This window comes from Hylobates moloch, unplaced genomic scaffold (genome assembly GCF_009828535.3).
Source record: "Hylobates moloch isolate HMO894 unplaced genomic scaffold, HMol_V3 SCAFFOLD_1, whole genome shotgun sequence".
Classification (NCBI taxonomy): domain Eukaryota; kingdom Metazoa; phylum Chordata; class Mammalia; order Primates; family Hylobatidae; genus Hylobates; species Hylobates moloch.
The window spans coordinates 155,263,065-155,407,243 of record NW_026652276.1 but is presented as its reverse complement, the minus strand read 5'-3'; the positions used below and the strand labels follow the sequence as shown (position 1 = coordinate 155,407,243).

Below are 144,179 nucleotides of genomic sequence, written 5' to 3'. Positions count from 1 at the left end.
AGCTATTTCAAGGCACTAGGAAAATATAATTCTAAATGTGTATACACCTAATAACATAGCCTCAAAAGATGTAATGCAGAATTTTACTGAACTACAAGAAGACATAGTCGGTTTCACAAATACATTGAGAGATTTTAAGACACCCCTCTCAGCAACTGATAGGACAAGCAGATACATCAGTAAGGTTATAGAAGAGTTGAACAACTTGATTATCTAAGTTGACGTAATTGACAAATATAGTGTACCCGACCCAACAATTGCCGAACACAGGCTCAAAGTAAAGGGAGTTGATTTGGCTTAGCTATCAAGGAAGTCTGGACTTACATCTTCAGGTTTCAGATATCCTTGGACCAAGGGGTTTAAAAATATAATATGAAATTTAAAATTTTTTTTTCTGTCTCATTTCTCCTTAATTTTGCATATTGAATCTCATTATCTCCTATACAAACCAGCTGTCTTTTTAAGACCTGAGAGTATGGTGTCAAGCAACTGTAAGTTGCTCCTCATTTTTGTAGGTTGATTTAGGAACCTGCAGCTTTACTGAATTTGTATTAGTTCTAACAGTTTAACAATGCTGGACATTTAGGTTGCTCTTTTCTTTTTATATTCATTTTGATCCTATACTTTCTGTGTCTCTCTGTATACCCTACTATTGTTCTTGTTGCCTTCTGCTGTTTCCTGTTCTCATTCTTTCTCTGTGTTGCTGCCATCAAATCTAAACATGTAACAGGTGTTTCCACTTTCTCCTGCTATGGCTACACCACTATGTTTATCCCCTTCTCATGCCCATAGTTATGCCTAGATCTGCATGTACATTGGGATTCTATGATTGTCTGGATATGAGATATTATATTCACTCTAAGAAAAATTATTTTTCCTCCAGGATTAGAAAGAAGGCAATGTTCCCAGGCCTTTTCCAGTGTTTCTCCTAAGCTGAGAGTATATTTACATCTCCCTGTAGCTAGAAATAAGTCAATGACTCTAATATTCAACAAACCACCCTGAACTCCCATAGTCACTTACTTTAACTAAAAAGATTTCATTGATTTGTTTTTGCATGGTTACCTTTTATTCAGAGATATGGCTTTGTTATTTTTTTCTAAAATGACCTTGACATGATTTGCCTCCTGGTTGATTGAACATCAGCAAAAGTTAAATAATGGCACAGCAGCTTATTCTGTGACCCAAAATATTCCCTTCTAAAAATTTAGCCAAAAAACTATCAGATAAAAATACAAACATAAATATATATTTTATAATGGTGCAAAATAAATAAAAGCAACCCAGAAAAAACTAAATACCAAATATCAGAAAACTGGTTAAATAAATTGCAGGATGTCTGCTAGGTGCGGAGGCTCAAGCCTGTAATCCCAGCACTTTGGGAGGCCAAGGTGGTTGGATCACAAGGTCGGGAGATTGAGACCATCTTAGCCAACGTGGTGAAAGCCCGTATCTACTAAAATACAAAAAAGAATCTACCTGGGCATGGTGGCGCACACCTGTAGTCTCAGCTACTCAGGAGGCTGAGGTGAGGCAGGGGAATTGCTTGAACCCAGGAGGCAGAAGTTGCAGTGAGCCGAGATCACGCCACTGCACTCCAGCTTGGCAACAGAGTGAGACTCCATCTCTTAAAAAAAAAAAAAAAAAAGTAGGGTATCTATACAATTAACTTTGATATAATCTTTAAAAATTATACAGGCCAGGATAATCCCAATACTTTGGGAGGCCAAGGCAGGAGGATTGCTCTGGCCCCAGCCTAGGCAACATAGCCAGACCCCATCTCTACAGAAAAATAACAAATTAGCTGGGCATGGTGGTGCAAACCTGTAGTCCCAGCTACTTGGGAGGCTGAGGTGGGAGTATCACTTGAACCTGAAGGTGGAGGCTGCAGTGAGCCATGATTGTGCCACTTCACTCCAGCCTGGGCGACAGAGTGAGACCCTCGTCTAAAAATAAATAAATCAATAAATAAAATTTATACTGTACAACATTTAAGAACATAGAAAATTGTTCAGGCCAATAAGAGGTTGTCAGTTGGTTATTCCAGAATTACTTCTAGGTTAGATAGCAAAAGCTGGGACTAGATAGAATTTCTTCCTCCAAAGGCAAAACGAAAGCAGAAACAAAAGCAAAAACTAGAAATATTCTTGAGGGAAACTGCAGACAACATACATGGATTTGAAAATACTTTTCTGTTTTTTACCTTTTCAGGGCCCAAATCAGTTTGACACAGTGCCTTGTGTATTAATAACTTTCCAATAATAATATACCTTTATAAGAAGAGCCTCCCCATGGCCACTTCCCGGGTTCAGAGCTTCACCATATTCAGCCTCCTTGCTTGTCACACTAAGGATTCGACCAAGGACCTTACCAAGCTCAGGGAGGAGCATCAGACTCTTTCAGCAGTGTGTACAGTTTATATTCCTCTTCCGTAACCTATCACCGTTGGTCAACTTTCTTAACTCATCTAGCTATCCATTCCAAGCAAAGTGATGAACCTCACACAAATCCTCCTTTTACTTCCTCCAGCCCATGGACAAAGTTGGGATATATCTTATGCCAGAGACAAAATGACTGAGTTCTCTGGAAGCTGCATGAAGAGGCTGTATTACAGCCTATGCATAAGAGCCTTAATATACCTGTGAAAGGTAAATAAATGCAAGTCAGATCTGAAACACCCAGTCAACACAGCCCAGGATAATTTTGCAATTGGTTTTCATGTCTTTGATCTTCTGCATCTAGATGACAAAGATGGGAGACACTAACAGACCCTGTATTAGTCAGTGTTCTCTAAAGGGACAGAACTAGTAGATTAGATGTATATATAAAGGGGAGTTCACTAAGGAATATTGACTCACACAATTACAAGGTGAAATTCCGCTATAGATGGTCTGCAAGCTGAGGAGCAGGGAAGCCAGTCAGAGTCCCAAAATCTCAAAAGTAGGGAAGCCGACAGTGCAGCCTTCAGTCTGTGGCAGAAGGCCAGAGACCCCCTGGAAAACCACTGGTGTAAGTCCAAAGTTCCAAAGCTGAAGAACTTGGAGTCGGTGTTCGAGGGCAGGAAGCATCCAGCATGGGAGATAGGTGAAGGCCAGAATACTCAGCAAGTCAAGTCCTTCCATGTTCTTCTGCCTGCTTTTATCCTAGCTGCACTGGCAGTGGATTAGGTGGTATCCACCCAGACTGAGGGTGGGTCTGCCTCTTCCCATACACTGACTCAAATGTTAATCTTCTTTGGCAGCACCCTCATAGACACACCCAGGTAGAATATTTTGCATCTTTGATCTAATCAAGTTGACACTCTTTTTTTTTTTTTTAAATGGAGTCTCGCTTTGTCGCCCAGGCTGGAGTGCAGTTGTGCGATCTCGGCTCACTGCAACCTCCGCCTCCCGAGTTCAAGTGATTCTCCTGCCTCAGCCTCCTGAGTAGCAGGGATTACAGGCACATGTGAACATGGCCAGCTAATTTTTGTATTTTTAGTAGAGACGGGTTTTCACTATGTTGGGCAGACTGGTCTTGAACTCCTTACCTCGTGATCTGCCCTCCTCCACATTCTAAAGTGCTGGGATTATAGGTGTGAGCCACCACCTGGCCGACACTCATTATTAACCATCACAGACCCATTAGTGCCTTTCCTGGGCCACATGCAAACAAAAAGATTTTCTCTAAACTGCCAATTGATTTACACCTTCTCCTCTTCACATCTATACACACAGGAAATTTAGAATTCCATTGTTCCACTGTCCTCTTGTGTGTTTATCAAACTCATGCTGGAACACGATTCTTCAATTTGCTTGATATTTATTTATTTATTTATATTTTATTTTATTTTTTTGAGATGGAGTCTTGCTGTGTCACCCAGGCTGGAGTGCAGTGGTGCGATCTCAGCTCGCTACAAGCTCTGCCTCCCAGGTTGAAGCCATTCTCCTGCCTCAGCCTCCCGAGTAGCTGGGACCACAGGTGCCCACCACCACGATCGGCTAATTTTTTTTGTATTTTTAGTAGAGTTGGGGTTTCACCATGTTAGCCCAGGTGGTCTCGATCTCTCTACCTCGTGATCTGCCCATCTCGGCCTCCCAAAGTGCTGGGATTACAGGCGTGATATATTTATTTTATTAAATTATATCTTGTAACCAGTCAAATTTAAACAACTTATTATTTCAATCAGTTATAGGACACCAATGCGGAATACAGATAAAAGAGGGAGATACAGTTGAGCGTGAATTTTAGAAGGCTTTCCCGTGCTGTGTTACATGTTCATTTCTGCCACTGAAGATGCCTCCGGATATTTGAAAGATCTCTATCAGATGACACTGGGTACTAATGCTAACCTGCCTAAGGTGAAGGTGGCAAACAAGTTCAAGAAAAAAGTCACTGTAGGCTTACCTGTATTAACTCTTATGTTCATTTTACTTATATTCTTCAGTTGTGTTTCAAAGGAGCTAATTTCTATAAATCTCTTTACTTTCATTCTCAATTCAAATTCCTGGTTGAAAAACACTCCTGGAGTGCATGTTTTATATAATTCTGTGCAATTAAAATTGTATTCTCTAGCAAGAGGTTTTTAGTAGCTGAACACAAAATGGTAACTGACAAATTATAATCAACAAATTCACCTTTTACCTCCACTTCTTTGTATCTAGTCATTATAAAGATTATTTAAAAATTTACCTTATATTGTCCATCTTTTTGTATCCTATGATTGGGACTCCCGTGAAGCTTTATACAACTAAATAACACAGGCATCTATGATTTTCTCCAACTGGACAGATCAGTTTTAAGATCCATGGGCTTGCGGGTAAAGTAGGTTTGCTGCTCCCTCGTTACCAACTTCTCTGAGTCCAGTGAATACCCCTCCAACACACACAACAGATTATATGAAGAAAGTTTATTCCTTACAGATAGGCAACAAAAAACAATGGAAGCCTAGAATTCCTCATATTTCAGTCCCCCAATGCTCAGAAAAGCTCACCAAAATGGACAGTCTCATCTGCCCTTACCCTGCCTGAACTGCAGCTGAGGAACCCCAGAAAGCAGCCCACCTTAGGTTTTATACCTCAGGATGATGGGATGTGCTGGGCTGAAGTGTTGAAGACATCGTGTTCTCCTAGGGGACTGAAACAGAGCCCAGGCTATTCCAGCTACCTCAGGATGTTGCATTCCCAGCACATTCTATGATTAATTTTGAGAACCATAAGCAAGAAAGTGGGGAGAGCTGGATCAGTCCAAGATCACTTAGAGAACTATCTTGCAATCACCACTTACAACTGAAGTTGTTGATTTAATTTACTTCTTTGTAAAAGTAGAACCACTTTTTTCATCTTGTTAATTTTACTCCTGATGGTATTTATAAATCATATTACAGACTCCCATGATTCTGAATAACATTAACAATAGTAGCCTACCTGGCAAATTCTATTAGTCATTAAAATTGTGGACTTTCCTGACACTATTCCTATAGACACCACTAATACCTGAATTTTCATGATATTCCTTAGAATTATTGGTCGTATTTTCCTCCTTTTAAAATTTTACATCTAAGTGAACCAACTTTGCTTAGTCAACCTCATTTACTTTCCTGAATTCTAGAACTTAGCAAATGAGTTCTTTTTTTTTTTTTTTTTTTTTTTGAGACGGAGTCTCGCTCTGTCGCCCAGGCTGGAGTGCAGTGGCGCAATCTCGGCTCACTGCAAGCTCCGCCTCCCGGGTTCACGCCATTCTCCTGCCTCAGCCTCTCCGAGTAGCTGGGACTACAGGCGCCTGCCACCACGCCCGGCTAATTTTTTGTATTTTTAGTACAGACGGGGTTTCACTGTGGTCTCGATCTCCTGACCTAGTGATCCGCCCACCTCAGCCTCCCAAAGTGCTGGGATTACAAGCGTGAGCCACCGCACCCGGCCAATGAATTCATTTTTATTTGCTTCACATGTCCATGTTTTTGATCATGCTCTGTTTAACCACCAGTGAGTTTCTGTTCATAACTCAGTCACTACCTCATGTATTATCTTCCTCACTAACTGTCAAAGAAGAATTATTCACTCCATTTATAGTCTTGTACAGTTTTTTTATATGATAAGTTGATTGACGTGCTTCACCTGTTACATTATAAACTCTGAGAGCAAGGGCCTCATCTTATTCAGCTCTGTATTTTGAGCATCTACTACACTGGATGACACAGAGGTGAAGATACATAACTGTTAGAAATGAATAGATGCGTCTTTTGCAGCCATCATCGAAGCGGGAGCAGCCAAAATGAAGTTCAATCCCTTTATGACTTCCGACCGAAGCAAGAACCGCAAAAGGCATTTCAAAGCACCTTCCCACATTCGCAGGAAGATTATGTCTTCCCCACTTTCCAAAGAGCTGAGACAGAAGTACAACGTGCGATCCACAGCATCCGAAAGAATGATGAAGTGCGGGTTGTATGAGGACACTACAAAGGTCAGCAAATTGGCAAAGCAGTCCTGGTTTACAGGAAGAAATGTGTCATCTACATTGAATGGGTGCAGCGGGAAAAGGCTAATGGCTCAGCTGTCCATGTAGGCATTCACCCCAGCAAGGTGGTTATCACTAGGCTAAAACTGGACAAAGACCGCAAAAAGATTCTTTTTAAAAAAAAATTGTTATACTTTAAGTTCTGAGATACATGAGCAGAACGTGCAGGTTTGTTACATAGGTATACATGTGCCATGGTGGTTTGCTGCACCCATCAACCCGTCATCTACATTAGGTATTTCTCCTAATGCTATCCCTCCTCTAGCCTCCCACCCACCCACCCACCAACAGGCCCCTGTGTGTGATGTTCCCCTCCCTGTGTCCCGCAAAAAGATTCTTGAATGGAAAGCCAAATCTCACCAAGTAGGAAAGGAAATGAGCAAATACAAGGAAGAAACAATTAAGAAGATTCAGGAATAAAGTAATCTTATGTACAAACTTTGATTAAAACTTGAAATAAAAAAAAAGAAAGAAAGAAATGAATAGATGCGCTACCCTAAAGCCAGTTAAGAATGAGATAATTACTGATCTGGAAGAACGCCTGATTTGGAGACTTATTTATGTTACCACCCTACTGAGAGGTAGTGTGAAGGATCAGGACTAAGTTTCCCAGGATTTATTCTGAACTTGATGCATATGCATTTCAGCTTATCCTGATCTACTCTGTTAGACTCCTGTCCTAGTCCTACATTACAGTGTTTCCTTTTCCCCATGGGAATCAAGGATATAGAGTTGTGAAAGAGAATGTGCCAATCAAATACAAAGACTCTAAATTCTGGCCAGGATCTGACACAGAGTGTATTCTGAATAAATATTTGACAATTTAATTATATTCCCATAAGGTTATCAAGCTGTCTAATAGTCCTTGATATATGACAAACAGAAGAGCAAAATAACACAGAGAGACATTCGAATGCTATCTGAGCCATACTTTCTTCCAAACTGCTACTAAATAATCAATTTTTAAAATACCAGTTTTATAAAAGAAGAACAAGAAAATACTTTTCTTCTGTGACTCAATAATATAAATAGCATTTGTGATTTTCAGTTCCAAACTGAGCTCAGATTCTACTGGCCACTAGTAAAACACTACTCGCAGGTAATAAATTCATTGGCTAAACTTGTAAAACAAGTTAAAGCTAAACAGTTAGTTGATTACCTTCTACTCATGTTTTACTAGTGGCCAATAGAGTCTGAATTCCATTTTGAATTTAAAAATCACAACTATTTATCCTAAAAGTGTTGCAACTCAAAACCAATACATGTGCCCAGTGCACCAGTCACCTGAAACAGAAGACATTTTAAAACACATTTATAGTAAAAAAAAAAAAAAAAAAAAGAAAGAAAAAACAAAACAAACGTGAGGAGAAGAAGAATCCAGAAGAGATATTGCAAAGAACAAAACTTTTTTGTTGTCATTTTGTTTTCTTTTGAAATGTTGCTTTCTTTTAAATTTTATTTTATTTTAAGTTCCAGGACACATGTTCAGGACATTCAGGTTTTTTACACAGGTAAACATGTGCCATGGTGGTTTGCTGCATCTAACAACCCATCACCTAGGTATTAAGTCCTGCATGCATTTGCTGTTTATCCTGATGCTCTCTCTGCCCCTGCCCCCCACCCACAACATGCCCAAGTGTGTGTTGTTCCCCTTTCTGTGTCCATGTGTTCTCATTGCTCAGCTCCCACTTATAAGTGAGAGCATGCGGTATTTGGTTTTCTTTTCCTGCATTAGTTTGTTGAGGATAATGGCTTCCAGCTCCATCCATGTCCTTGCACAGGACATGATCTCATTCCTTTTTATGACTACATAGTATTCCATTATTTATATATACCACATTTTCTTTTTCCAGTCTATCATTGATGGGCATTTGGGTTGATTCCGTGTTTTTGCTATTGTGAATAGTGCCGCAATGAACATACATGCATGTGTCTTTATAGTAGAATGATTTATATTCCTTTGGGTATATACCCAGTAATGGGATTGCTGGGTCAAATGGTATTTTTGGGTCTAGGTGCAAAGAACAAAACTTTTAATGGGAGAAAAGATAGAAAGATGAAATTAGTATCTGGAGTTGATCTATTATTGTATATTGTATTAACCTACTAATGCATAAGGTTGTTTTTGGTAAACCTGTTATATGTGACGTTTACTAATCCTTCCCCTGAAGCAACAAAACATGCTCTTTCTTTACCAGGTCCAATAAGCAGCTCTCTAAGTTCAGCAGCTGACCTCATTTTAGCATTCACTTAAAATTTATATTCTTCTTTATTTTGTTCTCCTTAAATTTTATAGACTTCACTGATATGAGCCAGCAGAGATTTCATTCACAGATTTCTTTGTGTGTCAGTGCAGAACGTGGAAGGAACTTGACACGCTATCCAGGAGGTGTGTTGTCCCCCTGGACTGAGTAAAGAAGATATGACACGAACTCAGCAAGCCCATGATTGTGAGACACTTCTACTGCTTCAGGAGAGAGCTTGGAATTCAATTAGAGATGCCAGAAATAGCTTTCTATTACAACTAAAGTACTGAGTGGGAAACTACATGTCTTGGCACACGAGTGATGGTTTTGCTATTCCTTTGTGTCATGGATAGAACAGAAAAAAAGAGAATATGAAGCAACGAAAAGATAAATGTGCAAAAATTTCCTCAAGGAACAATATTTAGTTTTCTATACTTGAAAATGAGTGTCAAGATATATAGAAAGCAAAATTAAAAAGACATATAAGGTATTTTCTTAAGAAGAGTTAAGAAGAAAGAGGTTAACTAAACCAAGGAAGGCATTGAGTGAGGAAAAAAGTCAAACAAATTTGCTGCTGTCACTGCTACCATATACCACAGACTCTCCAAAAAGAAAAAAAAGATATTGTTCAGTCTTTCATAATACAAACCACAATCCTGGCAAAAAAGCAAGATATAGCAGTGCTGGGAAAACTTCAGTAATTTGCACAACTAAATCAACATCTATGACCACGTCCGCCAAATTCAGAGTACATAAAACTGTCTTTTTTTTTTTTGATTCTGAGAAAAGCATGTCTCCAGTAGATAGAGAGAGCAACAAAATAACAACTCTCTGAATTTGATTAAAACAGTAGTAATAATAATATCAGCAGCTATCATGTGTTCACTTCTGGCTACCTGGGAGGTGCTATGCCAATCCCTTTGTATATATTTTCTTATTAATCCTTAAATTCCTCTACACATCAGACACTTAAATACATTTTACAGATGGAGAAACCAAGCCTCAAACAAATTGAGTAATTTAGGTAAATTTATACAGAGTGTTAGAAGCAGGCTATAATCCCAGGTCTGCCTGACTTCAAGTCTGTGCTCTTTACCATTATGCTGTACTGCACAGGGAGACAAAGTGTTTAATGATGTAAAAACAGAAGAAACATTTGAAAGAAAGTGGCAATACTATTCTAGAATTTCTTCTGGCCAAGGAACACAATTATGGGTATGCCCTACTGTATTAGTCTGTTTTGACACTACTGAGTAAAGACATACCTGAGACTGGGCGATTTACAACAGAAAGAGAGGTTTAATCGACTTACAGTTCCACGTGGCTGGAGAGGCCTCACAATCATGGTAGAAGGCAAGGAGGAACAAGTCACGTCTTATATGGATGGCAACAGGCAAAGAGAGAGAGCTTGTGCAGGGAAAGTCTCCCTTATAAATCCATCAGATCTCATGAGATTTATTCACTATCATGAGAATAGCATGGGAAAAACCTACCCCAATGATTCAATTACCTCCCACCAGGTCCCACCCACAACATGTGGGAATTCAAGATAAGATTTGGGTGGGTACACAGCCAAACCATATCATCGACAATGTAGAAAGGCAAACTTGCTCTTCTTTGGAAGAGGTAGCTGGATGAAGATCGGCAAAACCACCCAATAATCGTGGTTTTAACTTAAAACAGGTATTATCCTATATTCATGTCCTAACTTAAAGGTACAATGCACTCTCTACAGTAGAAATAAACATAGGTTCTAACAGCACAGGCCCATCTCAAGTAAACGGTTATGTATCCACAATCTCAAATTTCATATAACATAGTAGATATATATTGTGGGTACCTATGCAACATGCATAAGGCTTACCCCCATTTTTTCCCAAGGCTTTATTGACAAACAATTTGGTTAGAATTAACCATCCCCAGTTCCAAATATTGGCTATAACTGGAATAAATAAATCAGATAAATTCCATTATCATTGCCTCGGTGATTCACCTATGGCAGAGCATGTGACCCAAGTTGGTCCAATCAAGGTGTACTAGTCTATTCTCACGCTACTATAACGAAATACCTGAGACTGGGTAATCTGTAAAGAAAAGAGGTTTAACTGGCTTACAGTTTTGCAGGCTGTACAGGTAGCATGTCTGTGGAGGCCTCAGGAAACTTTCAATCATGGTGGAAGGCAAAGGGGAAGCAGGCATGTCTTATGTTTCGGGAGCAGGAGGAAGAGAGAGAAGGGGGAGATGCTACACACTTTTAAACAACCAGGTGTAGTGGGAATTCACTCATGGTCATGAGAACAGCAAAGGGGAAATCTGCCCACATGATCCAGTCATCTCTCACCAAGTCCCTCCTCCAACACTGAGGATTACAAATCCACATGAGGTTTGGGTGGGGACACAAATTCAAACTATATCACAAGGTAAAGCCAAGGATTTGTGTTTGGAGATTTGAAGGAAGAGAAGAGTTCTTTCATCTTGACAGTCCAGTGAAGGGCAGTGAAATCTTGAACACTAACAGACATTTTGCTACCATGAGGGTTAATATTGTCAACTTGATTGGATTACAAAGTATTGTTCCTGGGTGTGGCTGTGAGGGTGTTGCCAAAGGAGGTCAACAGTTGAGTCAGTGGACTCAGAAACGCAGAGCCACCCTCAATCTGGGTGGGCACCGTCTAATCAGCTGCCAACATGGCTAGAATAAAACAGCCAGGAGAAGTTAGAAGATTCAGACTTGCTGAGTCTTCCAGCCTTCGTCTTTTTCCCATGGTGGATGCTTCCTGCCTTCGAACATCGGATTCCAAGTTGCTCAGCTTTTGGACTCTTGGACTTACACCAATGGTTTGCCAGGGGATCTGGGACCTTCAGCCACAGACAGAAGGCTGCACTGTTGGCTTTCCTCCTTTTGAGAGTTTTGGGACCCAGACTGGCTTCCTTGCTCCTCAGCTTGCAGACGGCCTACTGTGGGACTTCACCTTGTAATCGTGGGATTCGATACTCCTTAATAAACTCCCATTCATATAACATCTATCCTGTTACTCCTGTCCCTCTAGAGAACCCTGACTAATACACAACCCAAGGACGAAGCTGACACAAAAAGTAGGACAGGACTGGAAGAACTGCAGAACTAGTCGTCTTGATCAAATCATGCCTGAATCGTGCATTTCCTTTTAACTCTTTTAATTCTCTATACCAACAAACTGCCTTTGTTTAAACTAGTTAAAATATTGTATTGTTTTTGTTAGTCCAGTCCAATGTAACAATATAAAGTGTTAAGAACTCAAGCTTAATACCATTTTACATGTTGAGAACTCAAGTTTATATTCCATGATGCTAACTCCTCTTCCTTAGTGTTGATATTCCCACTTTAACTGTTTCACAGGAAATAATAATCAACCACTTCCCACCACACAAAATGGTGGTTGTATCTACCTATAAATATCGAATATTCTAGCCAAGAATGAATTTTACCTCCAGTGGATATCTGGTAGATATCTCAAACTTAACATGTCTGAAACTGAGTGCTTGATCCCTTCTCAACGTTTCAGTTGTTGGCAATTACATCTTTCCCGCTGCTCATTTTCTGCTACCTTCCCCAATCCTCATTCTACTTCAGGCATACAGGCCTCCTTGCTCTTCTTCTTATAGGGCAGATATTCACCATCTTAGCCTCTTTCAACTGGCTGCTTTCTTTCCCTGATATTTACCTGATTAAGTCATTTTCTTCTTCAAATATTTTCTGAGATGTCACCTTCTCCATGAGGCTTACTCTGTCCACACTAACTACAGTTGAATCTGCCTCTCACACACACACCCTTCTCTGTTCTTTTCTCATATGACCTAACAATGTCTAATATACTGTTTAATTAGTCTATTCATTTCATTGCATATTTTCCATGTCTTACCATTAGAATGTAAGACTCATGAACATGCATTTTTCTCTCTTGTCTTAACTGATGTATCCCAAATGCTAGAATATGCCTGACATGCAAATAAATCTTTGTTGAGTGAAGGAGTAAATCACTCTGCCCTCAGCAACCTGGCACAGTTATCCAGTCCTAAGGAGTGTAGGGCACACTAAGCTATGAATTAAAAATCTTTCCACAAAAATTGATTTGTGATTATTTCCTTTGGAAATTGGACCAAATTTAAAAAGAATTGAACTTAGAGATTCCAAAATCCCATAAGCAGACACAATGTGATTTGGATGACTGAATAACCCTCATAGGTTAGTCCCTGATGGCATATTCACTCATAAGCCTGTTCCCTGAATCTAGTGTGCTCTCTCCCTTCAATTTGGGTTTGCTGTAGCAAATAATTTAGGGTTTACAACATGGATCTCATATGTTGTGCTAGTACACAACGTATGCTGGGTATGCATGGGATCATCCTGGATGTCATTTGTCAGACTGATATGGTTTGGCTCTGTGTCCCCACTCAAATCTCATCTAACAGCTCCCATAATTCTCAAGTGTTGTGGGATGGGCCCAGTGGGAGATGACTGAACTGTGGGGGCAGGTCTTTCCCATGCTGTTCTTATGATAATGAATGGCTCTCATGAGATCTGATGGTTTTAAAAATGGGAGTTGCCCTGCACAAGCTCTCTCTTTGCCTGCTGTCATCCATTTAAGAGGTGAATTGCTCCTTCTTGCCTTCTGCCATAATTGTGAGGCCTCCCCAGCCATGTGGACGTATAAGTCCATTAAACCTCTTTTTCTTCCCAGTCTCGGGTGTGTCTTTATCAACAGTGTGAAAACAGACTGATGCACAGACTACAAATGTGTTTCCAAGCCAAGCGCATTGGCTGTGACATTAAATAAATAATCTATTCCTTAATTCACTCAATCTTTCATTTGTTAATTCAAGAATATTTTTTCTGTGCATTGAGTGCTAGATTATATGATTGATACAATACTTAGCTTCATTTAGTGTAATAATGTGTTTTAGATTTTGATAAAACTAGCTAATGCATAGTTTCTAAAGATTAGTTGATCTATCCTGGAGATAAGATCTGAAAGGAAATCTAAGATGTAGTGAAAATGTCTTAAAAGATGAGTAGGATTTAGAGGATAAAGTATGAAGAATTGCAGACAGAAGGAAGACCATGAACAAAAGCATAGAAACATTAAGGAAACTAGGATGCATTCAGGAAGCCACAACTTGTTCTGTAATACTGGAGTGAAGGAGTGCGTGTGTGTGTGTGTAAAATAAAGTGGATGCCTCTAGAAAGATAGTATAGGTCAGATAATGAAGCCTTCAAATAATATCCTAAGGAATTTGATTTAGCTTTTGAGAATTATAGCCATTGAAAGGTTAAAACAGTGGAGCTACAGGATTATATGCTGATTTTAGAAAAAGTCTCTGAATGCATTTCTGAAGAACAGATGAGAGAAGAACAAAACTTCAGGCAAGGAGAATAGTTGGGAAGATGTTGTCAGAGAAACCAACAAGATGATATGGCAAGAGATGCTCTAAAATGCTCCCCAGATTTCTGTATCTGAGAAGGGCAGATTGCCTATAGGAAGAGGAGGAAACATAGGGTGAGATAAGGGACCAACACAGTAGAACAAAGAGTGTGTTCAAAGATGATTGTTGAATTCTGTTTTGGACACACTAAATGTGAGAGACTTGTGGATATTGTGGAATATCTAGTTTGAGATTTCAAACTTACTAGAAGTTTGAATTAGAATTTGGAGGTAGGTGGTAGGATTTAGGTTTTTACGATATATCAGAATAAGTGGTGGAATGCATGAAATGAGACTAGGAGAAAGCCAAGGATGGGCACCAGAGAAAAAATGACTCACATAGGGACCTGAAGGCAGTGACTCAAAAGGCAAGACAAAGCAAAACCTGGAAGACTCCTAAAGGCGGAGAAAGGAGCCAAGTTTTACAAAAAGGCTTTGTCCCTAGATACCAAACAAGTCATCCTAGAATTGAAATTTCTGTAAGTGCTAGATGCATTTTTTTTTTTTTTTTTTTTTTGAGACGGAGTCTCGCTCTGTCGCCCAGGCTGGAGTGCAGTGGCGCAATCTCGGCTCACTGCAAGTTCCGCCTCCCAGGTTCACGCCATTCTCCTGCCTCAGCCTCTCCGAGTAGCTGGGACTACAGGCGCCCGCCACCATGCCCGGCTAATTTTTTGTCTTTTTTAGTAGATACGGGGTTTCACCATGGTCTCGATCTCCTGACCTCGTGATCTGCCTGCCTCGGCCTCCCGAAGTGCTGGGATTACAAGCGTGAGCCACCACGCCCGGCCGCTAGATGCATTTTTATCATAGCATGCCTTCTCCATGCAGAGGAGAAATTGCCTCTTATGTTCTGAAGTATCTGGTGCATGGCAAGAAGGTTCTTTCCATTTTTCCTTGGTGTAACCTGCCTGCCTGTGTTGACACTGGCTGTAGTCAGTCTTTAGGCCTTGTTGTGATCCTTCCTGTTCCACTGGTTTCTATTCACTCACTGATGAGCCTTGGCCAGCTACACTTTTGCTTTGACTGTTCCACACTTTGTCCGGCCCCTATTCACTCTTGTTTATTCTGGAATGCCAACAGACATGAGTCTATCACTTACATATTTCTATTGAATTGCTTCTGTGGTTCACTTTTTAGGTGCCAGATTACTTATTTTATCCTAGATTTCTATTTTCACAGTTGCCACAAGTGATTTTTTGATCAAGCAGTTTTGGGAAATATTGGCACAAATAAGTGATTCTTAAACTATGTTGTTCTTAAAAACTACCTGAGGGCTATTATTAATGTATCCCAACTCAAAAGAGTCTAATTAAGCGGATAGTCCTTGAGAAATAGGCTATAATCCCTGCTCTTTACCTTGCCATCAAAAGACTTTTAAACTTTAGTCTCAGCTTTCACTAGTCTCCTCCCCTGGCATACTTTCCTTAATCACCCACTCAAAATCAGTGAGGTCAATGAATCACCTACAGTACAATTATGTGAGATAGATTCCTGAACTTCACCCAAGGGCTACATCTGAAACTCAGGAATTTCTATTTTAAAATAAAACCCCAAGTAATTTGAATGTTAAAGAACCCAGCCCAGAACTCCAGTTCAAAACATGGAGTGGTGGTGGCGTTCATACAGGTTAAAGATGAATTAAAATCATCTTGTAAGTTTGATCAGAACGAGTGTACCTCCAGATTTCTGTTGTCTTTGGAGTTAGGGATTGGGGTACATAGTTTAAGAAAGTTTTCCAGAAGAATCTGAGAATCCTAGATTTTCTCCGTTTCTCTCTCTTTCTTCTTTCTGCCTGCCCGGCCCCATTACCCACCTGAAATTGTCCATCAAATTTATATCTTCAGGTCATATATCAACTCATCTATAAAACTGTCTACATATTCACATTTGAGCAAGATTAACTGCTCTCATAACTGTACTCAAATACTTATTAGATATTTATAATACAAAATTTCCTACATTGAATTATAATCGATGGCCTCTGTGTCTTTCTTGCCTACTTAACTGAATTCAAGAGAAGGTGCTGTCTTCTTTACCTTTGTTATGTCCAGAGCATGCTCGATAAATTATATTAAAGTAATTAAGAATTGCATGTTTTATAAACACAATAAAACAATTCCCTCAGTAAAAGTAACAGACAAGTAAGGCAAGTTCCAGTTTTGCAATGTTGACACCCTTGTCTTCAGCAAACTCTGTGTGGCTAGATGCACAGCAGTTCTATCCATGTGTTCTTAAATTTCTCACTATGAATATCAGTGTAGTCATCATCATCTCCTTTAAAGGTGTCATCTCCACTATGGGAAACTTTATGATGAATTCCAATTTTATTTTCCTTTAAACTCAAAGGGCGTTATTAAAGGCTAATGGCAGATTGTTTTCACATATTAAATGCCCATTCCTGCAAAAAGATTGTATATCCCCACTCACTTCAACTCAAACATAGCCATGTGACATTCTATGGCCAATCACTATGAATGAAAGTGCTGAGCGTTAACTTCAGAGCAGAAGCTCCAACAGCCAGCAGATGATTACCAAGTTGCTTATTTTTTCCCCTATGCAGCAAATATTATCAATGTTCTGGGTTGATACTGTACCATCAGAAGGAAAACTAAAACAGGACTGCTGTTTTAGCTTAGCACAGTTTGATATATCCTGCCTGAGGAAATGCTCTTGTGACATTGAACTCTTGAATAATCATAAGCATCTTAGAGTTTCCCAAACACATATGACAATTAGCCTGAACATGGAAACCTCAGCTACTGGGTTTGCTATGGTGTATTCAACAGTGTTTTGATCTTTTGGGGGAGAGAGTGAACACGGGGACATTTAGAACTCTGTGTTGTGTGTGTATGTGTGTAGGGGCTTGGTTGTTATAGTTACGGGGGACCTACTGTCATGTAGTACCTAGGGGCTACAGATGCTATATATCCTGCAATCCAAGAGAGAGCCCTGCTTAAGAATTGTCAAGCCCAAATACCCATTGCTTTGGTGGAGAGACACTGGACCATGCAAACCAGTGACAAATGTGCAGATTCATTAGTTATTTACATAGTGGATTTATCAAAAATGTGTACTAGAATTTAACCTTCATTTAAATAGATTACTGAATCTACTAGTTTGTCAAGAATATTCACATGTATTCTTCCAAACCCTTGTTCAGAAAGTCATTGCATTTCTAATTTTACAGTACATTCTTGAGCCAATTTGTTAATCAAAGGGTGATGTATGAAGACTTTTTTCCTGACATAACCTGTTCCCCCTCCCACCAAGATTTTTAATTGTTACTAATGTAGGTATAAATTTATTTATGCCCAGTTTTACCGGTTGTATGTTTTCCTGCCCTTTAGAAAATATTATCTTTTGCTGCTATCCTTAACAGATGTTATATATCTGCAGACTGACTTTATAGCTCCTTTCCCCTTTGTTTAACAACACCATACATATTTTGATTTTTCATCATAGGCTGATCCTGCCACTTCACATCATTCCTGTTGCTATGCTCTGATTTTCCTCTGTACCTTTTTGTTATTCTAGAAAGAAATGATTCTAAAGAGAATAAATTCTGCCTTCCAGAAGAAAATTTAATATTATATTCAGAAACTGATGAATCTTGTTCGTCTTCTTCTAATAGATCAAACATTGTGTTATATCTCTTGGGTGATACCTCACACTGTAAACTCATACGCAAGTTGCTGATTCCTGTCAGCTCATTGCATCCTTAGCATTGCTGCTGCGTGTTTCTCTCCTTTCCAAGTTACTCTTGTGCATTGCATTTAATATATGTATTGCTTACTTGTGCTGGGGCATTGGTGTAATTTTACTGGCCTCACTGCTTCTAGTAGCACCTTGTATCAACTGTGAATTTGGTTGGAATACTTCTGCTCCCTTCTCTTTATTTAATTAAGTATCATATTTAACTTTCACCTTGAGGGCAGTATCTTACATAAAGTATCCACAGACTCTGGTGGAATCCATGTATCCTGATCACTAAGAAGTCAAGAAACCAAGAGTGCCTCTGTCATCTTTTCCATGGATCCTTAGTATTAGACCAGGAAGATTGGATGACTGAAAAAGTTGGCTTGTCCTAAGACACAAGAAAAGACGAATAAAGGCATCCATGACCGAATTTTAGGGCGTGAAGTGAATAAATGAGTTAGTAATATAAGTAACTTTCAAAAGCAGCAAAAATCTTTGAGGCGAAATCTATTTTCTTCTTTCTCTAAATCTGGATTGATTGTATATATTGTCTGTAGTCATAGGGTGCATTCTAAGTCCTTTATTCTGTTTCTTTTTATCAAGCCCAAGAAAGCAGTGTGAATGTTAATAGGTACTGAATAAACCCTGTGATCACTGTAGTACCTTATAATGATGTGTTCCCAAGCTGCCATATCACGGTTGATTATTACTTCTTTTTCTTTGCAATCCTTCATTTAATTTCCATTCCTTACCTTGCTGTTAATATTCCTGACTATTTGAATTCGTTTGAGAGTGCATGAGATGCTGTATCAAATGTTTTTGCTAAAATCCAAATGTATTACATCTCTCACGTTGCATTCATCCACTAATCTTGTAATTCAATAAAAAAAAAGCAATCAGATTTGTTTGGCATGATTTGTTCTGTGTAAATCCATGCTGCTTATTGCTCAATGGTGCTTAAATGATAAGTAGTGCTCAACGCAAATTTCCTCATCTAACTTCTCATTTTAGCTCAGAAAAGTCTATACTGTTTTTGTTCACAGATTTCTTCCTGGCACAGAGCTAGTTTCTAGGTCCTAAAAACCAGAGAACAGAAAGACTACACTAGCTTTATTACAGTACCTTTTTTTTTTTTTTATATTATTCCATTCCCAATTTATTATTCCTACATTTTCTCATTAGATTTCCATTAAATTTACAATAGGAGTAATTTCTTTATTCTTATTTTCATACAATATCTATTTAAGAAAAGTGTTAATGAAGGTACATGAAGACTATGAGAATATAATTTATTTCAAGCATCTCCATTGAGAATAACGGACGATGCCTTGGTTATATTTATACAATTTCTTTCTCCATATTAGTCATGTAATATAATAAAGATAGATTAGCAATTCATCTCTTAATCTCAAATATACTGGTGGTAATCATTTTATTTATTTATTGACTTTTTTTTTTATTTTTTTGAGATGGAGTCTTTCTCTGTCCCCCAGGCTGGAGTGCAGTGGCGCGATCTCGGCTCACTGCAAGCTCCGCCTCCCGGGTTCACGCCATTCTCCTGACTCAGCCTCCCGAGTAGCTGGGACTACAGGCACCCGCCACCATGCCTGGCTAATTTTTTGTATTTTTAGTAGAGACGGGGTTTCACGGTGTTAGCCAGGATGGTCTCGATCTCCTGACCTCGTGATCCACCGGCCTCGGCCTCCCAAAGTGCTGGGATTACAGGCTTGAGCCACCGCGCCTGGCCAATCATTTTATTTTTATGGATCACTTTCATTTGGCCGTAATTTAAGAACTTGTTATGGGTTGTATTGTGTCTCTCAAAGAAGACATGTTGGAATCCTAACCCCAGTACCTCAGAATGTGACCTTATTTAGAGATAGGGTCTTTATAGGCGTAAGCTGAAATGAGGTCATTTGGGTAGGTCTGAATTCCAGTATGGCTGGTGTCCTTCAAAAAGGGGGAAATTTAGTCAGAAACAGAAATGCTTACAGAGAAGATGAGAGAGACAGAGAGAGGATGCCATCTACAAGTCAAATAAAGAGGCCTAAAACAGATCCAGCCCTCAGAAGGTACTGTCCCTGCTCACACCTTGATTTTGGAATTCTAGTCTCTAGAATTACAAGGTAATAATTTTCTGTTGTTTAAACCACCGTCTGTGCTACTTTGCTACAGCAGCCCTGGCCATCCAATGTGGTACCAATCGTACATGTACATTATTTTGTTATCATCATTATTCCGTTTAGATTACACTCTTCTGCAATGTGACAAATATTTCTGGTTCTTACTGATTACTGTTTTTATGCACATGTACCACCACAGCAAGCTTCAAGATACTTTAGGAATCAAAATATTCTTGAAAAAATGGAAGAAAAAAAGGATATTATATATCCAGCAGTTTTACACTTCTAAAGATGGATGATACTATTTCTAGTGACTTTGAGAAAGACTTGACACCCAGGAGTTAATTTTACTTCTTTTTAAGTTTTCAATTACCTCTCATCCATCGGGCAAGGGCTTAATGAGATGGTACGATAAGACCCCATGTCTTTTTATAGTCACGGGGTAGGGACACAAATCAAGGGAAAATTTTTGGCTTCTCTCATTTGGGTTCTGAATCTTGTGAGAAGTAATACAAGAATGGAAAGATAGTTGGTGATCATTGATTTCAGCAACAGTGACCTAAATAGACCTATGATTGTCTCCTGCTGGAAGAAGCGATAGGAATAATCCAATAAATAAGGTTTTTAAACCAAAGTTCTCTGTTATTCCATCAGTTTTGCCATCTATTCACATCCTTCTACTATGCTCTTTGTCTACTTAAAGCAGGCATGGCCATGCTACATTCATTTTCATGAAGATGTATCTAAAATTTATAAACCTTAAAATCTACCCAGTTCAGCCTCACACAAACTCAGATGCATATGTCCTTAATTCCTATAAATTTCCACAATTGGTTGACTGATATAATAGAAGATGAAAGCTATTACGGGTCACCATAGATAAATAAGGGGAAAAAAGTTTAATTTTACCAGATATAGAAAAGTTTTCCTGTTTGGGATATTTATTCTGGAAGGATGTTGTGATAATTCAATCATGAAATTTCTCCTGCAAGGCAAGAAGAGCATTTCAACCAGGTTGTCCGATCTAGGGTGTAGGTAAAGAGTCAATTTATTTTCTAAACTTTGAGAGTAAAAGTGGGCGCTGTTAGCAATATGCTGAGAAAATAGATGTAAACAGGAACTGTCCTGAGACAAACTGTTGTACATAGGCAGTACCAAGTTAGGAGCTTCCTTTTACAAAATAGTCACCGCAATGGACAGGTGGATCAAGGATTGGAATCCCTCAATGTCGGAAAGATCCCGTGACTCACTTCTAATGCCCTTTCTGAGCTTCCATGGTGGTGGGGTCGAGGCAGGGGGCCAGTTGTTAGGTGTGTTCCACAGCATCCACAAAATGGGGCCTCTTGGCTTTGAAAACCTCCTAACCAGTCGGTAATCGTCGCTTGGAACCAGCAAACACTCACTAATTCAATGACCCTTTTAGAACACAGTGAGGATTCCTAGTATGTACGTGTGCACAGCAAGTGGGCATTTTGATAAATGCTTTTAATCAAGATGGTCATGATCAAGGCAGTCCACAAGTTAATGAGTCAGTGATCTGCCCTGCCTTGATTTTAACTTAAATTTTCAACACCCTACTGCATTTTATGCCATATAGACCTACTTTAGTGATTAATTACTTTATTCGATAGCAACAGATATGATTGAACTTAAACACTCATAAATTTGAATGAAAGTATCCAGGCTTTTCACTGCCATCAGCAATCTTAAAGCTAGTTATTTACTGTACTCCTTTTATATAGGGTCTAAACCATACTGTTGAGCACTAAATGAGATACAACATCATATATCACCCAAGTGTGTGTTAGATCTATGTGGGTTAGTCTTAGTTTGAGGACAGGGATCACTTTTTATAGCTCTATTATCTCTTCCATAGAATCTACCTATGAATTTGGATCCAGAAAATACAGTCCACTGATGCTATAGTGGTGTTTAAAACTGATTAGGAAGATATTCATATTTGGGGATTCTGAAGGATTGGGTAAATGGATTTCCTAACATAGAAAAAAGTGAAATGAATAATCCAGAGTGTGTTCTAATATGAGTGAATTAATACCCACTCAGTGAATGAATCAGTGTACAGTTTTTCTCCTTTAGGATGTAAATTGTCCAAATATTTATTTTCATATTTCTTCTTGTTTTGGTTTTAGAAATACTGCCTCAAGCTTTCTACAGAACCACAAATTCTTGTGAAAATAAGTGAACAATAAATGCAGGGGAAGAAGTCTTTTTTCATTTGATTCTGTTTCACAATTTTCTTGATACTGGATTTCAGAGGTAAACGTGACATAATTTGAATGGCAATTTTATGAGTTATATTTGTAATATTTGCTATTTATACCTGCAAAACAAGCTGTTCATAAAGCCAAGTCAGAAACAATGAACACACTTGGAATGCATCTCATTAGGGGTTGGTACCACAGGTGTCCCATGGTATATGCTAGAGATTGGTTCCAGGACCTCTATATGTTCTCAAATCTGGCCATTCAAGTCTGAAAAGTCACAGAAAAATATTCAGTTTCTGTTTTAATTTAGGAAGTTCTTAATGTTTAAACCAATAATATGGTAAGAGGATAGTGGAGAGAGGGCCAATTTATCTCATTAGCCTAATTTTACTTTAATTAAATACTGTTGTTAGATCTAGCATGTTTGTTTTGGAATTTTTTTTCCTAAAAAAAGGTTATCTGAAATTATTACAGTCCTGAAGAGTTTAATAATAATCTATGCAATATGTTTGTGTCTTTGTGATATTAATCAAATCTATTAATTCAAACTAAAGAAACATGAGTTCAAAAGATCAGTTTGTTGTTTGATGTGGTTTAAGGGGCTGTTTGTAAATATAAAAATAAAATGCTGAGTGATTTCAAAATATTCAATAGGCTAGTTAAACTTTCTTTTCTTGCAACGGCTATTGGAACTATGTAAAATAGTGTTTTACACAACACTATTTATATACAATATTCATTTTTTTCCTTAATAAAGCTATTAGGCCAGGTGCGGCGGCTGCCACCTGTAATCCCAGCAGTTGGATGGACCGAGGTGGGTGGATCACGAGGTCGGGAGTTCAAGACCAGCCTGGCCAAGATGGTGAAACCCTTTCTCTTCTAAAAATACAAAAATTAGCGGGGCATGCTGGAGGGCACCTGTAATCCCAGCTACTCGGGAGGCTGAGGCAGAGAATTGCTTGAATCCAGGAGGCAGACGTTGCAGTGAGCCGAGATCTCACCACTGCACTCCAGCCTGGGTGACACAGTGAGACTCCGTCTCAAAAAATAAATAAATAAATAATAAATAAAGCTATTAAACTATGGTATAAAATCAAGAACAACCTATTAGTAAGTAAACTATAATTAATTTAAATTATCAGAAAGCATAAATTTGCATGTTTAAATTACTAATTGTAATATATGAAAAAGCATTTCTTTGACCATCTTTATTTTTATTTATTTTTACTTAAATTTTTTTGTCTTTTTTTTTTTTTGAGACGGAGTTTCACTCTTGTTTCTCAGCCTGGAGTGCAGTGGTGCGATCTCAGCTCTCGGCAACCTCCATCTCTCAGGTTCAAGTGATTCTCCTGCCTCAGCCTCCCGAGTAGCTGAGATTACAGGCGCCCGCCACCATGCCCAGCTAATTTTCTGTATTTTTAGTAGAGAGGGTATTTCACCATGTTAGCCAGGCTGGTCTCGAACCCCTGACCTCAGGCGATCCACCCGCTCCAGCCTCCCAAAGTGCTGGGATTACAGGCATGAGCCACTATGCTCGGCCCTAAAAAACAATTTTTTAAAGAGGGAGTCTTGCTGTCACTCAGGCTGGAGAACAGTGGTGAAATCTCAGCTCACTGCAACCTCTGCCTCCTGGGTTCATGTGATTCTCCTGCCTCAGCCTCCTGAGTAGCTAAGATTACAGGTGCACATCACCACGCCAGGCGAATTTTTGTATTTTTGGTAGAGACGGGTTTTGCCATTTTGGACAAGTTGATCTCTAATTCCTGACATCAGGCGATTCACCTGCCTCGGCCTCCCAAATTGCTGGGATTACAAGCGTGAGCCACTGAACCTGGTTTCCTTGACCATTTTTGATAATACTTTATGAATAAAAACATCTAAACAGTTTGGAAATAGATAATGGTGATGGTTGTACAACACTGTGAATGCAATTAATACCACTGGATTGTACACTTAAAAATGGTTAAAATGATGAGTAGTATTTCATATACATTTTACCACATTTTTTAAGTATAAAAATATTTGTTTAAAGAATGTAATGTTTGCAAATATTTCTAAGAATAAAGAAAAATAGTTCTGTGGTCATTGAAAGTAGAATAGTATTTTGCAGTTTAAAAAGCAATGGCCAGCCGGGCGCGATGGCTCACGCTTGTAATCCCAGCACTTTGGGAGGCCGAGGCGGGCGGATCACGAGGTCAGGAGATCGAGACCACGGTGAAACCCCGTCTCTACTAAAAATACAAAAAAAATTAGCCGGGCGTGGTGGCGGGCGCCTGTAATCCCAGCTACTCGGAGAGGCTGAGGCAGGAGAATGGCGTGAACCCGGGAGGCGGAGCTTGCAGTGAGCCGAGATTGCACCACTGCACTCCAGCCTGGGTGACAAAGCGAGACTCCGTCTCAAAAAAAAAAAAAAAAAAAAGCAATGGCCAGGCATGGTGGCTCACAGCTGTAATCCCAGCGCTTTGGGAGGCCAAGTCAGGAGTATTAATTGAGTCCAGGAGTTCAAGACCAGACTGGACAACATAAGATCATGGGGATACCCCATCTCTGCAAAAAACAAACAAACAAACAAAAAAATTGTGAGACCTCACCTCTATAAAAAAATACAGACATTAGCTGGGAATAGTGGTGCACAGCTGTGGTCCCAGCTACATGGCAGGCTGAGGTGGGAGGATCGCTTGAGCCTGGGAGGAGGTCAAGGCTGCAGTGAGCCGTGTTCTCATGAAACTGCAGCCTGGGTAATGGAGCAACATCCTGTTTCAAATAAAAAAAAAAAAAAAAAGTAATGTCACATGTGTAATCTTAATTTTTTTCTTCCCACCAACCTTGCCAATTAAATTCTCACATTAAACTTTCTATAAGATAGTTTCAATGTTACTTAAATGTGTACAAGAATGCCATAGTCCCCTTTGCAGAAATATGTCATTTAAAACAATTAATATTCTTTCATACAATAATTTCTATGTTTCTAGTCTTACTGTCTTTCTTTCTTTTTTTTTTTTTTTTTTTGAGACAGAGTCTCGCCCTGTTGCCCAGGCTGGAGTGCAGTGACACCATCTCAGCTCACTGCAAGCTCTGCCTCCTGGGTTCACGCCATTCTCCTGCCTCAGCCTCCTGAGTAGCAGGGACTACAGGTGCCCACCACCACATCCAGCTAATTTTTGGTATTTTTAGTAGAGACAGCGTTTTACCATGTTAGCCAAGATGGTCTTGATCTCCTGACCTCGTGATATGCCTGCCTCGGCCTCCCAAAGTGCTGGGATTACAGGCATGAGCCACCGCGCCCGGCCTCTAGTCTTACTTTCTATTTTAAAAACCATTTTTTGGCTTTTTCTGAATCATTTGACTTGAATCTTCCATGCTTTAAAAGTTTCCTGAAAATTCTATTACTTTCAGAAGTCCTGTCTAATAATGTAAATGATGGGGACAGTATATATAACTTTCTGAAGAGTTTGATTAGTATTTGTTTCTTCATTAAGCTGTACCCATCTCCAATAGAAACAAAGAGATACTTCAATCAGTTTGATTTCTAAATGTTTAAAGACACTTAAAAACAACTCAGTTTATTGTTGCTGTTGTTTAAATAGTGCTTGATTTCTTTTTAGATTTTTCTACAAGGAATGTTCAAAAATGAAAAAAATTAACACTGTGTTTCAGCAGAATGTGTTATTATTATAGATATTTCTGTCATTAGAAATTAAATCAGAAAAGTAGCTAGGTCCAAGTTCCACAAAAAATGTAGGGTTCATGAATTGCCTGTGACCACGACATCTTGACACCAAGACATTCTGGTTTTGCCATTAGCTTCAGTTTCTCATCAGACAAAACCAAGCAATTTGGAGGCAGTAACATAATTCACATATCTGTGCTGTCTGGCACATGGGAGTCACTGAAATAATTTAGTTAGTTCCCTTCCCCAAATTTCTCCATGATATATTTATTGAAGGATTTATGTGAAACAAGGTATTTACAGAGATTAGAACATAGAACTCAAAAAGGATTTATCAGGGTCCTGGTATCTAAATTATCTTAAAAAAAGAATAATATATGGAAAAGTAGTGCAAAGACATTACTTGAGTGCCGTGGTCATAAACTATTAAAAATGACAAGATGATTAGAAGGCAGTCAAAAATTTAGATGACATTTATCAGTTTTAGATGTGCTACCTTTCAGAGTGATCATGACAGTCCAATATTTTCGGTTTCTGGGCTTTTATTTTAGATTTAAATTTTAAGCATATTTAATTTGCTATTATCACGATTTTCATAGCATGTTTTCTCAAACCATAAGTATAATTTTAATACAACCAAGTGAATTAAAAATTTTCTTCCCCATAGAAACATAAATATAATTTTAGAATGAAAGTAAATAATATTGGAGTCTATATGCAAAAAAGACCCTACCTTACATATGAATCCATAAACAATAGCTACGGTATATACACTTTTCATTGAAAATTCTGAAATCATTAATATTTCTATAAAGATATCCACTTAGTCTAATCAAATTCTCCTCTTAAACTATACTTTCCATAAACTGTTTTTTTTTAAGTATGTCAAAGTGAGTCTCATGTATATAAAAAAAGAAGTCCTAAAAGTACTAGTTGAGCTCTGAATAAACTGGGTGAAATTTTCTGCTATCATGTCCAACTATTACCATCTTTTTGAACCTTGGTTTTTGCAATTCTTAGTAGAATTGCTTAATATGTACATTTGCCTTCTTTATATTTTTTCCACCATCACTTTTACCCAATTTGTATTTTTTTTGTAATTCTATTTCCTCTCTTCTCCATATCAAATTGCAACTGGAAAATTGCTTTCTCCCTTCTTATTTTTAAATTTTAGTTTTTGTTTTCTAGGATTCCAAGTAATAAACATCCAAATGACCTTCTCCTCTGTAATGTTTTCTCATTATAAGCTCTGCAAAGGCTACATGATAGACAAAGTGGCTCATTTTAGAAACTGCTATCATCTGGCAAAATTCTGTAGCTTCTGGCAGTATATTTCTTTCCTGGTTATAGAAAGATAAGTTGACTCATTTTTACAATTGATTTTTTGAGGAATAGACATATTTTACATATTTTTCTTACCAAAAAGTAATAATCACTAGCAAATGATAAGATCACATAGTAACCCATATTAACACCAAAAGAAATGTATTAAAAAATAAAATCTGGTTTAGACCACTGATTTAACTGTCATTACTATTATTATCATACCTTCTGTTTTTCTGTCTCATGACTTAGTGTTTTCCTGGGGGCTGGGGAAGGATTTGAATAATCTAAAGGCTTGATGTGATTACCAGACATTTTAGTGGAATAGATGAACTTTAATATAGCAAGTTTTCAAAATTATTTATGCAGAGCAAGGGAAAAATATCTCAGTGGTAATTAAAAACAAACTCTAGTACTTTCAAATCCTAGATCCCTCAGCAGAACTCCATTGTTCCTGAGTAAATCAATTAGAGTCTTTGCTCCACAGTCTTCCTCCTCCGTGTGGTGTTCTGAATAACAGCCCTGCCCTCACCCCTTATATCCATGTCCTAATCCCTGGGACCTATGAATAATTATCTAGCCAAAGGGACTTGGCACACGTCATCAAGGATCTTGAGACGGAGAGATTGTCCTGGATTATCTGAGCATCCCCTAAATGTAATCACAAGCATCCTTATAAGAGGCAGGAAGGAAATCTGACTATAGTAGAAGAGTATGTGACCATGGAAGCAGAGACTGAAGTGATGTAGCCAGGAGCCAAGGAATGTCAGCAGACTCTAGAAGTGAAAGCTGGAAGAATCTCCCCTGGAGCCTCCAGAAGGAACCAGACCTAAGGACATCTTGGTTTTAGCCTCTTAAGGCTTCTTTTGAACTTCTGCCTCCAGAACTATAAGACAAATTTGTGTAAATTACTGAAGTTGTGGTAATTGGTTACAGCATCTGCGGGAAACTAGACCTCCAAGATCCGCCTATGATTTGAGAAAAATGTTCTGCACTGTCAGCCTTGTGGATTTTTATTTTGAAGCACTTTTCATGGACATAACTTAAGAAAAATTATTCTTACTTAGTTATTTGAGATGTAAGTGTTTGTTGCAATTAATCTATTGGGTATTAACATGTCATCATCAAGAGACAGCAAACAGCAGTGAAGATAAAAGCTGAGAGAAGATATTACATCATTAATGAATGATTTCTATGTTTGAGTAGCCAATTCAATGAGAAATTCAAAACACAAGCATCTTGCAGAAATCAGCTGCCAGATTTATTAATCTACCTGAAAATAAAAACATAAAAACACAACCAAAAAGTGGAATAAAAACAGAACTTAAAAAATTTTAGATACATTTTTCAAAAGAGTTTATAATGTAATATTTTCAACCCTTCTGTATTGTAAATACACTTAATGTTGGTCAATTATGTATTTAGTTCAGTGAGTCACTACATTAAAACAGCAAAACATATAGTTTGTCCTTAAATATTATATAATTAATACCATTTCTGCCATTGTTGTGATAACCCATGGCCCAATTCTTCCTCACTGACTGACTAAAACTAGACTATTAAAAAGAAGAAAAAGGAGAAAAAAGAAAAAAAAAGGAACAAAAATGAATCCTCAATAGTTTTCATTCAGAATATATTTTAAAGACTCACTTAAATTTTCTCCTTCAATTTCACCAAATCTCAATTATATATCTCAATTCTTTTTCCAATAAAACTTTCACTGAATATTTTAACATCTGTTTTTATTCTAAGTGCTGTAGATGGCCACATAAGCATAGTGGGGGGAAAAGGTTCTGATTTTTAAGGCATAGTTTTCTTTTTTAGGCCCATAACGGGCCAAAATAATACATGATGTATATGAACAACAATCATTGAAATCGCAGGTTACATACATATTTTGAAATTGGAGTATTTTTTGTAGCATTAAATGTGAAGAGTAGCAATTTTGGTGTTTGGGTTTCTCGACAACTGCTCCACTTAGAGAAATGAGCTGTGATCTGTGTAGTTTTGGAAAATGGGTAGCTGGGGGGATCATCTTTAAAGAATCTTTTTCATGCTCATCACGAAATGCTTTTACAATAGGTTTATTTTGACTTTGTGTTTATAATTTTTTTTTTTTTTTACTTTTTGCTATAGGCTCTTTAAAAAAGTTGTTCTTCTGGATATTATTGATAGCTGGAACAAAATTCAAGTCCCTTGCTTGAATCTTTTAGCAAGCTATTCAGAGATTCTATATCCCCATTTACTCATGTTTTTTTCAAGGTGAATGAAACAACATACCCTGCTTTCAATATTTTCTCCAAATGCAAAACAAAAACAAAACAAAAAACTTTGAAACTTTACATCTTCTTTCAAACAATCCAATCACATTTACAGAAGTGTCCAAAAAGAGATGATGGATAATATCAGTGCCAGCACTATGTCATACAGCAACTTCCTCATATTCTTTGACAGTTTGTACATAATTTTCCATATCACCAAAAGTTACAAAAGGTTCCACAGTTTCCTTTAGCAAGCTGAAGCTTACTCTTCATTTGTCAATGTGCATAAAGGCTGCTTATAGCATAGCATGGCGTAAGCTATTTTTTAAGCAATAAATGGTTTGAGTCATCTATTTTGTCCTGAAATGCTATCTGTAGTTAACTGCACTGCTTATAAATGGTCATAGTAAATTCAGCATGAAAGAGAATACTACAGAAAAGACAGCAGCAGAAGCATTAGCATTATCTAATATTTATATATGTTATCAACATAACACAGCAGTAAAAGGTTTAAATGCATATCAATGGGTACCATGTCTAAAAATTACTATAGTACCTATTTAGTGTATTGGATATTTTTCTTAAAGAGTGTTTGCTGTAACTAGAACAGCATAATACATGATTTAGTACAGTTAATTCTTATTGATTAAATAATGTATTTATGTACTGAAGAAAGTGAAAAGGAGACAGATATTTTTTGCTTCATTTTGATCCCAGATTTAACATTTAAATGAAGATTCCAAAGGACCATGACATGTCATTATTTAACTGAAATGGGCTTCAAAATATTTAAAAGACAGTATGATTTGTATCTAAACAGCAAGGTGGCACCAGATACATGTAATGCTACTGGCCTATGACTCAGTTTGGAGCCAGAGTCCAAAATTGTGCCCCTCATTTACAGTCATGGCGATTATTCAACTTCAGAGAGAATTACCCATTTTATGGTTATCCTCTGCAAGTCATATATAAAGCAAAACAAAACAACAAACAGCAAATGCAATCGCTAAATACCTTTTTACAAGAGGTGCAAAAACAGTCATTTCTAACAATTAAACTGCCATTTACAGTAGATTGGGGTTTTTTTGTACACCTGCAGAGACTCATAAATGACAGGGGGAAATGCCCAAGGCAAATAGTCTCCAAGTGGATATTTACACAACGTGAAATTAACTGTACCATAGATACCCAGATAAAATAAACATTATCTTATGTTGTTATGAAATCAAATAGACATGATATAGTTTCATCATACTCAAAACTTGTAGGACCCCATCCCAAGCCTAAGTAAAAAGTAATCCCCAAATCCCTCTGCCCATTCACCCATTAGCTTCCTGTTACACAGAATAAATGTTTAGATTACTCCCACCCACCCTCAAATAAAGTGCACAGTCCATGGCAGACCATAGAATAATGCAACAGGAAAAGCCCCTTTTTGTGTATTATTATTTAAAAATAAAATACAAATAACAGAAATAAAACAAAGATTCAGCGATTCTCTGTATCTTGCAGAAAAAAGGAAAAGCGCAAAAACGCCCTGCTTGACTGTCACTTGTGTTAATACACGTAGCCTTCGTTGTAGGGGTGGGGGTTGCAGCAGCCCCCTTCCGGCATGTAGGCCATGCTCTCATCAAAGTGAGATAGAGGCACTGTGTCCTCCTCATTGATGTGACGTTCCATGTCTGTCTTCAGCAGTGGGCGCTGATTATCTGGAAAGGCCATGGAGAAAAGGGCTTCTGGATCACACACAAATTTGTAGACATATCTCTCTCCAGCCACCTGACGATAACATGGAAGAGAAAAACCCATCCTCACCATCGCCAGATGGAGAAGGACAGGGAAGGAAAAGAACAGAAACGTGGTTTAATATACCGGCAAGGATGGGTAACTCTGGCCCATAAAAAGCAAACAACTAATAGCAGATACACATAAAAAAAAAAAAAGTCTTTACATTGTGGAATAATCTACAATTCAGTCAAGGAAGATGCAAAATGTTGACCTTGAATAATAATTAATTAATTCCAGATATAGCTAGGAAGCACAGGAATTTGCTTGTTTTAATATACAGGTAAACTTACATTGTTGTTTTGAAAAAAAAGTCAATTATTTAATGCAGGCATTTCATATTGAAAGCTTTTTTCTGCATTTTGAAAGGTAGTATCTACAAATCTGTACTTTTAAGGTATACTGTCCCTCTTAATATTACATATCTGAAATGGTAGAAAAACTAAATTCAAAATTTAAAAGAAAAATGTGCTTTATTCTCAATAAGACTAGACTAGTGATTCACTGATTCACAGAGTAAATGGCTTCTGTACTTTTTGTCTTTGTTGGCACTGTGTATTAAAGAAAGAAAGAAAGAAGAAAGAAAGAAAGAAAGAAAGAAAGAAAGAAAGAAAGAAAGAAAGAAAGAAAAAGAAAGAAAGAAAGGATACATAGCCTCATTTAAATGAAAGATGGATCAAAAGGACAGTATCCTGGGTACATCACTTTTAAAAATGAAGGCAAGATGCATTAGACAGAGTTAAGGATGTGTGTAAAGTGTCAAATTGAAGTAAGAGGTGTAAAAAAGTGAAAGGAATTTAAAATACACAATGCATAGGGAGGAAATGAGAAAAAGAAATGTGACAACTGCCTGGAATAAAGAAATAGCATAATTTACAGGATATGACATACCCCAAACTTAAATTCTGAGGAGTAATGCTTCCCTAGAAAATTATAAACAACTGAATGAGATGAATACGCCTCTTGTTAATAGACAATGCTGAGATCCTCTCAAAACCCGGGGTGGGCCGGGGGGTGGGGTGGGTGGATGAATACAGTTCTTTCTATTAACTTTGATAGTCACTTTGTATGGGTGTGTAGAGGTATGAGATTTTAGAAAGCTGAAGGTGACACGATACCTCCATGTTCCTGTATATGAACAAAGCATTTGCTAGTTGATTTTTGACGTGGGGCAACAGTGTGTTCCTGGGTTATAAAGTATCGCTATATCTTTGAGGGAAAAGGAACAATTGCCAATGAACGCTGCTGCTCTGAATTCAACTTTTGAACATTTTTTTTTTGTTTTGCCCTGAATTTAAGTAAGAGGAACCACTTTAGAGAATTCCAATAATCTGAATGTACCTAGGTTTGAAAGAATGAACATGTAGTAGTTTTTATGAATTTGGACCTGTTTCTTAGACTACCTCTCAGTGGCCTTTGCTGTGAAATGGAGACAGGAATGGCGCCTCAGAAAGCCCGTTGCGAGGCTGGGATGGAAGTCTCCAGCACAGAGCACTGTGCCATAAAGAGGAGTCTGGCATACATTTATTTACTTTAGTCCTTCATACAAAGAAAACTAAGATCTTAAAGGTGAAATGATGAAATGACCATAAACATAAAAATAGGCACTATCAGGAACAAAGCTGAGATAGTAAATCCTAGTTTTCCTTTATTTTTTTCTTTGTTCAAAGTATTTGGAGAAAAAATAAAATAACATAAATGGCCTGCATACCTCTGAGTGTTTTATAATGTGCTTTGTTTTGTTTGGGGCTGTGGAGGAAGAGACATTTGCTTTAAGTACTGGACTTCCTTTGACGGGTTGCTATTGGCTATACTTAGAAATTATGTAATAAATGAATTAAAATGTGTAACATGTAATTAAGCTTATACAATCTCTTAAGACTCTGCCTTTCCTCACTGCTTCCTTCTGTATTGCTTTTGAATAAACATTTTTAGGGCTACTACTTCATTTGCTGGACTATGTTAAACGCTACTGAGTTTAGAACAAGGGATGACAACAAACCAAGGGGAATGATGTCTTCCATTATGAGTAATAGAAGTACTAATGTGAAAAATGCTGTACATTAAGTACAGCCAAAATGCAACACTGAGACAGACAGAAAAAACAGGAATTTTTCCAGGGAGATAAATCAAAAGTAAACAAGAAGATAGCTTTGGAGCTGTGCTTTCAATGGCTGGATATTTAAATTATGTTTTATCTCTTAAAAGTTCAGAAGTAATATAGGGATACTGAAGGATAAATTAGAAATTATCAATTAAGTGAAAACAAAGGGTCTATAATTATATCATCCAGAATATAATCACTGTTAACATATTGGTATATATTGTTCTAGGCATTTCCTAATTTTGAAATAGAAGTACACATAGGCATTGTCTGTAAGGTAAACATACACCGTTCCATTGTTTCTTACTTCTTCCGTATTACTAAAATTAATTACCGGTTTTCAATTGTTTTAACATGTTCAGATGTAAGTTATTTTTATTTTTCTCTAATCTTCTAATTTTCTGTATTACATACACCACATATGCCCACAAAGTTTTAAGTTAATGAACAAATATAGCCATATAAATATTTTCTCCTACATGTTAAAATATATAATTCAACATCATAGTTTTTGCTATTTAAAAAAGGACAGCCTAGTTTTCCTCTGAATGACTATACTAGAATTTACTTGAACATCAGAATGGTAGGCATCTGAGAATGTGATTAGCTGGGTGCAGTGATGCAAACCTGTAGTTCCAGCTACTCAGGAGGCTGAGGCAGGAGGATTGCTGGAGCCCAGGAGTTCAGAGATACTTTACATTGTGCCAGTTACAATGTAAAGTATCTCAAGTACATTATTTCATTTAATAATCACAGCAACTTTAATGAGGTAAGAATATCACCATTTACTAGGAAAATAATCTGTTCAAGAATGTAGTCTGGTGAGAGGCTAGCATTCAACCCTAATTCCTGACTGCCTTATCTGTTACTACTGTGCAATACTGCCCAGGGACACTGCTGAGCGCCATCTGTGACAGCCCAGGTGATGTGCCCCTGCATTAGGAAGATGGTGGTGAAAAGAAAGGAATGGAATGTATTTGAAGGATCTGACTACAAAAAGGTAGGTGAGAGAAAGGGAGGAATTAGAAATGACCCCAGGGTTGAGATGAAAAAGACAGGAGGAGCAGGTAGTAAACAGTTATACATTTTGAAGGCGTGATTCAGAAAACAGGAAGCAAGCGAAAATCCAAGTCAGCCTTTTCTTTTAAGGGTCATGGAAGTTCTAACGTCTGAGCCAGCAAATTCTAGAGCACTGAGATAATATAACTATGGTGACATAAAAATGTGCCACAATCTATGACATGTAACTATGTTTACGAACCCTAAAGTAAACAAATGATACAAAATAAAACTGTAATGTTCATAATAGGTAAATCACAGACTTGGTTCACAGTCAAAGCAATTAGATTTCTGTACACTTGCAAAGCTAAAGGGTGTAATAAAAACAAATATCCACGTTTTATCTTCATTCATTTATTTATTCCTTTCTTCAAAAATTTTATATTTTATTTTAAGTGTAATTCAATTGTTTTATCTCTACTCTTTTTTAAAAAGCTACTTTTGGCCAGGTGCATTGGTTCGTGTTTGTAATCCTAGCCCCTTGGTGGCCAAGGCAGGCAGATTACCTGAGGTCAGGAGTTCAAGACCAGACTGGCCAATATGGCGAAACGCCATCTCTTCTAAAAACACAAAAATTAGCTGGGTGTGGTGGTGTGCACCTGTAGTCCCAGCAACTTAGGAGGCTGAGGCAGGAGAACTGCTTGAACCTGGGGGACGGAGGTTGCAGTGAACCAAGATCACACCATTGCACTCTATCCTAGGCGACAGAGCTAGAATCTGTCTCGAAACAAACAAACAAAAAGCTACTTTCAAATATTATGGGAAGCTCATTTGAAATAAAATATATTGAACTTCCACCAACCAAATGAGATCAAATGTTCATTTTTAATGAATGGTTTAGGATGTCAAACTATCAGATGATAAAACTAGGCAAGATTTGAGGCAAGGAAAAAAATGTTTTTACAAGTGAGAAAAAGAAATGTCTGTTTTAAGAATCAAAACAAGAAAAAAGAACAAATTTATTCTAAAGATTCTTTATGGCTATAAACAAAAGCATTTCAAAATTGTATAATTGTAGACAACATGCAATAAAAACTTCTGAAGATAGATGTGATATTAATACTAAAACAATCTTTTTTAACCATGTGCAGCAAAGTAGGACCTTCCAGAAAGCCTATTATTCTGAATACAAAATCACTATACATTTGTCTACAATGTCCATGCATTTATACATAGAAAGGCTTGTAATACCAAAACCAAGAGCTAAGCATTTGTTAAAATGAGTGAAAACCTTGCTTCAGCAATGCAATGATATGTGGCCTTTAAAGTATGACGTGCAGATTAATGTGCAACATTTCAATGAATTTTAATGCTGTATTAGCTGCTCACCTTTTGCATAATTCCTTTCTCATAGTAATAGCGGAGTGAACGGCTAAGTTTATCATAGTTCATAGCTGGCCTGTTTTTCTGAATGCCCCAACGTCGGGCCACCTGCCGCAAAACAGAATTACATTGTAGTGTTAAGTATTAACTTATCAGCATATTTCATAAAAATTATCTAATTAATTAATTACTTCCAAACCCACAAAAATGTCCAACTCAAGGATATAAGTAAAGTAGCAAGAGCTATCGTAATCTGGATTTCCTGTGTCCTGGGTTTTTTGTTTTTTGTTTTCTTTTTGAGACAGAGTCTTCCTCTGTCACCCAGGCTGGGAGTGCAGTGGCGCGATCTTGGCTCACTGCAACCTCCGCCTCCCGTGTTCAAGCAATTCTCCTGCCTCAGCCTTCTGAGTAGCTGGGATTCCAGGTGGGCCCCACCACGCCCGGCTAATTTTTGTATTTTTAGTAGAGATGGGGTTTCACCATGTTGGCTAGGCTGGTCTCGAACTGCTGACCTCAGGTGGTCCACCCACCTTGGCCTCCCAAAGTGTTGGGATTACAGGCGTGAGCCACTGCGCCTGGCCTGGTTTGCATTTTAAACCAGGCGTGCAGTGATCCTTCTGAAACACCACAATAGAATTATTTGTCACTATTGTTTTGGATACAAAATTAAATGGAAATAAGGAAATGTTTTTACAACAGGAATGAACAGGCTACAGTTCACCAAAATGAGGCATGTTTTTCATTCTGAGATATACTGTCTGTTTTATCCTTCTTGGTTTTTCAGACAAAAACTATAGATAAAGAGCAGCTTAGTGATCTCCTTGTAAAGGTGTTTTACTGAGGTTATGATAAGCCAAAGGAAAAAAGATACTCTCTGCTCAATACTATATGAAAGAGTGAACAAGTGACAATGTGTGTAGCAGAGGAAACAGTATACAAATTAATAAGCCGAACTGCAAATACTTTTTATTGCCTAAAGCAGCAGCAGAATAAAACTGTGGGCAATACTAAACTGATGAATTAAGCATTCATTCAGAGAACAGTAATTGGATGCTAAAAATAAGAAGGAAGTGGAAAAGGTCACCATGTATATGAGTCCACAAACAAAAATCTCTAAAGCAGAATGTCTACTCTGTTGTTTAATAAAAAAACTCAGAGCTTTTTATTATGTGGCTTTGGAGAGCAATGTATCTAAGAGTTTCTCAATAGCGCTTTAAAAAAAAATCCTCTCTCCTCAATGTATAATATCCCTACCTCATCACCACCCCAGGCTAGCCAAAGCAGTATACAGAATAGTGTAGCTTGCTTTTCCTACCCCAGCTAAAGTCACTCTCTCATTAATTTCCACTTTTTATTAGTCTGAGAAGAAACTGCAGCTGCCATGCAAACCTAGGCAACCCCAAGAGGACATTATCTAATAGGGCTAGGGAGTGCCTTCATTTCCATAAAATTCCAAGTTGTTGCTATGTAATATATACTAAAATAGAATGCTTTTCAAAGAGATCATTCTGTCTCTCTTCGCTTTATTAGTAATAACCTTTCTCCAGGTATTTTTTTTCTTTTAGAAATACTGATCCTAGCTATTTTCTCTCTCAGTAATTTTTATTCTCTGAATGAAGACATAAAGTACTTTAATGACATGCATCAGTATGTTTTTTAAGAGTAGAGAGATGTGATGTAACAGGGACAACATCATATATCCCAGCAGACAATCACAGTGGCAGGTACATCTTAATTTTCCAAAGATAAATCTTTTTTAATGTAAATCTTCTGAGCAATAGTGAATTGAAGCGGGGGTGGGGAGGCTGGGGGGAGGCAATAAGAAATGAAAGCATTTTCTAAAGAATATTTCATTCAAAAACCTAACTATGGACATCAGTGAACCTTTAATAAGCGTAGCAGCCCAACTACATGCAAACCTGGAGGAGATGTGAAAATAAAGTATTAGTATCTCCTTAAACAATAATTTCTGAATCCTTATTCATTTATAAATGATTATTTTCTAGAAACTCACCAGGATGCACCTAGAAAACAAAATACAACAACTTTAAGACAATGTTGTGGAGGACTCTGGAGAGAGAAATATGATCTTTAAAAATACCACAGAGTTTGACGCTTCTCACGCCGGTTCATTCTCAGCATCACGGGTATTAGCGGACATTTAAAAACAATAGAATGTATTCTTAGAGTTGTTTTAGTGTGATAGTCCTCATAAAGTTGAGGTAAATGGGAGAGAGCAATATGCTTAAGAGATGCAGACACGACAAAAGTTTTAAATTAACAGCATAAATAATTCCAGGCCAGGTAGACCAACCACCAACTAAGAAAGTTCATTCAGCCTTCACATACGACTGACCAATCGCCACCATATCCAACACCACTCAAAGTCAAGGCATAGTTTGCAATATGGAGTGGGAAAAATGGTGGGAAAACTTCCAGTGACTTCCTTATAATACGCCTTCAAATGAAAACTTAAGTTGTTAGCGAAGAGAGTAAAAAGATGATAGCACTATGGCATTCACCCTTATTGTCAAATAAATTAAATAAGACAATGTAATAGTTCAAGCATTATTCAACTTACTTTAAAATATCATGCTTGAATATGTAACACTGAACCTGAAAATAACAATCACGGCCTGGCTATCAGACTTTCTAGTAACTCTTCCAGCTCAGCAAGCTTCAATTTCATCAAAAGACTTTTATACTGAGTCTTATAGACGACTTTCTATGTTAATAATTGTTTCCCGGCCAGGCACAGTGGCTCACACCTGTAATCCTAGCACTCTGGGAGGCTGAGGTGGGCAGATCACCTGAGGTCAGGAGTTCAAGACCACCCTGGCCAACATAGTGAAACGCCGTTCCTACTAAAAATACAAAAATTAGCTGGGTGTGGGGGTGCACACCTGAAGTCCCAGCTACTGGGGAGGCTGAGGCAGGAGAATCACTTGAACCCGGGAGGCAGAGGTTGCAGTGAGCCAAGATCGCACCCCTGCACTCCAGCCTGGGTGACAGAGTGAGATTCCATCTCAAAAAAAAAACAAACAATTGTTTCCTGGAACAATTCCCTAGGAGTCATGACTAATTCAAAAATAATATTTCATTATCTCAAATATCTCAGAAAAAGAGATGTTATGTGTTTTCTAAAGTTACCCTAAACACACTGAGCAGATAATCTGTGCAGGTCTGGAGTCTCACTCAATATCATTTTAAACTGCAAGATGAAATATAAAGAAATGGAACCCATCAGTAATTCCAATAAGATGGCTTCAGAGACATTTTTCACGGACTGTGCTGACACAGGCACCCAATGAGCTGCTAGGCAGTAGAGGGAACAGGGTGATCACAGGTCACAAAGACAAGAAATTTCACAAACCCTTTCCAAAGAAGAAATTTAAACAAGACCCTACAGTCATTGCCTGATGGAAGTAATTGCAACAGTCAGCAATGCAGCAATCAGATATGGGATGTTTCATTTTGAACAAAAGCCTTAGGAGACATTCAGTGCTTATTGCACAATTCCCATTGAGTTAGTTATTATTTGGAAATGCTCTACTGACTCTGAATTATCCAGCCTCTTTTTAACTTTATGAGGCTGCTACAGAAGAGTTGTCTAAATGTCAGTCTGTTGTATGGAACAGATGTAATTCTACTTCTTCCCTCCATTTAAAAATCACAGTAACTCAGAATTTGACGAAACTTAATGGTCATCTGGTGAAATCCCCTACTTATTCAAATCTGAATATCGTAAAAGTCAACAGTTGCTATATAAAAAGCTTAATCATTTGCAAAAGAATTTTTCTTCTTCTGAGTGGATCAAGAAATACTGGCATAATTCAGTAATGTTCCCTATCTTAACAAATATATGGCAGGAATAACAACAACAAAAACCTCTGCTCAGTTTATTTTAATCACAGGTGAAGGGAAATAACTGTTTAACTGATATAAATCCCTGTAGAATGTGCTCAGTTCCAGCATGAACCAACTCTTGCAGTGATTACTAACATCTTCCATGAGGTGAAGAGCACACACTCCCATCATGCGAAAGGGCTTTCAAATTACATTGTTAAATGCTTCTAGTCTCAATTTGTTAGTGCTTAACATTTTTGTGGTTCTTTCACTTACATCATTTAAGAGTATCTATGAAAAAACTAATCTTCTTTGACAGCTAAGTTAATTTTAAACACACTACAGCATTCAAACACCCAAACATCATCCTAGATAATGAAAATTTTCAAATACTGACATTGAGTCTTCTGTGTGTGCGTGCTTGATGTGGGGCAAGGAAGATACTGCAAAACTCACCCTCTAGTGTTACTAAAGTATTGATATAAACTGAAGGAGACTTGACTGTTCTAACCAGTGCCTTTTATTTCATAATTTCAGTACATTCTTGAGTCAGATAATCTCTTAAATTTTAAGAAGTTATGTAACCTTATCTTCTGGACATCAAATTAGGGCATGTTATCTGATTATAATGGAATACGTGGTTTAATAAAGACAGAAAATTCAAGACGATGGACCCAGTAGTCAAGGGTGTGGATGTTCAGTGTATATGAAAATCACTTTGGGTTCAAACATTTTTTAAACTTACTGAATTTTTCAATATTACTGAGGTGTTTAGATTCAATACCTAATATAATCAGTTAGAGGTATGTTCGCTAAAAATCTTCCATAGCTTTTTTGGCTGATATAAACTACAGTCAATTTTAATAGTAGCAGAGAAAGTATCTTTAGTAATGAAGACACAACAACTTGATATTAACTTCACCTTTCCATCAGCAGTCCAAAATGCTATTGATGAGTTATGCTACAGGAACAATAGTAGCCTTAAGCCTAAAGCTAGTTCTGGGAAGAATAAAAACTGAACTGAGAAATTCTTCATGGAAATACTCCATTAGTATGTGGGGAGTGGGAAGGAGGGGACAATTGAAGTTAGTTGAAGGTGTCCTCCATTTCTCCGTACAGTATTATCTCTGTCCCGACTCTTCTTATTTTAGTAATTTTTTATGTGCTGTGGCAACATTTTAAACTTCATCCCAACCTTCCAATGGAGTATGCCAGTCCAGCTGACTTGGAACAAGTGTCACGGACAAAGGAAAATGTTTCTACCAGGCCTGTGTCTTGTAAGAGACACTTAAGGGCTGAGAATTTTCCACTGTTGCCCTTGCATCCCTTTATTCGCCACAGCTGTTTTTCCCTAATCTTCTTTTGAACGTAACTTTGGCCTCTAAATGCTCCTCTCCAACCCTCATGACAAAATCCAAGTTGTCCAAATAATGATTGCTAATTTGAAAGAATCATTCGCCCATCCCCCAACCAGTGGACTTCTGCAGACATCGTTCCTCTCCCCTAAGGACCATAAAACCTCCCTCCTGCCTCTTTTCTCTAATTCAGGTGCTCCTTTAGAAAGCCAGACATTCTTAAATAAAGGTGCAAAGCATGCTCTTGTTAATTTTCTCCAACATCAGTTTTGCAGGATTGTATACAACTGGAAGGAACATGCAATACATTGGTGATTTTAAGGGTAGACATGTTTTATCTTTGCATGCTTTTTAATTCAGAAAGTTTCCCTAAAGTCTTGAAATGATTAAGAATACATTTTTGGTATATTAATCAAATATGTCAGTTTCTTTATGTTATAACATGTCTGAGTGTCCTAATTAAAATCTATTAAACTAACCTCCTCAGGCTCAATCAGTTTAAATTCCATGCCTCGACCAGTCCAGGCAATAAAATGAGAATTTGAAGGGTCATCCAGAAGAGCTACCAAAAACTGCCAGAGCTGAAGTGATCCTCGCCGTTGGTATGTGGGTCCTTCCCGATACATTCCTGGCTCTTGTTTGATGTCTCCTAAATTAAAACATTTTTAAGTTTCTATTATTAGCAATACTATGCTATCTTACATAAAATGTACATTAAATCAATCACTAATATGGTTAAACCACAATCAACCACTTTATGCATGTTTATGAAATATATTATTACCATTATAGAGGAATTTAAAATAGTTAAATGGTTGAATATAAACGAGCAAGCTGTACAAACTTACAGATAACTATATATAACACAGGTGCAGAATAAATCCTGTGTCAATATGAATGACACACATCATTTACTTACAAAAATATTGTGGAACTATCTTTTTTTAAAATTGACTTCTTTAAAAACCATCGTATCTAATCAGACTTCTTTGCTTTTATTGTTAATGCTATTACCCACTGCTCTAGGCAACACTGAAGAGGGAATAATCAATCTTAAGCTCTGGGCATTTGATTCATACAAATTAAATTCTGCAAACTATAATTTATAAATATCTTATTGACCTGCTCATGACAGACTATTGAAAATTTTAATGCAAATATTTCAAAGCAAATTTAATAGTATCCTAAACTGAGTTAAGTAATCTTCACTTTATATAAATAAGGAAAATCTTGTGGGTAATTCAGGGCATACTGCATTATCATAGTACTACCCTTCCTTCACCGCATCATATACCTTCCTACTAAAGCTACTCCTTTTTCAACTGGTAACAAAAATTCGCTCTCATTTTTCTTTACCTCTTGTTTGTACTTCACTCACTTGAATTTAACTTGCTATTGTTTTTTCTAAAAGTCCAACTTAAAAATGCATGCACGAGAGATTTCTGTAAGTATGTATTTTTAAGCACAAAAAGTTTGTGTTACATTTATTTGATATTCATATCTAGTGTAAAAATCTGTTAAATAGAGCACAGCAATAAAGGTGTTCATGTTGCAATGCTTCTGGTATAAATCTGGTCAGTTATATTAATTTTACAAAAAAAATACAAAGTTTTATGACTTCTGATTATTTACTTCCATCTCGAGCCACATGTCTCAAAAATATGTGGAACTGCTCACATTGGGGATTGAGTGTCTAGGGCCCTGCAAATATATCATTGTTAATGCATAAATTGCTCTTGCTCTTCTCCACTAAAGAAACAATTCAGACAAAATATATCTAAGCCTATGTAGTCATACTAAGTGTGAATTATAAAATAGACCAAATTGCACACTTTCTAAAACTTACCTATGGTCAGTAGAGAGACATATACCTCTTAAAATAATTACAGAAAGGGCAACATTTGAAAAACCTAAACCAAAATATGAAATGTGTGAGTCAATAGCTGCTAAAATCATTATGTTGTTTTGGTCTTAACATGATAATATAGAAGTGTATCTTCATATTGATTTCAATGACAGTTTTATTTATCTCAGTTTTTCCTTCTGAGATTTACAGTTTTTTTTTATGGGAGTAACTGAGTAATTATGCAGATAGAGTGAAACACTTAAATTTTATAGTCTCTATATTGCTTCTGCCTATAAATGTGGCTCATCACACTGACCATGTACAGTGAAAAAATAACCCCCTCATTTTTCTTTCTTCTTGTTCTACATTACTTATAAAATACAAGACAAATACTATCTTCCAAAAAATGCTTTATTAGTGTAAAATTTAAGAGTATTTAAAAGTCGAAGGGAATAATCAAGGCAGCTTGTCCCCTAAATATTAGTGTGACTTTGGCCTGTCAGATTATATTGCAATTCTGTCCATAATTTTGAGATATTTTTCTTCCTTATATGCCCTTACTAATTTTCAAGATCTCTGAAAATATGAAGCTCACCAAACACGAAAGAAACTAATGAAGGTCATTCCAAGAATAAGAGGCTTTATATACTTTGTCTAAGAGAAAATGCTGTATTTTAAGAATTCTGATGCTCTGCTAATGTTGCTAAATAGTACGGTTCACCCCTCTGAAATGCAAAGCTTAAAGCTAACATCTATTGTAGAATAAAACCAAAAATGTGATTCCTATAGTTTTTTTTTTTTTTTTTGACTTTGAATGAATTTAGAAATTAAAAGGAGGATAAAGAAGCAGATCTTCCCTAGACTTACCAGACCTTCTGAGAAGGGTAAAGGTAGCAGAAAGCTCGGGAAGATGGGGTAATCTTCAAGCAACTAATCAGAAATTGAAAAGCAATCTGAGCATGTACATTGCTGTTTAAATAATGACAATTTAAAACTTTAGAGAGCACCCAAGTATTTATAGCCATGATCCCCAAAGTTTGTGCAGTTAATCAGAGGGCCCCTGCTCGTTTCCTGTCAAACGATCAAAGAAGGAAATATGAAAACCACTCTGAAGAACCACTAAATCAGTTAACTGTTTACTTTTTACCCAACCTTCCTAAAGATGCCAACTTTTGTCACCTTTGTAAAAAAAAAAAAAAATTCAATTTAACTTGACACCCTTTTCTAACATCTGAGACCTTTGCATTGCAATAGCAAGTGATATTAAAAGGTAATGCTTTCCTAACTCCCTTTTAAGCAATTACGAAGTCATGCTACATTAATAACATACATCTTCCCCAGTAAAAAAAAAAAAAAGGGGGACTAACAATCACTAACTAAATGGGCAGTTATGTTGTTCCTGTGTTCCATAATGCATCTTTTCATGAACAATGAAAGAAGAGAGGCGGCGTTAGTCATTGGTCCATCCACAGCAGCACGTTTTCTGCTCTGCTTTGTTAATTACAGGATCAGCTTTCAATAAATCTCGAATAACAAGCTGCATGTGCTCAGCAGGGCAATGGAAAGCCCCCTCTTAAGCTACACAAAGCTCAGCAAGAATGATGCTCTTTGGCTATTTCTCCAAAAATGAACTCTCTCCTAACATAAAAGAAAAGGTTTCTTACTGGGGCAAGGAAGAGATAAATTGTAATAGGTCAACGTTAGCTAAAATAAAGTGCATGATGAATTATGTGCATAGGAATCTTTAAGTAGGGACGTCCACTGTTTTCAGAAGAAGTGAAAGTAATCACTCCATCTTTAAAAAAATCAAAACTTGAGGCAAAGTGTAAAACTTACCATCGAATTTTTCTGGGACTACACAGGTGTCATCATAGAACTGCCTGGGGCCCTTTTCAAACATACAGCCTGTGGATGATAAAGGAATACATTTATTCATGATAGAAATGAAGCTCACAAACACTTAAAATATAACCATTTAACATAAAAATTGTGATAGAAAATGACTCAGCCACCACCTTTCAGTTCCTTGACCCCTGGACACATTACTTAACCTCTGTGCCTCAGTTTCCTCATCTATTAAATGGGATGACAGTAACACCACTTATCATGTTATAGGGTTGCTGTAGTTTAGAGTGATGCCTAGTACACAGTGAAATATAAAAGTTAGTTATTTATATTGTTAACTCAAGCCAGAGCTCACCTAAATATTGGCAAGGATTTATAATGCATCGTCTCCTTTTACACATTCATCTAAATTTTATTGTTCAATGAAAAAGTGAGAAAGCAAGGTGAATTACCGGTATTCACATTATATTATTAGTCTGATGCTCTGAGACAGATTTATTTTATCCCCTTACTTTCTTGTAAAAATATTTAGGTGGGTTAACCTTCCTGTACTCAATTAGCAAGATAAAAGGAAAAAATAAGTTTCCCTTTTTTTTTTTCTGCTGTAAGTCCACAGAAAAAAAATGCAAAATAAATCAACAGCTTTTCATAATAATTTCCTCTCTCAAATATCCTTCACTGTGAACTTTCGTTGTTGCTATCTGTAACTACCAGGAATAAATTTCATAGAGTTTACTTTTATTTCTCAAATGTATTGGTCTTTATGGTGGGTATATAATACTAACAACAGAAGCAATGATAATTACATTGCATTTGTGCAAACCTTTTAATTTCAAATATTTTACATTTACCATCTCATACTACCCTTTAAAATTCTACTAATATCATTTATACAAAATAACCAATATTAGACCTAGCCTAAAAGAATGCATCCAAGTCGATCCTATTAAAGAGATGTAGAGTGTTTAGGTTAGGAACCATGCACATATTTCAGAAATCCTTTACTGACGATTATATCCAGATGAAATCATTTTTACCATTACTTTTTAGGTATCAAAGTCCTTTAGAGGCAAAGCTTTCCTACCACGGTTACCACAAACCTGTCTACGAGAAAACTCTTTCTCTAGGTCTCCTATGTGAAATCTCATTCATATAAATTATTTGTCCAAAAATATAAAATCCAGAACATTTAAAGGTGAAAACCTTTAAATCGATGGTATTTTACTCCAAAACTATGACTAGGTCTGTAAAAGCAAAACCAAATATTCCTCGAAGATACATTTCAGTAGCAGTAAAGTCGGCTAATCTATAAAGCATATGTTCTATTTTAAAAGGATGTGGTTGTTGACAAAAAAGAACACAGAAATCCACTTTTCAGTTGTTTCTATGCATATGACTCATGTTAACAACAAGATAGCACTACTTGAAACATCTTCTTTTTACTTTGGAGATAGTCTTAAAACAATTGCTTAGGGAACATAAATGATTTTTCCCAAATAATATAATGATTAATTAAATGACTTCATATTTGGGATGTCTGATTATTCTGAACGGTATTTACACGGAATTTCAATGGTGGACAACTTAACTTCTGTTCTGCTGGGATGAGCCAGGAAGCCTTCTTGCCTCATATAAATGGAGTGGCAGCTAGGCACTTCTGAAAGAGGAGACAATATTGGTCAAAAAGTCTGGAACTGAAATGCTGCGGTTATCAATGGACAGGGTGCAGACAGAGAAGATACAGAAACGGACACAGGTTCCCATGTGGGGAACATGTCAACATATAATCAACATTTCAGGCAGGGCCCACACATGAAAGGAAAGAATGAAGAGTATATATCTTGGTGAATGCTGATTCTCTTGAATAGGAAGGTGAATTCAAAGTTTTACCCAAATAAACCTTGCTAAAGGTCAGCTCAAACAGCCACCCACATGAATGTGATGGTGTCCTTGAAACAGGGTCACAAGTTTTAAATATGCACCAGGACATTTAGCAAATACATTTGTATAATCCCATAGCATTCTATGAATATAGCAACATTTGAAATACTTAGAAGCTTTCAAGTTGAAAATACTGTAAAATGTATTATCAAAAGTTTTATTATGCTATTATACTATGCCTTCTTCATATGAAGTATTATGAAGCATATAATTCTGACCATATAAAAGACAGAGTTAACACTGTTTCCTGATATCTGCATTTATAATAGGGTTGCAGTATAGTTAATCTTTCGGGTTACCAAATAGTTAGCAATCCATTTTAGCTCAACTTCTTAACCAGTGGTACTTCAAATTAATTTTTAATGCTATTTTGATTTATTCCCAGACATAAGGTCCCTTAAAGCAGCTGGGGCTGGAAGGGACAGTGTTAATAACTCTGCCATCAGCTCAGCAGCTGCTTTGAGGCAAGCATTTTGTTGAACTAATGTTGACACCCTGCCACAAAATACTTTTATTGACTGCTGCACACCTGGATTGCGGCTATAAAAACAGCTGGCTGACTCTGGAGGCAGCTAGAGGAAAACAGATAGGCTAAACTCTATTACATATAAGTGTGACTAAATGCAGTCTTTCCTTCCCAGAGTGGGAGAAAAGGAGGGAGAAAGGAAGTGCAAACATTTCTGAGAAGTTCACTATTTAATGTCAAAGAACACCTTATAAAAGTGTTTTAACATATTACAAAATTAGCATAATCCTGGAAAACTAGGTATTTGACATCAGATTTGAGATCTGATGAATAATTTCACTAATACATACCATCTCTATTCAAATAGCTGATTTGTTTATTGCTATATTTACTTTATAACATTCTTAATAAATTCTAATCTATGATATTTAAGATATACTGATGTAAAATTCATAATAAATTAATAACTTATATAATAAGGCTAATGCCAGAATCTCCATTACACTTCCAAAGGCCAAAACTTGTGAACTCAAAAAAGCAATGGATGGCAATTTAGAAATATATGGAATACGACTCTGTTTTTGCCAATTCCTGTTAACTATTTATACTCTAGTGTAAATAAAATTAACATCTAGCTCTTAAAATGGATACACTTGGCTAGCATTGTTTAAATCTGGTCTATACTTAAAATTGGTGTCCTTTATACAGTCCAGAGAAGCCTGAAAAAATATGGCTAAGGGGAGATTATCCCTATAAAGTAAGTAAAGTCTTGTTATCCTTAAGTGATATCAGTTAATTTATGACTATCAGAGTGGGTCAGACTCTAATCAAATTGTAGAAACATTTCCAAAGTGATTATTCAATCAAATGACTAACATGGTTAATTAGGAGCCATAAACATTGCTCTGAAGTTCATCAAAGTAATGACTTGCCCAGAAAAATTACTGCTAATTAAATTGCCTGCTGCTTTCATTTCTACCTTATCTAATAAAAAATCCAACCAATGAAGTTTGGCATTACATTTTAACTTTTGTTAAATGCTTGACTATGATCCAAACTAGCTAAGCGGCGACTTCAAAGGCAAATGTTTTGTGGCAGAGGAAGGAGGCATTGCATATACATTCACTTCTGTTTCTTCACAAATAAAATGTACATAGTTCAACAACGGTAACAAGATGTAGTTTAACCCATGCAAAAAATATTAAGATGACAGCATATTCACACTGTCCTATTATGCATCCACAGATTATAGTTTTAGGATCATTAGTACAAGTACAGCACAATGGTTATAAACAGGCACCTTGTCATCTGATAGAACTGATTTTGAATCTCAGTTCTGACACTGCATGGGAGTATGACATTTTGTTGTTATTTAACATCTCTAACTCCCAACTTCCTCATCTGTAAAATGGGAATAATAATAATGACATCCTTAAAAGGGTTGTTGGGAGGACCATATGGAGTAAGTTACGTGCAACATTTTGCACAGTATCTGCACACTGTAAGAATTCACCATATGGGAATTATTAATAACACTCTATTTTTAAGTGATCCTCACAAGTATTTAAACTAAGTACTTTAACCACAGTACTTAAAACTAGAAATAATTATATATCTAAATAAGTTACATTTGTTATCTTACTCTGCTGTTCTTAAATTATATGAGATGACTGATTTGTTGATTATTAGTGTACCTATTCTGGAATATTTTTCACAAATCTATTAATCTATGATATCTAAAATACAATAAAATTCATTATAAACTTATAAGATTTAAGCCAGACTCTCCAGTAGATGCTTTAACTATTTGGGGGTACCTCTTTTTTTTTTTTTTTTGAGACAGTCTCGCTCTGTCGCCCAGGCTGGAGTGCAGTGGTGCGATCTCAGCTCACTGCAAGCTCCGCCTCCTGGCTCACACCATTCTCCTGCCTCAGCCTCCTGAGTAGCTGGGACTACAGGCGTCCGCCAGCACGCCCGGCTAATTTTTTGTATTTTTAGTAGAGATGGGGTTTCACCATGTTGACCAGGCTGGTCTCGAACTCCTGACCTCAAGTGATCCATCCGCCTCGGCCTCCCAAAGTGCTGGGATTACAGGCATGAGTCACCTCGCCTGGCCGGGGGTACCTCTTTTGAGCTTCTTTTTACAGTATTACCCCCTCATGTTAGCTCCTAAAGGGCTCTGGCTTTAAAAGTTTTAAATTAAATCTAAAAATTAAATTATGTAAATTTAATTTAGAACAAAGAATTTTATTTGTTTCAAAACTTGTGGATCAAAGACCTCTATGACATATTAGTACTGGCCAAATCAGCTTACAGAAATTAAACTGCCTATAATTTGTTACAGATGAGTTCATGGTGATGAAAGCTGATCTAATATGCTGTAAAAATTCAAAGCAACAAAGCACTGCTGTCATTTTAATGCACTAATCAATGTAGTGGAAGTTAAGAATAATAAACTAACAACCCAAACTATCTAATTTGATTAGTCTTCACGTTTAGTAACATCAGTAAAGTTCTCTTCAAATTAAAATACACAGACAAGAAACTAAAAAAAAAAAAAAAGAAAAAAAACTTACTTTCTTCTCTGTCTCTTGATTTGCATTTTCAAGCTATGCTGGGAAACATAATATTGATTTGGGAAGCTTTACCAAAGGTTTGACCACAAAGTGCAGTTTTGAATTTGCACATTTAAAATTGCTAGGCACTCTCTGATTTGCATATTTGCTGCCTCTATGGCAGAATGGAGGCTCTCCTTTAGGGGACAGTTTGCTTAAAATTTCAAGGAGCTACATCAGGCCACGGCGAAGAGAAAAGATTTGCCACAATTGTCTGAAATATCTGTACAGAGGTGGCTGAAATTGCTCTGCTATCAAATGGTGTGTAAATCTGGAATTATAACATATTATAACCTCTAAATAAGGGAGAAAAACAAGTCTCTTTCATTTGATGCTTTTGGTTAAATTCCTCTAGCAATAATGAGTGTATAACTTAATTAAGCATTCGAATCTCTTAGAGTAAATGAGAAATCTCAGTAAAATATAAATATGTTTGATGTTGTATTTTAATGTGGTTTTGCTTTCCTGTAAGTATACAGTGCAAAGCTGGATTGATTATACACTTCACTAACTCCTTGTGGAGGTGATATGACAAAATCAAGCCCACATAAACTTGTCTATTGTATATTGATGATTTCTAAAACTTGGCACATAAAATATCCACAGCCAAAATGTGTATGTAAACACATACCTGAAATTATCATATACTCAGTAAAAAATGTGTGTGTGTATCAATGCATACCTAGGAGTTTCAACTAGTTTTTCAAAAACATTTGTCTATTATGTAAAAAATACTGAGTTATATTAAGAATTAATGTCACCAATCTCATTCAAGAAAGATGAGCATACTGACAGATCTTGCCAATATTCTATCTCTTTTAAACTTAGTACTTTACTAGATTTTTTGTTTGCTTACTTCTTCTCATTTGCTGTTAAGCTCATAGTTTATGTTTAAAATCCAAAGGTTTACAAGGGTGCATAAATAACCTGAGTTTTATGCAGATGTGTTTAAATGCAAAGGCATCACATATATGCCATACTTTTAGCCTGCTTTTCCAATTGTCACATGTCAAATTGAGTGCAGTCAATTGAGAAAACTTATTTCATAAAGTTTCCTAGAATGAATGATAATGGAAATAAATTTTTTTTTTACCACTTTTACCATATGACTACTCTATTGTAGAACAAGTCTAAAAGTAATTATCTTCCAGAATAAGGACATATATATCTGAATTCATGTGAGAATGATAGCAAAAAAGTCAAGTTTTATAAGACCTATTTGCTGTTCATTAGTAAGCTCAATGTGAATATAACATCTTAGTTACTAAACTTGATGTGAATGTAACATCTTAGCTACTGAACTGGATGTGAATATAACATCTTAGTTACTGAACTTCACATGAATGTAACATCTTAGCTACTGAACTGGATGTGAATATAACATCTTAGTTACTGAACTTCACATGAATGTGACATCTTAGTTACTGAACTTCACATGAATGTAACATCTTAGTTACTGAACTTCACATGAATGTAACATCTTAGTTACTGAACTTCACATGAATGTAACATCTTAGTTACTGAACTTCACATGAATGTAACATCTTAGTTACTGAACCTCATGTGAAGAAGGCAGCAAAGCTGGAGAAATCCTGACAAGGGAGTGACAAATTTAGTATTACCTCACTCACACTTAGATGGGATCTTTCTCTTTAGGGTTTTAAGTAAACTGTGAATATAAATAATGTAAAATCTGCAGAGATACTTACTTCACAATAGCTCAGATGTACTGAATCTACTATTGATTGAGTATAGGGGGAGAACTATGTTAATTTTTAGATGGTTTTAATATGCTTGTAATAGCATTTGCAAAATCTTTAAAAAAGAGAGAGAAAAGTAGGGGTCAGAGGTGGTGGCTCACGTCTGTAATCCTAGCACTTTGGGAGGCCAAGGTGGGCAGATCGCTTGAGGTCAGGAGTTCCAGACCACCCTAGCCAACATGGTGAAACCCTGTCTCTACTAAAAATACAAAATTTAGCCAGGCATGGTGGCGCGTGCCTGTCATCCTAGCTACTCGGGAGGCTGAGGCAGGAGAATCACTTGAACCTAGGAGGTGGAGGTTTCAGTAAGCCGAGATTGTACCACTGCACTCCAGCCTGGGTGACAGAGTGAGACTCCGTCTCAAAAAAAGAGTAGGCAGGGCACAGTAGCTCATGCCTGTAATCTTGGCACTTTGGGAGGCCGAGGTGGGAGGATTGATTGAGCCCAGGAGTTCAAGACCAGCCTGGGCAATATGGTGAAACCCCATCTCTACCAAAAATATTTAAAAAGTTAGCTGGATGTGGTGGCACACACCTGTAGTCCCAGCTACTCAAGAGGCTAAGATGGGAGGATGGTTTGAGCATAGGAGGCAGAGGTTGCAGTGAGCCCAGATCATACTACTGCACTCCAACCTAGGCAACAGAGCCAGACCTTGTCCAAAAAAAAAAAAAAGTAAAAGTAAAGTAAAGAAAGAAAAAGTAAAAGTAAAATAAGTAAATAATGAAGTTATAGCAGTTATCTGAATTTAGGTGCTTTTGAAAATTTAAGGCTACATGGCAAAAAGTAACAGTATAGAATTTTATCTACACAATTATAAACTTCTCTTGTAAGCACCTGGGGTTTTCTTTTGGACAGTACCCCACACAAATAATGACCAGATCCAAACAACATTAGATTATATGATCTACTAGGCTCGCACTATTACAAGTTTTGCAAGCCTGTGATAGTCTTACTAAGCTGAAATTTTAAAATAAAGTTGAAGTTATAGAAAACATGGGCACAACTGTAACTTTGAGTATTTATTTATTTATTTATTTTGAGATGGAGTTTCACTCTTGTTGCCCAGGCTGGAGTGTAACGGTGCGATCTCAGCTCACTGCAACCTTTGCCTCCTGGGTTCAAGTGATTCTCCCGCCTCAGCCTCCCTAGTAGCTGGGATTACAGGCATGCACCACCATGCCCTGCTAATTTTGTACTTCTAGTAGAGACAGGGTTTCACTATCTTAAGTCAGGCTGGTTTTGAACTCCTGACCTCAGGTGATCCACCGCCTTGGCCTCCCAAAGTACTGGGGTTACAGGCGTGAGCCACCACGCCTGACCAACTTTGAGTATTTATTTCATACTACCATACTCTGACAATTAACAGAGGTTTAAAAGAAAATATGAGGCCGGGCGCGGTGGCTCACACCTGTAATCCCAGCATTTTGGGAGGCCGAGGCGGGTGGATCATGAGGTCAGGAGATGGAGACCATCCTGGCTAACACGGTGAAACCCCATCTCTACTGAAAATACAAAAAATTAGCCAGGAGTGGTGGTGGGCGCCAGTAGTCCCAGCCATGTGGGAGGCTGAGGCAGGAGAATGGGGTGAACCCAGGAGGTCGAGCTTGCAGTTAACCGAGATCGTGCCACTGCACTCCAGACTGGGAGACAGAGTGAGACTCCGTCTCAAAAAAAAAAAAAAAAAAAAAAAAAAAGAAAAGAAAAAGAAAATATGATACAGGATGCCATTAGCTGCCAAAATGGGCCACACAAAATTCTGAAGAGATAGTGGTTTTAACGTGGAATTTCAATGCTAAATTTCTCTCCTGCTGGAATCTACATGATTTGAAAAAAAACATACCACGAACAGCTTTGTCCTCTTGTTTTAATCTCTCCGTGGATCACCACAATATTCAGATAACTTTTTCTATTTGCTTTGAATATGAATAATACTAGTAAGAAGTTCAGCAAGACTGTTTCTCTTGCTGGACTAGCACAATATGACTGTTTTAAGAGTATTGTCTCTCTTATTTTATCTTATCCTGTAGCCCCAAATATTGTACTTTTAATTATTAGAAATAATAATGGCATCTTAATAAAGGACTAGCAGTCTTTGAAGAAGTATCTAGTCAAAATAAAATCATGTCAATGGAAATCCTTTATTATTGCCTGCACCCCATTATGTGCTAGAAACTGTAACTTTATAAACATAACCATATTTATATATTTATATCAGTAACTTTATAAACATAACCATATTTAACCATTACAAAAACACTAAAAGATTAGAGTTATTTGCCCTTTTATAAATGAGGAAACTGGAGGCATAAGGGGTTACAAAACATGCTCAATATGACACAAATTGTAAATGGATGTCAGGCCCAGGATTTAGTATAATATTTCCAGTGTCATACTAAGTGAGTGTTTTTTTTTTTAATACTAAGAAAAACAGATGAAGCAGTGAAATGTACAGACCCACATACTAAAAAAAAAAAAATTACCGGAACGGAGAGTTGAAAAATACTTTTTTTCCAGATTGTTAGAGAAAACTAAATAGAAACCACACACACACACACACACACACACAATAAAAACAATAACCATCCATTTAATCTGATAAAAATTCCTTGAAAATTTTTTCAAGTTGTTCATATCCTAGTTGAAAATGTTTTATGATATAAAATGTCTCTTTTCCTCAAACCTATTAGTTAACTCATTTAAGTATAGAAATCATTTAAGTGTAAAAATTCTAAAACTATAATAGAAACCTAAAAACATATACTTAGTTATGTAAACACTTTAAAAAATGTTATATGTTCCCTTCTTTTGTTCACATTCATGAAACAGACAAAAACACACAAAGACACACACACAGAGAGAGAGAGAGAGAGAGAGAGAGGAGATCCAAACATGTATCTTTAAACTGTCTCATTTAATTTCAAATCTCAGTTCCACTTATAAAAACAGTTGTATGTTCACTTTACCCCCTTGAAATAAGCAGTTCTGGGCCTAAATATCCTGGTTGTTTTATTAAAAAAGAAACTAAAAGTCCCACACTATAAAAGCACACTCCACCCCCTTCTAATTGCCTTTTTCCAAGCTAGTACAACTCACAAGCAGATTATCCATCCCTTCCCCCTTTCCTGCCTGTAAAATCCAAGTTAGACAAACACTGTGGGGCTGAAATGACATATTTGAATGGAATTCAGACCCACCAGTTCCTGTTTATGTTTCTGATTTGAGAATGTTGTCTTCTCATTCACTATACATTAGGAACACTGCAAGGCCATAAATAGTGTCAGGTTACTTGCAAGCAGGACCAATGAGCATTAATCATTACTTCCAGTCAACTGGCAAAAGCAGCAGCTGATGGAACACTACACCCTTCAGCTCTGTATAAATGGACATTCCAGAGAGAGTGAGTGTGTGTGTGTGTGTGTGTGTGTGTGTGTGTGTGTGTGTGTGTTTCCTTTCAGTCTCCATTTTATGAATGAAACTCCAGGCTCTATAGCGTCCATTCATGTAAGAGAAATGCTTACAGGGCTCTGCCCCTAGGGATCAATCAGTCATGGGTAAAACTGGTATGATTGGTTTAAGACAGCCTTCAGCCTTCCATTACTGACTTAAAATGCAGTCCCTGTCCATTTGGCCTGTGTTAATGCATAAAGAGTAAATCCAGACTGTAGTCTCAATTCTCAAATCAAATCACTAGAGCCAATGCCACTTACTGTAACTGTAGATTTAGAGCATATTTAAGTATTTCTTAGAAAAACTGATATAGTGGGCCAGAGTACTGGTTTGGGAGGTTTGCAATTTTAACTCCAAAAGGAATGAGGAAAACTCATATGAGACATGCTAAGCAATAAAATGCAAAGTCAAATTGTGAGGCCAATCTATGACCTCTATTATAATAACAAAATCAATTAGGAAGACATCACTGTCACTTTTCACGATTGAAGCACCTAAAAATCAGAGATTAAGTGATCTACTATTCCACAAATCACTGGCTGAGTTAAAGAAAATTATCTTTGGATATTGAGAAAGAGCTAAGATGTTAACATTTTCTGAAAGTTCAATAGCTCATTCTTTAAAGTTCCCAAGTGATCCTATACTTACTTGAATGTCTTTAAGCAATAGTTTTAGAGTTAGGAGGGAAAAAATGAGCTGCCATGTTTCAGGAGAAAATGTAGCCATAAGCAAATGATGTTCTGTACTGGCATAAGGCCATAGTTTGGCCTTTGGAAGTGTTACATATCAAGTACAAAAGGTCAAAGTTCATGGAATCATAATCATTGCTGCACTGGAAATTACTAAAGATGGCAATATTTAAAAATATCCAGAGTTTTTAGGGAGAGGAAGCAATATATGAGCAATTATGGAAATACTTTTTGAAGAGTCAGTCCTATCCTGAATAGTGTTAAATATGGAATGGGTTTTATTAGCCATTTGTAATTTGGTCCTTGACTCCAAAGGGGAAAAAAACACTTTTTTCTTTCGGTGACCTGAAGCCATGTGAGAAAAAAGTTGCAGTAAACAGTCCCTGTGTATATCTCTAAACCACTGATCAACAGATCCTTACCATGCCTACAGAAAAGGAAGAGGATAAACAGAAAAATTGCCCAGTCTTTGGTTTTAAACCTGGGAAGGGTTATTTATTATGGCATTATGACAAATATTTAACCTCCAATTTCTAATATCTGATTAATAAAGTCATACAGAATAAATAAATTTATGGCCATATGTTAGAGCTCAAAACTAAAATACTTAGGCAGGTGGGAGACGAACCCACCATTCAGAAAAAATATGGGACAGAGGAAAGTCACTAAAGAGTGAACGTATACTGAATTATTAATTTTTTGCTAACTTTTTTTCCAGGGCTTTAAAAATAGTCAATATTTTCTAAGGAATTACTCTTTAAGGTGGTTCAAAAATATGTAAATAAAAATGACAAACTGAAGATGAATATCTTCAAATGTAATATTTCATATTTAAAATAATTGTAATATGTCGTCTAACTTCCATTATTCAATATATTTAAAGTCTGATCAATGTAATACATGAATTACAACTTTATAATTATTAGGGGCTGGATATAAAATTCATAATAGATTGATTTGAGAAGTATATGCATTATCTATATTGAAATAATTTGTTTAGGTGTTCAGAGTTCTAGATATTGTGGTTTTTATAATTCTAGGCCTTCTCCTATAACTATATAAGAGAGAGGTGGGTCTTGAGATAGACTGCTGTAGTTGCTGAGAAGAGAAGAAGGCATACATTCGTAACAACTTGGTGACTCTTCCATACTTTCAAAGGGAATATGAATAGAAAAATACTATCCTACTTCCTTTCCTCCTTAGCTGCCTAATTAGAATCCCAGCAATAATACAATTTTTAAAAAATAACTGAGATAAAATAATTTCTTCAATGTGAAAACACTGAATAGTAAGTGACATTGGAATGTTCAGACAGTGGTGGTATGCACCTGTAATCCCAACCACGGTGAGGCTGAGGAGGGAGAATTGCTTGAGGCCAAGAGTTAGCAACTTACCTGGGCAAGACAGCGAGACCCTATCTCTTTAAAACACATCAGGCAAAACAAAACAAGACACACACACACAGAATGTTCAAGAGGGCGAAATTATTGATCATGGCTTTCCATTTTGGAAATAATGAAGCCTGCTAGTTTATGGTAAGCCTTGAATATTCAAAATAAATATCAGTTACCTTTATTTCTACTCCCTGTGTTCCATCTGACTTTAATTAGTGTCTTTCAACAGCTTTCCTTTTTGTAATCACTGCATACTTTCTGTTTCCTGGATAATATTTTTGGTTGTTTATGTGTACCCCAATTGTTCAGAAAGGATGAAAGAAAAGTGTATTAGAAAATATGTGTGAGGTTAGTTTCCCTAGAATACGTATCTCATCTTGTAAGTAAATAGTAATAAATTGTTTTTTAAGGTAAAATATCCTGATGACACAATTTCTGAGATATTGCTAGATTAGTAGTAATAAATGCAATAGTAATAGTTTAGAAATAAATGACTGGGACATTTTAGCCCTCTGAATGTTGTCATTTTTTTCTGAAGTTTTGTGCAAGTTTAGTCAGTTGATTGAGGCTCTGACACGTCATCTCCAAACTATAAAACACTACACATTTATATTTTTATATGGATGCAAAAAAAACCATGTTGTTCTTGCTCCAATACCCAATTATTTAATCCTACAACTTTCACTTTCAAACCATATCATAAACTCTGCAAGGGGAAGCCCACGCAATGCTTGCTACTACAGGCAGCATTAGGAATTACTTCACTACTTTTCCTACTATTTGATTAGGATGAGTATCCACCAACACAGCAAAACATAGAATAACATTTACAATATAAAAACATTCTTCTCTTGCCATTTCAGAAACCCAAGAGTATTTAAATTTCTTGATTAAAGTGCCAGCTTGGGCCTATGTGAATAGCAGATAGATTTGTCAGCTCTGACAGATGAAAGTTAAACATATTCCAGTTTTAACATATTTAACATAAGGTAAATATTTTTTCAGTATTTATTTCATCATTTTTCTGCCTACACATAATTTTTCGATGTGCTAGGGACAGATAACCGTTCTCTAAATTTACAGGCTTTTCTACTGGCTTTTGTCAAAGCCCTAATAGGGTAATAAAGAAGTATATGAGGAGCTTGGGAGGGGTTGTTGGGGTGAATAATGGATGGATTTTAAATGAAGAATGGGCCGGGCATGGTGGCTCATGCCTGTTATCCCAGCATTTTGGGAGGCTGAGGCGGGCGGATCACCTAAGGTTGGAAGTTTGAGACCAGCATGACCAACATGGAGAAACCGTGTCTCTACTAAAAATACAAAATTAGCCGGGCATGGTGGTGGTGCACGCCTGTGATCCCAGCTACTCAGGAGGCTGAGGCAGGAGAATCATTTGAATTAGGGAGGCAGAGGTTGTGGTGAGCTGAGATCGTGCCATTGTACTCCAGCCAGGGCAACAAGAGTGAAACTCCGTCTCAAAAATAAATAAATAAATAAATAAAATAAAATGAAGAATGGAAAAAGCACCCTATTCCTCAAAAACAGCTTTCTTTACATCTGTTTGAGATCCTGTAGTCCCTCATAAGCTTACTTGTGAAAAATGGATTCAGCTGACAATGGTCTGAAAAGCACAGCTCAAGGTGAAGTGTAAGCCACTGAGCCATCAAGGGCATTAAGAAAGAAAGAGTGAGGTCCAATGAGAAGACTCAAACTAAGTTCATGCAATCAAGGACTTAGAGCTTGGAAGGGCCATTAATTAGCCACTTTTTCTTCTCATTATTTTTCAGCCTTTTTCAAAAGAGCTATTACAAAAGATCACTTCTTTGATAATCTCAGTTTTTAAGAATGCTCGTGGTATATTTTTTAAAAGAAAGCAGAATGCATCTTCATCATTTATATCGTTGAATTGCTCTATTTTTCTACCTCACTGCAGTGAACACCTTAACATTTAGAGTAAAATGTGGGCACTATTTAATGTGAAATGTTCTCCTCCCAAATTAGTGAAAGCACACCTCACATCTTCAAGCAGATGCCCTGGATCACGAAGAGCCTTCGAAAACCATACAAAAACACTCAGTATTTCCCTTAAATCTGAACAATTATGTAGAAAGACAAATCATGAACTCTCCACTAAACTAAGAATTAGAAAATACTAATTTTAGTTTTGGCTGCTTCACAATATATCTGTAACTGATGGTAAGTTACTTCATTTGGATGAACCTCAGATATTTATCTGTAAAATTTGGGTGTGAAGAAGTAGTTTGAAGTAGGTGAACTTCAAGAGCTTTCATGATAAAAGGATTTAGAATTCTATGAAACATTTATTTGTGTCAACTTCCCAATTTAAAATAGCACGAACAACATTTGCCGCCAAAGAGTTATGTGCCTCCAAATTGAAAAAAGGCCTTATCAGCAGCGGCAGGAGTGGCCTTAAGAAACACAATTTAAAAATGCAAAAACATTTTCTTTGGCAAATATATGATGTTGAGTTCTCACCCCTGCCCTCTGCTTGTATTTCCTACTCTCTCCAAGCTCAAAGTACGCAGCATTGTCCTTTATTTTCTTATTTTAGCTATTTTCCTCTTGCCTTTGAAAGTTGTTCTTTCCCTCTCTTCATTCCCTACTCTGATTAAGTTGCTCCGCCACATGGCTGAGAAGCATTGTTTAATTAGGATAACAGAATAGGTCTTAAGGGCTAAAAACACCTTATTAATGTACATTACTCCTCCAACCAACTACTGGGTTAAGATTTTTAATAAACTACAATATGCAAAGGAATAAAATCCTAATGGTAGGATTGCAAGCACTGTGCCAGGTGAACATGAATCCCACTAAGTAGGGCATTATTTTCCCTCCCTCCTCTAAGGCAGTCCTAGACACAAACCAATAGAAAGTCATTTACGCTTACAACATATGAGACTGTAACCTCCTTTACTTGTTTTCACTTATAGGACTGACGTGATGACTTTGGACACTTCTCTTCTTCAACTATAAATTGATTGATTTTTTTTTGTTGTTTGTTTTTGAGACCGAGTCTCGCTCTGTTGCCCAGGCTGGAGTGCAGTGGCGCGATCTCGGCTCACTGCAAGCTCCACCTCCCATGTTCACGCCATTCTCCTGCCTCAGCCTCCCGAGTAGCTGGGACTACAGGCGCCCGCCACCGCGTCCGGCTAATTTTTTGTATTTTTTTTAGTAGAGACGGGGTTTCACCGTGGTCTTGATCTCCTGACCTCGTGATCCACCCACCCTGCCCTCCCAAAGTGCTGGGATTACAGGCGTGAGCCACCGCGCCTGGCCAGATTGATTTTTTTTAAAAAAATACTCATTCTGTTTGATTAGGAAAGCAGCACATAAGCATTGTTAAAATATAAAATATTAATACTTCACAGATACAAAATATCACCTATAATACCACCTATATATAGCCAAGGTATTTCTGTACTGGCTCTTAATTTGCATGAGTTATGCTTTGCATACTTTTAAAAACTCAGTAGTCTCATTTTATTAAATATTTTTCAAAAATCTGACTTCTAATGGCTGCATAATATTTCTTTTACAGGTACCCATAACTTACTTTACCGTTGACCTATTATATATTTTTAATATTTTGCTTTCTCTCTGTCTCTCTCAAACATTCACTATGCATCTTTCACTATTTCTTAGAATAAATTCCTGAGAGTGAAATTACCCCCATCAAAACATGTGAACACTGTGTGCTGGTATTTTTTAAAGTCAAAGTTTAGTTTCATGTGCCCACTACCCCTCTAAAAAAATCTACTGTAAGATATCAAAAAGTAAAATAAAATGAAACAAAAAAAGCAAAATATCAACCAACCAACTAACAAATTCAGCTCTAATAAAATATATTGCTATAAACATCTAAAATATTTGCCTCACTGGACATTCTGAATTTGCAAAACCTCATATGTGGTCATGAAAATGGGAAAACAGTCTTGACTCTAAGAAAAAAGAATACTTTGTACGGGAATCTCCATGAGGCACTCCAGATGAAGCACTCAATGTGTATTTAATACTTCTTATGTGGGCATTTGACCATAAGGGAATGAAAAAAAAATCATGTTGGATTTAGAAAAAAGCAACCAACCAACAACAACAAAAAATGTGTACTGCTTTATGCAGCATAATTAAGGCTAGAGAAGACAAGGAAAGCGACAAAAATAGACGGATTGGATTGGATCTTTTAGAACCTAGTATCATGATACAATCATGATCATACTGTACTGGTTCATCAAATTGGCCCTAAATATCTGTTTCTTGTTTCCTCACTGTCTTCTGATCGAAGTTATTTTCTTTTCTCCCGAATAAAAATTTATACTCTACTAACATAGTATTTTGCATTTTTTATCTTAAATATTAGGCAGTTGAAATTGCATTCCTGTAATTATAATTATAACAAATAGACCTTCCATTTCCCATGTCATAATTAATGTCAGGCTTTATTAGAGCACAATCATAAGCTACCTTTTCCCTTACGAGGCTTCTTTTATTTTCACAACATTTATGGTGTATAGAATTAAGCAATAAAGAGTTCTAAAGGTCTTCTGTAAGAATAGCCTTTGGATCATAGATGCTGAGTTAACTGACTTAGAAAATGCTTTTTACGGCAGGGCGCAGTGGCTCACGCCTGTAATCCCAGCACTTTGGGAGGCTGAGGCTGGCGGATCACTTGAGGTCAGGCGTTTGAGACCAGCCTAGCCAACATGATGAACCCCTGTCTCTAATTAAAAACAGAAAAATCAGCTGGGCATGGTGGTACACGCCTGTAGTCCCAGATACTCAGGAGGCTGAGGCAGGAGAACTGCTTGAATCTGGGAGGCAGAGGTTGCGGTGAGCCGAAATCACACCACTGCACTCCAGCCTGGGCGACAGAATGAAACTCCATCTCAAAATACAAAAACAAATAAAGAAAATGCTTTTCACATTGTTTTTAAACCACATATAAATCTATGTGCTTCCTAATGTGCTATTTGTTCAACACCAATAGGTGAAAAAATAAATCACTGATTCAGTGATAAATGCATTAGATTTCCTCAAAGATTATTAAGCATACTTTCAGTAAGGATGAAAAAATTAATGACAACCAAACAAAATATCTACGGATCATATTTGTTGATTGCAATGTATGACATTTACACATGTGTCAACTTAACTGCAGCAATCTCGTGGCGAGTAAAATACATTTTGATACCCACAGATTAATTTTTCATAGGCCCTGGTTATGGGGTTACTATATTTATTTTAAATCCTATCGGAAAGATATAATTTTACCATTTAACTATTCAAGCAAAATACAACTGTATCCTACTGCGAACTGAAATTAGAACTCAAAGGTGGTATAAAACTTTGGTAATTTTAAATATAATTAAAAGCGCAGAATGCAATATAAAATTAACAGCTTTTTAGGTAAGAATTTTACAAGTAATCTGCAAGACATGGCATACTCACAAAAGAGATGCCATACATACCTTCGACAAACGATGCTGGACTATGTTTTGAAGATGATACATGACTCAATCTGTGCTTTTGAGGGTCAAATAGTGACTGGCTCTGAAGTCCGTATTACGTATGAATGTAATTCTTACAGCACAAGATGCTATATTTCGCCCTTATTAGAATTTTAAAATCTCTTTTCCATTAGGTTCACATCTTCTTAAGAAAAGTTATACATTCTCAATACCACACTACATATAACTGTATATACAATATAAATATGAGGAGAAGATATACATGGAGCAATCATAGAATCAAGAAAAGAGTTTCAGGCTGGGCATGGCGGCTCACGCCTGTAATCCCAGCACTTTGGCAGGCTGAGGCGGGCAGATCACTAGGTCAAGAGATTGAGACCAGCCTGACCAACATGGAGAAACCCCATCTCTACTAAAAATACAAAATTAGCCGGGCATGGTGGCGCATGCCTGTAATCCCAGCTACTCTGGAGGCTGAGGCAGGAGAATCGCTTGAACCTGGGAGGCAGAGTTTGCGGTGAGCTGAGATCGTGCCACTGCACTCCAGCCTGGCAACAGAGCAAGACTCCATCTCAAAAAAAAAAAAAAGAAAAAAAAAGAAGAGTTTCAATGTTGCTCTTTTTGGTATCATACATATAAAAACATTTCTAGGCAGGGCATGGTGGCTCACACCAGTAATCCCAGCACTTTGGAAGGCCAAGGCAGCCAGATCACCTGAGGTCAGGAGTCTGAGACCAGCCTGGCCAACATGGTGAAACCCCATCTCTACTAAAACTACAAAAATCAGCCGGGCGTGGTGGCGGGTGCCTGTAATCCCAGTTACTCGGGAGGCTGAGGCGGGAGTATTGCTTGGACCCGGGAGGCGGAGGTTGCAGTGAGCTGAGAATGCACCACTGCACTCAAGCCTGGGCGACAGAGCGAGACTCCATCTCAAAAAAAATTCATTTCTAGAGCACAAAAAGAAATATTTTAAGTGCTATGCTATACATGTTCTTTGGAATGATTATTTGAGATAATTTATATGATTTCCACATAAAGTTTCTTGAAATCATGATGAATTTTAAAAACTACAACAAATCTGGTTTTGGGAATAAGGATAATATAAATTAACAAGATTTGAAATTTACAGAGATAAATGTGTACTATTTATAATAAAGCCCACTGTATTGCAGGGTTCTTAATTATAGACACCAGTGGACGATACAAAAGGTTCTAAACTGAGACCACAATGGGAATTTCAAGATACTCCCCAAATTACAGTCCCTGGGGCAAAAATTCAAATAAAGACTCTTATACAATCTGTTAAAATTTCTTAAATTATAAATCAGCCAAGTAAACTGATAAATAAGGTGTCTTCTCATCTTTGCAACTGTATACCATAACAACCTCACAGCCATGTCAAATTTAGTAGTTGAGGAAATCTCTAAAATGAGCCTGGAAGAGTATGGTATGGAGAGAGCTAGTATCCAGTCTTCAGATCCTGACGCACCCCACTTTTTGTCTCTCTTCCTATCCTTGAGCTCAATACTGGGCCACGCTGTGAGAGTTTCACACACCAAGATCCATCCTCATGCCTTCACAAACAGCTGCCCTTTAGCCACCCTTGAACCTAGCACTATATATAGGAGCAATGTGCTCTGCTTTCAGAAAACAGGGCCTGGGATGAACTTGCTCAGGCCCTGGAAGTAGACTCAAGGCCACTTGGGCAGAGAATTCATAGGTTTTGGGGAGCTCGCATGCTTTCTAGAAGTTGAGGCATGCCTCAAGGGGGCCAATTCCCCTCGTCCTTTGAACTTATTGGCCAGTGTAGAAGGATGACCAGAGGGAGACTTCTAAGTCACAGGGGTCTCTTTTGCAGAGCCTTAAGGGCGTTCATTATCAAGCAGGTAATCTCATATGCAAACTGGTAGCTCCAGACCTGGAGATAGTTTTCTTTACTCAAGTAGACTGATGATAGAAAAACTCAGCAGAGGAAGCAATACTCCCTTCATAAAGAATGCCCAAACTTTATATCCAGACAAAAGGAAATGAAACTGTTCTCAAATATTTCCATATCCACAACCGTCTATTGACCAGATACAATAATCTTAACAATATTTTACAGGTACATGGTAACCTTATAAACATTAGCTTTTATTTCATAGATTATTTTTCAAAATACCTGAGATGTGTTAAAAACAGATGTCCTGATTTGGCAGATTATAGAAGGAAAAACTCAGCAGAGTTAAGTAATTCTTTTAAAGTCTCAAGGTTCAAATATTGGCAAAGTTGGTGGTACTATTTGGAAAAAAAAATTTTTTTTTTTTTTGAGATGGAGTCTTACTCTGTCACCCAGGCTGGAGTGCAATGGCACAATCTCGGCTCACTATAACTTCCACCTCCTGGGTTCAACCAACTTTCCTGCCTCAGCCTACCAAGTAGCTGGGACTACAGGCACGTGCCACCATGCCCAGCTAATTTTTTGTATTTTTAGTAGAGACAGGGTTTCACCATGTTAGCCAGGATGGTCTCAATCTCCTGACCTCGTAACCCACCCACCTCGGCCTCCCAAAGTGCTGGGATTACAGGCATGAGCCACCAGACTGGAAAAGATTTTAAACCTTCCCTCCTTTCAGGAAACCCCTCTCCCCCACTTGACGTGCTGCTTTGTACTACTTTCTAGCTCACAGAGACAAAGCTAAACTTTACGAATAATCTGTTATTCCCCTCTTAATATAATATGTAAGAATTCTTACTTACGAACACTTAGAATCTTTGCCACCAATAATTTTTTTTTTTTTTTTTTTTTTTTTTTTTTTTTGGAGGGTGTTTTTTTCTCTCGCCCAGGCTGGAGTGCAGTGGTGCGATCTCGGCTCACTGCAACCTCTGCCTCCCGGGTTCAAGCGATTCTCTTGCCTCAGCCTCCTGAGTACCTGGGACTACAGGCACGTGCCACCATCCCTGGCTAATTTTTTGTATATTTAGTAGAGACGGGGTTTCACCGTGTTAGCCAGGGTGGCCTCGATCTCCTGACCTCGTGATCCACCAGTCTCAGCCTCCCAAAGTGCTGGGATTACAGGCGTGATCCACCGCACCAGGACCCCAGTAATTTTTTTAAAAATGTTATAAGCAATATGTGACCTAGTTCAGAAGAATATTACTTTCTGTAAACATTTTTATTAAGTAGCACTGTAGTAGCAAAATAACAAGAAAAAAAAGTGCAGAATTAAGAAAAAAATTGCAATGTCCCTCTTGAGCTGAGACTGTGCATAATTCTGTAAAGTGTATTTTTCTTTAAACTGGTTTTGTTTCCAGACACTATTTCAACCATCACCTCATGTCAAAATGACCTGATAGTCCAAATCTTTACACGTAGATGAAGTTTTAATGAAGGGACAAAATCTGAAAGATCTTATTAAAAAATGATCAGGAGCTACCTAGTCTGATACCAACACTAACCAACGTGACAAGGGAGGTGAAAAAGTGCCTTGAATGTAATTTGAGCAGAGCACGGGCCTACCTGAGTCATATGCAAAATCTCTGGGTTCCTGTTTAATCATCAGAGGAGGGGGAAAGCTTTGGCTGGCCGCACTGCCAACCATGGTGTTGTGTTCATACACTGGGTCGTGGTACTCCTGCTTAAAGCCTTGTGGTGGGAAGGGGATGTTTGGCTCAGACATCTGGCGTTGGTACATAGGACGTCCTTCCCTTGGCATTGTCGGCAAAGGAGGAAAGGAGTTACAGGGTTCAGAAAGCTGGCGGCGAAATCTAGGGAATAAGAGAGTGTGTTTCAGATGAAATGGTAACATGGAACATTCTTTAAAATACGGATACAGTTTTTCATTTCTTAGTGAATGAACATGATACCAGCTGACCTGAAGTGTAAATCTTTAACAAGCATTACATTTTTCTTTCCTGGGTTAATAGCTCTATGTTTTTTAATCATATGACTTACATTCCCTTTCTAATCAGTCTCTTGCAGCACTGTTGCAGTATATGAATTAAAGATGTACTTTGAGTAAGGATGGGAGAGCAATGAACAACTTTGAGGATTTTACACACACACACACACACACACACACACACACACAAAACGATTAATGGCTAAAATACCTAGTTCTAAATCAATTGGATCACTGATAATTTCCACACAAAAGAGTCTTAAATGATTATATACCAGAAAAAAAAGGGAGGAGGGAAATAGAGTCTGATCTCAAACTGCATCCTCTATCTTTTAATTCTGTTACCAAACTGATCAATAAACAAAAAACCAAACAAACAAAAACCTACTTATTGGTTTTCCTTCCATTACCATCCATTGCTGAGGAAGTAAGAGAGGAATGACTCTTCTCAAATCAGCAGGACTTTCAATTCCTCAACAATGTCCTAATTAACATTGTGTTCTAGTAAGAAACAAAACTGGGTATTATAAGGACTCAAACCCAAGCTGGTTTAAAAAAGACTACCTCTTTACTGTCAAACAGCAATGCAGACCATATTGGCTTCCAATAGATTCAAATACAGTATCAGGTTGATAAAAATAAGCATAAATCCACAGCTGATCTCCAAAGGTGAAAATAACATATAGTGTTGTATAGGTTTGGGGCAAGTCCCGCTGTTAGGACATGAGGAAGTTCTGAGGCCTCAGCAGAAGGCTAGAAATGAGTCCTATGCCTCTTCCTCCTTGGTTATACTTCATAACGATTGGCTAATCACATAATCGTTCTGTTCTGTGTTTCTCATCCATAATATCATTGACCCACCACAAAGATATAGATTAATTAAAGATTTAAAAGTGCTCTAAAAATGCCCCAGGAGTGCTTAAAAATAACCTATAAAACACTTCTATGAGCAAATATAAGCCTATTAACCCCCCCACTAAAAGCATTCCTGAGACTTTAATTTGGAAAGTTAGCATTTAATTTCGGTAATGTTAAATGAAAATAAGGTAAAAGCTAAAGAATGGCAAAGCGATTGCTTTAGCATTTCTAAGAACACTCCATCCTGTGATTTAACTCTAGGCTCACTGGTGGTCATGGAAAGCACTGAAATTCCACCTACACCTGCAGAAAATAAACTTAGAAACTCGGATATTGCAGAGCAGTTAGGCTGACTGGCACTGCATTCATTTCCCTTCTCTTGCTTATTTCATTAGCCAAAAAAAGAAACAGAAATTATCATTAAGAACTGTCAAGGAGTGAATCAGAAAATTGTAACTTGAAGTTAAAATAAGAAACTGGCTCACTTGTGAAGCCTTAAAAGGAAGTTAATAATACTTGTAACTGAAAGCTTTGTAAGGAATCAAGCCATTTGTTTTTACGAGTCGACCTGATTCCAGTTGGAAGTTGCTGGGGCACATGTATATATCAAACATGCATGCTTCTCAGGAAGTTGCAAGGTTTTGGTGCAATTCTTAGGAGCCACTGACCAATGGTAAAGAGAAAGTGATTCAAGAAGCTTCTGGAAAGGAGTTAACAGATAAGGAGACATACTGATGAACTCCCAGATCAAGAAAAACAGGGTGAAAGTGGTGGAAACACTGAGAAAGAGAGACAGGGCTCCTGCACAGTGGGTTCAGGAAAAAGTGCCAAAGGGCTGGCCCAAGGAGCAGAGTGAGGCTGAGGAAAGGAAGCAGGGTGCAGGCCAGTTGGCCGTAAAGCGTTCCCAGAGTGAAGTGGGGTGCCTGGCTGGAGGGGGTGTTTTGGGGAAAGGATCTGTTCCCAGAGCAAATTTGCCATTTATAACTGAGGGACTGTCATTTGTTGGCCAGAGCCCTCTAAGAAATCCTCCTCAGAAACATACGGCTTCAGAGATTTTCCTGGGACTGGCCAGCTGGTACTGTCCTCAAAACTCAGTCAGGGGTCAGTGGGAAAAGACCCCGAGCTTCCCTCTTGGAGTTCCGGGCCGGCTGTTCGCAGTCTCAAATATTTGACTTCAAGTAGAGAAACTAAAATGGATTTGGCTAAAGCATTTCAAGTTAGGTCACCTAAAACCAGGCACACTGCTTATTCAGCAGTCACCTTCCCTAAGAAATAACCAGTTTGCACAAAAAGCGAATTATACAATCTGTAATTCTGGCGCTGATCAGAAGAGTGAGATTCAGTTATCAAGAGCTCCGAGAAGTCACCAGTAGTGGAGAAAATAAAACTTTGTTTGTTCATACTTTTTTGTTCCCTTTTAGCTCTGCACAATGTGCATCTGTTTAATGGCCCACCCTGCAATAAGAATTCTTTCATCTGTATTTACAAAACTGTTTACACAGATGCACATACCATTGCACTCTGACAAAGTCTCAAGGCTACGGGGTGAGAAGAAAAAGATAATAGGAAGCATTTAATAACTACCCCACAAGAGGACTTAGTGATGGAAACAAGGGTGGAAAAGACAAGGCTTTGTATCACATTGTAAAGAACGCTTTCATCTTATGCCCTTTATAGCAAAATCAGTTTCTGAATTTGAGATTGAGTCCCATGAAAAAACCTATAAAAAGTAGATTTGAGTGCTCCCTTATTTTCAGAAAGCTGCCAGTGGCACATCTTCTGCTTTCCTCTGCTGATCTAGAAGATTCCTTTGGCTGAGTTATTTTTACAATGGTGTCTCAGAGCCAGTTTGCACTGACTTATTGTCAAACTTGCAGGAATTTTTTGAGCCAGTTCTTAAACACAGCCACTATTAAGAGTTAAATTATATAACTTCACAATCAAAAAATATGTTAAAAACAAAAGATAAAAATGCAAAACTCATCACTTTCTAATGATCTTACTACATTTCATTACCAATTATACACCTGAGGTTACTTATGTCTCCCGTATCCGTATGCTAGAAATACTACATTACGCTGTGCTATTGCATCTTTGCAACTCGGCATTCAGGGTTGTCACAGTGATGGCTCATAGTGGGCCATGAAAGCAATATGTACATCACAGACCCAGCAAAAGCTACCGATGAGGGCGTTTTGTTTTTCTCTCATGCAGGCTGTTGCTAAACATTTACCAGCACACCACTGCATATAGAAGCACAAGGCAGAAGAGACAAAGGAGATGCTGTATATAAGCAACCTGGATTTTAAGCTGTATATTAAGGTAGTACATCTCAGAACCTCTACAGGTTTTATTTAATATCTTATTTAAATATGAATTTCTTAATCTCAAGGAGTCAAGAATTACCTAACACAGTATTCTCCTTAGATCTTCGCTATGTTTCTTGCCTTGCTCCTTTCTAAGTAATACTAATTGAGTCTCTATCTCTTTAATTGTATATTCTCAGTGTCCAGAGTCATGTGTCTACTGATATTAAATATTCATCACCTGGAAAAGATGGTCAACAGTTTTAATCAAATAAATTATATTCTGCAAAACTATGTACAGCTGAACCATTCAATATAAGGTAAAAAACCTAATTCCATAAGCTACCTACTAAAATTAGTCTCCTAACTTTACAGAACAAGTACACACATATGCTCATAAAAATGGGATGATCTGATTTAAAGTTTAAGTGAAGCAATTTAATTCAAGCAAAGCGAAAGGGAAATGCTCAAATGTCAGTAGATAGATTAATTTTCCATTTTAGCAACCAATTTAAATGTTTATAAAAGGAATGTTTATAAATGACTTTCTCCACAAATTATAAGTATAGATAGAGTGAGCTCTTTCTAAAAATATTTTGCACAGATGTGCAAAATTAATAGGCTCACCTTAGATCTACTCTAGGCCTTCAGAATTGTTAATACAAATTTTTTCCAAGAATGCAAAAAACAGTTTCTCGAAAACTGGTATCTGCAGGTTACCTGTGGTCCATGGGGTAGCTGCTATCTGGTATGGACTGCGATGGAGGGAGGTGAGCTGGGAAGGCCCGGTCAGGTTTCGGTGTATGAGTTGAGTTTGGAGATGCATGATGCAGTGGGGACACTGGCGTGCTGGATGGTGTGGGGGGGTTGGAGGGCCTCATTCCCACTTGTGGCTTCTGATCATAGGCACTACCCAGGGGACAAAAGAAAAGAGAACATTTCTTTCTTTGGAGCAATTTTTTAAAAAAGTTTCTAATCCAAAGGAAGAAAAGATATTTTAGACTTAAGTCAAATGGAAATGAAAACTTTGTTGTTGCTGTTGTTGTTTAAATCCAGAACAGATAAACTTCAAAATCACAACACCCTTAAACAGAAAATAGGATAATTAATGCAAAACCTTGTAACACAACAAATATTAAATGTGTATTTTTAATGCATATACAAACAACTTAGTATAGGGAAAATTACGTCCAAAAAAGCAGTGGTATTTTTTCCATCTATTCTTGATATATCTATTTAACAAAGTTTGATAGATCTTTCCTAAATCATTAAATACTTCTGATATTATATTCTTCTTTTATATTATGTAAGATTTTAAAACAAGAACAGCAGCTTAATAAGGTAGAGACTATACTTGGCTTGCTTTTATTTGTGGTGGGATTTTAAGAAGGCAATGCTTTTACTTTATTTTCATTTTATTGTATTAAATAAATGATGCTTGGCATTAACTTCCTCACATGGGATAATGAAGATTAACGAGGTAAATTAAAATGTCTGATATATTTAAACTTTCTTAGAGAATAAGTACAAAATAATGTTATTAGGAATAAAATCCTATTATAGTCTAACTTCTAAACACTCACAGTTACAAAAGAATAAAATGAGTAAGCTTGATTTTATATTATGATTTTAAACTGCTTTCCTATGTGTAACTTTCAGGAATGTGATTTAACTAATTTTTGTCATCTATAAAATATTTTACTAAAACTAAATTTTCTTAAAATTTTTTAACAACAGGACATTTCTAAGTTAGAATGCTGTATTTCATTTTGCTGGGCGCAGTGGCTCTTGCCCGTGATCCTAGCACTTTGGGAAACTGAGGTGGGAGGATCGCTTAAGCACAGGAGTTTAAGATCAGCCTGAGCAACATGGTGAAACCCCGTCTCTACTAAAAATACAAAAAATTAGCTGGGCGTGGTGATGCATGTCTGTAGGCTCAGATATTCACGAGACTGAGGTGAGAGGATCGCTTAAACTAGGAAGGCAGAGGTTGCAGTGAGCCCAGATTGCGCCACTGCACTCCAGCCTGGCTGACAGAGTGAGACCCTGTCTCCAAAAAAATAAGTAAAATAAAATAAAAAGCAATCATCAGTACACTTTTTTCTTTAGAAAGAAATATTTCTTTTTGAATTAAATTATGTAATAATTTATTCTGTTGCTCCATCAATGCAACGGAATTATATCCAGCTGCAAAAATCTTTTACAAGGAGTAAAGGAATATATGCTGCACAAGCCTGCTCTTGCTTTAAAGCAAAGTCAACAGTGTTCATATAATGAATTGCATGTTCGGTTCCACCTATGTTCTTTACCAGTATTTCTGAAAAAAAACCCACTTCTTTTGTGAAATGGTTCACCTAACTCATTCTCATGAATGAAGAAAAAAATGATACTATTCCCCCATGAAATGCTGTACTCAATAATATTTTCTGTGTAGAGATGGAAGTACCAGAATTTATTGCATATACCATATATCACTGTGGGGATTATTCATCCCCCAAAAGAAACACAAAATATTCAGGTAATTCCTTTATTATTGATTTGTGGATGTCAGATATGGCATATAAAACAGTGATGATTTCACAGTCACAATTCTGATTAATGCTGAAAGGCAATGACAATTCTATATCTAACTGGCATTGACTAGAAATTCCTCAATATGTTAAATAATTATGCTGTGGATACACAGTACTTATAAGGAGAAAATGCAAAAACAAAACTAAACTATAAAATAAAACTCCGATCGATCAATACTGTCTTATCTGAACTCAGTATGCTTTAATAGTTAGCTTCTACAAGAGACCTTTTTTTATAAAACTTTGCAGTTTCAATTGAGCTAGCTCATAATTTCAGGCTCTGGTGAACCTCTTAGAAAAGCAAATATAAAAGACAAGTTTGCAAGAAAAATGGTAATAAAATATCTGAGCATTGGTCAGCTGCCATAATGGCACAAGTCTATGTTTCTTTTTTATTTTTGAGATGGAGTCTCGCTCTTGTTGCCCAGGCTGGAGTGCAATGGCGTGATCTCGGCTCACAGCAACCTCCACCTCCCAGGTTCAAGCGATTTTCCTGCCTCAGCCTCCGGAGTAGCTGGGATTACAGGCATGTGCCACTATGCCCGGCTAATTTTGTATTTTTAGTAGAGACAAGGTTTCTCCGTGTTGGTCAGGCTGGTCCTGAACTCCCGACCTCAGGTGATCCGCCCAGCTCTGCCTCCCAAAGTGTTGGGATTACAGGCATGAGCCACCACATCTGGCCTATGTTTCTAGAATCTTACATGTCTTGGACATAAAGAGTGTATGCAATAAATATCTAAGGAAATATTTAATAGAAGACCCCTTTGGGTCATAATGTGCAATGAATCTGAATTGATATAACTTATAAAACAGTACGAATATTTGGAATAATTTGTGTAAGTTTCCAAACTTCTTTTAAGAACTAAGTTTCTACTGTGATTGAGAGTGATAATACTCAGTAGAGGCAGCCAACTTTTTCTTTATGCAATTAAAGGCCAATATGAAAAGTAGCATCATGCAATTTACTTTGAAGGGTTTTTAATGAACACATATGTGATCAAATTTTCTAATAAATGAACACTGTACTTTTACTGCACCACCCTTTATTATCATAAGAAGAACAACCAGCTTTTTAATAGATAATAGCCTCTGCTAAGCCTTATGAAATTCCACTTTTATTGCCATTGTCCATGAACTCATCTTATAGATCATCTGCAAAGCCTGACAGATAACTAATGTACTGCTTAGACCTGCCAAATTTTTCATTTTTTTCTACAAACTCTCTATCTAAAGTGTATAATGCATTCATTCTAATGGGAACTTTCAAAAGCTGCTTGTGCCAAGTAAAACCCCTTTTTCCAACCCAAGATGCATCACTACAGTAGAAAAGCAACTAATGATCTGGATAAAAATTATTGCTTTAAAATGAATCCAAAGTGTGTGATTGGATGGTAAATAGTTCTTTAGAGTTCTGCTAAATGCATTACCTAATTAGCTTGTTACATATTAAAGATGTAACTCATAAAATATGACTTGAGATTTCATATTATTCTGGACTTTTTGATTCAGTAAGAACCACTATCCTACATACATACACCTGGTGGCTTTACCTGACATTGTACAGGCACTTTTCTCCATAGCTGAATTTAAAGGGCTGTTCTTGACTGCAGGCAGAGCCGATTTCTGAACATGGACTGTGGGGTTCTTTCTTGATTTTCAGTGGTAGGCCATGAAAAGCCACTAGAAAAAAGAACAAACATATCCACAAAAATTAAATGCTGTTAGGAATTATGGAGATTAATGTGTTCTACTTCTCTTGTTAAAAATGTCATTCACATTTCATATTAACTTATATATGTAAGAAAAATCACGTTTGATGAATTTCAGTAGCAGAAGATTTCAGAGAATCTTCATATACTCCTTTTCTGCCTTTATTGTGTAACAAAATGCATGCTTGAATTTTCTCTCATTACTTAAGTGAATCACTTGTAATTTGCTTAACTAATATTAACAATGCTAGAAGCTCAATTTCAAGAAAGTACATTTTGAAAACATATCAGAAAGGTTTCCAATGACTAAAGCAGAAAAATTACAACTGATTAGCCAAGAATCAACTAAAGACCAAAATATAATTTTAAGCATTATTGAAAGGAAAATATATCAACTGCATCAATAATAATAGTTTAATGAAATGACAACTAGACTGGGACAAAGAAAATCCAGGTGCAGGTCCAGAAGTGACTGATATTACTTTGGGCAAAAACTCAACATCTTTGAGGCCAGTTCTCATCTATAAAATAGAGATTAAGTATCTGCCTATCTAATTACCAGAACTGTGAAGATGAAATCTGAGAAATATGTAAATGTTGTTTGTCACATGTAATCTACCATGAAACAATTATTTGATATGAAATGATGTTTTCACCTTTTTACTGTGACTTAATGCATAGTAACGCTTACATGTATTTATGTTTAATAACGTACAAAGCTACATCACAAAATATGAAAACTAGAAAAATATGTATATGGGGAGGGAATCACAGCTGTAAATTCAATAATTAAAAAAACATGCTATAGGCTGGGTGCTGTGGCTCACGCCGGTAATCCCAACACTTTGGGAGGCCAAGGCAAGTGGATCACCCGAGGTCAGGAGTTTAAGACCAGCCTGAGCAACATGGTGAAAGCCTGTCTCTACAAAAATACAAAAATTAGCCGGGTATGATGGCAGGTGCTTGTAATCCCAGCTACTTGGGAGGCTGAGACGGGAGAATTGTTTGAACCGAGAAGGTGGAGGTTGCAGTGAGCCGAGATCATGCCATTGCACTCCAGCCTGGGCAACAGAGCGAGACTCCACCTCAAAAAAAAAAAAAGAAAAAAAAGCTATATATTTTTTATTCTTCGATATGAAACTGAAGAAATGCCTATTAGAAATCATATTAGAATAATTAAATTTTTGGTATAAATGGGAAATTGGTTTAAAAAAGGAAAAAATAGTCATAAGAATGGATTTTGTAATTTACATATAATATCCACAGGTATGAATAGTCAAGGGATAAACACATAACAGAGACACACGTTCTGGAGATTTATTCTAACTCTTACACAAACTAAAATTAAAACACAGTATGTTAAGTCCGCTTTCCAAAAAGGAAGATATGACAAGAGGAATTTTGTGGTTTTTGATGTCATTTGTCATTCAATCTTAATTATGCCATTATAGAATTATAAACTTGCATTAGCTTGAATGTTATATATAATTTTTAATATAAAAATTTGGTATCACAAACTACCAAGCTTCAAGAAAACAAATATTATTTGTTTTATATGCATATAATTTTGATACAAGTGTTCAATGGCAATCAAGAGTCATCTGAAATATTCTAGAAAACAAATTTGCCAAATAGGCACATTTTACTTAAGTGATCTAAGAGAAACTTAACACATAATGATAAAATAATTACCCTGGGTATACTATTTCAAAGCATTTTTTAATGTAGTGTGTGTGTACATACATGTTTAGTATGCCTATTCAAAGTAAAGAGAAAAGAAAAAGAGAAATTTTGTCTATCTCCATATATCAAGAATACTCATGTGCATTAACTTTACCAGGTCAGAAAGCTCTAATTCTTCTGATAGAAAAGGCCTAAGAGCCTCAAGAATCAATTATGAGGATTTGAATTCTGATTTGAACAAACCAACTATAAAAAGACAACTCTGCAATAAATAAGACATTTTAGTATAGACTAGTTATTAGATAATTTAATAAATCATTGTTAATTTTGTTGGATGTAACAACAGTTGTATTTAAAAAGTTTTAATGTTAGAGGCTCATAAAATATTTACAGATAAAATATCCAGAATTTTCTTTAAAATACTCCAGAAAAAATAATTGTGTATGAGGAAAGTGATGAATAAGACTAGAAAAATGTTGGTAAATGGTAAAAGCCAATTGAAGGGCAGGAGGGAGTTAACATTATTCTCTTAACATTTGTCTATGTGTCCTAAATTTCCTGGGTAAACTTTTTTTAAATGTGAAAAGAAAACCCACGAAGAATTTAAAGTAGTGCCCTAGGCCCAGTACGGTGGCTCACACCTGTAATCCCAGCTCTTTGGGAGGTCAATGTGGGGAGATCACTTGAGTCCAAGAGTTGGAGACCAGCCTGGTCAAACCCCATCTCCACTAAAAATACAAAAATTAGCCAGATATGGTGATGTTCACCTATAATTCCAGCTACTCGGGAGGCTGGGGCACGAGAATCACTTGAACCCGCGAGGCAGAGTTTGCTGAGATCGCGCCAGTGCACTCCAGCCTAGGTGACAGAGTGAGATTCTGCCTCGAATAAATAAATAAAGTAAGAAAATTGTCTCCCAGTGTATATCTGCGTGTTGTGTGTGTGTACGTGAGATCTTAGAATAACAAATACTAAATGACATAGCTTTGTAATACATTAACCATGCATTTCTTTTTTCTTTTTTTTTTGAGACGGAGTCTCGCTCTGTCGCCCAGGCTGGAGTTCAGTGGCGTGATCTTGGCTCACTGCAAGCTCCGCCTCCCAGGTTCACACCATTCTCCTGCCTCAGCCTCCCGAGTAGCTGGGACTACAGGCGCCCACCACCACACCCAGCTAATTTTTGTATTTTTAGTAGAGACGGGGTTTCACTGTGTTAGTCAGGATGGTCTCGATCTCCTGACCTCAGGATCCGCCTGCCTCGGCCTCCTAAAATGCTGGGATTACAGGCGTGAGCCACCATGCCCGGCCTCTTTTTTTTTTTTTAAACAAGTGGTTTTCAATTATTTATTACATCTTTGAACATATTTAGCAAAATGTGTATTTCCAAGTTTTGTTTTGTTTTTTAACTTTCATTTTAGGTTCAGGGGTACATGTGCAGATTTATTATACAGGTAAACTCGTGTCATGGGGGTTTGTTGTACAGATTATTTCATCACCCAGATACTAAGCCTAGTACCCAGTAGTTATTTTTTCTGATCCTCTTCGTCTTTCCACCCTCCATCCTCAAGTAGCCCCCAGTGTCTGTTCTTCCCCTTTGTGTCCATGTGTTCTCATCATCTAGCTCCTACTTATAAGTGAGAACATGCATATATCCAAGTTTTAGCACTTCAGATTAAGTATTGGGTTGTACATTTTCATAAGAAAAAGTAGTAGCAACATATAAGGAATTCAAGTAACAAATCATATTATACCTGAGAGATTAGATCAGGTTTACATGACTAACAATTGATGACCTCTGTAGCTAATAAATATGCATGCAGTATGATATAAAGTTTATCATATTTATCAAAATGTCAGCCATACTGGAGACTATAATGTTTAATATTACTATATTTTAAGTCTTGAGTACTATGAAGTAGGAAAATATTTATAAACAGGACACAAAAAGTACTAACCATAAAAGACAAAATATCAGCAAATTAAGCTTCAATGAAATTAAGAACACTTTTCCAAAAGACACTATTAAAAAAAGGAAAGTAAGTCACAAGCTATAAGATGTTTTAAGTAGAAAGATCTGACGAAGAACTCATGTTTAACAAAATAAGAATTGCAGCATATCAGTAAGACAAGACAAATTCCCCATTTAAAAAATGGGCAAAAAGTCTTGAAACAGGCAGGTAGTTCACAGAAGAGGATATCCAGATGGCAAAACAAATCGGAACGACAACAAAATATATGCAAAGGTATTTAAAATCTTTATTCTTCAGCAAACTGCAAAATAATCCACATGAGATTGTCACTGTATAGCTGTATCAGATAGATATAGATATCACTAGAATGACTAACCTGCAAAAGATAGACATTACGAAGTTTTGGTGAAGACATGAAGCAATAAGCTGCTGAGAGTATGGATTAGTATAATAAGCACTTTGGAAAACTTTCTGGCAATATCTACTAGGGCAACAGAAATCTACTCTATGATCCATTAATACACCCTTAGGATATATCCAAGAAAAACGAGTGCATATGTTCACCAAAAGACATGTGTGAGAATGTTCAAAGAAGCTTTATTCATGATAGCAAAAACGGGAAAAACTCAAATATTCATCAATGGGCAAATGGATAAATAAATCATGGCATATGCATACAATGGAATGAATACTATACAGGAATAAAAAGGGACAAATTACATGCAAAAACACAGATGATCTCACAGGTAAAAAGTTATGGAAATACATCTTGCTGGAAACATTTTATATCTTGCTCTGGGTGGTGGTTATATGGATATATACACATGTAAAATTCGTCAAACTATACACTTCAGATTTTTGCATTATAATGAATGTATATCAATATAAAATTTAAAAAACTGAGGGACATTAATCGAAGCTACACTAATTAAGTTACTTGAACATGTCTGGCCTTCTGACCCAGCTGAGACATCTGAAAATGTGCTTCAACTTCACAGGAGAAATTATTCCAGATGGGTAGGGAATGGAGGGTGGAGAGAAATGGCATGTTTGGGGCGCCATCAAGAATGGCTGCTAGCATAACAACAGGCTTCTATCAAAATGTCCATTAGCATGGACCTAGAAGCAAAAGGCATGATCCATGCTAGTGGAAATGCTATTTGGTGCTCTACTGCTTTCAGATTGGCCCAGTGAGTTTCCGGGAGTGACCTTAGAAGAAAGGGCATGTCTTCGTCTGTTTAGGCTGCTGTAACAAAAATACCATAGACTGTATGGTTTATAAACAACAGGTATTTATTGCTCACAGTTCTGGAAGCTGGGAAATCCAGCATCCAGTCACCAGCAGATTAAGTGTTTGGTAAAAGCTCACTTCCTGGTTCACAGATAGCCATCTTCTTGTTGCAACTTCACATAGCAGAAATCACAAGTGAGCTCCCTGGGATCTCTTTAGTAAGGGAATAGGGGCACTAATCCCATTGGCTCCATCTTCATGACCTAATCACTTCCCAAAGTCCTCACCTCCAAATACCATCACACTGGGGAGTAAGTTTCAAAATCCGAATTTGCTGGGGTGGGGGTGGTGGGATGGAGACACAAACATTCAGTCTACTGCAGGGCATAAGGATTCTCAAAAGGTTATCAGAGGCAAGCTGATCCCTGAACACAGGATCCCCAAATCTGGCACAACATCAAATTATCTAGGGAGCTGCTGGAGAAACACAGATTCTCAGACCTCGTTTGTTATTGGTTGAATTGTGTCCCCGCAAAATTTACATGTTGAAATTTCAACACCGAAATCTCTTATTTGGAAGATTAAATTAACATAAAGTCATTAAGGTGAGCACAAATCCAATATGACTAGTATCCTTATAAAAGGGGGAATCTGGATAAAGAAACATGCACACAGGGAGACTGCTATGTGAAAATGAGGGCATAGGTAAGAGTGAGGCCTCTACCAGCCAAGGAATGCCAGAGGTTCCCAAGAAACTACCAGAGCTAGCGAAGAGGCAGGGAATAGATTCTCTCTCACAGCCCTCCGATCCCTGCTGACATCCTTCATCTTGGATTTCCAGCCTCCAGAATTGTGAAACAACAAATTTCACAAAGCAACCCAGTTTGTGATACTTAGTTACAGCAGCTCAAGAAAACTAATACACCACTCCCAGAAATTCCATTCATTAGAGCTGGGTTGTATCAGGATTCTGAATCTTATAAAACTTTTTAGGTGATGCTCATAATTGGGCAAATTTGAATCCACTGTGATCTGATGTATGCTGCATTCAAATAGGTCCAGTAGTTGAAAAGAGTTTTTTTAAAAAAAAAATCCAGCAACATCTTCCTTTTCCTTAGATGCCAACACTCAAGGATTCTTACCAGTTCTTCTGCTCCAGCAGTTTTGGGATCCCCAACTCTCTCCATAACGGGTTCAACCTATGTGGGCCTCAGTCACTATGGGCCCTTGAAACTGATTTTTTTTTTCTAATCGTAAGCCAAATAAGTAATCCAATGAATCTGAGATGGCAAAAAAAAACATTTTTTTTTGAATTGCTGCATGTGAGGAAAAAAGAGAAAGCCAACCTAAAAATCTTCAACTTATAACAAAAGCCGTAGGCTACATTATTTTCCTCATTTTAACTTTCCTGCTTCCTGGAGATTCTATGTCACAAAAATGACTTCTCTTATTTATTCTTAAATAAGAGTACTGTAGAGACCCCCCATCAGAGAGGGCTGAGTTGAAAACGTGTTGGGTATTTCATCACAGGGCTGAGAATCGGAGTCTGCTAACAGGCGGTTTTCCAGTTCATTGGCACAGGCACAAGCGAAAGCAGCACATTCATTTTGTGCAATTTGCTTTACCTTCCCACATGGAGTTGGTGCATGTAAAAGGCTGTTAAGTACTAAATTATTCCTTATCAAATCACCATCATCTGGAGTCATGATCAACACTAATTAAATTACTTTCGTTGAACACGGCTCCAGCCTGCTGCCGAGGCTGCTAGGTACTTTTCATTTCTCTTACAGTACCGTCCTTGCTGGGTCTGGAACAGAGTTACAGGCATCTGCATTGTTTGTAGTTTTAATTAAAGTGAATCTTTCCTTCTTCAAGTGTACCAAATCAAGTGAGTTAAGTCCTTCATTTCATTTGCAAAGCGGTGGTTCAAAATGATATTATATTTTTTATCCCTGACTTCAGACAGGTCAGATAATTTATCTAGAAAATCTGCAGTCTTCCTCTGGCATTCTTCAAACACATTTTCCATGGAAACTTTTATGATCCACAACTCCTCCGGACAATCAAATTTTTGGGAGGAAAGGCAGAAAGAACACTCGAGAGATGTTTCGTGCATTTTTTCTTTGATGGAAGCTTGACCTTTAAAACCACATCTTAAGGCTGACTAATGATCACTTGAGTTCTTCTAATGGTTAAATTTAAGAGCTCCAAAATACCAAGACTTTAAAAAATGCACTTCCAAAATAAACTTAACCACTTCTTAATTCAGAAGTTTACTTGGGGTTATGGTATTCCTCATGAAGTGTTTGCTTAACTAGTAACTGTTTTCACTTTAGAACTATGAACTATGACACATCATCGCTTTCAATTTTTTCTACCTATATTTTAGAAAGAGGGCACAATCTCGTCATTATTATTCTACCAGAGGATAGAAATGCCCTTAGCTTTCTAAAAGCAACAATGCTGGTATACAACTACAGCTTTGGCTGAGGGTAGATACATAGTGTAAAATCACATTTGAACACTTGAAATATAAGTGGAGAATACGCATTTATTTATTTACTTATTTTATTTATTTATTCATTCATTTATTTATTTTGAGACAGAGTCTCACTCTGTCCGCCAGGCTGGAGTACAATGGCAGGATCTCAGCTCACCACAACCTCTGCCTCGTGGGTTCAAGCGATTCTCCTGCTTCAGCCTCCCAAGTAGCTGGGATTACAGGTGTGTGCCACCATGCTCAGCTACGTTTTTTGTATTTTTAGTAGAGACGGGGTTTCACCATGTTGGCCAGGCTGGTCTCAAACTCCTGACCGCCTCAGCCTCCCAAAGTGCTGAGATTATAGGCGTGAGCCACCACACCTGGCTGAGAATATGAATTTAAAATTTGCTCATAGGAGAATAATTTCCCAAACAATCATAACATTGGGGCATTATTTGTATCCTTACATTGAAAACAGATAATGTTTGTTACAACTGACTGGTTAATGTAAATCCAGAGAATGAACAATGAAATCTGAGTCACGTATGTTTTTGTTTATATTTTTACAGTGAAGATGATGATGTCTTGTAAATTTAACAAAGATAACATGTTTAAGTGTTGACTGAACAAACTCTGGTTGAGTTTGGAATCCTAATAGAAAACACTAACTATACAAAAAAAAATAAAATGAAATAACTCAAACACACATATTTAACCATTTTCAAAGAATTGTCCCATATTCTATTTGATTCTCATCAGTTAAGAAAAGAACATATATAATCCTTCCCATTTAACAGATCTTTTAAAAAGGCACAAAGAAGTTAAGCACCATGTCTGACTAAAGATCTAACACTAAATCATAACACATTAAGAATTAGAGCCCTGGGCTCAATCTTAAAATTGTAACTGTTGAACTCTTGAGTATATAATTCAAATTGATTTATACACACACACTTATTATTTCCTTCATGCATGAGCACCACTATCACATTATATGAGATTTTTATTCATTCATTTCTTCAGCAATTAATTCATTTATTCATTTGTTAATTCATCTACCATGCCCCAGACACTATGGCAGGTCCTGAGAGGGTGAAGGAGTATGGAGCTATGGAATGAAGATAAATAGTAAGACACAGTCCTTATTATCAAGAGCTCATAGAAGTCCAATTAGAGCTTTATTTGGTGTTTTAAAAATTCCCTAATAAAGACATTAGGCAGTATTCTTTAAGTTTGACTAATTCACGTGTGTCTGATACATGTATCTGTATGTATGACCTTAGTACTATATTCTTGGCACATGTATCTAAATAAAAACACTTCTCAGAGTATTCATGTTTGCTTTTAGGCAATCTGCCTTCTTTCAACTTATTACTGTGACCAAAGGCGTTTAAAAATTCACACCACTCATATTCCACTGAAGGAAGAATGTTGCTATTCAACATTTGAAGCTTCCCCTATACTCTGATAACCAAAATGTCACAATGATGGAAAGGTCTCCTTCTATATGTGGACAGCGAAAGTAAATACAGTGATAAGTTGTCTTGGCTCTGACCTTTCACTCTGCTTTCCTCCCAACTCTTGTCATAAGAGTGAAATAGGGTATCAGTTTCTGTGAGTAGCAAACAATTACCCTGGGAAGAGAAACACATCACATTTTTAATTCTTCTCTAAACAGAAATAAAATTTATAGTTTTGGAGGAAGAGCCTTGAAGACAGTCTCTTTATTTTGAGGTTGTGTTTTCTGGTCTGTTCAAAAATTATGTTTTAGAATAGTCTTCTGTATGCTGTTCTAGAACAGAGGTTGGCAAATTACAGCCCATGGGCCAAATCTGGCCTTCCACCTGTTTTTGTAAATGAAGCGTTAGTAGAACACTCTCTCACCCATTCATTTCGGTCTAGTCTAGGGCTACTTTGAGCTACAATGGCCAAATGGAGTAGTTGTAACAGAAACCATATGACCCACAAAGCCTGAAATATTTACTATCTGACTCTTTACAGAGAAAAGTTTGCTGATTCCTGTTCAGAATATAGTCTATAATAAAAAAAGGAGAAGGAAAACACCAAAGTGGCTGGATGGAAAGTGACACCTGCTAGTGACAGAGACAGCTCAACTAGTCAACAAAGGACACTTAAATTTTCATCCCTTAACTCTTGGTTTACTCTGACTCTCAAAACCAAAAATGTGCAGACTTGTGTAGCCAATTTTACAGCAATATACACAAACTAGCTGATTAAAAAAATGACACAAAATTGAGACTAAAACTCTAAAAATTTATGTGCTTTGAGAAATTTCAAGGCATTTACTTAGATCAGGGTGATGATGTATAACATGGAGAATTTTTTGCACCTGTCTAAAAAATATAACTGAAAAAGTCAAAACAAATCATAGTGTGGATACTAAAGTGCTTGTAAAAAAAATTTTCACTTGGCTATAGCAGTGATTTAAAAAAAAAAATCTCTGTAAAAGGGAGGGGGGAAGTAAATGGTATACATAAATTAGATTATTTAAGACCAGATACAAGCATGGCATGAAAAATGCACATAGTGTTTTATACAAATATATGTAGTTAGGAATACACTCAGTAGATGAAAAGCATTCACTTTAAGTTAATATCACTTCAATTTCAGGTAATAAATGGATCGCAATGACCTCAATTAGTGCTCAGTTAAATTCTAGAAGCAAAGGGGAAGGCTTGAGTATAAATAAAGACAATGGTGTCACATGCTTTGTGAATCCATCTTCCAAGACACACAGAAGCAGAAGGCACTTTCAGCTGCATCTGAGGCTCTCAAAGATTCTTTGTAGTACATTTACCTCTTCCAAGCCCTCCCCACCCCCACTGTGTACATATACCACTCACACATACACACACCAATATCCATTACTAAAGGGCCTAATCTCAGCCATCAGCAGAGTGCCTTTATGGGGCCATTAAACCATTTCTCTTGTTTACAGTGCCTGAAGAAAGATGTGAATTATGTCTGTGACAAAACAAGCGATAACATTTCTAAACTGCTATCAAAATGCAAACTGAAACACATTTAAGGACAGGGACCCTGATTCGAGTTTTCATGATTTTCCATTATTTGCAGCATCTGGAAATACATTCACCTATAATATTTCCGAGAGAGGAATTTAGACCATAGCACAGCAAGTTGATATGTATTTTTTTCTTAAATAATATTCTTTAAGGAGAGCAGCCATTTAAAAAAAAATGCCACCAAGTTTTAAAGGAGTATTGTCAGTCTGCAGAGATCAGATACCCAGTTTGCCCCTGGAAGTTATTTTGGCAACACAGGGGAAAAGTGATGTGAACTCTCATCCCTTTTTAGGAACATCAGCGTTTTTAAATTGAAGCAGACATTAGATATGATTAAGTTTTCAGGATTGAGCCAGTGTTTGTTTTAGCTTCGGAGACCTTTGTACTAAAGAAATCACAATTGGAAGCCCAATGTGCAAAACAGATAAGAGTGGAGCTACCTTTATGGGGGAAGGCAAGCAGTCATCAATATGCCCCCATCTTGCTTCCTGAAGTAGATCCTTAGCACGTGCAAGGATCTTCCTGGGCAGTTCAAAAATCAGTGCTGAGTCTCAGAACTCATTTCACAGAAGGGAGCATCAAACTTTTGTGAGTGTGTTTGTGTGTGTGAGTGTGTGTGTGTATGAAAGAGAGAGAGAGAGATCCCAAACTCCTACCAGTAACAGTAACTTCACACTCTCTTGCAGGGATCCCTGAGTAGTCTTGCCAGGGTGTACCTAAATGAAGGAGATACAGTTTGAAAAAGCCCCGGAAGTGATCAGGTGTCTACAGACTTGGAAACTAGTGCTGAGGACAGAGTGGCGGCTTTCAGATGAATGCTGCAGCCTCATAAGGCAGCTGTTTCTCAAAAGCAGACTTAAACATTCAACTGCCTCTACATTGGAGAATACCATAACATCTTAATAGAAGAGAATGAGTAAGTATTCCAGATTGGGGTCCATCTTTCATCTTTTCAAAAAGTAGTGGGGATACCAAGATGTGGCCAACTCTCACTTTCAGAAGGTCACTTTCCCCCAGCCCTGATGATCTAAGTCAGAGGTTGCCAACATTTCTTTGTTTCAGAGTGGTTGCAAATAACTTCAATTAACTGTGGTCATTTAAAAATCAGCTTCAAAATCTTCTGGTTTAAAAATCCAAACTGCTGGCTTCTCTAGGAACACACACACACACACACACACACACACACACACAATATATAGCAATACTGGGTCCAATTTCCTGCTTGAAAAACAGGTCAGGAGTTGGCTGAGCCACTCTCAGCTGCCCCTTTGGCCAGGACCTGTGCTTTCCTATATGCCACAGTCCCCACAGTCCCCACAATCCCCACCACTCCATTCCCCATACCACTTGGGCTAAGTTCACTTCACTCACTTATCAGCCTGCCTACCCCCTATTTAACACATAGATAAGAAATCATGTTTACAAGTAAATGTGCACGTGCATGTTCTCTCTCTCTCTCACACACACATACACATCATCTCTAATTAGCAAAAATAAATATTATAAAACTTATGTTACACTCATGAGTTAAATACTCAAGTACCTACTCACGAGCAATAAGACATAGTGGCAAAGCTAGCAGGCACTTAAATCTGCCTAGTTCCAAATCTTGCCACTGCCACTTATTAACTGTAAGACTGGGCAATCCACTTAACCTCTCTGTACTTTGGTTTTCTCATCTATAAAATGGGATAATAACAGCACCTGCCTCACAGAGTTTCTGATAGGACTAAGGGAGCCACTACGTATAAAGTGTATATTGAGTCCTTAGTGATGTTAGTTGTTGGTGTTATTATTCAAACCCGGAATCATCAAGTGTTACAGCCAAAAGAGAACATGTAGATGACCCAGCCACATAAAAGCTGACTGGTTACAAACATGGAGACTAAATCTTGGCTTTGCCACTTACTAACTGAAGGGCTTCTGGTGAGCTAGGTAACCTTTGTGTTACTCAGGTTCCCCTTTTGTAATATCAAATATTGTAATATCAAAATTATTCATTATAATTTCAAATATTGTAATGTCAAAAATCCCACAGAACTTCCTCATGGGATTTGTGTAAGAATTTAATGAGGTAACACATATGAGAACTTAATAGTACCTGACATGTGGCAAGTACTCAGTAAATGTTTGTTACTACTAGTAATAGTCCAACCACCTCCTTATACGGAAGACAAACAGACTCAAGGATGTACACTGACTTGTAGAAACAGAGCTTCAAGCCATCAGATGTTACTTCACTACTTTTTCTATTTAATCTTGTTTCCAATTTCTCTATCAGCCAACTACACACTAAGAGCAAAAAAATAAATAAAAATAAACATGGAAAAAGTCAATTAGGACAAGGTATCCTGACAGAAGGAAAAAGCAAAAGGTGTGGCCTGGTAGAAAGAACATTGGATTAGGAGTTGAGTAATCTCTACCCAGTTCCTACCCAGCTAGCTGCATAATCATGGACTAACTGTGCAACCTCCCTGGGCTTCTATTCCTAATCTGCAAACTGAAGCCATTAGGCCAAGTCATCTTTTTTGTAGCTCTAAAATGTAATGCCTGTGTGTAAGTGCCCGCTTATTTACTAATGTAAGAGAGAAGAGGAAAATGGCAAAGGTCTGATACAAGAATTCCAAGGGCATAACATTCTAAAGCCATTTACTAATAAGGGCACAGAGCTCTACAAGCTTCAGTAATAACTGAGGGCATTTGCTGCATTTTAGCAAAGGGTGGCAACCAACGTTCATAATGGCAACCCTTAATCACCACGAAAAAGCAAAATTGGGTATAAGTACTATATTTAAGAAGGGAGGGAGGGTACATAATGCACATTAGAAAGAGGTACATGCAATACTGTTAACATTTTAAAATACTTGATGCTTTAAAATTTGACTACAGGGACCCCCCACTTTTCAGTAGGAAATTTGGGAAAGTAAGATGTTATTATATTAATAAAGAAAAGGCAGAATTGAAAGACAAAGTTAGATTCCTAATTTTAAAAGCATCACAAGCATCATCAATTGCAAAATAAAGAGACCAAATGCAGAATATGTTGATTCATTCCTGTAAATTTTAAAGCCAAAACTTAATATAATGGTACTTCAGCAGTAGTGGTACTAAATGATCTTCATCTTCACAGTCTAATTGCCAGGAGAAAGTGCCCTGGGAGGAAACTGGTTCTTCCATCTGGAAAAAGGATAAGAACAGGGAAAGGAAGGCCTAATGTATGAACAATCCAAATCTAATCAGTTTTGCATTTTGCATTGGCTTCAAATCAGATCTTCCTACCCCTACTGGTCCAGTAGATGGAAAGCAGCACGACACTATTTTTTTGGAAACAAATTCTGTACAGGGAGCCCAAACATACAGTACTTCATATCCAACTGGCAGGAATAAAACCTGAACAAGCTGCAGCTATTTGAGAAACAGATCTAATAAATTGAAATGAAGTGCCTGAATCAAGATACCCATCCAAATCCACACCTCTCAAAATTTGCTATACTTAATAAATTACCTAATTATGACCTTTATGAATATTGAAAACACCTCTTCTACAGAAATTGTCCCACTTTGCTATAATAGGGACACTCTTTAAGCCCTGCAAAGTTCCAAAAATAAAAATCTCTTCTCTGCCTAGTAATGCTGTAAGTTTTTTTTTAAATAATGGACAATATGTATTTAGAAGAGACTGGGAAGTATTTGTTGTTATTCGTAGCTGAGTAGAGGTTGGAAGATCCCAGCACTTGCGGGTGTTTCTCAGGCCAGGATGAAGTACTGAGGAATGCTACGGCAGATGGGCCTGCAGAACGTGCAGACACCAGAGGTGCTTTGTCCTGACTACTGAGTGACTATGAAGACAGGTTCTTCCCATAAGAACATGTAAAAAAATAAAATAAAATAAAAAGGTGGGCTTCCTTCTACCCTGCATCCCCCACACCTCCACCAGGATGCCAGAACAAATTCCATAGTGCTACCCTCTGTAGGCAATCTGTATAGATCTCTAACAAATAGTTTAGAATAAAGTGGTAAATATATTCCTTGAAATCCAGTGCTACAAAAAAGAAAGCAGATCATAAACAGCAGAAAATAGTGGATGAAGATGTAGCATCTAAAGATAACTTATTCAGAAGTAAATGATAAATGTGATCTTTAATTTTCCTTTTTTATTAAATCACAAACACAGGAACTCCACCTTAAGATTTTACATTAGTTATTTTATCAATGCGCCATAGTAACATACAAAATTAATATTGATACCAAACACTAATATGCCTGTCATCGCTTTGAAATAATAATTACTAAAAAGGCATTTCTAAGATTTGTAAGTATTACTCACTAAGAACAAGTAGTCAAATAAATTTATTAACATGAAATAAAATAAAATCATTTTCTCCAGCAGTATTTTAAAGGCAATAAAATAAGTAATCAGTGATGCAAATACTTGCTTAAATGAATTTATTACTGTGGTCTTCAGAACCAGAGCAGTATAATTCTAAATTTAGAATTCATCTCACATGGATTGGCATGATCTAAACAATTCTTCAAATAAGCCCAGAGGTAAGAGCAATGGTACATGGCTTACAAAGTGGAGAAGGCCAATACCAAGACAACTAAAACTCCACATCTATACACCACACTCATGAATCTAGGGAAATACTATTATTGTTCCATTCTTCAAATGTTTGTGCATTACCTGTTTAATATTTAGCTCCTGGAAAGGATCTTTCAATCTCAGTTTGGTGATCCTATATTGCTTGAAAAATTTTATTCTCTTTTGAGTTATTGAATCCTTACTTTTGATACATCATTTCACATACTTTTCTTCCAGTCTGTATGTAAAAAGGGTCTGTAGTTTGAATGGTCTTAAATTGACTATTTTAGCACCAAAATGACACGCTGGATAAGTAGGAAACAACCCTCAATGGTTGAAGTACACCTGCAGCATTCTTATGTCACCCTACTGAAGACATGATTGAGATCAATTCAGACATCACTAGTCACTTGGCTCCTTGTTCAAAACAACCCCATTGGTAGACAATCAAAGCTGAAAATATGTTCTGAATACCAGAGCTAGGAAAGTTTGCCCAAAAAAAGAAAGCCAGCTGGCTAGGGCCAAAAAAAGTACCTTTCAGTAAATGCCAATAAAACTTTACAGGCTGCCAAAATAACAAAGATAGAGTAATTACAAAGGAAACTTCACAATTTTCCTGACAATAAACACCTTCTTAAAACGAAATTTTCTGTCACCTGGTCTCAATTGTTACAGCTGTTAATACTGGCTGGGGTAAATCTTGCAAAAACATTTTATTTGAACCAACTACTAATTTGGCACAACATTTTTATAATTTTTACCCCAAAATAAATTTGAAAAATGTTCTTTAAAAATCCCTTCTGATATTTAATTCAATGTATATTGAAGGAGTTTCCATGAGGAACTGCCACTCTTACAGAAAAGCTTCTACCCAAAGTATTTCACCCAAGTTGAAAATTTTTCATTTAACTGTATAAGATTAAGAATCCCCTCTCAAAAAAAAGGGAGATGTATGACATACAAAAGTAAAGACTGTGATTGGGCAGGGCCACTTTTTTTTAAAGTAGTCAAGTCCTTTTTTAATTTCTTAACAATAAAATAAATATTAACTTAAAAACATTTACAGCAAAAGAGCTACATCGGAATAATGAACTCTAAGAGTCTCTGCTGACACAAACCCAGCCATTGCCAATAAAACAAGTAGCAAACAAGCCAAACGCTGACAAGGAAAGCCAAGCAAGAAAGCCTTGGATAGACTTAACCGTGGCCATGAAATACACAGTGAGGAGACACTGTGTAAGACACCTATGTAAGAAACTAATTTGAATACCTCTTCAAATATTTTGCAAGTATTGTAGGAACTAAATGTATTGGATCAGTGAATGCACAGATCACATTTCCATACCTAGAGGATATACTCCCAAGAAAATTATTATTGGAATGAAGAATTTTTGAATTATATTAGCATATTATGAGTAATTTTTGTGATTTCTTAACACACTCACTTTTTTCTACAAGAACACATCTCTAATTTTTCATCGGGATCCATTTGGGAGTTCTGAATCACAAATGAACCAAGCCAAATTACAGCGTTTCATAAGGAGTTTAAGAGATTACTCTTGTCCATCTGCACAGTCTTTAAAATGAACAGTTACTGAGAAGTGCTGTAATCATAGATATGCAGCTTGTTAAATCTGATTTCAATACCAATACCCCGCATGCAGTTTATATTAAGTCATATTTATACAAAGTTACAATTACATTTGACTTAGTTGATATGATCTAGTGATAAAGAAATATTACAATAGCTGAAAATATAAAATCAAGTATTGTACAACTATTCATTAATTACATACACTTGTAACCTAAGAAATGTTCTTAATTTTCACCCTATTTATAATAATCCAGAAGGGCTTCTTAAATGTTCGTTAAATTCTTGTTACACTTTATAGAGTTGTTGATATAACTTCCCAGCTGCTAGTTCAAAGGATTTTTGTTTCTTTTTTATCGGCTCTAGAGTCTCCCTATTACACTGTTCCAGGAGTGTACCCTTAAGGCTATATTACAGGAGAGAACTCCATATAATAAGATCATTTCCATCCTTCAGGAACCAAGCCTTGTCTGATGGGAACCAAGATAGTTCACCTGTTACTAAATTTGCCTCCATAGCAATAGTGTCATGGCAACATTCCAATGTATATTTTTTACTTTGACTTGCTAACTGCAAATAAGGGGAAATTAGATTACTACATTAAGCATAAAATGCAGAGCATAACTAGGTAGCGGTGGTGTACAGGTGTTACTGGAAATAGAAAATCTCAGCATGGAAGCAATAATACTTAACAGTACAAATCTTTTTACTTCTATCTTGGGCAGAGCATTTTGTAGTAACATCAAAATACATATCAAATCATACTAATCCTTGCACAATGCAAGTCTTTATGTTATACATAATATACAGTATACAGAGGCACTACATAGGAAATAAACACTGCATTTGATTTTATTGTCACATAAATTTCATTTAAGTAAATATCAGTTACTAATTTCTGTGGATTAATAAAAATTTTAAAAGACTCCAAGGAAAATTGCAAAATGTCAAAAAAATTAAGATGTTATTATGAAGATGGATCTCTATTATTAAATGAGGAGGTATATCCAAATACTCAAGTGTTCTATTGTTTAACTGCCTTTTTTAAAAACATCAAACTATATTTACTGCTACGTAAACCTAAGGCACCTATTTATTTGCTTTTTATTTTTATTTTTTTTGAGATGGAGTCTCGCTCTGTCGCCTAGGCTGGAGTGCAGTGGCGCGATCTCGGCTCACTGCAAGCTCCGCCTCCCAGGTTCACGCCATTCTCCTGCCTCAGCCTCCCAAGTAGCTGGGACTACAGTCGGCCGCCACCATGCCTGGCTAATTTTTTGTATTTTTTAGTAGAGACGGGGTTTCACCGTGCTAGCCAGGATGGACTCGATCTCCTGACCTCGTGATTTGCCCGCCTCGGCCTCCCAAAGTGCTGAGATTACAGGCGTGAGCCACTGCGCCCGGCCTAAGGCACCTATTTAAATGTAACCTTTTGAGATGCTTAGATGGTGGCATCAAGCCCATTTGAATGAACAGGTATTACAATGTTTGCTCTAGATCACAGATCAATTAAAGGGATAATCATTTTTCTACAACTTGGTGATCAAAGAGGACGGTAAACAATGACAACAAACAGCATTGGTTGTCTACCAACACAATACAATGGTGGAAACTTGCATATGGAATGAATTTTTTAATATTTCTGTCTCATTTTATTTTCTGCATTATAATCTAGTTCTTTAGAACAATGAGCTCTGCCAAAGTGTCTGCTGTAACTCCAGGTGTAAGGTGCATCAAATACTGTAGCCAACTGATATATTCAGCAGCTTATATTAGCACTTAAACACACAAAGAAGATTTATACAGCACTCCTTTGTAATTGATAGTTCCAAAAAACTAGAAAAGTATGAAGATGAAAGAGCGCTCTGCTCTCCTTCCAAGTGTGCAAATAGAAAAGATGAACTGTGGAGAAACACATGGATACCACCTGCAAAACAATCCTATGATCACAACCATGATAGGCCTGGTTTGCATTCTCCTCCTCACCCCTTTGAAGTAAATAGAAGCTTTGTAAATTGAGGGTGTGCATAGGGATAAAAGTTAAGTCAGATAAAGCCTGATTCTCCTCTTACCATACAAGGCATACATAAATTCTTAGCCAGTGACTATTTCTTTGAATTACTACATTTGATTCCACTGACATAAAATTTCTGGTACATATGCATTATTTAGCATGTATTTGTTTTAAATATGGTTAACTAGAAGTGTGCCTATATGCTAAAATCCATTTACAAAAATACATTATACCCTTTGCTTTTTTCTTTCCACTTTCTCCTCCCCAATAACACGACATTTTCATCCTCAGAAATTTCCAGGTTGGCCCATTTGTTGTTGTTCAGATAAACCTTGAATACATCTGACTTTTGCTAACCCACAAAATGACCTATCAAACTTCATTCCCATTGCTATCCAGTGTGTATGTCTATATTCAAACACTGCTACCATTCTCTCTGATGGACAGGGCAATTAATACCTGGTCTTGTCCCAACTTAATAGGCCCTCCCCTCATCACTCGGTAAATCATACAAATCTTGAGAAGCCCAGTTGATATGTGGTAAGCACAGATATATTAAAAATTAGGTGCCAAGGAAGATCGTTCCAGTTCTGTCACTACTTGGGTACTTCTTGTTACTTTGGGCAAACTGTTTTGCTCCCGACAATCTTAGTTTTGGCACACAGCTCTATCTAGGAGACAGTGTAGTATCGTGGTTAAGAGTATAAACTCTGGAGCCAGATCTACAACTTGGCTGCTGTGTGACACAGGACAATCCACCTAACTACTCTGTGCCTCGATTTTCTCACCAAAAGAGGGAGATAATAATAGTTTCTACTAAACAAGGATGTTATGAAGATTGGCTGCATTAAGATATTTATAACGTGTTTAGAAGAGGAACTAGCACATAGTGAGTATTACACAAGTATTAGCTATTATTATCCAACAAATACAGAGTTATTGGGTGAATAATCTCCAGGTTCCTGTCATTTCTAATATTTCATTGAGTAGATTTCTCATTCTGTTGTAGGTGAGGCTTCATTTTCTTCATGAGGTCTTTCTCAAGTACTCCAATCTGTGCTGATGTTACTTAAAAAAAAAAAAACACTATAGAATTTAGTGTCTGTAAGGACCACTCATTTAATTTGTAGTCAGGTAGTATTTTTTTAATTGTTAATACAATAATAGTAATAATATTAATAATTATAAATGCCCTATTTTATCCTCCTTACACATCTATAGTATCCTCACTCTTCAAAGCCCCTTTGAAAGATGAGGAAATGGAAGTACTAAGAGATTAATTGACATACCAAGGTTACCTGGCTATCAATAGGAAGTAGTAGATGGGGCACTGAGCCTAACTAGTAAGACTCCAAAGGCTGCACTCTTAGGTGCTATTTTAACTTCCCACTCTACTGTACCTTAACTAGTCCCAGCATATGCTTCCCCTTCTTCCATACTTCACAGTATGCTTTTACAAGGCAGGAATCATGTTTTTAAAAATATTTTTATGCATAAGAATTATATCCCATATAAACAGATACTTAAGTACCTATCTATCTTTATCCTGGCATTATAACTATGCAAGTAATTCATATAATGTCTAAAATGGAATAAGTCTCAAAATGATTGCTTAAAAATGGTTTGTTCTGGCCAGGCACAGTGGCTCACACCTGTAATCCCAGCATTTTGCAAGGCCGAGGCAGGTGGATCATTTGAGGTCAGGAGTTTGAGACCAGCCTGGCCTACATGGTGAAACCTCGTCTCTATTAAAAATACAAGAAGTAGCCAGAGTGGTGGCACATGCCTGTAATCCCACCTACTCGGGAGGCTGAGGCAGGAGAATGGCTGGAACCTGGGAGGCAGAGGTTCCAGTGAGCCAAGATAACACTACTGCCCTCCAGCCTGGGCAGCAGAGTGAGACTCTGTCTCAAAAAAAAAAAAAAAGACTTATTCTCTGGAACCTTTTTTTTTTTTTTAAATTGGGAGCCATACATAGATTATTTATCTTTCTTAAGTTAAATACTTAAGAGTACTGTGCATAGACAACCTACCACATAAAATAAAGAGCAGGCTCTTTCACAGATCTGTAATGTATATGCTGCTACATCTAAAGTATTTCTTCTCTTTGAGTTGTTAGTGGAGGACAATGGAAAGGAAGATGGTATTCACCTCTTAGAGAACAATCTATAATGAATAATTACATCTGTCTAGGGAAGATATGCTACCAGTATGTGGCAGCAGTAATGACATCACAAACCAACTCTTCCATGGCTAAATTAATCAAATGCAATCATCTTAAATTCTTTTAACTATATTATCAACATTGCTATTCTGAATTTTCATTACTGTTACTGTAGCTTATAAAGTCCTCTGCCCTCAAAACAGTGCATAAATTAAGTAGATATTGATACTGCCTGACTTCTACAGAGCTACTGAGTTATTCAATATTCATCTTTGTGCCAGATTCTTCAGACAAGATACCTCATTTAATCATTACATTCACCCATTTATTTTCCCCTTTTACTTACACAGCTTAAAGAAGTTAATTAGTTCAAAATCACAAAAATGGCAAATTATAAAACTTAGATTTAAACCTACTCCAATCTATAAATCTATAAAATTTATAAATGTATAAATCTATAAAACTTAGATTTAAACCTACTCCAAAGCTCACATGTTGCCATGTGAGCTTATAGCGCTACTTTAAGATTTTACCTCAGTGCCAAATTCTCTGATGCTAGTAATTCTTTTTGGAGAGAGAAAAACTAGAACCTATTTTTCTTATATTTAGCATGCAGAATCCAATTGATGAAACTCAAATTCTAATTTGTTTTGTTGTTGTTATTGATTTTTCTTGGGAGCTGAAAATATAAGAATCTGTTATCATATGCCAGGAGTGGTGGCTAATGCCTACAATGCCAACACTTTGTGAGGAAGGATCACTTGGGCCCACAAGTTCAAGACTGCTGGGCAACACAGCAATACCTCTTTTCTACAAACAATAATAATAATAATTAAAAAATAGCTGGGCATGGTAGTGCACACCGGTAGTCCCAGCTACTCAAGAGGCTGAGTTGGGAGGATCACTTGAGCGCGGGTGGTTGAGGCTGCAGTGAGCCATGATTGCCCCACTGCACTCCAGCCTAGAAAACAGAGCAAGACCTCATCTCGAAAAAAAGAAAAAGAAAAAGAATCTGTTATTATATAAGAATGATAGAACTAATATTTGTGAAATACTTTGGGTCAAACACATCTGGTCCTGTAGAAGCCCAGCCATAGCCTAATAATTGATTGATTGGAAAAGTAGCTATTTTATAAGGTGATCTTTGGTCATTCACAATTTAAGCAGCCCATTAATTTAAAATGGGCTTCAAGAGGACCATTTTAAAGCTGAATACCACTTCATTGCAAATAGTGTTACAGCAAGGGTCCTGTGGATTCATTTTTATTATTTAAATAGCAATGATCATAAAATTAGCACCCTTGTAATGTAGTTCTCATCTTGATTATTGCTGTTTAACTAGTGAAATTTTTTCTTCAGGCTGAATGAACACTATAATTATTACAGCTTTACATTGTAAAGGTTGCATCTTAATTGAAAAATCAACACTTTTTTTTCCCCTTTCAATGAATACATCAACTTTGAAAGCAAAAAAAACATTGAGGATAGAAGCAATTTTGTTAGACCCACAAATCAGGGTGTCCTTGATTGACCAGAATTCATAACCCATAATCTTACACATAAGATGCTAACTGATCCTATAGTAGGGTCTGTATTATAAGTATCAGAATGTTTCCAGCACAACACTTTTTGTTTTTGAATTCCTATGGTCAAAGTAGATTTGAACAAACAACACTTCTGAGTTTCTTCTGACAGTATCATTACAGATATGCACTGAACTACTTAGTGTGATCAACAGCAAAAGGTCAAGTTGTTACAACTATTTACAGTATGTATAGATACAGTAGATAAAGTCCACATGTTGGTAGGTGTAGACATTATTTATGAGTATGAAGAAAAACACTAAAAGGTAAGTTGATCAGAAATGAATGCACGTGTGATATATTATGAATGTTATGTTTTGTGTATTTCATATATCTATATATTTTTGTATATACAGAATAAAAGCTTATATAGTATGTTCCATGTGCCAAATATATTACTTAGATATTTCACATAAACATATACAATGTTACACACACACACACACACGTGGCCTGTATATATATATATCTACACACACACGTGTATATATATATACTCATTTAGTCACCCTAGGGAAGATAATATTTATCCCATTTTTATGCAAGAAGAAACTGAGGCACAATGATTTAAATTGCTTGTACAAGGTCACACACCTAGTAAATAGTAGAGATTTGAACTCAAGAGGCCTAGGTCCAATGTCCTACTCTTATACAGTACAATGTACTCAATCCCATAGATAAATCTCATCACGTTTATATTATATGGCTTTAGTGTCTTCAACATCAACATTATCAGTAGCATGAAATAATATAAAAAAGTAGTATCAGACAAAATGCAAAATGCGATATTCAATTAATTTCAGCACATTAGCAAATGTTCCTGGCCTAATTATGTGTTGCCAAACAGAGTCCAAACCAAAATTTTAAAATTCTCTTTTGAGAGCATCATTATTTTGTTAAGCAAACATTCAGGATTCCTGAAGCTGAAGACCTATGTATACATAGAACTTAACCACATTTCTACAATCCAAAGCACAAGCATAAAGATTTTCATAGACAAACAGGGAACTTCAGGGATTGTCTACTCTACCCTTGCTTTCCATAGATGTATTAGTTTGTGCATTATGTTATAAATTAGAATAATTCCATGAAGAATAAAAATCATTTTTGATAAATTTTCCATTTTTCTTTTATTGTATTACACAAGCATACGAATATATGTATGTATACACAGATGTGGCTAAAACACTTATTTTACATCTTTAATTCATTTGTATAGTCATGGCAAATCAATGAATAACAACTTTGTACATTTTACTGGAATGCATACAAGGGAAAATGTGTTACAAGGTGAGTTTTGGTTCTGCCATTCAACACCTATGAATGTAGTTCCTTATATAGGAACCACACTAAACCTGCATGAGCTTTGTCTACTCTGTCTATATCCCAAGGTCATTGTGAGAATCAAATGAGATACAGGATGTGAAAATGGCCTATGAAATCTAAAATGCTGAATATAAATGATTAGTATTATTGCTAGTATTGTATTCATCTTTCAGTTCACAGCACCTAGCACAATGCCTGGCACTATGAATATTTGTGAACATAACTTATTTTTCATTATGAAAAAAAGCTATGGTAAGAATTTAACCAACGGGACAAGCTGCATGTTACCAAAATAAAAATGCCAAATCTAAAGAGTTATAAAACTGCTATTCCCTTAACTATTATAAATAATATGAAAATAAGAGCATATTTTTCCAATTTTGTAATCACAAAATTCATGTGTGTTTTACTGTATTCACAACTATTGAAATTTTGCATTAAGGTTTTTGAAAACATTTTAATACCAATCTTGGCAAAAAAAAAAAATGTAATGCACACACACACCTATACATATATATAGAGAGAGAAGTTTACTGAAGACTTCTCATTTTCTTAGAATTTAACAAAAGTTTACTGATGACTTCTCATTTTCTTAGAATTTTTGTTAAATTCTAAGAAAAGAATGTTATATTTTACATAAAATTCAGATGCTTGTATATATTAGCCTGCTTATATGTACATCACGCACACATAAATTCATATGTCCATCTCTACATAAGACCTATAAATAAGAGAATAGGTCTATATATTCCATAAGCACATTATCCGAACTTCAGAAATTGCTGTGTAAAAGCCAAAAGCCTAAATTTCCACTTCGATCAATGGGACAGCTTTATCACAAAATGGGATGACTGACGTTTATTGAATAGCTGATAACTTTCTAATGCGACAGCCTCTTTAATCTGCAATAAAACTATGAATGAAAATAGAGCTTTCACAAAGGAAAACGGGTTGATTTTCCTGAAAGACTACAAGAACATGGAGATTTCAGATGGCAAAAACATCCAGAGAAACACAGCAATGACATCCAGGTATTTGGCTTTCCCTGCAGACCCATGAGTTGAGACAACTGCATCACCTGACATTCTGGCCCCACTGCCAAGGACTAAGGAATCAAATCAAATCAACATAATAAGGCTGTTGTGTTCATGAGGATGGAGAAAAACAACCCCAAACAGCAGTAAAAGTTCACTTCACAGCAGGACCACCATTTCAAAGGAAAAGCTAACACTACTGAGAGGTTTGCTTCAATACTACCCATACATCTTGATAGGGATGAGCCATTTTTAACCATGTTGGGTGGCCTTGATAGTATTTGACAGAACTTTTGCTGGTAACTCTGCAGCTGGAAATAATTCTAAGAAAAGCATCTTACGGTTTAGGACTAAATTCAGTGTTGAAAAATTCTGGGGGATAAATGGAGAAAGGGGGGCATATATTTCTAATCAAAATTTATCCAGAATTTTGTATTGGTTTATAGATCATGATCATACTTAATGTGAAAAATCTACATAATACTAAGCTAAGAATTATGCATAGATACATTAACATTGATAAAGGAGACAAAACCTGGCATAAAAATATTGAATCGAATTCATTCCTTCATCCAACAAATATACATTTGTGCTAGTGATGTAGCAGAATTTAAAAATACCCTTTTGAATAACAAAATGGGTGAGAAAAGTATTTCTTATTCCAGTGTCACAAATAGTGAATCTGATAAAGAAAAAAATCACTAATGAGTGAAAGTATCCAGGTTCATATTTTTTCTTATTTGCTATTTTCCCAACACACAACTAAGGGTGTACAATCTTTCTTTTAAAATCATAAAGAGCCTGATAATCTTTTTGGATTTCAGTTTTCCATCTTTAAATTAAAGGTGTTGATATCATTAATCTTTATCGTCTCAAGCTACAGCTTTGAAATTTCTATGAATATTTACTACTATAATGGGAATTCCATGAACACTAGTAATACTCCTACTGCTACTACTAATACCTCCGCCGCTGCTGCTACTACTACTACTACTGCCTTCATTCCCAAACGGCTGTTCTCCTCCAGTGAGAAATATACACCATATCTGAAACATTCTGGGGCCAAAACCTGTGCATAAACAACACATAAATACACAGTGTTATCATAAACATCTCTCGAATTCTGGTAAATAAGAGAAAATCTCTGAGGCAGAGAAGTGCACACACTGCAGCCTAGACAAGGACTGGAATAGTTCCTGAACACCGTGTCCTCCCATCTATTTTTCTCACAGCTATTCGCTCAGATGAGTTCACAGAATATCTTTCTTGAGACAAACCTCTATTGGAAGGAGCTCTTGGTCTCTCTTCATCTATCATAACTTGGTGAGAATAATTTTCAAAAACTATTAGTGAAACACATTCTTTGTTAGCCATGCAGATTTTTTTTTTCAGAATAGAAACAGTTTTGAAGCTTGTATGTGTAGTCTGAGTATTGGCTATCAGGGAGGGAAGATGTGCACAGACTAAGCAACCATGAGTTGGGATTCTCAGCTGTGTAATTTCAGTCATCACGTGCCTTACTTATTTGATTATTTTATGCCCTGGGTTTCTCTTCATGTAAAACAGGAACAATATCAAGTTATTTCAGAGTATTTGTCCTAATAGAGATTATTGAGAAATGTGTGGTGAGATAGGAGTATCTAATAATATTTATTAAAGTGCCCTAATCTGGTAACTGAGATTTAGCTCTAATGTTACATAAATGCAAACAGCTTTCCATTAGCCCTCAAAGAAAAATAAAACAGAGGGAAATAAAAGCAGATATTGGCACTCGTTTTCAAACAATTCAAGCCACCTGTGCATGAATACGTTTTTTAAAAAATAAGATTCTAAATACCCAAGAAACTATTCATTCAATTTAGTATTCAATGACTACCTCAAACATGTGAATCATACACATAAACAGGGCATGAACCATCCTCTATAAGCCAATGAAAACAGGATTAAAATTAGGATCTATGTAAAGTATGTATTGGCACATAGAATTTGTTAATTCTGACTAAGATAATCAAGGGAAAAATAACATCTGATCTGAATCTTAAAGAACAAATATGATCTCAATGAATAGGACAATACTTTGTAAATAGTAATAATTAACAGTAGAGTACATCATTTTTTAAAAGTCCAAAGATATTCTTGTCAGTCCCCTATAACATGAATTTTAGCGTAGGTCAACAAGGTGTTAACACAGACACTGATAGCCATCATCCACTAGGGAATCCAGTGGCCTTGCCTTTGGAAAGAGTACATTTTGTTAAAGTAAGTATAAAATTAAGTCTGGGTGTGGTGGCTCACACCTGTAATCCCAGCACAGTAGGGGGTCAAGGCGGGAGAATTGCTTGGTCTCAGGAGTTCGAGACCAGCACGGGCAACATGGCGAAACCCCATCTCTACAAAAAAATACAAAAATTAGCTGGGGATGGTGGTGCATGCCTGTGGTCTCAGGCTGAGATGGGAGAGTCATTTGAGCCCAGGAGATTGAGGCTGCAGTGAGCTGAGATCATGCTACTGCACTCCAGACTGGGTGACAGAGTGAGACCCAGTCTCAAAAACAAAAACAAAAACAAACAAAAACACCTAAAATTACATAAAACCTAAGCACATTTTCTTCAATATGTAATAGATCAGAGTCTGAATACACAGTGATTATGCATAGATTTCACATCACCCATATAATTTCACATTACTCAATATGTGATAAATACAACTTCATTTATCAATTATATGCAGTAAGAACATAAGCTCCATGATAGCAGATATTTTTCTGACTTTTTTCACCACTGTATTGCCAGTGACTAGGACAAATCCTGGCGTATAATAGGGACTCAAAACTCATTTGTTGAATGAATAAACATCTATAGTCTTATAAACCTATGTAACACCTGTACAGACTACAACTGTGTAGCATATGTACCCAATAAATAAATTAATTAAACTAAAATCTCATAATTAAAGGGTCCATCACAATTCAAACCTCTTCAACAGGACCTAAAAACTAGTCAAAACAGGACTATATAGGCAATAACTAGGAGTAACTATGAAACAAATCTCTGAATAGCTTAATAATGTCACACCTACAGCAAAACAAACCAAAAAAATTTCTTTGCTAAACTCTAGATTTACAAAAGATTCAAAAGATTACATGCAAAACCATTGCACAAAGGTACTTTTCTGATCTTAAAGCTTAATCAGACATTGTATAAACAGTATTTTTAATCTAGCCATTCCTGATATATTGCCAATAATGGAGTTCTTGAGTTAACATTACCCTTAGCTACTGTCAAATGCAAATAGTGCTTTAGATTTAAGAAAACAATAGCATCTAACCAAAATTTTTACCTAGTAAGACACAGCACCAACTCTCTTTAGGAAAAAATTCAATAACAGATAGAAGCAAATACGCATCGTGCATCTTAAATAGATGTTTATTATGATTTTAAAAAAGTGGAAAAATGATACCAATAAAAACCCATAACAAACACTAAACATACAATTACGACGTGAAGGTCCACATGTACTAGTTTAGCTCAGGTTATTTCTTCTTTATATCTTATTTTATGAAACTTACATATTCTTTGAGGTGGTAGCCCCCAAATATATTTATTTTCATGACTGCTTTTATTTTAGTTTCAAATACTAATAATTGTTGTGTTTACTTTTTTACATATCAGAATATATAGATGTATGTGTATTTATTAAAAATATGGGGACAAAAAGTATAATATTTGGTTCTACAAATAATTTTCCACTGACATCCTTTACCTAGATTTTTCCAATAAATATTGTTTGGCTTATATTTCTATCAAGTCCATTCATTGTATAACAAAATAATTATTTAATATGAGGTCAAGTTCAACCAAAGAAGGTATAGATTACTTTCTTCAAAATAACTTGTGACTAATTATAGGGAGGGTAAGTAAAAAATATTTGCTGACATAACTTCCTTTGAGCACATTTCAAAAGTCAATTTCTACAATATATTGTTATATTAAGGACAAAATTAAAGAAGAAAAATAGGAAAGAAAAAGCTAAAGACTTGGGTTAATATACATATTTTCACTTTCAGCTTTGGAAGAGCAAGCACCAGTTTTGTAGAGTTTTGAATTTTAGTTTTTGGTTTTCATCTGGGCAGTAAGCTTGCCCTATCTACCTTAACAAGAATAAACTGGTAAAACCAAAAATAGTGTAAAGTATCTACTAGAGCATACTTTACTAAAATCAAGACTAACATAATTTTGTCACTGTAAGTATACAGAATATAAGTATTGGCTGCACCTGTCCAATACTTATATTCCACATACTTACAGTGAGAAAATTATAAGTATACCAATAAAGGAAAGTACACCTACTTCCTATAAAGGAAAGTGTCCTTCATATCAAATTCTACATACATTATTCCCCCATGAATTATGTTTTTTTCTAAAACTCACTTTTCAATTCAAGCACACATTCACCATATTTAGCTAGTATCCTTTCTCTTTTCCTTCTGGCACAAAATCATAATGTGGCTCTGGGCCTGAAAGATTTGTTTCCCTGTCAACTTACAGATAAGTAAATAAAGGTTAGGAGACATACCCAAGGTCTATGATTTAGATTTTATTTCTTTTACTGGACTTGATGGATTCCTGGGAGGGTATCTAAAATAAAAATTATTGCAAGAGATCCTACTTGCAAGATGGAGAGTACCTTTCATTGGATTTTCATTTTGATTTAAAAAATGTATTCCTTGTAAAACAATCAAGCACCAAACTAAAATTTTTGCTTTACTGGAAAGGGGGCTGCTGGGCTTTGTGACAGACATAGACCGCATTTGCACCAGTGGAAGAGTAGAACATCTAATGACAAGAATTCCTACTAGACACACCTAGAACAGGGTGGGTCATCAATGCCTTGGCTCTCTCTAATCAGCATTGGGAAGTTCCTTCTAAACTAGAATTGGTTCCAGTATAACAGAAATCTACAATCAGCAATGACTTTCTCACAGCTAAAATAGAGAATAATCTTTGGAATTGGAAAATATATATAATTCTAGCAAAGATGATAAAAAATAAGAATATATTTAAAATATCATTTTTATATAGCCTTCATTTTTTGATTCCCTAGTATATTTTAAAAATAAGATGACAACATATTACTTAAATAATATTTTCCAGAAACTGATTGCCTCTATCACATAACGAATTGTATATGGGTATGAATGGCAAGGTTCATCTTACAACTTAATTGCAAAAGACTGATACTGCTGTCTTTATTTTATAATTAAGTATATGATAAAATATCTAACCTTGCACTCCACGAAAGGCCTGCATCAGAATCACCTAACAGCTCCTTAGAGATACAGAAGCCTAGTTCTAGGCCTCTAAAGTCAAGCTCTCACAGGACAGGAGACAGGAAGCTGCATTTGCACAAGCTTCCCAAATGATTTTTATTCATGCCCAGGTCTGAATAAGATTAACGGACTGAAGTAGAATCAGACAGCGGATTACTGGCATTAAAGTAATTAAAACCTATCGAAAATGTTTTTCTATCTTCGTAGGACAACAGGTAAAATCTAAAACTGATAAAACAAGAAGTTGCAGTACAACCATATTATTTAGTATGTAGGACAACCAAAAGGCAGTTGCTTCTAGAGAGGACTGTGAGTTGTGGGTTGCAGGAATGGGGAATAATTTTATTTGCACTTTTTCCTACTCTGTAAATATACTGCTTTGACAAAATATTTAAACTGGGCCAGGCGCAGTGGCTCACGTTGGGAGGCCGAGGCAGGAGAATCCCGAGGTCAGGAGATGGAGACCATCCTGGCTAACACAGTGAAACCCCGTCTACACTAAAAATACAAAAAAAAAAATTAGCTGGGTGTGGTGGCGGGCGCCTGTGGTCCCAGCTACTCGGGAGGCTGAGGCCGGAGAACAGCGTGAACCCGGGAGGCGGAGCTTGCAGTGAGCCGAGGTCACACCACTGCACTCCTGCCTGGGCGACAGAGCGAGATCCCCTCTCAAAAAAAAAAAACAAAACAAAACACACACACAAAGCAGCAACTGCAAAAAGCATACCCAAAAGAAACTCAGAACCATCAAGAGGTAGCTATCGTGTAGCTCTCAGGAATACTAACTTGGGCGAGAAGGTATGCAACTAGTCATGCTTGAAATGGATAGTTTGAGTCTATTTGGTAACATGTTTAAATATGCCTCAAAAAAAGTTTTAAATTTTTTTGAAATTGAAAACAAACCAAAAAATCATGTTCTTAAATCCAAAAAAATGCCATTTCTCTTTCAGTGTGTGCTCTCATTTTGGTAAAAGCAGTCAGAAAAACGAAAGAAGACGAAGTTTTCCTGACCAATCATATCAAAAAAACTTAATCGGGCAAGAAAGTTTTCAAAATTAGTAATAAAAAAATCAACTTTATAAAGTACTCACTGTATGTGTCGAAAGAAACAAGATGTAGGAAGGTAACTTAGTAAAAAGGCAGGAAATTATGAAAACAAACCCATAAATGGAATTTTTCTGATCCTGGACAAGTATGTGTTAACATAAATTATTCAGTCAGGGTCTACACAGACCTGACTGACTTCAGTTTTCTAAGAAGCAGATTTGTAACAGTAATCTAAGTACTTCTTTTTTCCACTTCATTGCAAAAAAAAAAAAAAAAAAAGTCAAATGCTATTCTTTCTTTTATTTATTTTATTTTATTTATTTATTTTTTGAGACAGAATCTTACTCTGTCACCCAGGCTGGACTGCAATGGCACGATCTCGGCTCACTGCAACCTCTACCTCACAGGTTCAAGTAATTCTCCTGCCTCAGCCTCCTGAGTAGCTGGGATTACAGGCATGCGACACCACGCCCAGATAATTTTGTAGTTTTAGTAGAGACGGGGTTTCGCCACGTTAGCCAGGTTAGTCTCGAACTCCTGACCTTAGGTGATATGCCTGCCTCGGCCTCCCAAAGTGCTGGAACTACAGACGTGAGCCAATGTGCCCGACCCAAATGCTATTCTTAAACCAGAAATTCTTAAAGAAACAAAGTGTAGTTATGATTTTCATTTACTTAAAGTGTCATCCATGTAATAATAATAGTGGTTTTAAACAGTTGAGTCCCCACACAAGGGTTTGTCTGGATGATTTTTGTATGGTCCACTAGTATTGTATTACAGTTATCTGATAAAGTATAGAAGTTTGCAAAAGATTTACTTTTGTAAATAGTGAAGAGTCAGGGTTATTATTATTTCTCTAATAACATTTTTTCCAAATTGACTTGCATTCCAGTGTGTTGTACTGACTGTAAGACAAAGCAGTAGAGTTACAAGGATCTATCCTGTTGGGAATTTTGCATAACCCTGGGACTTATGCACACTCCTGGAAATGCTCTGGAAGAAGATAAAATGTAAATGTGAAAGTCATTATCATGTGAATCACTACAGAGAAAAGACTGAAATGAACTAATGTAACCAAATGGAAACAAACTAATTATAAAAAATAACACATAACTTTGTTACGAAGAACAAAATGAAAGGTGGTAGATTTTTAAAGATAAATGATATAACGGCCAGGCATGGTGGCTCATGACTGTAATCTCAGCACTTTGGGAAGCTAAGGCGGGCAGATCACTTGAAGTCAGGAGTTTGAGACTAGCCTGGACATCAATAGTGAAACTCCGTCTCTACTAAAAATACAAAAATTATCCGGGCATGGTAGCACATGCCTGTAATCCCAGCTACCTGGGAGGCTGAGGCAAGAGACACTTGAACCCGGGAGGCAGGAGTTGCAGTCAGCCAAGATCGTGCCACTGCACTCCAGCCTAGATGATACAGCGAGACTCTGTCTCAAAAAGAAAAAAAAAATGATATAACTGAATTTAAAATACATGATTTAAGGCTGGGCATGATGGCTCATGCCTGCAATCCTGGCACTTCAGGAGGTCGACTTGAGCAGATCACTTAAGCCTAGGAGTTCAAGACCAGCCTGGGCAAAACCCCATCTCTCTATAAAATACAAAAATTGGCAGGCATGGTGGTGCATGCCTGTAGTCCAAGCTACTCGGGAGGCTGAAGTAGGGTAGACTGCTGAACTGAGGATGCAGAGTTTGCAGTGAGCCAAAATCATGCCACTGCATTCTAGCCCGGACAACCAAGCGAGACCCTGTCTCAGAATAAAATAAGATTGAAAACATAAGATTATTGATGTAATTAAACAATTTAAGAAAATTCTGTTTAAATACAAATGTATATCCACTTCAGAAACATAAGGATCACCTATGTTTGAAATACTCCTTAATTTGTCCTTTTTGAGAAGATACACTTCTATTTCTTCTGGACTAAAGCACATCATAACGTAATTCTATTTTTTCCAACAGAGTGTCTGAGTTATGAAAAGATTTATTGCTAAGGAATAAACAATTTGTTAAAAGCATGTTATTGTTTCTCTTAGCCTTCATCGATTTCCTGGCATGCACGTGTAGGAACTTGTTTTCACTTGGTTTTTATTTTTATTTTCTGATAGATATAGGGTCTCATTATGTTGCCCAGGCTGGTCTCCAACTCCCGAGCTCAAGCAATTCTCCACTTCAACCTTCCAAAGTGCCAGGATTGTAGGCATGAGCCACCATGCCCAGGCTCTGTTTTCACTTATTTTTAATGCCTATACTTGCTTCAAAGTTAGCATCCTTCAAAGGTTAGCAATCTATAGTATACCATCACGGGATTCCACATTTCCAATTAAAATATTTTGTAAACAGCAACAAACGATGCTTAGGGAAATTTTTAGAAAGTTCTCAAGTGTTATGGTTTAATCTCATTTTCACAATTTTTGGATGCTCTGATCTCTATTATTCTACATGCATTTAAACATGTTACAGTCAAATGCATGTTCTATAATCTAGTATTGAGCAAAATTTTGTTCTTCATTCTCTTAACCTTCATTTACCAAAGGACTAAAGCAGTAAAAGCTAAGGCAGAAGCATCTTATTTCATTGAGGTATGCAAGGAAAACTGATTACTCACATTTTTAAAAATATCCCAATAGAATTTACAGACAGGCCACACAAAGCGGATGGAGTTTCTTTCTCTTTCTAGAGATAGGATCCCTCTGCCCCCACTAAGCATACCGAGACGGACAAGAATCAAACATCTGTTTAAAGGCATTTTGGAGACCATCTAACCTCTCAATTCCAATATGTGATAAACTTCTGCATCCAGAAATCCTCTTTAGTATCTAATACAAATGCCCTATTCTTCTTTTTAAATTATTTCCCTCTTGTCTTTTCTTCGGTGAAGAATAAAATTAGCTGGTTATTATGATCTGAACAATAGTCCTTCATGTCTGTGAAAACCTGAAATAACATATCCCTCCACTTTTTTTTTAAATTAGGCTATTTCAGACTTATTTTTGCCTCTGTTTATAGGTTTTTAAAAATTATTATGTGTCTTATTTACATGTCCCAAAGCCATATTTGTTAAACTGTAAATATTCTCTAATTGAAGTAAAATAAACCTTCACAATTCTGAAAACATTTGGTTAAACTTTCATAGTTTCGGCAAGTTTTCCCAGAATGAGACTATACGTGCAGTTTTAAGGCATATCATATGTTTCTATCTTAAGAAAGGAATTAAGACTCTGAAGATGCTTAGGAGGAAATAAGCACTAAGAAGGTGATCATGAATACAATGATAATTTTACTTATTGTTCTTCTATAACATGTAAACCATGCTGAATGTGACGTGCTTCTTATACCCTCAAGAAGTTCACAATCTTATCAAAGACACAAATGTATCTAAAATACTATAATACAATAAATATAATATATAAGATGCTGTGGAGTCCAGCTAACTCTGTGGGGTCAGGGTGGCAAGAAAAGGCTGAGAAAGACTTCAATGAGGTGAAATCTAAGCTAAGTCTGAAATAGGAGGTTCACCAGATTGCAAAGCAAAAATGAAAAGTTTTAAAGCAAAATGAACATATGCAAGGCCAAAGACATTTAAAACAACTCAATCTGCCCAGAGAACTGAAAAATTAGAAGGGCTAAAGTACAGAGGAAAGGAAAAGACAGGGTACTGGAGTAGCAAGAGTTTAAACCGAAAGGATAGTCAAGGCCTGGGTTATAGAAGAATTTTCCGTACAGCTAAAGAAATAGGACTTTGTCCTGCAGACAGTTTAAGAAGAAAAGTAACAAGGCCAAATAGTTGTGTGTTAATGCTACTGCACGGGGTGGCTTGCAAAGAGGGAAAATCAAAAGACAAGAAAACCAACCAAAAGGCTGACTCAGAAGTTCAGTCAAGGCAGAATGTAGGTGTGTGAACTAAAGCAATGAAATAGGGATGAAAGAGAGGCCATGAAATTAAGATATTTTTGAAAGCTAGGATCAACAACTTGGTTAGCAATTTGAGGTTTATTGTAAAGAACCGAGGTCTTTGAGGATAAATATCAGGATTTCAGTTTGGATGGTGATGCCACTAACTTAGAAAGGCAACAGAAGTAAAAGAGCAACGTTGGTCAGGAAAAAATCATGGTTTCACTGTTAGACTTGCTGAGTGTAAATCGTCTGGGGAGCACTGCGTTAAAGATTGGAGTTGGCATGTAGATGGTGTTTTGTGCAATGCACAGCCAAGGGCTAAGGGAGTGAGTCCAGAGGTGCTGCCTTTTTCTAATCTGCACAGGGACACTAGGGGGGATCAGGTGAGGATGTCCAATAGACAGCTTCGGAGGGAAGAACCAGGCCGGAGACAACAATGTGGAAGACATCACTGTTCGAAGCTGTGCTGACCAATACAGTAGCCAGTAGCCAGACATGTCTAAATTTAAAATAATCAAAATTAAATAAAGTTAAAAATTCATTTCCTCAGTCCCACTAACCATATTTGGTGCGCTCAACGGCCAATGTGGTTAGTGGACACTGTATCAGGTGGCACAGGTGTAGTCATTTCCATCACAGAAAGTTCTATGGGACAGCGCTGGCATGGTGCATGTAAAATAAGAGGAAAGGGGCTCATACCTGTGATCCCAGTACTTTGGGAGGCCAAGGCGGGCGGATCACGAGGTCAGGAGATCGAGACCATCCTGGCCAATACGGTGAAACCCCATCTCTACTAAAAATATAAAAAATTAGCTGGGCGTGGTGGCAGATGCCTGTAGTCCCAGCTACTGGGGAGGCTGAGGCAGGAGAATGGCGTGAACCCGGAAGGTGGAGCTTGCAGTGAGCCAAGATTGCACCACTGCACTCTAGCCTGGGCAATAGGGTGAGACTCTGTCTCAAAAAAAAAAAAAAAAAAGAAAGGAAAAAAAAAAAAGGAAATGTTTGGGGACAGAACCCCAGGGAAAGAAGAGGTCCACAAAGAGGAGGGAAGGAAGATGAGTTGAGTAAGAAGGAGTGGTCAAGGGAGTAACAAACAAACAAACAAACAAAAAAAAAAAAAAAAGGAAGAAAATCACGCCAGTGTGGCCTTCAGAAAAGAGTTCAAAGAGACTAAATATTCAAGAATAAGAAAACCTGAAAAGAAGTCAAATAAGAAAACCAGTAAAAAATTACCTGTAGGTGGTTCATTTTACCCTGACAATTGGTATAGTATTGGAATTGCTACCAATTACTTTGGATGTAAAATATCAACGAGATTAATTCTTCTACTCAGACGACGTGTTTAGCTTTTAGAAAGAAGAATTCAATTGCCCACGGGAAGGGAAATGTTGGAAATAGGACCATTCTCTTCCCATACTTTAATCAAGAAGGGGAGGACTTGTATGAGCCATCATCCTTCTGGGAGTGTTTCTAAGGGTGTCTAATTAAGGTCTATATAGTTGCTGAGTAAGTTTCTTGGAAGCCTATGTCAAATACCTGTATTTAGACATCAAACAGCATTATACAGTTTTCTTCTCGGATCAAAAATAAAGCTAATACAACAGTGGTTACCAGGGACTGAGGGCAGAGAAATGGGAGTTATTGTTTTACAGGTACGGAACTTCAGCTTGGGATATAAAAAAGTTCTGAAGTTGAATAGTGGTGAATGTACTTAATGCCATTGAACTACAAACTTAAAAATAGTTAAAATGGTAAATTTTGTGGTATGTATATTTTACCACAGTAATTTCTTTATAACCAAGCTGAGTTGAAACATGTAACATGTTAGAGAATCTGGACAAAACCTTGCACAACCCTCTACGCCTGAGAAATTTAACTTACCAAACATAAATGCTGAAAACATTGCCCACAACATCTGTTACTTGAAGCAATGCAGGTATTTGTATTAGAAAAAATAAAACAAATTTAGATGTCACCAACAGAACAAAAATGCATTAGGCCAGTTTCATAATTAAGATGGCATTTATACCCTTTTCCTTACTATTTGCTCCTTTGGTCAGTAGTGGCAGTTAGCTGGTAGAATGGCAGATTATAAATACCAGCAGTAAACCCCAAGGCAACCACGTTTGTACGGGCAAAACGCTCACTCTGCAATTAAGGGACAGTGAATACTCCATGCATCACTCCTCGTGCATTCTCTGACAGGCCCGGGAGCAAGGCTCAGGGAAAGGAACGCGGAAGGAGGAACCCTGAGAGAAGCCAATGGCTGCTTCCATTTGTGCTACTGCAACCAGGAAGCAGAAAATTTCAGGCTAAAAATTAAATAAAAGCAGGTGACAATTCATGAATGTACAATACTACAATAAGCCAATGAATGTTTGGTCCAGAATCTTTTGTAAATTATACAATAACTAATCTCAAGTAGTTTTTAACTCTATCTCCCAGCAGCATCCAGGCATTTCTCTGTAAGCATATTGGAAAACTGGAAGTAAACATGTGCATGTTCATGGATCACACCCTATTTCCTCCCAAAGATATTTACCAATATGAAGAACAAGACCATCTTTCAATCAGCTCAGTCTTCCTTGCCTGCTATTTGGAGTTCTCTTCCGATATACAGAATTCAAGGATTCTGCTCAAAATAGAGTTTCTGCTGATGTCACAACCTAACAAATCAAATCATCTTATGGCTGTAAGTTAAAAAGGCGCTGGTACAATGTAAGACAAGACACTGGACGTGAAAACCAACCAAAGAGAAAGAAGGAAAGAAGGAAACCAGAAAGACAGAAAAATACAAGAGATGAGTCATACTATACTTACAACTTTCAGCCTGATAGTCTGGTACAAACTGCTCATCATTGTCAGGTACCTGAGCTGAAGAAGAAAAAGAAAATTAAAAAAAAAATTAAGAGAGAAACTGCCAAAAGCATAAGGAATGTCAAGTAAAATCTGTCAAGTAAGATCTTCTTGGGCTAAGATCAAACCTATGATTATTTGCCAATGAGCTCCTATTTAAAATGGTATTGACAACACTACTTAGGAGGAGAAATGGAAGGGGATCATTGATGTCAACTAGGAACCATATATATGTCAGAAATAGGATGATGGCAGGTGTATTCCCTCTGAATCTCACCTGCCAGATGGAAATAAAAGAGATGCAAAATAAAGAAAGCTATAGAATTTCCATTTCCTGCAGTTTTTTTTTTCAAGAATAGAGCAAAAGCTATTTCAATTCACCCACTGCCAGTGTGTAAGCAGCCCATTTAAATTAACCACACAATTATTTTAAGTGATGTGCAGTTATCACACACGTCCCTCTGCTTTTTTAGAAACGTCTGCTGGTATGTTCTCTGTCCTGCAAAATACACCATATTTTAAGATGCTTGCACTAAATTTTGCCAAAGTATGCTACAAAGGTTTTTAAATGGAAGAATGGTCTTTGATTTGGCTCATATATGATAAAGTATTATATTTCAAAGATTATATTCACATTAACAAAATAACAAACAATAACACAAATGTCATCTTTTCATTCAAAATATTTTCCTGGCAACTACTAGGCGTTAACAAAAAGAATATCACTAGTTCATCAGTCCTCATGTCAAAAGACTTTCCTATTTTTAGTAAAGGAAAAATACTGAATAGCAAGGACTTAATGCATTTGGCAGCAATCAAAACACAAGTGCATTTTTCACTTCTAAAATGTTTTCATCACAGTTGATTTAGACATCGAAGTAACCTATTCCAAACTGAATATTAATAATAAGCTTTCACAAACACACATAAATACATGCAAACACACACACATACACACATGCCCAAAAAATAGAAGTTAGGTTACTTTTAATTTGATAAAAATATAATGAATTATCATCCTAATTAACTTTAGCTGTCATTTGACTAGCTAGTATTACTTTATTAGTGTTACGTAATACTGAAACTTTTTTATCCAGCCAAGTCATATTTAAATAGATGTTAATTAACTTTCTTAAATGAGCCTATTCTGTATGAGGAATGCTTATTAAAATAAACAGTCTCTTTTGAAAATGCTTCAGGTTGGTAATTGAATGGCTTAAGAAAAAAATCTACATAAAAAGGAATTCTACATTTTAAAAAAATTTTATATAAAAAAGAATACAATATACAGAATTAAAGTTTCTTTTTATTAGTTTAATACTATTCTTCAAAAACAGACATTTGGCTGAATAAAATTTATGTTGTATTATGAAGAGCATAAAAATCTGATAATTGTGCCTGTTATAAAAATGTATGCAGTTTGACATTCAACTGTTTTCTAACAACTCTCTTCTGTACACCAATAATTAACCTTATTACGAATGCACTCTATCCCCACTACCAAACAAAATCAAACAAATTAAGAATTTTTTCAAGTTTTAACTGATGCCTATTCGATCAGCCTATATTGCAAGGAGAACTTTTTTCTCTTCATATTGCTGTAATATCTGATACTGTGGGTAACAACTTTAAAGTTAGCAAACAGCAAATCAGCAAATCTTAATTCTGTGACATGCTAGTTGTGCAACTTTGGTTAAGTTACTGAACCTCTTCGAATTGAATTTTACTTATCAGTTTACTAGTGAAAATACAGGTTTTTTGGTGAGGATTAAATGAAACAGTCTAAACACAATGCCAGCTACTCAAGAAATGTTCCTTATTTTCTTCTTTCCAGTCCTTTACTCACCAACCCTTGTCTTTCAAGTCATCCACAAAAAAGTACTTGTCATTACAATGCTCAGTTTAATATCTTTACTTCTAATGAAGTCTACTAGAGAGGCAAAGAAACAGCTAAAATCTGTACATTAGCATCCTCTCAGCTATTAACACAACATATTTTGTTGACACTGCAGAAAAAAATGTTCTAAAAGTTTCATAAATTACGAGGCAAAGGGTGTGCTTTCAAATAAGTCTTCATACCAAAAAAATTACAAGTGTTTTAAATATATATTTAATATATATATGTTGCATAATATATATATGCTGTTGCAAGTACACAGATTCAAATCCTGCACATTTTTCCCATTATATCCTTGTTTTGGTTTTCCCTCAGAATTAACAGCTAAACAGATATAACTATTGAGATGCAAATATATCAACCACAACAATTACTGGGCTTTTAAAAAGCCAACATTTACAGGAATCTAATAAAAATATAATATCCCTTTACAGGAAAAGTTAAAAATAGCTGGTGAGTAACAAAAGTATATTTGTAACTGAATATGATGGTATGAATGTCCTAAAGGTCTTTTGTTTGTTTTTGTAGTATCATAAGAAGATTTGCAACTTTATAATATATGTCACTGCAAGAGCAGCACAGAATCATTGATGGGTGTGTGATGTGTGCTGGAATATGTGAGGAAAAAAGGGCCAAATTTTAGGGGTAGAATAACCTAGAAGTTGTATCTCGCAAATATACAGAAAACAGCTGCACAATAACAACCTGTAAAGAGTAAGAATAAGAACTCTTATTTCTGTTCTAACTCCTTAACATACTGAATAAATACTTCACACTTATTCCTGAACATATTACAGAATTTTAACAAAAAACATGACTCATGTTTTCACAGAAGCTAATCTTAAGAAACTGAATAGACCAAATGAAGCAGCATGCTACTTAAATAGACAAAGGCTTAAGTATACATCTAATTTCAAGTTAGAGTAAATGGAAAGCAGTTAACTAAAAACACAAGTTGGATCTAGGCAAGGAAAATATGACAAAGTATTGCCACACTTGTATCATACATTTTCTTTTTTCTTCAATTCAGGGGAATACTGTGAAGGAGCAAACTGAAGCTGCCTGAAAATTTGCAGCAAGCCATACCAACTCCAAAGTTGAAAATTAACAATAGAGGTCAACCTAAAAAAGCAATGTTTTTGCCACTACTATCTATTATAAACTGTGCTTGATATAATCACCTTTGGGGAATGAAAATGTTTCCCCACACTATGTAATTAAAGATGAAGGGGAAGAGGAGGAAAGGAGAAAGGGAGAAAGTATATACCAAAAGACCAATAAAATGCTTTCAAGGAGATTAAGCATGTGGATTTTATTGGGAATAGCTGGAGCGGCTCTATCAGTTCATTGCACATTAATAGACAAGTTGCCATCAAGTCTCAGGATCTCGGCTTTAAAAGGGCAGTATCTGCACTCTCAGCTATTTGTTTTACCTAGATTATTATTCAAAGTTGTTTTACTGTTTTCTCTCTTTTTGCAACGTATCAATACATATTATCAGAAAGAAATTCATAAAAATATTAATCATGACCTATATGTCACAAACTCACCAATTCTCCTTTTTAATTTTAATACTTTTCTTAACTAATATTGCCTTAGGGATGGGTAATTTTAAATATAGCTTGCCTTTATGTTATGCTTATTTTTAACTTTCAAATGAAATAATAATCATTACTTAAGAAAAAGTAAGCGATGAAAAAGTTTCCAAGGTTGGCTGCAGGGAAGCGAAAGCCCTCCTATTCTTACAAACTATGTGCCTATTGGGTTTTCTTTTAAAGCTAAGGAAAAAGTGGAAGAATTACAAATAAAACAAACGTCAAGTATAAAAGGGGTTAATATTTAATTAAAACCAGTTCTATCCACTGTAACAATGACCTGGAGCCAAACAAGGCGGAAGATGTATGAGTCATTCTTTCTGCCCGTGAATGAGACAGCTGATCTCCTCAGCAATTCCTCAAGACAAGCAGGCAGAACTGGAGTTCTGCCTCCATTCACAAAAACACAGTCCAGCATATGAGCCATGTGGCCCAACCACAATCTTTTCATGTCACACCCTTCCAGGGAGCTAAAGCAAGTAAACTTGGACTTGCAATATAAACACACCAATTTTATTGCTGTCTCAGAGCTCAGATCCATTAAAGGAACACATTTAAATAAATGACAAGTTTACAAAATTACATATATACATACATATATATATATATATACACAAATACATACATACACATATCCCATCCTGCTTTACAAAGTAACTTGTTACAGAAACTTGCATGTATAAAACTAAGGAAGAAAAAAGGAAAAGACACAAAGATGCAAAGAAGGTTTCAAGAAAGGGAAAAGAAAAACCATTACAGAAATGCCTGATTTTTCTTGCCTATTATCCAAGTATTTTTATCATAAGAATACTGTAGATGTTTGCTGAACTTTGTAGCATTTCTCTTTGAATCAAAGAGTTAGAAACAAATTTCTTGTGAGAAATTTAAATTTTATTTCAAATAAGAAGTAAAAAAAGAAAAATCCACCTTCCTACAGTGGTATGCTGTTTAATCCTAAATTGAAGCTACAGGCCATGGAACAAAATAATCATGAGTCCACTAAGCTTGGTTTTATACCACATCCACTTTTAACATTAAAATGATTGTGCAAATGTAGAAGCATTAATTATGCAGAAGTATAAACATATTTAAACATACAAAAAAAGGAGGCAACTTTCCAATGACAAAAACACCTTTAATACTTGATTATGGCATTATTTCCATATTTCTCTATTCTTACTATAACAGTAAAGTTTTAGTTGTTGTGAGTGTCAAATCAGCTTAAATTCCTAACTAAAATTGACCTGCAGTAACTTGAAAACTTAAAGGAAGCTCAGAGCCAACTAGCTGTTGTTTCTAGCCAAATATTTTCTCTAATGCTACAGAGGTCTGACTCTATTTTTTTTATTATAACATTATACACAAGTCAAAGGGAATAAAGTTATACTACAAAAGGTAACAAACTGCACATTTCCTATAACTGAAATAGAAAAGCTTAGCAATATTTTATTTATTAGGATCCTCTGGAAAAACTACACTATACTATACCAAATCCTATTTTTCTATTTTTAAAAAAATTTTTCTATTTTGTAAATAAAACATGGATGAAAAAACATTTATGCAATTCCAATGAATGTTTAGAAATAAAATATACTTACTCTACCTGCTGTCTTTAAGTCAAACTCAAATGAGAAGTCTTTCTCTCATATTTTAGATTATTTTCTAGTACAACAAAAAGAGGGGTGATAGCCCATCCTCTCCCCGCCCACACACACATGAAATTATTGTTGTTCAATTATAAGAAATTATATGGACTTCTCTAATTCAATGCTTAATTCTAAATTCATGTTTTATGTAAGCCACATAAAATAATATAGTTTTTAAACCTTTAATCCTTATTGCACCAAGTGGGGGAAAATAATTCATGAGCACATAACCAATTTTATGTTCCATTAAAAAATGTAGGATTTCTGAAAAATAAAAATGAGTGTATTATGACTACTGTATATTGTGGATGACATTACACATAGTGAGTAACAATAGCACATATTACTTAAGAAACATCACATAATGATTTTGAATATAAATTTAGCATCAGCCATTAAAGCGAATTGAGGGGAAAGTAATGACATCTCTGCTTTTAAGTCAACCTGACTGTTGTTTGAAGGTCACGTAAAACCAAGAGGAAAAAATCCTTATTTGTATGATGTAATAACCTTTGCTGTAGAAAGGTTGTTCTTGGAGATAAAACTCCTACTCGAAGTGTGGCGGCAGCACTAAACTTGACTCAATACAAAACCACTGAAAAACATTTTACCCTGAAGACAGAGAATATTGTTGATGAAAGTGAACCTGAAAGAACATCTAGACCCGAAACAAAATAACAGTCAAGACAGCAGCTATACATTTACATCAGATATATACTGAAAATTATTATTTCCCTTTAAGTTGTGTTAGTAGGTGAGCTTTAAGAAGCAAGTTTGGAAGAATGCAATCCTTTCTTAATTTTTTACATCTTTCTATTTTTGTTCTGGATACACAAGAGGTTCCATTTTAACTATGACTTTCAGGTTGTTAAGAATAAGACATCACCATGATGTTGATAGGATTGATATTTAAACTCATTATTTCATGGAATCAAATAATTGCAATTGCCTTTCTGTCAGTAGCAGTCTAATTCAAAAGACAAAGAATCAATAAAGAATTGCACATAGTAAAATTATAACATAAAGTGACTATGGCAACATTTTAAAATTGGCATATTCCCTGACTTTTTTTTTTTTAACTACTGTGGTCACTGAAAACATTAACTTTTCAGTTTTCTTCAGAATAAGATAATTGTTTTAAATTGCGTTTAGATGTTAAAAAAAAAAAAAACCTTCAAATTGCAGTGTTAGTTCTTGGGAAATGATATTAATGTAAAGTTATATTCTCCACCAACATATTTAAATCTCTGTATGGGAATTAACTTTCTTGGTAGAATGCAAGTGTATTTTTACAGAGGACTTTACTGAACTGAAAATACTGGTCCCATCCCCACCCTCAAACACTACTGCCTTATCTATTCCAACTTCCCCTTAGAAATAAAACAAATTTTATAATCCATAATAATTTACCCATGAGTAATCCATATGTTGCATTTGGGGTAAAATTTATGAAAAGTCTTACAGAAAAAAACAAACTAAACATGTTAAGATATCATTTCACAAATATTTGAGGACTTTTATAATTTTTCAAAAACAATTATCATATGACATATGACAACTAACTTGACTCTTATGTCTAATAAGGTTTTTAGACCTGTTTAACTTCCCAGTGGAATTCTAACTCATGGAAGAAACTTGGTTAACTGCCAATGATCTTTTTTAAAAGGGTCAAGATGTCTTAAAATTCCGTGGTCACTTTCTTGGCCATGGAGCATTATGAAAAGAAATATGTAAACGGTTCATAGTCTGCCAATTTGGCAATGTTTTAATTTCTGGATGTCCAGAAAGACATAAATGGACACATCGCACTACAAATAAACTAGGGTAATTTGGGCACTCTTCTTAGCTAATACTGTTCAAGACGTGGGATAAGTCAAGTTAAAATATCAGTGCAAAATAATATATTTAAGTTCTCAAAACAAAAAAAAAGTGGAGTCTAGAAATAAGAAGTTAAAAAGATCTCTTTTCTCACTATTAGATTTTAAACATCACATTAACAACTTTTTGCTTACATCATGATTAGGTAAATTAATGTAAACTATTTTGAAAATGCTTAAATTATTCTAAAATGAAATCTTATCCATAGTTTGTAAATAGTAGTCCACCTGGGAATTCATATAAAACACTCATGATTAATTCCTGACCTTAATTGAAATTATAATTCTTTTCTAAGTAAAGGTCCACGTTCTTCCAAATACATTGATCATTTTCTAGGTTTATTTTTTGTAGTGCTAAATCTTCAGGTTTGATTTACAGGTATGTTAATAATCCCGGAGAAAGACTATTCCCTGCAGAGTTTTAAAAGATAAATTTGGGTAAATTATTGCAATCACTTATCTGAGCTACAAGACACAAAACAAGTCAAAAGTTAAAAAAAAAAAAAAAAGGACTGAAACTCATTATAAAATTGTTAAGAGTCTGTCACAGATTCCACATTTTAAAATTCCAGGAACAGAGTTGCTATGCACATTCAAAATCTGCCAGCAAGTGCACTGACTTGGAATCAATGAGATTTAAACATCTAAGAACCAACAAACCTTCCAGAACAATTAAAATAGATATTTTAAGTTATTTTGGAGAAGCAAATAAATTCTCTCATAAAGGTAATGTTCTCACAACCTTTGACTTTGCAAAACTAATAGGCGTAAGTTAATACAAGAATCTCCATGCAAATTTTCCTTGAAAAACTTGTATTTGAATATGATTTATGTTACAATAAAAAGTAATCTATTGCAGTAAGTTTCATTTACACAGACTAGCAAAATGATCCTTAAATATAGCCAAAACTTTCAGTAAGTCTTACCTTCATTAACATATAAATACAATCATCCTTTCAAAGGACTATTAGGAAAGCTATTTAACTTTAAAGATTGATAAAGATTGAAAAAGCTCTTTGGAGAACTAGACTATCAGCAAAACAAAGAAACTTATTTTACATGCTAACAGCAACTTGATCAAGTGCATTCAAGACCACCGATAAAACACATCAGTCTGCCTAAAAGTAGCTACAGCAACACCTGGGTTCCATTTAAAGAGACCCACTCTCTCCTTTTTAACCATCTTAAAATCTGTTCCAAAATTTGCATGTTTCCCATATAATGTGAACACACAAATAATACCGTTATACACTCAATGCTTAAATAGCTATAATTTTTCTCTTTGTATTTCCCACAAAACACACCATAAGATTAATATTTCACATTTTTATGCCAAATCCAAAAGAAAAATTTCAAATTATGAATGCCAACAAAAGTCCCTCAATATTAGGCATTTTTGAAGTTGTATAAAGCTTTATGAAGCAATCTCATTTTCCTATAAAGTTGCATACAATAAAAGATATAACAGATTGCACCACAAAATTTTAACAAAAAATAATTCAAAATAAAAGTAATGCCTTTAAATGTATCCTTGCTCTATTAAATAAATCCTAATAAAACTGACAAAATAGCAAAGGTCAATTTCAACAAACATCACATGAATAGTAACACATGGAAAACATTTTTAAAATCCTCATATCTCCCATTTATTTTAAACCCATAGATTTCCTAAGTATTAGATACACACCTAACGTTCTGTGTTGTGAACAAGGTGGAAAGAAGACACTTGCACTTAAATCTTGAAGCATCCCGTCCTGATGAACCCAGAGAAACTAATTTCTGCCATCAGAAAAGTCCTCCACCAGAACACCAAATAATGATATGCGCTGCTCTAAAGGAAACAGCAAGCCAGCCGGGTTCTGGCTCTAGGAGGTCTCTGGAGGTACAATAATATAAACCTGATCAATTGCAATTAAAATCTGAACAGAGGCTTAGAACTTGAAGTCTTGGTGCATTAGTTCTTGCCAAAAGCAGATGTGATTGTGAGCTGGAAGCAATTTCTCCTGGTAATTTGTGATGACACTGGGTAGTACAGCCCCAGAGTCCCCAAAGACAAACTCATCAGAGGCTCTAATGTATGCATGACACATGAGGTGGCTCTTTTAGAGCTCAATTAATTGGGCTGAATATTAAGACAGCAAGTTCAGGACTTCTTTTTTTTCTCCTTCTAGAGTTGCTTTTCCCCCCTTTTAAAGCAAATTTTGCCTTACCTTCTGCAAGCCATGTTTCCTGTAATTGACTTAGATCTTGAAAGAGTTCTAAAAAACAAGTCAAAGACATAAACGTAAGATTTGCAAATCTTTAGTCTTCATTAAATGGAAATGTTTGTCATGAAATTGGTATTAAATATAAATTTAATTTCAAGAGACGCAGTCAACATAAAAATAAAAAAAGAGGCATAACTTAAATATCTCAATAATACTGCCTACTTTTCATGCCTATTAAGCAACTCTTTAAGAAATTATTTTAGTCAACTAAAGAATAAAGTCAGTCATCTTTTCTTCTTCCTTTTTAACAAACAGCTTAATAAATAAGCTCAGGGATACCAGAATTCACAAAAAGGCTGAGGTGAATGTGTGTCTATTCACTGAAATCTTTCTTAAATATATTTAACTCTTGCTAAAATAGTAGTAGGGGGAAGATTAGAAAGACTGAAAAGCATTTTATTTATATCTTCTGAATCTTACATAAAAAATATAATGGTACATGGTACAACTGTCAAAGTATTATGTTTTCAACTTAAATACCTCAAAACTAAAAGAAATCACTTCAAATACAAGTTTTTAGAGGAAAATTTCTACATTAATAGGTTTATAAAAGTCAGAAAGATAATTCTTTGGCACCAGGTTATCATCAAGTTCAAAACTATATGGTCATGTTAGGGAGAGAGGGAGGTATTTAAATAGTAGGAAGATTTGAGGAAGTTTCAGAATTCAGTATATCTAATTAAAATTGCCAACTAAACTTTGATACTTAAATCTAAGTATATTAAGTTTATTATGAATGTCCTCATATGGCTAAAATAATTTGTAATATATTGACTTCCTAGCAACAGTTCATAAAAAGAATCTGCAAACTAATTTCCCAAATAATTATTAAGGAGGCCGTAAGTATGATTCAGTGAACATATTATGGTCAATAAACAAGGTATTATGACCTCACAATTTAGTCATCAAAATCACCCTTGAAAATTCTGTTAATAGTAGATGGTTTTAGTGTAAAGGAGGTGGGAAACCAAACAATCACTAATACTGTTTAACTTGTAATAAAGGAGAAAGAAAAAAGTAAGCAGTGTACATAGCTGCTGAATTTGTCTCACTGTATTGGGTATTTTTAAATTGTTATCTTAGTGAAGGGGGTGAGTTATATGCCATATGGACAAAGGTATTTAAACACAAAACAATGATTAAAAGAAGGTTGTCATTGAGAAGTTTTTATTTCCTTCTTTCATTAGTTTGTGATAGGACCATAAAATAGTCTCCCATGCAAACTGCCACATTGTGTAAATTTTTCCAAGTTAAAGTCTTAGTTAAATTCAGTAATTTCAAAGTTTATTATTTTTAAGATAAGACTGAAGTGCTCCTTTTCTTTTAGCAGGGTGGAGAGTGTAGGTAAAAAAATGGGGATTCAGCCCAAAATCAAACCTCACCTTCTGAATCATGAGCCAGATCTCTGTTAATGAATTTTCTTTTCCTGACATTTGTTGGTTTCTCGTTACAATTTCTCCCACGCTGACTCTACAAAGGGAAAGATAAAATGCTTTAAAAGAATGTAAACCTCAGATCACACACACATGCACACGCGCACACACACACACACACACACACAGACATGCATACATAAGTCTAATGGATCTTCTCTCTGAATAGAAAAATAAAAGTCCATAGTATCAACTCTAATATTCACTTTCTCACTTATTTGACAGTGAAAGCTTATGTTAAGCAGGCAGGGAGAGTTGCCTCCCAGTGCCGATCTTAGCACATTACTATTTATCAGTCATATATTCATGGTATCTCAGCATCAAAACAACCTTAAGCATTTACACTTAAAGTTGTTTTTAGGCTGGTTCAATGCTAGATTAAAACAGTGGATTTTATTCTCTCTTGGACAGCCCCTCCTCCCCACCCCACCCCCACAAAAAAAAAAGCAAAAAGAGTAGAGAAATGAAAGAAAAAAAAAAGAGAAAATGAGAAAAAAAAAAAAGAAACAAAAACACCCCATATAAACAAAAAGTGTCAGCATTTGTCTCAACTTCATTCTTTTCAATGTGGCAGACAAACCCAGCCAAAAACTTTGAGTGCAGCAGCTGCTGCTGCCCTCCATCTCCTCTTCCACTCATCTTGGGCACTTTAATCAGAAAAAGGGGTCTTAAAAACAAAACTATGCCTTATCCAAATCACTGAAAGGTAAGCTCATTTTGAAGACTGGGCTTCTAGAAGCAGAGTCGCCCTACAGTGGCAACAAAGCAGATAAGTATCTGCAATCCCAACCCCCGTGCCCCCTCCCTTCTCATTTTCTCCCTCTCCCCACCCCCGACGGAGTCAAGTTTATAAACAGCAACTTTCAAACTGATCACTCACATTGGTGACCATGTAAGGCACTTGCTGGTCATAAAATCCATCCATGCTGCTGCTCTTCGCAAATCTCAGCTCAGTATTTTATATTTTGAGCATTTAGCTGGAGATTTCCTCAGGATCTGGACTTCTATCAACCTAGAGGGGAACAAGATGGCTTTTAGGCTTAAAAAAAAAATCATGAATGAAGCTCTTGAATTTGCATAGCTAATTACCCTCCGACAGTCCCATTCACAAAAATAACCCTCCCTACACCGCCTCCTTCACCTGGATCCAAAGAGAGCCAAGAGAGTTCACAATTTACATATTTTCGGTAGTAGCAAAAATCCGAACAAGAGGCGATGTATATATTTACACTCTCGATGTTTCCCTGCGCGGTCGGTGTACCCCGGGCAGCTCTGATTCGCAAACGTGTGCAAAACTAGCAATGGCGATCAACGAGACTTGCTTTGCACCTAACGGGACTAAAGAGACGGAGACACCTCTTTCATCAGGATAGTTTTTGCGACCCACAACCATGCAATTATCTGGAGAGACATAAAAAGTTGTTGGAAAGACCCACCTGAAGGCCACGCTAGGCGAAAGGCTGCAAAAACTTCCCTCCAAATTTAATAAAAACATTAATTATAGCGCAGCACTTCCCCCTTGGAAGCCGAAAGCGCCTCTGACAGAGCTCAATTCGGTGGTTTTTCCTCTACTTCTCCTCCAGGGGCCTCCAATCCAAACTGATGGATCGCTGCCTCCCATTGGCTCCGCGTCTCTTTCACAAGATCAGATTTCGGGCTGTCAATCAGGCGGCTTGCTGCCCCTTCCCGCCGGTCTCCCTCGCCCCTCTGCCCTAGGGGGTGCTCGGCCGGTAGGCGCAGGGTCCTCAGCCTGGAAGCGCCACGGAGAGACTCGATTTCCTCTGCAACCCGCTGCTTATTGTTAAGGCGCCTGGGGATACTGAAACCGTGTGTTTCGACTCGCCAGTTCCCATTATTGGAGTGTTAGGTCCACTATGGGGCTGGTTTCCTTAAAGCACTGTTGTGCGGTTCTGGTATACACTTAGAGGCGCGCTCCACAAAGCCGGTACCACCTCATTCAGCCGCCCTTCCCTCAGGATCTCCAACCCCTCTACTCTTGCCCTGACTAGGAGCTCACCTCGCTGTCTATCCTCATTCTCACTAAGCTTTTGGCCCAATTTATTTTTCCGTTTTTCAAAACCCACCATCACCATTATGGTTTATCAAAACATTTTTTTAACAGTCATCCTCAACTAAAATTAGATACTATCGTTCGTGGGACAGAAACATGAAGAATCTATAAGGAAGGCGCCTAGGAGATGCAGAATTGCTGATTAGCAGAGGTTGTGACGGGAGGACAACAGAGCAAGCTGGGTGAAAAAGTATAAGTCAAAATTGTCCCTGCGTGTGCACTGGGAAAAGGTACTTCCAGTCCACTGTGGCTGTGGGGAGTAGGAGGGAGGGCTTGGGGTTGCTCGTATATCCTAGGACCCGCACGTTTCCTGAGCTTTTGTTATGTATACACGGAGGCGGAGGGTGTCACTTACTGTACTTGACGCTTTCACTTCCTCTCTAGCTTTTAAACAGCCAGAGCCCAGGGTTGGGGGCGAGCGGTGAGATGGCTCGGGTTTCAAGGACAATAACTAGGACGTTAAGAAGTGAGTGCTGCATCTCTGAAGCCACTTGCCCTGATCCTCCTATGGGACTCAGAACAGTAAAGCGTCACTTTAAGGAGCCAGTGTCCAGCAGGGGACGGGAGGCCGCGGGGATAGGACCAGGGACTCAATGCTGTTGAAATTCATTTGTGACCAGAACTAGTGACCAAAAGACGTTTCCGGCAGCTGTTGCGCCCGTTAGGAAACGTGCTGCAGTTCTCAATTTCTATTTGAAAGTTTCCTTCCTTAAATAGAACGTTGTGGAGACACATTAAAATGGAGTGTAAGAGCGCACAGCACTCAACCCCGGACCTGGGCAGGAGAAAGATCTATTTAAAAAACAAGCAAACAAACAAAATCAACACTTATTACTGGGAAAACAGCCAATAACTATGGACAGCAAAGACAGACCCCGCGCATTCCCTGAAACTACTAAATCGGAGTTCACAACGCGCGCACCTACAAGCATTTTGAGCGGGAACTGCATTCTAACCCCGGCCAAGGAGAGATTCCAGGAAGAGCCTGGGCCCCGAGGCTGGGACAGTGAAGCTCGTGGGTACTATCTGAGGGTGCAACCAAGCAGGGGGTCAATAACAAGGGTGCTCCACCACCCTGCACTCCTGGAATAACCCAGCGCCTGTAATCTGAGCAACAGTTTCCAAAGACCTCTGCAGCCGGAGCCTGACGGGTATCCAGGGTAACCGCGAGGGGGCGGAGCTTCGGGTTAGGTCCCGGCGAGGTTCTTCCCGCAGCCAATAACGAGCCGTAAATCCCCAGCCCATTGTTGTTTATTGCTGACCCCTCAGCGCTCCGCTAGGAGATTGGCCGCTTTAGGGAAGGGGGCGGAGTCCCGCCCGCCCCAACAGCCACCTTTCGTCTCCATTCACAAAATTCCGGCCCTTCTTGGTCACGTGGTGGGGGGCGTGGAGGGGTAGAGGAAATGACACAACAAAGGCCCAAGTATCCCAAACCACAAAACTTTTTTCAGCTCGCTGCCTCCTCTTTGTCCTGTCCCTGAAACAGATACTAGATGAGGAAAAAGAGGTTGGGATCTGGGAGTAATAACAAGAGAGAAAAAAATTAAGACCGAAATTAAAGGAAGGCTCACATGGGGATAATTCCGGCGTGCACTGCTTAGACAGCTTTTGCACTAGAGGAAAGAAAGAATTGCGAGTGGGGAGAAAGTCTTAAGGACTGGGATCTTTTGCTTGCTGTTTCAAGTCATTGCTTTTAAAGGTGCAAACTGTTCGACTGTAGATGGATTTCAGTTTTTTAACTTAACATTCTGTAATTTTCATTTCTACCTTTTTTTTGTATCCCACAGTGTCTTGTTAGTTTTTTAAAGCTTTTATTTATTATTATTATTATTATTATATATTTTTAGGAATATTGATGGTTTTCGCTGGCTGATAGTTTCCATTTCCAAAGACTTCTCACTCCTTCCCAGGCCCCCATAAGCTCTGCGCCCCTTCTCCCTCCCTTTAGTGGACTGGCACTCTCAGGCGCTGCGCTGTTAGCCTCAGATTTTACTACGTATTGCGGTGGCTTCATATTTTCCCTTTTGAGTTCTTTAAACGAACTCATATCTTTTAACTCTTTCATCTTCATAGTAACTGAAAACGATATTCTCGTGTGAATAAGCAGCTAGTCTCGCTACAGCTCGGTTTACTTGAAACAGCCTAAAATTTTGAGAGAAATGTGTCCCTCTTGCCCGTGAACGATTGAACCACGCTCTTTTCTTTCTCCCACTTTCTCTTCTGTCCTTTCTCTGCATTGATACTTAATGAAACACTATCTCTTCTGTCCTTTCTGTGCCTTGTGAGCCACTAGTTTCTAGGTTGGCAGTTGTTTATCTTCTATGCTTGGCACTGGGAAAAACCGATAGACCAGTTGCTGAAGACAGTGGAAGGGCTGAAAATTTGTTTTTCAGAAAATGTAAGATCTTGGAAAATATCTGCAAAGGCAGCTGTTCTGTCTACAAGACAGGAACATAAAAAGCTGGACAAAGTTTCCACTACTTTTTGAGAATGTATTTAAAAAATCAGTTTAGTAAATGCCAGTCCTTTTGAACGGAAAATTTCATTTTGGCAGGATTTCAGGCATAGAATGGCAGAGCAGAGGCCAAGAAGCTTTGACATTTATTTACTTGTATTTTGAAATCCCATTTGGATTTTGAAATAAGAGTTCTTGAGAGAAAGCTACCCCCCTCCAAAAAAAAGTCCATTTTTGAGTTTCGAAAGTTTTTAGGTTGCATGTAAAACTGTTTAAATTTTTATATTTCCCTTGTTGTTATTTAATAAAGTAAAATAATATTCATTAGTGACTTCTCTACAGTTAACTTACTATGGCATTATGCTGAAAATGCATGTTGTTAAAGAAAGTGAATTTCTAAAAGCAGTTACAGAAAGGAAACAAGCTAAAATGGCGCTGCTTGTTTTAAATGGTTGCTATAATTAAAATCAAATGAAGTTTGCTCAAAATTGAGTAGAGTATTAAGTAAAACAGTAACTTTTAAAATTTGTTGTATTAAAACAGTATGTAAGGGAAATTGTTAAAGATCTAGTTTGCACAGAGTTACATCAAATAGATAAGAAAAAGATATAAAATTAAACAGCAAAATTGGCCAAGAAAATGAACAAGTGAAAATAATTCCAAAGGAAAACATAGAGTCCTCACAGGAGGGTGAAAGATAATCAGTGACTTTATGAACACTGTATGTGAGGACTAGCAGAAATTTGGGAGGAGGGTGGAGCCTGGGAAGAAGGTAAGGGTATCAAGGAAACTGATACTATGTAGATGTACCCTCTCTCACTCTCAATACTGCCATTTTCACTGGTGAGTATATGTAAACTCCCTCAAGTAGAGGAATTGCAAACAACTTACAAATGTGGAAAAAAAAAACAAAAACTTTTAACTGCCCCCCAAATCAGTACATTATACTGTACACTTAAAAAATAAAGAATTTTTTTATTATTTATTTATTTATTTATTTTGAGACAGAGTCTTGCTCTGTCACCCAGGCTGAAGTGCAGGGGCACGATCTCGGCTCACTGCAACCTCTACCTCCTGGGTTCAAGTGATTCTCCTGCCTCAGCCTCCCAAGTAGCTGGGACTACAGGTGTCTGCTACCATGACCAGCTAATTTTTGTATTTTTAGTAGAGATGGGGTTTCACCATATTGGCCAGGCTGGTCTCCAACTCCTGACCTTGTGATCCGCCCACCTCGGCCTCCCAAAGTGCTGGGATTACAGGCGTGAGCCACCGCGCCCTGCCTTAAAGAATGTTTTAACTCACCAATTTGGAAGGAAGTTTCTAATATACTTAGAGTTGGATACTAGGATAAGGGCACTCATGTGTATTGCTGGTTGGAATGTGACTTTTTGAAACCTTTTTAAAGTAAGCTTACATTACAATGTCTACTAGACTTTAAAATGAACATCTATTAGACCCTAAAATTATATCCAATAATCCTCATTTGGGAAATCTATCCTACAAAAATAAAAGCAATGGGGCACAAAGACATTTATTGAAATATTAGGTACCAAGGAAAAAATGTGGCAGCAACTTCAGTATCCACCAATAAGGAAATGGATTTGACAAAGTATGATACTCTTATAGTTCGGAATTCAATTATCGTTATATACCTGTTAAAAAGTATGCTATATGGTTTGTTCTCAAATTTGAGATTATATAAGACACTCCTTGTTAAAAAGTGACATCCCTGGGTGGATTCATAGAGTTTATGATTCTATAGGCTTGAGCAAATCACATGGGAATTCTGTTGCAGGAGGTTATGTTGCAGTTATTCTGTCAACATTTCTTTGAAAAACCATGGGTTGAACTTCTACCTAACAAGTCCAAAGGAAGCCAACATTGTGTGCTAGTCCAGACCTGTTTTGCTTGACCCACATAATGTTGACCCTCATGGGAAAGTTATTGTCAACATTCAAAATTCATATTATACATAAAAATTTAGACTTCCATTGCTTGAAAAATTAGAGAATGTAGTAACACTGGGCCTAAATTCCCACATAGCAACCATCAGCAGTAGCTGATGTAAAGGAGCTGATGTTCCTTATAAAGAAGCATGGGCTCACAGTTTTGCCATGGTCTACACTCTTCCCCAAACCCTGTTTGTCTTGTTGATGTTACCTACCTTACCTCTGAAATGATTTGCATGCAACTATGATTTACATGTGACATAGCATGTTGAATGATAATAAAAGCAAGAGACAGAATATACAGTACCATATATTCTGTTTTTGTTAAAAAGAAAAAAACTGTACATAAAGGTATGTGTATATACACTTACACATATATATGTATTCACAATCTTTTTGTTGTTGCCCCCAAGGAGCTTTTTTAGACATTTTTATTCCTTATCACCTCCTTCTCATTATATTTTAATACCACAGTTTTAGTGTGTATCTGTTTGTGTCCTGTAGTCCTTTAGAGTGTCACAAACCATTATAACACCTAAGATACATCCCTCCAAGAACCAGTTTTCAACACTTGGGGGTAATATCACCGCCACTAACAACGTATGGTATATATATCTATAGTTTTATTTTTTAAGATACTATATTACCTATAAATATTAAAATTTTTATGATGAATGAGTGGCAGGGAAGGATACACACTTATTTTTACACTAAGTTACATTTTTCTAATAGGTTGGATTGCAAGCGGGAATCAAAATATAATATTTTTTCTAATACTTGAAATGGTTTGTTACAACATGCATGTTTCATAGACGTATTTTTTCTTAATCCACTACATGAAGGAAGAAATTAGTTTGTTAGAGTTAATTAATTAGAGATAAATTATTAGCATTCAAATTAGAGTTTGCAAGGACAACTGAATTTTTTATTTATAGAACGGCAATATATCTAGGTTGTTACAGATCTTAATTTTTGAGTGATACATAAAGTTTGCAAAAACTAATAAGCAAGAAACAAAACACGAACCTCTACCTGCCTTTAAAAATATGATTGTTTGGCCACGCGCGGTGGCTCACGTCTGTAATCCCAGCACTTTGGGAGGCTGAGGCGGGCGAATCACAAGGTCAAGAGATCTAGACCGTCCTGGCCAACATGGTGAAACCCCGTCTCTATTAAAAATACAAAAATTAGCTGGGCATGGTGGCATGCACCTGTAGTCCCAGCTACTTGGGAGGCTGAGGCAGGAGAATCACTTGAACCCGGGAGGTGGAGGTTGCAGTGAGCTGAGATCGCACCACTGCACTTCAGCCTGGTGACAGAGTGAGACTCTGTCTCAAAAAAAAAAAAAAAAAAAAAAGGATCATTTGCATTTCTTTTAGAATGAAAAGTATAACTTTGGTGACTTTAAAGTAAACTGTGAAACATCACCAGACTTCACTAATCTCCACTTCATGGACAGCAGTGAGAGATGCAGATGTGGTGGCTATGGTTTCTTTAAATGTAAAAGACAGGTTAGCAACAAAGACAAAAAAGCATCACAAAAATTTGTTTAGAAAGATAATTTTATTCTCTTGAGTTACAACTTGATTTGGAATGATTTAAAGCACAAACAATAAAGTTAGCGTTTTATATGTATTAGCCATTAAGAGGAATAATATTTCCAGCCTGGCTGCCTAAAGTACCTCCTCTGTAAGATCTTTCCGGAATAAGTTGGTTTTCCCCAGTTCTGAACCTCAAATTAGCCTTAGGGAACCTCGTCTTGTGAACTTTCAAAGCTGGCATTTCTCCATAGGTTTATATTCTGTATAAATATTTGTTACTGTTTTTTCATTTGATAAACTTTTTAGGACCTTGTGTTCCTATTCACTGGCACATAGAAAGTATTTAATGCATGTTTTTGGATGAATGAATTAATGAAAGGATAGCATACTTTTGAACTGCCTTTCTCTACAGATTTAAACTAACTTTAAATATTAACCTAGGCCAGGCGCGGTGGCTCACGCTTGTAATCCCAGCACTTTGGGAGGCCGAGGCGGGCAGATCACGAGGTCAGGAGATCGAGACCACGGTGAAACCCCGTCTCTACTAAAAAATACAAAAAATTAGCCAGGCGTGGTGGCGGGCGCCTGTAGTCCCAGCTACTCCGGAGGCTGAGGCAGGAGAATGGCGTGAACCCGGGAGGCGGAGCTTGCGGTGAGCCGAGATTGCGCCACTGCACTCCAGCCTGGGAGACAGAGAGAGACTCCATCTCAAATAAATAAATAAATAAATAAATATTAACCTAAGCAATGTTTGGGGAAATGACTTTTCTGAAAACAAACAAACAAAAAATACTGGACAATTAAAACAGCCTGAATATCTGAGTACAAATAAGTTTTAGTTAAAAGATTTTTCTTATTTTTGAGAGTAGATCTCTTACCATACTCTCCCCGCAAAAAAAGTAACTATGTGCAGTGATGAATATGCTAATTAACTTGATTGTACGAATCATTTCACAACGTATATACGATCATGAATAGCTTAATGATGGGGATATGTTCTGAAAAAAAGGTTTGGTTAGAGTATTAGTCCATTTTCATACTGCTATGGAGAAGTGCCTGAGACTGGGTAATTTATAAAGAAAAAGAGATTTAATGGACTCACAGGTCCCCATACCTGGGGAGGCTTCACAATCATGGCAGAAGGCGAAGGAGGAGTGAAGACATGTCTTACATGGTGGCAGAAAAGAGAGCGTGTGCAGGTGAACTTCCCTTTATAAAACCATCAGATCTCGTGAGACTTTATTCACTATTAGGAGAACAGTACAGGAAAAGCCCACCCCTCATGATTCAATTACTTCTCACAAGGTCTCCTCCCATGACTCATGGGGATTATGGGAACTACAATTCAAGATGAGATTGGGTATAGCCACAGCCAAAACATATCATTCTGTTCCTGGCCTCTCCCAAATCTCATGTCTTCACATTTCAAAACCAATCATGCCTTCCCTCCCAACAGTCCCCTAAAGTCTTAACTCATTTTAGCTTTAACTCAAAAGTCCAAGTCCCAAGTCTCATCTGAGACAAGTCAAGTCTCTTTTGCCTATGAGCCTGTAAAATCAAAAGCAAGTTAGTTACTTCCTAGATATAATGGGGGTACAGGCATTGGGTAAATACACCTTTTCCAAGTGGGAGAAATTGGCCAAAACAAGGGGCCACAGGCCCCACACAGGTCCAAAATCCAATAGACCAGTCATTAAACTTTAAAGTTATAAAGTGATCTCCTTTGATTCCATGTGTCACATCCAGGTCATGCTGATGCGAGAGGTGGGTTTCCATGGTCTTGGGCAGCTCCACCACTGTGGCTTTGCAGGGCACGGCTCCCATCTCAGCTGCTTTCATGGGCGGGCATTGAGTGTCTGCAGCCTTTCCAGGCACACAATCCAAGCTGGTAATGGATCTAACATTTTGAGGTCTGGAGGACTGTGGTCCTCTTCTCACAGCTCCACTAGGCAGTGCCCTAGTAGGAACTTTGTGTGGGGGCTCTGACCCCACATTTCCCTTCTTCATTGCCCTAGCAAGAGGTTCTCCCTGAGGGCCCCGCCCCTCCAGCAAATACATAAACCAGTAATAGTCATTTGTTATTATTATATACTGTATGTTATTGTGTGTGCTATACTTTTACATGACTGGCAATGCCGCAGGTTTGTTTATATCAGCATCAACACAAACAGGTGAGTATCACATTGCACTATGATGCTTTGCCCACTAGACAATAGGAATTTTTCAGCTCCATTGTAATCTTATGAGCCCACCATTGTATATGTGATCTGTTGTTGACTAAAAGATTGTTATGCAGTACATGAATGTATATTAAAACATCACATTATATATCTTAAATATATACAATTTTTATTTGTCAATCATACCTCAAAAAAGCTGAAAAATAAAAAGAAATGAGTTTTTCTTAAAATCATTATCAAAAGAAAATTAAAAGCTGTACTGAACTAAATACATTTCTCTAATGCGTAGGTTTCTTTCCTTTTTTTTTCCTTTGGCACAGAAACAGATTCTTTGTGATTCCTAAAGATGTGGTATTTATGTGACCCACACAGAGTATCTGAAGTTTATAATTCAGAATCATAGCTTGTACTAATGTGAACCTTCTCTTTCTCTTTTTTTTTAACTTATTAAATAAAGGATGTGTACTTGGTGCCCTTAAGATCCATTATAAAAGAAATCCCTGATTTTTTATTTTTATTTTTAATCATTGGTTATGTTGAGCTCACTAAGGAAAAAAACAAAAAACAAAAAGACAATGTAGTGGAAAGACAATTTGGCATGAGACAGTCATGGATTTGAATGCTGGCTCCATCACTGGTTAAACTACTTCATCTCTCTGAGTCTGTTTCCACATGTGGATAATGTATATAAAACCTATATTCCAAAATTGCTGTGAGAATGAAATATGCTAACATATTGCAACTGTCTTGCAGAGTTGGTACTCTGTAAAAGTTGCCATTCTTGTTTGTTAGAGCTTTTTCTCTAACATTTGACAATAGACCTCTCCTCTCTAGTTCAGCCTCCATGACCTGTTCCCATTGAGATCTATCCATAAGACCTTCCAGATGGCTTTTAGGACTGTCCTTTACATCTGGCAATAGCCTGACATCCCGCCTATGTTTAGAAAACTTTTCTAGCTTCCCATCCATGTAGGAGCAAATTCCTGATATGCAATACTCACTTTGCCCAGACAGGGGACTGCCACATCAGAGTCCTCTTCCTGGTCTCTGGTGGTCAGCTGACCTGATGCCTGACACAGCATACCAATTATATTGCAGTTGAGATCTCACTGAGTTCAAAATGTCTAGCACAACAGGAGAATTAGTCTTAAGGAAGTTAAACACAATAGTGATCCAAAACCAAGAGTTTCTGAAAAGGGGGCAAAAGAATGGCCTCATGTCTGTCACTTCCTTAAACCCTAGAAAGTATCCCCTGAATAAGGGTCACCAGTGGTATTTAAGTCAGCTTCTTGATATTTGAAGAACAATGTGTCTTTGAACTTTTGTAATAGTGATTTCACTTCTTTGTGATCTCCCTGAATTCCCTTTTATATTTAAAATGTTCCTTTTGTCCTGAATTTCTTCTCAAGTTTAAAAATAGCCGTTTGACTACAGGCATTTCATGTGAGCACATCAAAGAAAGCTACAAATCTTCTTTGTATCTTATGACATACTCTAAATAAAACTCAGATTTTTGTTCTTGATTCACTTTTACATTGTAAGTTAAAATTACTCATTTCTATTGTGTCATATCACATCAATGCTCATTGGTTTATCAAATATATTTGGAAGCAAGTGATCCACCCAAAAATAAGTTATTTAGGAACGAGAGTCTTACCTTGTTTAGGAAAAATTTGTATGTAACACACTTGACAACATTTGAGTCAATAAAGGCAGGCAGCATTTTCAGAAAGGCATTAAGGAAGCAGAATACCATTACTTCAGGTACGTGTATAGATGGGACCTAAAAATAATCTTTGCATTTAGAGTTAAAACAAAAATATTCTTTTCTATACATACGCACATTGTCACACCCACTCCTACTAAAATCTACTGAGAATTCTTAAAATAATGTGTTATCAGTTAAAATAGAGGAAAAGGCCATGACATTTATTATAAATAGCTCTTGCTACTTGACTCATTTCTGATGTAATGGAGGATATCAGTGCTTGGATTCTGGATACTTCAATCTTAGAACAGGAAGAGGCATCAGTAGATCATCTAGTCTATTATCAATGGCATAACAACTCTTCTTATTTTCCAACACAGGGTCATGCTTAATAGGAATTTGTCAATTCATATTTAAGCCTTGAATATCTTTTTATTGGCCAAGAACACTCTGAATTATTGCTTCCCAAACTATCTGCAGTGAAGGATCTGTATTAGTTATCAATCACTGAGTTACAAACTATCCCAAAATTTAGGAGCTTAAATTAATCCACATTTATAATCTTACAGTTTCTATGACTCAAGAATCCAGGAGCAATTAGCTGGTAGATTCTGGCTCACGGTTTCTCTTGAGGTAGTAGTCAAGCTGTTGGTCTACAGTCAACTGTGGCTAGGAAATCTGCTTCTAAGCTCACTCATGGTAGTTGGCAGGTCTCAGTTCCTTGTTGACTTTTGGCCATATACTTTCACTTTTTGCCCCGTGAGTTTCTTCATAAGGCTGCTGACAACATGACCTTCCTTGTGTGAATAAACCGAGAGAGCCCGAGATGGAGCCCATGGTCTTTTGCAATCTTATCTTGGAAGTGACTTAACCATCACTTCTACCATATGTTATTGATCACACAGGTCAATCTTCTTACAATGTAAGGTGGGGTGTGAATTCATAACGATGCAAATACCAGGATGTTGGGATCATTGGTGGTCATCTTAGAAGTTGGCTAAAGACCTTTTTTCTTTTTAGGACGTTCAACCTATCACAGATTGAATAAATTTATTTGCTGTCCTTGTTTATGCAATATTGCTTCCACAATTAGACTTATGACTTCCAGGAGGACAGGCGTTTTATCTTATTCATGATTGTATTCTCATCATTTAGCAGAATGTTTACCACATTGTAGATATTCAATGACTATTTGTTGATGGAATTAATAAGTATGCACACTATTTTTAAAACTGCTAAAACAAAGAAAATCCATAGCTTCAAGTAACAGTTTTATTTAGGGAATTAACATCTTGGGGTTAGGTTATGTCAATGATACCAAAACTAAATCTGCTATACTGAAGTTTAAACTTATTTCCGCATATTAAAATCTCTATTCACATTCATCATCTACAGTGTGCAAACATTGTATTATATTAGGAATGCACAGATAATATAACATCCCCCCACCAAATCAAGAGAGTAAACTAAAAGTAGAGACATAATAACCACGAAACACCTCTTCATGGGGTCTTCTGTAATCCCCCTCATGTTTCCTCTGTTAAAGAAAAGATAGCAAGTTCAAAATGGAGTTACTCATGCTAAGGCTCCACACCACCAAACTGAAACCTAAGTTGATTACTTGTAAGATCTGATCTTCCAAGAAATCAAGAGGAAGATAATAGCCAAATCTCATTAAACCAACATGTTTTTGTTTACATCCCTACCAGGAAAGTAACCTTGAAATGGCCAATCCACTATTTGTTCCTTTTTCCTGCTTTCTTTCCCTTTTTTCTGCCTGTAAAACTCACCCACTCAGTTTAGTTCATCAGAACTCCCTTCTAATTTACAGATTGAATGCCGTCTGATTCATGAATCACTAATAAAAAGCTAATTAGGTCTCTGAAACTCAATTTGTTGAAACTTATATCTTTGACACCTCTAACTCAGTACCTAACATATTAATCTGTTTTATTTTCATCATAGGATTTAGCCTGTTTGAGGCAAGATGGAATCTATTACTCTTTCCTATAAATCTTGTTTCAGATTTTCTGTGACAAGGTGTAAATTCTACTTTGTTTCATTTATGCTTTCACTTAAAGTCTTACTTCTCAACATTTTAATCACTGTTTCGTTTTTACTCTGAGTCCTCATCCTCTCCCTAGTTTTTAAATTTAAGTTGTGGAGCCACAATATGAGCACGAGATTCTTGTGTCTATTCAATGATTTTGCTTTTATAATTTACATTACCGAATTTAGTTCAGAACTAAGTGATGTCAATGGGTGTTTTGCATGAATAAGGACTGCAAATGAATCTCTTCAAATTAAATGGAAATTAAAGAGACATTTTCAAGGACATTTGTTCTGAAAATTGATCTGCTTTGCAATTATCCATATGTAAAATTATTTTTCAGTAGTCATGGAAATAACAGATAGCCCACTAACCCAAGATTAGTACAGTAGACCATTTCCTTGGAATTCATAAAACTTTGAATATGAGGAGCATTTTTAAAAAATTTAATTTTTACCTGTTCATTTGTTAAATGTTGGGTGGTGGAGGGCTAAGAACAGACATTTAATGGAGTTCTGCTTGGTTCTAGGCTATGAACTGGACACTTCATTTACTGCGTGAATTATTTCACTGGCTCTTTAGAACAACCCTGCTTCGGCAGACCAGTGTGTCATTTTACAGCGAAGGAAGGAAACAGATGCTCAAGAAAGTGAAAGGATTCATCCAAAGTCATAGAGCCAGCAAATGAACCAACAGAGCCCCTCAGACTATGAATAGCTGGTTGCTAGTTAATTGTTCAGGTCTGATTGCAAGCCCTTTCTAATGTGCAGTCTAAATACCTGTGGTTACACAATAAACAGAAGGACACAGTTTCCCGAAGTACATCCTGAGGAAAGAACATTATGTTGGAATGATAATAGAAGTTATCTGGAAATGAAAAACAAAAAGTTGCCAGGGTAAGTTTGAAAGTTTGGGAAATGTTGGGTTGGACACAATTAAATTGATTTTAAACAAAAAAACCCTCTGGCACTTTTCTTTTTTTTTTTTTTGAGACGGAGTCTTGCGCTGTCTGTCGCCCAGGCTGGAGTGCAGTGGCGTGATCTTGGCTCACGGCAAACTCCGCCTCCCGGGTTCACGCCATTCTCCTGCCTCAGCCTCCCGAGTAGCTGGGACTACAGGCGCCCGACACCATGCCTGGCTAATTTTTGTATTTTTAGTAGAGACGGGGTTTCACTGTGTTAGGATGGTCTCGATCTCCTGACCTCATGATCCGCCCACCTCGGCCCCCCAAAGTGCTGGGATTACAGGCGTGAGCCACCGCACCCAGCCCCCTCTGGCACTTTTCAAAGCCTTTTTTTTTTTTTTTTTTGAGATAGAGTTTCGCTCTGTCGCCCAGGCTAGAGGCTGGAGTACAGTAGCGCGATCTCGGCTCACTACAAGCTCCGCCTCCCGGGTTCACGCCATTAGTAGTAACGGGGTTTCACCATGTTAGCCTGGATGGTCTCGATCTCCTGACTTCATGATCCACCCACCTCAGCCTCCCAAAGTGCTGGGAGTACAGGCGTGAGCCACCGTGCCGACCTTTTCAAAGCCTTTAGTAAGCAAATGTTTCCTGTGAATAAATCTCAAGGTAGTGTTTTGGTGGGGAGGGTGCCTCCAAGAGATGGGGATGGGGAGCCAGGATGAGGTAAAGACTATGCTAAACTTTCCAAATGTGTTTGATTATTTTATTCCCTTGGCAAAACATCTTGTAAGACTGATGCTGTATGGATTACAGTTTGTGAAATATGTGTCTAAATTGTGACAGTAAAAACAATAAAATAATTTTCAGGGAGTTTACCATGAGGACTGATAAATATATTGATTCGATATCACCATGTAGGCATAAAAATGCTGTTTTCTAAGAAAAGGTTATAATAAGACTAGTGTAAGTTGGTATCAATTAATATTATCCGAAGTGATTGCTCGAGGCACATTTCTTTTTCTTTGCCTTTTTTCCCATCTCTGTTTTTCTTTTTTCTTCTATGGTGCCCTGAGTCTATCAGTTCATCAAGTACCACTTAGTCATCTAGGAAAATAGAGAAATTGTTTCACATTTAGAATACCGGAACAGTTTTTTGTAGAGACTTGATGGTTTCTGAATAGCTCATCAGTTTGCTCAAATTTTAGGTTGATAAAATTTTTAAAAAAGGTATTGAAAGGTCAACATTAAGCTAACAACATTTTATTTTGTCAGATAAGAATACAACTATTGTAAACATGGTGAATACATATTTATCATACTCTTACATTTTTCAATATATATGTATTGTATTGAAAAATTGAAAAATTCTAAGAGTAGATTTTAAGCGTTTTCACCACAAAAACGATAACTATGTGAGGTAGTGAATATGTTAATTAACTCCATTTAGCCATTCTACAATGTATATATATTTCAAACATCATGTTGTATATGGTAAATATATACAATTTTATTTGTCAATTAAAAGCAACAACAACAAAAAAGGTGGGGGAATAACCTAGTTTTGACTATCAAATTATTTTATGAAAATAATCCATTTGTTCAATTAAATTTCTAGGAAGCCATTGGTTTAGAATGAACTCCTGTACTACACTCAACAGACCAAAACAAAATGGAGTTACTCACACTGACGTTTCAAACGACCAAGTAGAAATTAAGCATTTATCTGATACTCGGTGAAATCAGGAAAGAGGGATAATAGCCAATTCCCCACAAGCTAGTTTTAGCCAATATGATGAGGAAGTCCCCTCTGCTTAGACCTTTACAAAAAACAAACAAGCAAACAAACAAAAACATCCTTAGAAAATACCAGTCTGCTTTTGTGTTTTGATTCTGTTTTCCTCAGCTCTTTTCTGTCTACTTTAATAAAACCAAGTTTCTCTGCTGGGCTCATCAGAACACACATTCTATTTTATGGAATGAGGTGTTGCTGGATTCTAGAATAGTAAATAAAAGCCAGTTATGATCTTTATAAAGTTGTTTAAATTTTGTCCATTGATGCATTTTAACAAAAAATAAAATGGTACAAAGAACATACACTTAGAATAAGTTCTATATGTTAAATTGTATAACCTCCTAAAACCTGTGTGTGTGTTGTGTGTATGTATGTATTTCACTTTGCCTCATACTTGTGAAAACACTTTTTTCTGTATAAGCACTTGACTGAGGACCACAATTGGGAAACTACGTTTCTAACTTGAATCTCTAAACCAAAGTACCAACCCACAATCTCTTATTTGAAACTTCTGTTATTTTTCACGGTATGGAGAGGAAATCTATATCTCAATATACTGGGCATTGTATAATTCTTAGAGTATGGGACAACTCTCTGGAATATAATACAGTAATACTTCTGCAGAAAAATATATGGATATATATTAAAAATTGAATAAATATAGATTATAAAAAGGCCTAATGTCAGTTTACATAAAGATGCAGCATCAAAACTACCTTTTGGTGGCCAGGCATGGTGGCTCATGCCTGTAATCCCAGCACTTTGGGAGGCTGAGTCAGGAGGATCACCTGAGGTCAGGAGTTTGAGACCAGCCTGGCCAACATGGTGAAATCCCGTCTCTACTAAAAATACAAAAATTACCTGGGCATGGTGGTGTGCACCTGTAATCCCACCTACTTGGGAGGCTGAGGCAGGAGAATCACTTGAACCTGGGAGCCGGAGGTTGCAATGAGCCGAGAGAGCACCACCATACTCCAGCCTGGCGACAGAGTGAGACTGTGTCTCAAAACTAAAAACAAAAAACCAAAAAACTACCTTTTGGTTTTCAGAGCATTTTTGGACCTATGCTGTCTACCCTGTCCCCAACTACCCACTGCACCCCAATATATCTGGCTTTCCATTAATCTGGCCTGATTAAAAAAAAAAAAATTCAGTCTCAGAATTTGTGAAATTCACCTCACCTATGTGTTATTGAGTCTACAAGCACTTTCCCTTATGATTCTGAGTATGAGATTTAGCAGTAATGAATGATATTTGCAAGAAAAGGAAGATGGTAAATAATAGGTAACTTATTGGGAAAAATTATTTTCACAGCTACATTTAAGAATGTTTGACTGTGAACGTTATTTATTAATGAGAGGTGCATGGCACAATGATTAAGAAAATGGCTGCATGTTGGTTTTCATGGGCCCTGGGTATTTTTTCCTTAATTGAGGAGGCTGCAGCGTTCTCCTGTTTTTCCCTAGATCCAATTTGTGTGAAAAAAAAAAAAAAAAAAGAAGCCAGGCACAGTGGCTCATGCCTGCACTGCTTCCAATTACATTGACTGTATATATCATTGGTTCTAAGGAAGAATCTTAGATAAATAACTATAACCAAGAATAACTGAGATAACATTTAATGCAGGCCAATCCTAAATATTTTTGGGACCTGGGACAAAAGTACAAGTGAAGGCCCACAGACCATGTTTCATTAAAAAGTATGAATTAAGCTAAGCTCACACCCCAGCAACAGCCTTCATCGCAAGACAGACCATTTGCTAGAGGCCAGAGGACCTGAGCACTGTTGTCTGTGAGTCTGTGCTATGGCTGGGCAGAGCAGGATGGAAGTTGGTCCCGGGAGGGGTTGAATCTGCCTCAGCCTAGGATGGGGACTGTCCCATTCCAACACTTCAAGGAGCCAGGTAGGCAGGTTTCCATCTCCTGTATCTTACTTCTGCCTCTCGAGTTTTGGGCAGTTCTAAGCATCTATGAAAACTAGACCAACCAAGAAGAGAGGAGGAAATGGTTATCTGGGCAACCAAGTCTGTCTGGATACCTCTCTTGGGGTGATTGGGTGTTGTCAGTTTAAGCAAACTCCCCACTCCACCTGTGATTTCAATGATGTCCTCTCCAACATGGACTCCTGGGCTCTCTACCCTGGTCCTCTGGCCTGAGGACATCCTCTTCTACATTTCTTTTTTTTGTAATTCCCATTTACTCAACAGGGTACCAAACTGTCAAGAAAACTTATTTATATGACAGAAAATTACACACACATACACAGACACACACGCACACATAAAAACTGTATTTGTAAAGCAATGAGTTTTTCTTGGCTGAGTCTAAAGACAAAACTGCTTAGAGGCATCAGTCTCTCCCACTCTCTTCTCTCACACTTTCAAGAATAAAAAAGAGTGGGATATATACATATATTTGGTATTCATTATCTCATCCTAATGACTGGCTTGTGTTCAACAAAAGTCTCTAATTCAATGAAGTGGTATATCTTTAATGGAAGAATTACAAAGAAGGGAAATCTGTATTTTCTGTTTAGTAAAATCAATACAATACATAGAATTTAAGAAGTGGCTGCTAGTATTGTCAGGAGGTGGTTTATATACTATTACAAAAGATTTACTTCCTGACTGAAGTCGTATATATGGGCTTAATTTTTGTGTCTATAAAGGAAAGAGTTGAGAATTTTAAACCAAGAATTAAAAACATAGGTACTTTAGGGTAAGTCTTTGTGTGTGTGTGTGTGTGTGTGTGTGTGTGTGTGTGTGTGTGTGTGTGTATATATACCTATAAAGGTAAATACATGTTTCAAAAATAACACGGGGAGGGGAGAAGAAACATATTTGTTACATATTTGTCTATTTATAAAAACTTTTTCTGCAGTTTGACTGCTTAGCTTATTTTCTGTAGGTCAAGGAAACCAAATATATGATTTTTTTGTTGTTTAGATGTAAAACTGGCTGGGCACAGTGGCTCATGCCTATAATCCCAGCACTTTGGGAGGCTGAGGCAGGTGGATCATGAGGTCAGGAGATCGAGACCATCCTGGTCAACGTGGTGAAACCGCGTCTCTACTAAAAATACAAAAAATTAGCTGGGCATGCTGGTGCACTCCTGTAGTCTCAGCTACTCAGGAGGCTGAGGCAGGAGTTATCGCTTGAACCTGGGAGGTGGAGGTTGCAGTCACTTGAACCCGGGAGGCAGAGGTTGTAGTGAGCTGAGATCACGCCACTAGACTCCAGCCTGGCGACAGAGTGAGACTCTGTCTCAAAAACAAACAAGCAAACAAACAAAAACAAAAACAAAAAACTTTCACAGATACTTCAGTAAGACAGGCTGCATCACCCATGGTATTATTGGGGCTCAGAACACAATATCCCGAAGTGTGGTTGCTTGGCGTGATAGGTACTTTGAACTGAAGGATATTGAAAAGGCCTCAGAAGCAAGATCTGTCTGACCTTCTCTAATCCTCCCATCTCCCCCTGCCCACTTTCTCTACTGAAGCAAGTTATTGAAAGCAGAATTCAATTTCCCCAAGGCAGGTCAAACAACTAGAACCCTTCTTCCCCAAAGTAAGCCATAAAACCTGGAAAGGTCACTCTCCTCCCTCTCCCTTCTCCCTGATGATCTCTATTCCAGAGGGGTCCTGCCCCATATCTGGGATGGAGAAATGCTACCCACTGAAGGACCAAGAAGAATATGGACAGGCTTTGTTGGGTTTCCCTCCCCAGTCTGTTACCATAAGATCATACTGTTTTGTCCAATCATATTTCTACCTGGCTGTCCATTCTTCATCAAACCTAAGCATCAAAAGACAGTTTTCCCTGGTTCTTCGGGTCTTCATTTCTGAGGTTTCCCATGTAATTTAAATACATTTGTTATGCTTTTCTCTTGTTAACCTGTCTTTTGTTATTGGAGTGTTGGCCATGACACTTACAATGGGTGAGGAGAAGTATCACACTTTTCTGTCCCTACAGTATTCTCTATTTTGTATTAGTTGTTTCTATTATTGTTTCTTTAGAGAATGTGAGAAAACTTACTTTATTGGCTAAATATTCTTGCACTTCAGTAAGTACAAAGTATAACCAGAAAGGTTTACTGAGAGAATGAATCTGTCTGACATTAATTGTAATATCTATTATCATCGAAATGAAAGACAAATAGCATAAGATTATTTGTATTCTAGACTTGATAGTGCCTACTTCATAATTTTGCGGAAATCAGTGATGTCTATGCTATAGTTTTCTGAACTATAAAATGGAATTACTACTTTTCTCTGCTTTCCAGTCCTAAAAGCATGTGGGCAATCCAAATATTTGGAGTTCAAATGAATGCCTTCATTTTAGTCTCAGTAAAGTATTACAAATAATTCTCATTGAGCTAACGTACAAAAATATGTATACAAATTGTGATTTTTACAGGGATTAGACCGATTTCCAGCAAATATTTAAGAACTTTAGATTTAAAAGAATGCTGGTACTCTGAGATTCTGGATCTTTGTTCCGCAGTTGGCACGTGCCTAATAGATGTGTCTAGAAAAAGGCATTTTTTAAAGAAAATCATAAATGAGACTAAAGCACATTCCTTGTTTTTAGTGAATTGAATACAATATATACACTAAAAGATGATGCTGATTTCAAAGATGCTGCCGTTGCCTAAAACATTTTCAGATCTCATCCTTTGTAGCTGGTGTCAAGGCTGGCAACATACTCTTGGTAAATAATTTTAATATAAGAGAGTCTTTGAGTGTGGGTTTTCATTGAAACAACTGAAACTATTTGGAGGGCTTCTTGTGAAAAAAACAAGGTGGGTAGTGCTGTCTTTATTCAACAGTGATGTGAGTTTAACTAGTAGCATTGAGACTTTGATGTGTTGTTACTCAAATGGACTCTTAAGACGATAAGAAAAGGGAATTCTGAAAATTATAGTTGATGACAGAATCATTTCAGTGACTACTTTAACTGGCAGTATTTCTTTTAGATAAATGATAGTGAAGATGGCAAGGTTTGGGATATTTGACTAAAGATCAGGAAAATAAAATGTTTGGAAGAATTATGATTATAAAATAAATTTGAAGCTGGTGGAAGCTATAGAATCTCCTATTACAGTCTTTTTAATTTACAGATGATACCACTGAGAATCAGAAGAGTTAACCGATTTAACCAAATCCACAGTGTTAAGATC

General features: G+C 36.8%; 1 protein-coding gene and 1 pseudogene across 11 annotated transcripts; one reads left to right on the top strand and one right to left on the bottom strand.

Moving 5' to 3' along the window:
* Window positions 1–6,252: 6,252 nt before the first annotated feature.
* LOC116809617 (large ribosomal subunit protein uL24-like) lies at window positions 6,253–6,915 on the top strand (annotated as a pseudogene).
* Window positions 6,916–27,326: 20,411 nt separating this feature from the next.
* On the bottom strand, window positions 27,327–124,901 carry ETV1 (ETS variant transcription factor 1). 11 transcript variants are annotated; one of them, XM_058446847.1, is made up of 14 exons: window positions 123,786–124,143; window positions 123,230–123,361; window positions 122,299–122,386; window positions 120,860–120,907; window positions 111,599–111,652; window positions 99,456–99,560; window positions 73,632–73,761; window positions 70,229–70,417; window positions 65,963–66,210; window positions 46,255–46,321; window positions 44,656–44,726; window positions 41,453–41,622; window positions 35,779–35,880; window positions 27,327–31,280 (listed from the first exon to the last, which is right to left on the bottom strand). In XM_058446847.1, exons 2-14 carry the CDS (start codon window positions 123,272–123,274, stop codon window positions 31,059–31,061), a joined length of 1,539 nt encoding a protein of 512 aa, XP_058302830.1. In that variant the 5' UTR covers window positions 123,275–123,361; window positions 123,786–124,143; the 3' UTR covers window positions 27,327–31,058. The 11 variants fall into 11 exon arrangements, with proteins under 11 accessions (XP_058302830.1, XP_058302801.1, XP_058302803.1 ...); XM_058446818.1 differs by lacking the exon at window positions 99,456–99,560 and adding an exon at window positions 123,491–123,687 and having other exon boundaries at window positions 123,786–124,138; XM_058446820.1 differs by lacking the exons at window positions 99,456–99,560; window positions 123,786–124,143 and adding an exon at window positions 124,776–124,901.
* Between the last annotated feature and the right edge of the window lie 19,278 nt (window positions 124,902–144,179).

What these genes read in the sequence shown, in the direction of transcription:
- ETV1 (XM_058446847.1), bottom strand. Translation starts at nt 123,274, where the DNA reads ATGGATGGATTTTATGACCAGCAAGTGCCTTACATGGTCACCAAT. An exon ending in AAGTGCCTGTACAATGTCAG is followed by an intron (nt 70,418 to 73,631) that starts GTAAAGCCACCA and finishes TCCCCTGGGTAG; the next exon opens with TGCCTATGATCAGAAGCCAC. An exon ending in GCTCATCCCAGCAGAACAGA is followed by an intron (nt 44,727 to 46,254) that starts AGTTAAGTTGTC and finishes TTTATCATCCAC; the next exon opens with AGGCTGTATGTTTGAAAAGG.